We start from the raw sequence: 143,656 nt of genomic DNA, 5'->3' as shown, positions 1-143,656 counted from the left end.
GCCTAATGCTAAGAGCAGTGATCTGTACAGAAGATAACGTAGCATAGTGTTTCTATACTGACGTTTAAAGGAGAGCAGAGAAAGCTGTTTCAGGTTATAAACCTCATTTGTTCTTTTAGGATACAGGCTGATTTTTTTTTCTAAATTTCATTCAGAGACATGGAAAACAAGTCTGCTCAGAAAATGAGGCTTCCTATTGGCACATTTGGAAATCTACTTGAAGATGTGCACCTCTGGAAGAATTCTGCAGCATTGGAAAAGGTACAGTGGTCGCTATAATAAATGTGTTTAGCACAAGGGGAGAATGAGAGAAAGATGGATATTTGTTCTGTTGACTCGAGCTTACTTTACTTTCTGACTGTTTATTTCTGGTTATCAGTGACAAGTTTCTAACATGCTTCTGTACTAGTATGAATTCAGGGAGTTAGCAGAATATGAGATGTAGGGAATAAGCATGACAGTTTAAACTGTAGAAGAGTATAACATTAACTACTGAATTACTTTAAAACAATTAGGTTTTCCATGGAAATTTGTACCTTTCCTAGCTAGCCTCTTTTAAAAGATAATTTCATTCTTTTCTTCATGTAGTAATAAAAATATTGCAATTTCAGCAGTTAAATCAGTAGGATGTGACACTGTTTTGAGGAGTCGCAGTAATGATAAATCAAGAAAATAATTGCAATTAATATTAACGCTTAGAGTAGTTTTGACTTACAACTGAGTGCTTTAAAATGAGAGTGCCTTTAACAAAACCACCTCTGGATGCCTTAACTTCTCTATAAATATTATTTCAGGAAAATCCAATCCATGGTAAATCATGTTTTCTGCTATGGGTGTGGTGACACTTCTAACACATTCTCATGTAGACACAAAACTTCCAAAACTGAAAAAGTACTACCTAAAGCTTGTACTCAACAACTAAACTGGCCCATCTTTTTTTTGTAGTACTTATTTTTAAGGAAAAACTTCAGTGACAGTATGTCTACCCATGCAAGAAGGTATTAATCTAATGGACTTAATTCCTGAATCTGGAAACAGAGATGGAAGAAACCCTGGTAATGAAGTCCTTTCAAGCCAGAAGCCTGAGAGTTCAGGATTTTTATATTTTCACAACAAAAATAAAACCAAAGAGCTGAACCTTAGGAGACTGCTATACCATATGGAAATTTTTGAAAAGCATTAAAATCAAACTGCCAGCCTTTTTTAATGACACCACTTCAAGAACTAGTGGTGCTGTCAGTGCTCAGTAGGCATGAGACCAAAAATAGAATGGGGATTTTGAAAAGAGAAATGACCGAAGTAGATTAGGGATCTTGCCTTGACTTAAATTGTTAGTGGAAAAAAAAAAAAAATCTGTTAAAGCTTGTTTTAGGCTTGTTAGAGCTTGTTTTAGGCAGAATTGGTGGAAGACCCTAACCTCTTGGGGAATGTCTTTTTACTTGAAATGTTGGAAACAAAGTCCAGTTACATGCACACTTAAGAACCACTATGCACTTATAAAGAATAGGGAAAGTCTTTTAAGCATTCATAGCTACAGCTTAAACAAGTGGCGCATATTTGCTTAGCAAATGGCTCTGGAAATGAAGATTATACTGCTCCTTCAGGTGTCTGGTGCAGCCTTGTGTCCTGCCTCACAGTGGAAGCATCAGAGTGCATCACATGCACATGGGTGCTGGTTGCTGTAGCCTTGTTTGGGCTACAAAGCCCATCAATGTAGCTTAAACCACCATGGTCAGCAGTGCCACACTGGGTACCCAAGGATGTTCCCAACTGCTGGGGAGGTGAGAACCTTCAGAGGAAGCTAAAAAGTGGCAACATTCTGTAAGTGTCTGAACTGGGTTTCTTACTCTGTCTTTCAGAGGCTAAAGCATGTCTTGCAGATCCACCAGGATCTAGTTTATCAAACGTCCACTGTTTGGGATTTGGCAATTGCATGCATCTTACCAAAAATTAAAGAAACAGTAGAAATTTGGTTAGATTTTAGGTACCCCGCATGCCAGTTTGATGCCCAGTCTCTCTAGTCCATCTAGACTGTGTACAGTCTAATATGCCTTCAAATAGGGTAATACTTAAAATGAAAACTTACATTACACTATTATTTTAGTGAAAAGTTAAAATTCCCTTAGTTCATTTAAAGAAATTTGATTGTCTGCAAGAATGTCAATGTCATCCACAGAGAGCTTCTGACTCTTAAAATGAAGTAAATTGCTGGAACTACTTCCCATATTCACTTGCAGCAATCTATTATATTCCTTAGTCATCACACTCATCTCAATTAGACGAGCTTGGGACTGGATATCTATGAATATGCAACACTGCATTTTGAAATAGATATAGCTATCCAAAACCTTGAATTATCTTTATAAATCTATTTAAATTAAAAATTAGAAACCCTCAGTCTTATCAGCAAGACCCATGTTATATAACAGGCTTGGATTAGCAGCAATGGATACGGTGACATGGTTCCTTAGACTCCCCTCTAACCCCTAAATATTTTGTCACTTTTGAAGGCAATATTTAGCTTTGGAATATTTAGTTAATCTTAGAAACACTGAACATCACCCCAGGTATATTAAGTCTGAATTACTGTCCCACAGGGATTTTAAGACCAAAAAAAAAATTCAGGCTAAGATGGGGACTTTTCCCAGTTTAAACCAAACATGTGACCTATCATAATCCCAGTATGTTGGTTAGGTAGAGTATAAAGACATCTGTTCCCACCTAAATTAATGGGGCTGGAGTAAGTGAGTCTGATGTGGCCACAGCTGAAGTCACAGAATGTTTTGTCACTGGCATCAGTTACAGCAGGATGGGATTATTTGCTATTGAATCAATTAAAAGAAAAAAAAAAAAAGCTTATAAATCAGTTTCTTTCTTGAGAATTTTACTTCCTTCTCTGGCTTCTACTTTCCAAATATACCAAATTAATACTCTTCTACCTAACTTTGAACATTTTCTTTTAATTGTGCTTCTTGTCTTTCTAATTACTAAACCAGAGTTTAATTCAACAGCAATAACTTCTGGAGTTTTAAATTCTAGATTTTTCCAGCTGAAAATCACTGATCTTGATCATTCCTGTATTTCAAATATATATGCCTGAAGTATCATGGTATGTCATCTGAGACCACTATCAGAATTCTTCGTATAGCTGAGGTCTGTGTAGGAGGAAAACAAAGTTTTCCTGATACATAACACTCTGTAGTATCCACTGGGTCTCTCAGTTATGAGTTATACTGTCAGTCTCAGTAATTACTTCCTATTAATACGAAGGATGGACATTCCTTTCCCTTGGCTTTCTTTGCATGCGTAACTGAACACCAAAGTCATCAGTCTGCAAAATTAACTTCTCTCCAGAGAGCACAGTAACCTGGCCTGACTCCCAGCTGACCATGCCTTGAGCAGAAGGTAGGACTAAACCCTCCAGGGCTCTTCCTTTGCAACCTGAATTATTTTATAGTCCTGCATATCCTGAACATCAGAATCTTCAACAGTAAGTAATGCAGCCAGGGGCAGAGGAGATGGTGCAGACTGCTCAGGAGCAGCAACCAGCATCAAATACTTGAAGCAGCAGTAGCAAGAATACTAGAGACTATTTATTTAGTAGTTACTGACTGATTTGGCCCAAAATATGGTAAAAGAAGAATTGCAGAGGTGTTTCAGAGCCAGGATCAGGCTCTTCCCAGCCATCTCAGAATTATAGAAAAGAATAATCTTCAGGAAAGTAAAATTCTAGTCATACCCTCTAAAATCCATTTGGTCAGTGACATGGTTATAGGAAGAAATATATTTTAAAAATCAGAATAACTGTTATCACAGTTTTGTTTGCTTTCTCTTTCAGCATTTATAATGTTGCATTTACAAAAGGGCGCTGATCACTATGCTTCAGCTAAGCCTGCATTTAAAAAAATTATGGAATAAACTGCCACTGCCACCTAGAGTTAAATCCTTGATGTTAATATTGGTTATATTTATATTCAAGATAGACAGCTTAACTATTGCATTTTTCAGGACCCAGGTAGCAGAAGTCAGCACAGTCTTTGAACACTTGCAAAGGAAGTACACATTTGTTATAGATTACAAATGGAATCTGATGATGTGCCTAATTTCTTGACAGATACAAATCAATTTAAAAATCAGAAAGGAGCTAGAGATCATTACTAGCATATGTTATTCTCACCCTGTTAATGGTGATCAATAGTCCAAGCAAGTATTATTGAAACCAGGGTGCCAATTTTCCATCTAGCAGTCACTTTCGGTCCATTAGGAGTGAGTATGTATTAGCAAGTCTCTACAAATTCATTAGCTGGTTCTTTTCATCCCAGATGTATTTTAAAGCAAATAAATATCTACTGGCCCCTATACCTGCTGCAAGAATTCGGAATTTTATTTTTTTATTTTTACTTAAACTATTATTAACTATGTTAAGTAAGTGTGGTGAGTTGACCTTGGCTGGCTGCCAGGTGCCCACCAAGCTGCTCTCTCAGCTCCCCTCTGACACTTCATTGTGCCATAAATCGAATCTCTCCTGATGGGAGAGTATTTGTTGAAAGTCCTTGCAAGGAGTTTAAAAGATAAAGCGAGACATCTTCTTTAGTTTCAATGCTTCCAGATAGTTGTTTATTAAGTCTTATCAGAGGAACTGAGCCACTAGCGTGACCCAGGTACAGCATGGAAAGAGGGAAAGTAGGAGTGAGAGCGAGAAAGCCTCATTATCAAGATTTACACAGCCTTTTAAAGACATTTTAACCAATAGTTACTAAAAACGTACATTATTTTTACTTTTTTACCAATTATTCAGTAACACGACTAGGAACTGTGGAATTTTCTATCCAATCAATCCAAACTACTTTTACTGCAAAACATGGAGTGGTAGAAGAAGAAGAAGGTCTAGAGAGCAACAACAATCCTCCATTTTGATATTTCTTACTCTTATCTATTTACTATAAAGAGAAGCCTAAAACCTCTAAATTTTTCACTATATGACAATCTTACATAGTAGTCTATCACCTAATTCACACCACTGTGTTTTCTAGCTGTTGTCTAACTGTTGGTAATTTTTTCCAAGGTTTAATGCTGTACCAGTGTTGTCCAGGGGGGTAAAAACCTTTAAAAACAGGTAGAGAAATATTCTCGGCACTCTGGGTTCCTACACCCCTCCTCATCGAAATGGGGAGAAAATAAGATTAAAAGCTCATGGGTCAAGATAAAGGCACTTTAATGAAAGAAGCAAAGGCTGTACACAGAAGCAAAACAAAAACAAAACAAAGAGAAGAGGAAGATTTATTCACTACTTCTTATCAGCAGGCATTGTCCAGCCACTTTCAAGGAAGCAGAGCCTCACTATGCATAGCAGTCACTTCAGAAGACAAATATCTTAAAAACAAGTGGCCCATTTCCACCTTTCCCACATCCCCACCTCTTAGCTTTTATTGCTGGGCATGATATCACATAGTATGGCATATCCCTGTGGGGAGTTTAGGACATCTTTCCCAGCCTCTCAGCCCCTTGCCCACCCCCAGCCTGCTGGCCTTTGGCAGGGTGGGAATGAAGAGACAGCCTTGATGCTGTGCAAGCATTGCTCTGCAATAGCCAAAACTGGTGTGTTATCAACACTGCTTGGGCTACACAAATCTCAGCACTACAGCACTGCTATGAGGAAAGTTCATCCCATCCCAACAAGTAACTTGAAAGTGCTGATAAATCCTCTGTTGCCCTGTAGAAAAGTAATCTCTGCATTAAGGCAGCTGTGACAGCGGAGGACAGCACTGAATACTGCAGGTGGTCATTGACCAGTCCTTTGAACACCTGCTTCTCCAGACACTGATGATTTGTGTGGTTTGGTTTCCCAGAACATTTTACACAAATATTATATTTTAAAAAAATATCTCCATATTAGAGATACAACAAGAAGTATATAAAAGATGCCTATCATTCCATCTACGGCAGAAAGGGAGATAGAAGTTAGACCCCTTCGATACTTCCCCTTACACTAACACCTGTCAGTCCTTTAATGCAGAACAAGCTTATTACACACACCTTTTGCTAGTTTTCTGATACAATGTGGTTAACCAAATCATGCCGTATGTTCACAAGTCTGGAAGCCTGTTCCCAGTAAGATTTTAATGCCTTGCTCCTTACAAATCAAACTGCAAATAAGATTTCAAATTCTACAGGCTGTGAAGAAATAATAAAGAGGATAAAGCTAAATTGGTAGCCACCTATAAAGGAATAGCCAAAAAGATTAAGCTATTTTATCTTCCCCTCCCTTCTCCTTTTGCAAACAACTGATCGTCTTGTGAGTGAGGAAGCGGTGGATCAGGTTTGGTAAGCAAAGATTGCTTGAAGAGAGGGATAAGGCAGACCTCCAAAACAAGGCAGAAAGGGGAAAGAACAAGAGGGGGGAAAATATGACAGGGAATGGTCTTATACATTTTCTTTTAAATCAGCAGAGCTGGGTGCCCCTTGAGTGCCTGAACTAATACCCACAGCACAGGGAATGGATGGGGGAAGGAGAATGGTAGGATAGCTCACAAGACTGGAGAGCTATCATGGGTTGATGTAGGCTTTTTAGGAAAGACAGACCCAGGGCATCAAGGAGAGGGAACAGCCCTACATGTGTGAGAACAATAGGGATCTCCAGAGCTCTGCCCTGGGATGGACAACAACACAGTCGAAAGCTTATGGACTGGGATGAGAGAAGAGATCAGGATGGCCAGAGTTTGGTGGGTGTCTCCTACAGACTGTCTGATTAAGAGTAGATGAGGCCTCTTCAGACAACTGAAGCAGCTTTACATTTGCAATTATTATCAGGAATGACCTGAACCACCAGTCATCTGATAAACAGACAACAGAGCAGAGCACAAGCAATCCAGGAGGTTTCTGGAGGGCATTGGGGGCCACTTCCTAACATGGGCAAATAAGGAATGAACAGAGGCAGCTAGATTTGAGGGTAGCTTTGTCTGCAGTGGCTCCACATGGCATTGTGGAGTTCAGGATCCTGAAAAAAATAAGCAAATCCAATAAACAGAATCACAGCCCTGAACTTCAGGTCTCTTCAGGGGGTTACTTGGAAGAATCCCATAAGATAGGCCTAGAGGAAAGAGGGGTCTAAAAGATCTCGTTGCTTTTCAAGGATTCTTCCAGCTGAGAGCCAGGAGGTCAAGCAAAGGCCTGAATGGATGAATAGTGAGCTCCCAACAAAATTCACATGTAAAACAAGTAATAAAAACAAACAAACAAACAAAGTAGGTGGTTTGTACATATCCACTGTATTGTCACTCTATACTGGAAGCATGATGCCTTGCTCCTTTGTAATAACTTACAGCAAGCCTCAAATCCACCAGTAAATTTTATCTCAGACAGTAGCTGACATGATATAACCATGTTATCCCCTGCTACAGAGCTGTCATGCAGCATTAAGTCTGTTGCTAGCACTTTAGAAGCATTTGTAAAAGCCATGCTGTTACTGTTGCTATATCATCATCTTGGTTTGTGAAGACTCCTCACATCACAGATAGTGAAATAGTGAAAAAGTTTGCACAAAGCCATTAAATGTTTAAGAAGTTGCATCTATTCTCGCAATTGAAGTACTTAGTCCTCAAAATACAGGGAAACTGTGCAGTTCAGTCTATGTCAAGTAGTTGCCTATCAAGCTATAATTATAAAGTAATAAATTACTGTTTCCCTACTTTGTAAGTCTGCTCTGCTTATAAGTTTTTCCCGCCTCCCTCATGCACAGCAATTCCTTTCTTTCTCATCCACTTAATTTTGTTTGAGTCCAGTGACCTTGAAACAAAGGTTTTGACACATAGCAATGGCAGATAATCCATTTCACACATTTGGAAATGTTTGTTTAGTTTATTACCATTAAAATCCTTTAAAAATAGAGGAAAAAGAGGGAATATTATAAGCAGGTATATCTTGTCTGCAGTAATTAAAGGATCCTGTTCTTTGTTTTGAGCATTCCTGAGATATTCAGAATCATAGCATCATTTAGTATTGTTTGAAATGGACATGATGTGATATTTATGAAAAATTAGAAATACATACTTTTTATTAAAAGTGCATTTATCTTCGTAGATAGTCAGTCTCAGATACCTAGGTCTCAGATACCTAGGACAATACCAGGTGAATACCTGGACTATCCATAAATGCATGACTACTCCTTAGAAGCAGGACAATTTTTTTTGATGTAGAACTGCTTTCACCTGCAGGATTCACAGACAGGTTTCTTCAAGGACTTGTGCATCTCTGTACTTAAGTTCAATGATAGCTATCAAAGCAATGGAAAAAAATTGAAAAAGCACGTCTTTTTTCATTCAGACAACTTAACTCCTTTAGAAGATAGGTTTCTAGCTGATCACTTTTTTAAAAAATAAAATTAGATCTATGCAGAGGCTGGATTCTAACTCTACTAGTAGCTCAGGCTGCCGTTGTTCAATAAGCAGCCTGAGTACAGGCAAGATAAGAAAAAGGAGGTATAAAAATAAACTGCAATGACCCAGTTCTAATGTGAACAAACACAACCTATGACCTCCACAGCCTGGAATTTTGAATCTCAGTCCCATCTGGAAGACAAGAGAAGGGGTCAAATATCCCTGCCTCTACCTGCCTAACACATTTGCTTTGCTGCAGTTGAATTGATTCGCTAGTCACATGCCTTACCAACTTCATCTAGGACCACTGAAATCATGTCAGTGACACTGGAGATAGTGCTGCACTGAAGAGACATGCTGCTACAGTCTAAACATGCCTCTGGCTGCAGAACCCTCTGTTTTGTAATTTGGAAGTCAAATTGCAGAGCTTAGCTAAAAGCAGCAGTTAATAACCTGCTCTGACATCTGTTGTCACTGAACAGGCTAAGAGATAAAGTTCACAATGAAGAACACAGAGAAACCAAACACATGCCAAATTTTCCTTACAGACCTTCTTCAGAAATTCTAATACTATAAATGTATACACCAAGTACTAATAGAGAGGCAAGATTAGTTTGGAAAAAGCCGTTGCTTGAGAAAAGAAGTTCTTATGTCTACATTTCTCAAGCTAAGTCCTGTCTCTTCAAGCATCCATCATAAAGTGGTACCAGTTAATGCTGGAGGGTTTATTCAGTAAAAATAATTATCTTCTGACAAAAAGAAAGTAAAACTAATGAACAGTCTGGCGCTGAGTTGGGGTAGGAGGACTGGAGGGAGCAGGCTGAGTCACAGCCCTTTTCCCACCCTGCAGCCACACCCGGCGCCGCTGGCCCTGCCGAGCACCACCGCAGGGTGCTGGCAGAGACCGCAGCACTGACGGGAGCTGCAGGAGGGCGTCTCTAAGGTCCCTTCCAGCCCAAACCATTCTACAGCTCTCCAACACTTCTTGCAGAATTACGCACGGCAAACAGATCAGTGTGAGAATTCACAGCCCCAGTATAAAAGTCATAACCCCAGTACAGAACCAACATCTCCTGGCACATGTTGGGAAAAACCACACAAGACCTTTTAAAACATAGGGAAGCATCCAGGACCTTTGCTTCTCCTAGGTAAGCATACTCTTGCTTATTTCACTCCTACTGTTTTCCCCACCATTCCTTCCTCTATCTTCTCAGATGCTGTCTGCCAGATCAGGCAATAAATTAGTCTCAGATTTTAGACAGGGAACTTGTTTTATTTACTCCTAGGTGGTGAGCAAGGGGGCTTGAGAAGGAATAGATTTGTAGTACCCATGGAAAAATGAGAGTTTTGGAATAGTTCTCCACCCATTTACAATCAATGGTAAGGGACTTAAGCTTCAAATAAAGGACAAGACAGAGCTTAAATGGAGGTCTTGGGCCAGGGGCAGCAGCTGTGTGGGTCCAGGTCCCAGGTCAGGACTCTCACGGCAATTGCAGCTTCTCTGTGCAGTTGGGGCCCTGACATGAACTGTATCTCTTCATTCACCATGAGAATCCCTCTGGTTACAGAATTACAGTCACCCTGATGAAAAAAATAACCCAAAATTTTGCTTTGAGTGGCTCAACTGATACCATTGAACAACCAGATCGCCTCTGAAATCTTCTCAGAAAGAGAATAATCCTAAAAAGGTCACTGAACATAGTGAAACATGTTTAACACCAGCTGCGATGAAGACTGGGGAAAATGCTTATTTCCCATTAGTAACAATCTGCTTTGCATCAGAGAAAGTGATTTTTAATCTTCAAGAGACTTTGTACTAAGCAATTGTTGTGATGAATAAAATACAGTAATTCTTGAAAACAGTTTGTCCCAAATTTTATAAGAAATGTGGTTTTTTTTTTCACATGGCTGTGTGTTTGACAGATAGCAACTGCATTAGATACATTTTTCTGACTTTTAAACGATTTTGTGAATTTATACACCTATCAGTAGCTTCATCCTTTGATTGGAGAGGTTTTTATTTTTAATTTTGAGTCAGTTCTTCAGCTAAGCATAAAGGTAGAGCCATCACTGTGGAAGATTTAATGCACTAAATTAGGTCTCCTGGGGTGTATATGGGAAAAAAGAAAGAAGAAAACGTGATTAAAAGGAAATTCAGACAGATTGTTATGAAGCTGGCAAAATAAAGAATCTTACGGTATTCCTGAACTAATGTTAGAAGCTTGGGAGAACATCAGAAACTACTACAGATTTTCATGAATAAACATAATTATAATTGGATTGACAGACAATGTAGAACGAGATTCACAACTGAAATGTTCATCAGTGACACCCTGTACTCTCAATCCAGGGATGGCAAAACTACTGTGGAAGTGGCAGGCCTAGTCTATTATACACTTGGGCCATAAAGGGTCATCCCTGAATACGTATACAGGGAACATGATGTGACTTCTTCACATGAGACATATTGATTCAGAGGCTCATTCTTCTTCAGCTTTAGTTTGTTTCTCCCTTTTTAGCAGCTCAAAATCATATACTTAACCCAATATCACTTTAGGACCCAATGCATTAGATTGAATGCATGGGATTCAAAAAGATCATGAGCAGAATTACTTCTATATAATTGCTCATGGGTTTTATGTTAAAGCCAATAAGAAAAAAATGCAAAAGAGAGTCAAAACTTGAATTTGGTTCTTTTTTGTGCACTCCCCTCAGAAGTTATGAAATGATTCTACTTGTGCAAGCTCCTCTCCTGGTAACTTGGAAGCTGGTAGCATCAGTGACCACAAAAAGCACTAAGGTTTCACAGTTTATATATATCCTCACATTTGGTGAAAAAAAAAAAGACACCTCTAGACAGAAAAGAGCTGCTACTAATGTTAATTAGAAGAAAGACATACAGAATGGAAACATTTCATACCCTCTTTAACAGAAGTGCTTGGCTGGTCTACTCACACTGGCCAGCCAGCCAGTGCAGCTGCTAGTCATACCATAAAGACAGCAGGCAAAATTAAGGTAGATTTAGGATATGCTGAGTGCTGGGCTATTTGGGCTATATTTGCCAATTGTGGTGGACATTGGAGATACTGCTAGGGCTGAGGCCAACAAAGGTCTTGGAGAAGACCAGAGTTCTGCAATATGTGTGCTATATGTACCTGTGGCAACGTGGGATTATTGCAAGAGTACATGACTACATCATAAATCCACGGACAAACAAACTTTAATTTCCAGTTTTTAAGACAGCTTATTCTGCTCCTTAAGTAATATAACTAGCCATTGAAAGTAATTTTTTAACTAAAAATTACCATGAACATTAAGTTTTGTAATTCTAGGTCTTGTAGGAAGACATTACAGGAACTTCCACCATATTATTTTGAAATCTCATACCTTAACTGAAATAGTGAGAAACTGTATCTTTAATAAGATAACTTTTCTCCATTGTGTATTTTGGTCTTAGTATTTAAGTAAATATATATTTAATTATAAAACAGTTTGGCTATAAATAAGTTTTTATGATTGAACTATGGACTGCATCCACAGATATTTGAAGTTTTAATTAGACTCTGGTTTTTGTATCAATGGTGTCCATGCTAGTTTCTATAGCAAAATATTTTAGAAATACCAACATTCTCCAAAATTTCCATAAAAGATCACAAACCCCATAAAAGTTTCCAAGTTCTTACTACGTATATGCACCATTACATGAAAAAGCTACTGATATTTGCCTTTAAAGCAATAGTTTCATGCATGGACGATGATTACCTCCCCAAATGTCTTCCACAATTACTTTAAAAGAGGTAAATAGTTGTTCTTATATTTCTTAGCATTTTAGAACTTGGAAAATCTATTGCAAAATGAAATGCCCATCAATTCAAATAAGTACAGCAATAAATCAATCTCTTCTTCTCCTAATTTCTATATTAAACACAGTTGCACATAGAAGAAAACTTTAGTACTTCATTAAGCATTTTGAATATATTTGCATACAGAATAACCAGAAAAGACCAAATTACAACTTAGAACACATTTTTATAGTAGTTCTATCCTATGCCAAATGGAGAGTGCCTTTTCTACACAAACAAAAAAAAATGTAAAAGTTGTATGTGATTCTAGTACTGCTGTTGCTATGGGTGTTCTGAATGTCCTCCTTAACATCTTTGTCTAGTTAAGACATGCTATTAATATACAAGGACAATATAAGAACATATGAATTCATTAATCAAAATCACAAAAAAATTAAAATTATTTTTGTAAGTGTGAAGTTGTGGGCTTTTTTTTTCTTTTTGGTTTGCTTTTTTGTTACTACATCATTTCTTTCATCTTTCTCTTCAACCATAAAACTAAGAAACTTTCTGTATGTGGGTGGGGGTTTCAAGAAAATCAAGATAATATAAGTCCCAGAAGTCTGACAAAAGTACCATAGACACGTGAGACTAATGAGAAACTTTTATTCTGCCATACAGTATTTGGATTGGAAGTATCAGGCAAATGGGGAAAAAAACCAACAACAAAACAGTTGTAAAGTGTCAAAGGGTGCACACCCTGTAGAGTTTCTTGGACTTTCAATTCCTTTAAGCTATGAAATCTAGTGCTCTGGAGACCTTTGAAGGTGGCTGGCAGCACCAAGCGTCTGCTAGTCCGTGGAGATTGGCCGATGACTTCACAGGTGAAAATGAGCTGAGAAGCTTCTGCAAATCTATCTTTAGACGTTTCAGTTAATTATCTGACTGCCACGCACTATAGAGCATCCCAGAGGGTGGAAGACAAGGTAACAGTATGGATGCATGTTGCTAAAGGACACTGCCCATTTGGTGCTGCTATCTGCAGGCAACAAACATCTACACAGGCTGGATGAAGGCAACAGGTACCCTTTAAAACTCTTCAAGTAATTTAATGGAGCTGGATATTCCAGGTACTTAACAGCTGTAACATCAAAGGCTGCACATGAGTGGAGGACTTGGAAATACTCCCAAGGCTGGTAAAGAAAGAGGACATAAAACCAGATAGCGATGCATCTTGAATATATCTTAACATGCACCATCCAGTTTAGGCATTAGCCAAGAAGTCCCTCTTTTCTACATCTGAGATAATTAAACAGGGTGTCCTCAAGGTAGCCTCTCTAGTGTCTAATAATGTATGCACTTACATGACAACTTTTCCTTCAATCAGAACACTGATATTTCCTTATTTTACTTGGCCATTTTCCAAGCCTTGTAGGAAGATACTTATTTTTAGAACTATGGTCCTAAGTTAATTTGGCTGGAATTAGCCAAAGGGCTCAAAGGCATTAATGGAAAAAAGAGAGATAAACATGCATGTGTGCATGCATGTAACACACACACATTTGAGCCCACACAGGCATTTTTGTTATCTTATAAAAACCAATTTAAAAATACAATTTAAAACACACCCTTCGGCAGTAATCTGCATGTTATACAACAGCAAATACATAAAGAATGGCTGACGCTTCATTTGGTTTGGAAAATTTCCCTATTGCTCATAAAAACCAAAATTGAACTACAGAATTAAGCTTATATAGGAAAAAAGATTATTTTTATAGTCCCAGAAAGATATTGTAACTATATGCAAGTCCCAGCATAACGAAAGATTCCCTATTTGTCAAGTAATAGCATGGTGGTCTGTAATAAACACTAATATAATATAGCGTGTCAGAGATCAAAGCCTCAGTCCTAAAAGATACAGAATAACTCATGAAATATAATTACTGTTTTGATTTAACCCAGGCAGCTTGCTTAAAGCATTTTTTAAAGACAGGCAAGCATTTCAAAGAAAACAAGCTTTTAAAAGCAAAACAGGAAATAATCTGGTTCCCTGTCCTTCCTCTTTTTATTTTGTGGCACACCTATTTCTGATATTATATAAAAGCACATATCCAACCTACTAATTCCCTCATCACAGTTTTCCTTCAGTACTGCTGTCAACTGCATCCTATTGAAGTGGAAATAGATTTCTTTAGCATAGATCTCCTGCTTTGTGCTTAATATCATATAAGCTATAACATGATTAAAATGTGCAGTCGTTTAAGATGCAAAACTCAAACTCACAGTTTTGCAGAATCAGGTCATGATTATACAGTCTGTTTAATGTGATTAAATCCTGCTGATTACATGCAAAAATGGGTGCATTGCTCTTTAACTTGCCTGACTGTGCCCCCTCAAAAGACCTTCCTGCTTGTACCAGCATTAAGGAAGATGATGGGAGTAAGCAACTGGGCACATGAAGAGACAGAGTCAATTTCTGTCAGGTTAACACGAGTGTGAGCCATCTCTGCAGCCTCTTATTTGCAAGTTATCAGTATAGATGTAGTTTCGCTTATTTCTATGAAGCATCTCATACTGTTGGGGTACTTTAAAAAAGTGAATTTTCCTTGTAAATGTTGCCATTTTTAGATAAACAACTTAAAAATATTTATTATCAAGAAGTACATTTTATTAGTTTGACCATAGAATTTTAATGTGAAAACTGTCTAATCAATGCTAATGCCTACGCATCTCAAAATTGACCTTATGACAATTTGTGGTCTGCATAACAAGCTGTGTTTTACCTTGTTCTTCTTGAGGAGAAAGGTCTACCACCAGTACTGGTGAAGTCAGTGAAGATCTAAAACTGAAAGCTTCCTTAATAATCTAGAAATATACATAATACATTAAAAACTGGAAGCAAAATTAAATTTGGGTTTGTGTCACTCACAACAGTAACTATAGTCCTACACATTAAAACTGAGACTATTGGAAAAAGATATAAGGGCCCATGTCTCTGTGCCTAAAACCCTGAGAGTTACAATCAGTAATCACACTAGTAGGCATATGCACCTGAACCAACAAAATGTTATCTTAAAAACAGCTCAAGTCTTAAAATTAAATGTCATTCCTAATTGGAAAACAAATCACAAAATGCCACTCAAACTATTTCATTCTGTATGTTTAAAAAGATTTTTTCTGCATCCCTTTTGCAATCTTTTAATCAGCAGCTGTTTACTTTACATACATGATGAGTGTGTTAACTCCAAAGAAAAAAAAAAGAAAATGTTCCATGGAAATAAATGTAATTTTGCTTTCTCTAGCTTGAATGCAGGACTCCAATTCATTCTAGATTAATTCCAATTCATTGTAATTCATTCCACAATTGAACTTTCTCTAGATATAATGTAAAAGTTGAAGAAGGAGTTTACAAAGGCTTTTCCAACTTCTGTGTAACTAGCCTAGTCCCAGCTATGTGCACCCCAATGAATAAATGCAATTCTATTCACATCTCTCACTTAAGGTAAGGAAGGTATTTTTCCTTATCATCCCAGAAATAAATGTCCTTGTGGAAGAGAGCTCTGTCTCTTTATAGTTATTTTTGGATAAAGACTGCTAAAGAGGTCTTCTGCGTCCTGGAAATCTCCAGATTTTGGAGAAGAAGACTGATCACATCTTTTAAAATATTAATCTGCTTGTGGAGCACTGTTTGGAATAGAGCTACCCAGTCAGTATGCACGTGGCAGAAGATGTCTAAATGTGCTTTGGTCACAATCTGACAGACATTTTAACATATTTGTGTTAGTTCTGTGCATTGAATGATTATAAAGGTATTCCAGTAGTAAAGTTAACAGATGCTAAAGCTTTTGATGGCTTAAAGCATTAGGAGTAACCAAGATGGAGGTGTTTGAATCAAGGGGTACCTACATCACAAACCAGAAATGCATTTTCTCTACTTCCCCAGTTTTCTAAGACTTTAGGATTCACATAAGTAAGCATTTCTGATCCAAGAGGAAGGTCAAAAACTTGCTTGCCTACAGCGGAATCCTTCATCATCACATGGCTCAGGCACATGCCTTTACAGACTGCAGCTTTAGGTCACGCAACAAAACCAACCCCAGAACCTGCAATAGTGATGAACTCGATTTGATTTGTCCATTTAAAGCTGTCTCACATTTACTGAAAAGCTATACAGTTTAAAGTTACAGAGCAAACATATCCTTTCCCCATTAGTGAGACTATCATATCCAGAAATGCTTTTGATAGCTACCATCAGCCTTATCCCAGAGCACATCTCCTCTCAGAGGTAGAAGCTCTTTGGTTTGAGGCAGGGGCAGAAGATGGATGAATCCTGGCAGCTTGTTCACTCCCCTGGGATGGTACTTTCCCCAGGTGCCAAGCAAAAGACATATTCATGCTGAGCTGTAAGAAGGATAGGTATTTCTGAAAGGAATATGGAGTTGTTGCCACACCAGGGGCCTAGGAACTGAAAGGAAGCATATTCCCCCTATGAAAATGGAGGAATAGAAGTAAAAAAGTGTTACATTCAGATATTGCAGGGTGAAGAACAAAAGAAAAAATAAAAATGGCACTGAGTGAGCAGAGAAAGTACAAATGGATGAACACTAGACTTTGCAAGGTAGATGTTTATTTTCCAAAGCCGGATGTAAATGGGATTATAAGTCTATTTTTATTTTCCTTAAATCTTAAATTTGCTTAAAAAGTAAATTTAACTTAGTTTTGTTTCTTTCCCCTGATACATTTTCCAACTGTATGTTCATATGACTGCTCCAGAAAGGAGCAAGAAAAGATCTAGTGCAGCTGATTTATGTTTTGTAACTGGAAAATATTTGTTCCAGACTTGTTCTTTGTCACTTCTGTCAGATAATTTGTGACTTAAATTAGAGAACTAGGTGCTGTTTGTTTTTTAACTCTGGCAACACCTGAAGGCATTACCTAAGTTTTTCATTGCCCCATGTATTGAGGAAGAACTTGATGTACCTAATATTGTGCCTAACTGGCAAGTTTTTAATTTAATAGGTGGATAAATATTCAAAATAACAATGGTAAAATCAGTCATATATTAGACTTTGACAGAACACATCTTTTCTCTTTTCTTTTTTCACCTCCAAAGCACTGGTGAATTTGGAGTAAATCAGGCTTTTTCTGGCAGTTATCTGTGTAAATCCAAAATCTCTTCAGAATTTGATGACTAAGCAGATCTAAATTTCAACTCAAAACTGCATTGCAGACTCCTGTGCATAGTTGTTAAAGAGGTTTTAGCTTAGTGTTTAAAGTTGCAATCTCAACTTTGGCTCCAGAGTAGTCTGGGTCAAGTAATGTTTATATTCAGTGTTTTCAAATAAAATCCCTGTGATTGTACTTTTGGTTTAAGACTGTATTTTGACTGCAGCATCTGTACTGTTTGTAATATGGGCCATAAATAAGCCTGAAGTACTGTATTCTCAGCCTGAAGAAAAAGTGACATCTTTGTTAAACCCACTGATATCAAGGAGAAAGGGAAAGACTAAACATGCATTTTAGGCTTACACATTCTTTTCAAGTTGGCACTACCAGAGGAACTATTTTAAGAAAGAACGGGAATTATCAGGATATTATGGGATTTATTATGGAAAATTTCACTGTCCTACTTTAGGATATGTCTTTGCTGCAAGGATTAATACTCAGGTATGTGAGTCACTCTGCAAAATCCTATCTAAGACTATGCCTTTACTGATCCTTCATGACCTTAGATGTATTGCTGATGTGCTCATGTCAGCAGTAGTGGCATACGTGGTTCCAATTCTTTCACAATGAGCTGTGGAGAAAAGTGTCTGTCTTTCTGGGAGCTGGATGTAAATTATGAGAAAAGAACAAGTGGCATTTAGTCCTCCTGGCAAAGGAAGAACACACAAAATCAGAGGGTTGTTTTTTTTTTTTTTTCAAACTGTAACATTAGGGGGAAAAAAAACAAAACCAGAAAACCAAACTTGTGAAAAACTTAAGGCAAAAAACAGAATGTCAAAAATAAAGCCAACAAACCATGGAAACAGTTTGAGGTATCGGATCTTTAGTCAGGGACACATCTTGTATATAAAATCCACCCAAATTAAATTCTTCATAATGGCCTCTGACTGTGCATCCAACTATGAGGAAGAGGAGTGCCTGAGGAACAGGTTTTTCTGGTGAAGGAGGGACTTGGTAGTCCTTGCAATACATGAGAAACAATTTGGCATTGACATAGGATCAGCTTTTACTCTCCTTCAGAGGAGCAGACACTGAGTTCTGTTGTAAAGTACACATGGGAGAGTATTGTGAGACTCCCAGACAACCAGAGGAAATGTCATTCAAATAAGCAAAGATTGTTGTACTCCTCCGTGTTGCCTCTTCCTAATGCATTGCAAGCAGCACTTTGTTTCAGGTGGTTGAACTTACTGTGGCTGTTTCCAGTGATACAATTAAATATCTACATTTTGTAGTTGCATCAGTGTTTGTTATGAACAAACTGCTGTTAGCAGGCAGCAAAACAAACAAGCAGAAGAATGCAGCCAGTTCCCAAGGTGGCCTCTAAGGTCTAAAGCTTCAACTCTGAGAGCATATACAGTACTAATAAAATCCTTCACACATAGAGAAGATGCAAACATCAGTGATCCACAATGGAAGAAAAGTATAATAAGCTCTCCAGTATTCTCACAGTTTTTGCCAAGTCCTAAAAAGAGCCAGAGCCCCCGGTGGAGAACAGTCCCGACGTGTGTTCTGATGTTGAAAACAATCCAGCAGAGAAAGGGAAAAATCCAAAATTCCAGGAAAAAACAAAGTTCAACTCTCCGGAGGGAAAAAACTTACAATATTTAGCTTCTTTCTTATAGATTTTGGAGCCAAGTCATTTACTGCTAGAGAAGATAAGCTTTTAAAAGATTTTGTAGTGTTTATGATTGCAAAGCAAAGCCTGAAAATATGACTTGACAATTTCTTAGAGGTTCTGGAGACACAGAAAATGTAAACAACCTTCAGTTCCAATGTCATGATTCTTAGAGCCTGGCTAATGGCTCTGAACACCTGAGGCTGCTGATACTGCAGACAGAATACTTATTTTACTCATAGCTATTCAATTCTTCTCATTTTCTCCCCTGCATACATCCCCTATAAGCAGATTAACTGTCTTAGAAATTTTGTTGATTATGGATTAGGCCTCTAGGACTCAGTGGAAAACTTTGCTTAAAGAAAAAAAAAAGTTTTAGAGTCACTTCTAATACCCCGCTGCTCAGATTTTGTTTTTTTAAATACACTTCCTAACCAAGAACCTTTTGTACCATGTGTTAACTGCAGTCAGACTTCTCAGACTTCTAAGGATGATATCTTCATCTGGATTTATGTAAAGAGGACACAACAGACACTAATTTTGCAGAATACAAATGTGGTAAATGATGCTAAATTTTTTAAGGCATAGTGAATAACTTTGCTTCCTATTTGTCTTTTTTTTACTAGCTGTTAGTCTTATTAAGTGGGTATTTCCTCCCAAAATGTTTTAGATATAACTTGTGTTCTATGTGCCATTGAGTATCTTAATTTTGCTCTTAAGTCACTGGCAAAATTCTGTATTGTTGTAACAATCACAGTGTCAGTGTCACTGTAATCACTACTGTAGTAGTTTGCAACCTGAAATTCAGGCCCAAACTCCTGCTTGGGACCTGCACATAATGTCTGGAAGGATAACTATGGCATAATGATGCAAACAAATTCCTCTTACCAGAAAAGTAAACTGAGTCCATTGCGACACCATCACCAAACAAAACTAAAACCCATGTAAAGAAATCGTCTGCAATATGTTCTAAAAAAGCCCATATTTATGCTCAAGAGGATACCAAAAGTAGGTATTTTTTAGACCGATGGGCCCGTCACGTAGACTGTCAGGTACACTCAGGGGTTCAGATCTCAGAAGAGAAACTACCCAAACCCTTTTACAAGGGGTAGTTACTGATACCAGGTCAAGCTTGGGTAACAGCAAATAGTCTGATGAGAAACAGAAATATCTTTAAATCACAGATATGCTTTCATGACTCTTGACTCACTTGGAAGGAGTGGGATCATTTACCGTAACACAGAATAAAAATTCCATTTAACAGTTTTATCTACAAATTACTGTATCATTCAGATAAAGAATTCCACAGGTTGCTCTCAAAGAAATTTCAAGAATTAAGGTGACTTTTCTAAACACTTTGTTGTGTTCGACCTTGCTTGCCTGTAATGTAATATACAAATAGCATAGGAAGCCTTCTGTTTGTGTGCAGTATTTTCACAGAAAGTCCCCAGCCACAAGCTAAGCAGGTGATGACTAACATCTATGTTACAATTCTGATATTACTCTAGTTGTGTCATGATAGATTTTTGAAAAGGACACCATAATTTTGAACGTTCTCTTTGTATTAAAAATATAGCTTATCTTTATTGTAATACTTAGACAACTAGGATCAAGCTGCTAAGGCAAACAGTGTCTGTCTAGCTGCAGACAGCTGTTTGAATAGCAAAGTGTTCACTACAGTGAAGACATGTAAGCTGGCAAAAGCTTTAAAAGACATTTCAGCCTCCAGTAAACAGTTTTGAGAACTGAACATTGGGGAGATATTGCATCCTTATTGCAAAGTATGAAGCACGAATTAAAGCTGATGCTTCTTCAGTAATTATTTATCTAATGCCCAACATCCACATCATATTGCCTTGAGTGGCCCTTTCACATACACTCTTGCATCTTCTGTCTGTGCTGCATCCCAGTGAATGATGAAAAAGCATAAAGTGAATGAGATCTTTAATTGGAAATTATACAGCTGTGATCCTGACCAGAAACAAAACTTCTGATCAGGCCACGCAGACCAAAGAGCAACATCCTGAAATAACGGAATATTCAAATTTCACACATAAAAGATACTTTGAGTTCCCCTTTCAATCGCATTGCTATGTAGACTTTTGGGGGTCATGTGACCTTATTTTAAATGGAATAGAATGCAATCGCAGAGAATTGCTTTTAAACAGTTAAGACTTAACACTTGAAATATTTAATGACTACAAATTCTTCAGATCTCCTCCACCTCACCTTCTCCCCCAACAAAAAGAGTGAATCCCAAACTAAACAACCCTATGCAAACTCTAACCATACTGTCAGCCTGAACTACGAGCAAGTTAAACAAGAGAACAGAAGCCAAACTTTGGTTTGTATCAGTTGTTATGGACAATCAGAACTAATTTACAGTACTCAGAACTAATTCTGTAAAAGAGCTTTCTAGACTGTAGAAAAAGGTACAGAAGAAGTTCAGGCTTGCTGATGTTAGAAACAGTCTTGCAGCCACTTCCATGATACTGCTTTGTAAAGCAAAATTGGTCTGCTGTTCTTTCAGTCCGTCCCTCCCCCAACCCTGCCTGCAGTTTCCCCTTTCCTTAGCTTTCACTTGTTTTCTTGTATAGGCCATGAGAACGTATCCTTTTGCTCTCCAATGCAGGTTACTGCTCTTTCAGAGGTTATCATGATGGCAATTAGGTCACCAATTTCATTTTTCATAAGCTGGTGAGCTAACAGTTATTTAGGTTGTGGAACTGCCCTCCTTTCAGGGCTGGAAAATAATTTGCACTCCTTTGTGCTTTGCTGCAAGTTGGCACAGTTGCTCTTTTATTGCTAAATCTTGCTTATGCCCCTGCTTCTGTCTGTGCTGTGTCCTCCCCCTCATGACTATATTTTTGTCTCTTAACTTAGTGCACTTCCTATGCTTTACTTCACAAAATCTTTATAAACTTCTGGATGTAGAGCCTGATGGTGCTATCCCTATTTCCTCCTGCTGTATATCAGATTTTAATGCTACATTAATCCCTCATTTAAGTACACAGCCCCATGGCTTCCAGTGTTCCCAGTGGGATTTCAAAATGTGGATCTAGACCATCAGACAACTCCTTTAGCTTATAATGAAAACTGTAAAGAGGGCAAAGAACACTAAGATGTTTGGCAACAGGTAGAAGTTGTTTTTTAACTATGAAGGTATTTGCAGCCATCAGCTTTCAGGTACTCCTTCTAGATGAACTAAGCATTTGTCTAGGCCTAAGAGAAGAAAATTCTGTAAATATTTTAAGGACTGGGTGCAAACACTTTCTGCCAGGTTTGCATTTGACTACAGATATAAATACTTGTCCTATCACAGTACTTCACACCGTGCTTGTGGGTTTGTAGAAGTGACATGAGAAGTAAGGCATGTGCTGCTCTGCCTGGATGAGTGTGGTGCTAATGTGGCTGCCCTGCTGCTGTTAATATGGCTTGTTGCAGCACCTGTCCCGAGCTGTATGTAATGAATGCAAAAGGATAAAATGGGTAAAACTCTCTTACAGATGACTCAAGGCTAATGGAGTTACTTGAAGGTGGGCTCAGGGAAACAAGTGTTCTAGTGCTTCTGGCCTACTGTTGATAATTCTTTCAGTCTCTGTTGAAGCCTCATTTCCAGACCTGTTTATACTAAATTAGAAACATCCTCCCTCCCAGGAAGAAAAAAAAAAAGTATATTTTTTCAATTTATTCTAAGAATGGGAACTGGCAGCATAACTGCAGACTTCTTTTCTCTTTCTCACAGCAGTTTTTCAAGAATTCCCTGATATCATCCTCTTCCCAAGCTGCTGCTCCTTCTCACCTCTCCTTTAGGATGCTGACTCTTCTGTCTTGTGTCTGTCTTTATGTAGTTCAGTCCTCCTCACAGCCTCACTCCTTGCTGTTGCAATTACACTGCCTTTCCCTTTTGAAGTTGAGGTGATAGTGACCAAAAATTAGAACAATGGATTCTAGCATTAGTAAAAATTTCGAACACTATTAAGGCTGCACTGATTGCTGTAAAATCAGAGAACAGTTTTCAGCAGAAGTACTGGTAGGTTTATTCCAGCAGTACAAGAACAGAAGGTGCTTCCCAGACTATTATGCTGTTGGGCTGCAAAATCCCAAGCAGAGGTAGGGACAAATTTAAGTACAAAGTATTAATTGTGACTTCATCTTGGTGGGAGATTTGCATAAGATTTGCACTTCTTTTACATCTAGCACACTTAGGATATATACACCTTTGCAGTAAGCTTTCAAAGGGGATTGTTTCTTCTGAAAACCCTAACTGCTATATCTAAACAAACAAGGTAAAGAGATACAGTGCCTAGAAAGTTTGTTTTTCTAGACTATTACCTTGGTTCAACTACTATTATTTATATATATTCATAAATATAATAAGATTTTTACCTCTTACCCCTTATATTTTATGAACTAGGTAATTTATCTTACCAGTTCATGATACTGTGCCTTGCCCAGAGGCCATATTTATTGACTCAATGACATGTCAAGCAGTAGGTGGTTAAGTATTTTGATTCTATTTCCTATCTACCTAAGTACGTGTTGAAATTTTTTCATAACTACAAACGACTAATCATTTACTGATCACTCTGCTATTTTGTAGCAGGGTGCCTTCAGGATTTCCTGTACCACAGATCTGAGCACAGGACATTATTTGCTTGAATTGAAGCACAATGAAAGCCACAAATATGGATCCCAGCTGTGTACATATACATCTGCCAAATAAGCACCTACAAAATTTTAGGGGACCAAGTAATACAATTAAATTTGTATTTCACAACCTCTACTGCTCAACGGTTTTGAACAATTTTTAATTTATCAGGGTGGTGATACACCACGTGCAAGGCCACTGCATGGCTCCGTTATTGCCAAGCCTATTGTTTAAAGTAGAGTTGTGTGTGCTGTGAGATTTGGATTTTTCCCGAGGGATCAGCTTGGGGGAAAGAGTACTGCTAACATGAAACAATCAAAATTATAGACTCATAAGTAAAAAGTGTATCAGACACTTAGAAAAAATAGTATTTTTTATTATTTAGAAAAGGCAAATAAACAATTATGAGTATCAAGGGTCTGCTCTTTTTGCTTCACATGACTAACAGCTGGGTCTCTGACAAGGGCAAAACAGTTGTATGAGTAAAACTGAAACTCCATAATACTCACAAATAAAACTAAGAAGTGGTCAACCTTGAAATGGTAAGTATTTAACAATCCCTGAGAAAATTACAGAACTTCAACAAAACCCATCAGCTTTAAGAACTGCTTAATGCGCTTCACATTTCTGCAAGAAAACAGATTTTGCTTTTACTCAGGGAGAAAAAACACTGTAATTGAAGAGGGTTGGTTTTCTTCACATTAAAATAGGAGTGTTGTTTTTCCTGCAAATCATTAGAATTTCTTTTTTTTTTTTGTGTTACTGGCAATGCAGAAAAAACCCCCATCTTGTTTCTACTCTCCTTATGCACCTAAGGTTAACTTTGTAACTTTAAAGCCTTGTGAAAAAGCAAGCACACAAACAAAAGCCCGCAGAACACTGCTTAAAGGAAGAGCAAGTTTCAGACAGGAATCTTTCCGTGTATTCAAATACTGAGCTGTGGCGGTACATCACCCCAGGGCTCTCTGGGCTGGGGCAGACATGGCTCTGTTTCTGAGGAGATGTGTTTCTGTTCCATACTTTATGCCATTACTTAACAATGCTGTAATAAGGTAACAGGCTTATAGACGTTTCTTTCACAGAATCGATGAGTTTGGAAAAGACCTCTGAGATCGTCGAGTCCAACCAATGACCGAACATCACCAAGTCCACTAGACCATGGCACTAAGTGCCACATCCAGTGTTTCCTTAAACACCTCCAGGGACAGTGACTCCACCACCTCCCTGGGCAGCCCCTTCCAAAGTCTAAACACACTTTCAGTGAAGAAATTCTTCCTAATATCCAACCTAAACCTCCCCTGGTGCAGCTTAAGACTGTGTTCTCCAGCCCGGTCGCTGGTTGCCCGGGAGAAGAGACTGACTTCACCTGGCTACACCCTCCTCTCAGGGAGTTGTAGTGAGCAGTAAGTTCACCCCTGAGCCTCATTTTCTCCAGGCTAAACAACCCCAGATCTCTCAGCCGCTCCACACAGGACTTGAGCTCCAGACAGGACATGCGCTCTTCCTTAGCATCTAGAACAGGGAAAAACGCGCAGCGTTGCATACGTCACTGGTGGATGAGAGACCTGCTGCTTGGTCAGAAATGTAACAAAATATCTCGATTAGCGTCCGCAGCACAGTTGCCTGACACCGAAGAGCTCTGAGACAGGTCACAGCAAGGGAGACAGGGCAAAAACCCCAACCCGGAGTTTCGGTGCCCTGCGGCCGGACGCCGCCAAAGGCGCCGATACCGGTGCCGGTGCCGCCGGGCAGGCGCAGCGCGGGCCGGGGCTGGGCGGGGAGCGGAGCGGAGCGCCGGCCCCGGCAGGGGCGGCCCCGCGGCCCCGCTGGGCGGGCGGGGCGCGGCGGCGGCGCACGTAGCCGTCCCAAGATGGCGGCCGCTCCGGACCGGGCTGCGAGGGCGGCGGCGGGGCCGGGGCCGGCGGGCGGGCGCTGAGCGGGGCGGCGGCGGCGGGGGCTGGCGGCGCTCGCCTCGCCTCGCCTCCCCGCGGGGTGCGGGGTAGTTTTCCGCGCGGCCGCCAGGCTTCACCATGCTGCGGGGCTAGAGCCGCCGAGGCGCCGCCGCAGCGCAGCGGGGTAATAATGTTAACAGAGGTAAGAGCGCTGCCCGCGGCGTGCCGGAGCGCCGGGAGCGGCTCGCTGTCCGCCCGAGCGGGCAGCACTCAGTGCCGCGGCTCAGACCTCCGCCGGGGGCCCGAGTTGTCTCGGCGGCTGGCAGTCTCCCCCTTGGCCGCGGAGGGCAGAGGCGCCGGCCGGCTCGCCCAGGGCAGCGCCGGGCCCCTCTTATCAGCCTCTCTCCTCTCCCGGCCGGGCGGGACGGGAGCGGGGCGTTCCTCCGTGCCCGCTCCGTGCGGCGGCTGGGCCCGGTCCCTGTTCCGCCGCGGTCCGCAGGCGGCCGGGCTGTGCTGCCCGGCGAGGGGCCGTGGGGCCGCGCCCCCGCGGCGGGCCCGTATCTGGAGGAGCGGAGCGCACCTGGTGACGGGAAGCCCGCCTCGGCCCTGGGCCGCGCCGGGGAGATGCCCCCGCCTGGGCCCCGCACGCCCGCTCGGGCTTCAGCCCCTCTGGCCTCCTCCTCCGCGGTGGCTTCGTAAACGCTCCGTGCTTGCTTTCTTCTTGGAGGGCTTAAGCCGAGCGATTCGGCTGTGCTTGCAGGAGTTTGTGTCAGTAGGTAATCCTTAGAAGTTGGCTGCCCCGGTTCACCTCTGCCTGATGGAGGGTTTCCGTCCCGAAGCAGCCCGGCAGTTCGGCTGTGGGGCAGGCAGGTATTTGAGGATCAGCGTGGGCTATAAATGTCTGCTGTGTCCAAAGGCATTCTAAAAGGGGGAATCTGGCAGTGCTATCTGGCAGTGCTTTCCCGTTGCTGGAAATTAGACTTTACCCTGTATTCTGTTTTGTCTACAAAGAGCAATTGATTTTCTATTTTTAATGTCAGCAAGGTATCCTGAGTGCCGATATTTCTCCATCACAATGACTGTGTTACCCATGTTTTATAATTTGACATTTTATTCTACAATGGAGGTTATTCATCCAAAAGGGAGTTGTGTTAAAGCTTGCTTTCCAACACCTGAACATTTCAGCTTTGCTTTCCTGAATGATATTAAACAGTATCTTCCACATTTCAATTTGCATCAGTTCAAAGTTTTAGGGCATTAAGACAGAAGTTCTGTAGAGCCATGAGCTCTCAGATTTCCCCAGGAGGGTGAAACTTGCAGAATGAGTTAAACCTGTAAAAATATATGACCTAGTTTTGCATTGAGGGTATTTGGTGGGTGGTCAGGATTAATAAGCTGCACTGAAGAGAGTTGGTGAGTGTGATGCGTAAGCATTAGCCATAGTAATTTAGATTATTTTAAGGGTAGCATAGAACATTCTGGGTCGGTGCCTCCTACTGGACTGTTTGTTCCTTTTGATGGTGGCTGTGTGTGCCTATCCAAGACACTTTATATTGGAACTGATTTTTTTTTTTTCTAACAGTGCTGAAATTGTGTGACTAGCAGTGTGAATGACACTTAATCCATTGGCTTTTTGAGGTAAAGCTTAGTGATTTTATGTGTTAGGACCAGTTATGACACTTACCCTTGGTGTCAGGAGGAGAGGGTTCTGATGTCCCCTACTTCTAGTTCCCGTACATAAGTTATTTGTAGACAAGATGCTTCAAGGTAAAGTGTTCCAGCCTTGGTCTGTGCCAAGGAGAGGAATTTAAATTTTAAGGGAGTCTAGCAAAAATGCAGGCTTTGCCTGCCTGAAGAGCAGTTGTGGGGAGTTCTTCAGGCAGTCAGAGAGCTCTAGGCTGTAAGTAGTACCCACCTAAGGTGAGCTGGAGGAGTCCTTTCCCGGTGCACTTTTCTGGGTGTTCCGATGGTGACTTGATAGCTACAACACCCCGGGGAAACCACACACAGTCGCACCCATGAACCCTTACCACACTTTGGAGGAATGTGCAGATTGTTTCAAGTCTACTGATACATGCTTTCTTTATATATGAAAATTGAGATTGACTGTATGGTGAACTGGCATTAGAAGCAAAAACTGCACTAGTTTTTGCTTGATATTTGTGGCCTTTTCAAGTTTGCTACTGTCTAGAATGGCCAAGATCGCTGTAATTTTTTTTAGCCATTAAAAATTTAGATCAATTTCCCCCTCTATAACTGGTAGTTTTATAACTTAAGAATGTAGAAAATATTTTTTCTTAAATATGTTTGAGCATGAAAGAAAAGCAGATCAGGTTTTACATGTATTGTAATCATGCAGTTAAAACATAACGTTGAGTTTCTCAAGGTCAGTTTCCTACATCCTTTGACTGTATCCATATTGCAGACCCCAGCAGATTCATTTCAGTTTTGTGTGAATGCAGTTAAGATTAGGACTTTGTAATCAGTAATTTCAGGGGAAGATCACACTTCCTGTCAGGAAAAAATACTCTGTGTGTTTTTTATTTGACCCTTTCTGCCTGTCTTATTTTAGTTGCATTCAAAACCCATGCTGTTGGATGCCAAGCACATACATTTATTTACCTAGCTGGAAAATGCCATTTCCAAATTTTTCACCATAAAACTTACTTCTGCAGTAATGTCAAATACATTCTGTTGGCGTGTGTTCAGAGTCCTGCTGTGATGATCATTTCCCTAGTCTGTTGTGTTGGCCATTCTGTGCCTTTTCACTTGTTCCCCTTTTCTTGTTCATCGGATGTCTCGTCTGCTTTTCAGGCCAGTGTGGCCTGTTCCTATGTGACTTACTGTCTGATCACTTTCTCATCTGGCAAGGCCATGACGGACACGAGTTGCAGTGGTCTTTCTCTTGTCTTTTTGGAAAGCTGGCTTCATCATGCTCGCCTCTTATGCGGTGGCAACCGCACTGCACTGACTACGGGGAAGCAGTTGGTGTTTTACAGCTCTGCCTCTTGGTGGTCAGTAGTGTCTTAAATTCTGATGGAGCAAACATTCAGTAGGATTTTGACTTAGTTTACAAGAAGTTTTAAATGTCTTTAAAACTGATGGCCTGTGCTGCCTATATTTGCAGCCTGTGTTAGATCTGAAGAAGGCATTTTATCTCAACTGAGAAGTAGATTCCTTTTCTCCAGCCACTCATTAAACTGCTTTGAGATGCTTAGGGAGGACTTCCTTCAGAATTTATCAGCAGCTAAATTTTTGACAACTTAATTCTCACCAAGAGTAACTTGTTGCAGTACTAGTGAGTGACAGTTGAGAAGATTTTTGAAATTTGACAAAGTAGGAAAACTTTTTTTCTTACCCACAAACTGAAAATGAGCCATACTAAATGAACTCTGATGTGTTGGTATTTCTTACTGCAACCAGTCAAGGTAATTTACTACATGCAATATTTCCATTAAACAATCCACATTTTGTTTATAAGAGAGGTTTAACAACCTTTTCTCTTGTTTTTGGTTAAATTTTGGTAACTACTAGCCATTGAGAATGGTTTCTGAGCAAAACTAAGCAAATTAGCCTGTTTTTTAAGAATAAAGGTTGACTCAGCAGCTTGTTTTAACTTGCTCTAGAATAATAGTGAATTAGCCTTCCTGCAACAGTAGCACATTGTAAAGTATATTAGTACAGCTCTGAAAGATGCAGAACACAGTTAACTGCTTGATGTACTGTAGCATTAACTTTTTCTGTTCCTTGATACATGGCAGTGGCAGATTGCTCTGGTGCTTTATGTATCTGAACTATGTTCTGCTGGAAGCACCATTTTCAAATGTGTAGACATTTACCAGGGTGCTGAAATAAATTAGTTTCTGTCCTTTTGTGAAACTTGTGTGCTGGGACTTTCTTTAGTGCCAGTGTTTTGCTAGATGAGATCTAGCTGGAGCATTAGTTACAAGCCCTTGGGAGGAAAAAAGCCTCTTTCTCCTTTAGTGTTTTCTGTCAATGAGGTTTCCCGTACTGCTGGTCTGTGTTGTGTCCTTAATTGTTCCTATTACATCTCTTTTAATAACTCCATATTTTATGAAGTGTCAGTTAAAAATATGTGAGAAATTCTAAAATTAAGAAAACTAACCTTTTACTAAGAACAGTTATCATGTATTCCTAAGTACTTGTTTTTAAATATTTTGCTGGCTACTAGTAAAACATAGTGTCTAAACACTCAGGACTATTCTTGGAGTTGTACGGTTGGGCCTAAACTGCTGAGACTGAATGCAGAGTTCTGCATCAACTCTAATATAGTCTGGACCATTCCCCCAAACAGTGTGTAAAAAGAAAAGCATGAAGTTCCTTACTTCAACAAAAATAGTAATAGCTTGTCTGGTTAGATAGCTGAAGGAGCTCCACATGATGGTTTCCTCAGTCTGGTTGCACTCTAAGGAATTATCTCTTTTTAAAATATGTTTGTCATCTTCTCCCCACCCTTACAAAGATGACAAAGCATGTTTTCTTTGAACTAGCATTGAGAGAATTTCTATTATTAGAAAAGAGAAGTCATTGGTATTATATCTTAAGTTATTTGCAACACTGGAGGAATTAATATTTAGAAGTCCCACTAGCAGTTTTCCCCATTGCTTGGTTGAGAATACCAGGGCTCGAATGATAGCAAAATCAGTTGCAGTTGGCACTTGCAGTTATGTGAGCAAGAAGCTTCAAGAAGTACAAGGCATTGTAATCTTGGGCCCAAATGCTTGCTCTTATGCCCCCACCATGTAATGTCTGATTTCTGAACTAATAAAATGAGGCATTATTTCATGATGTAAACATATTGACAAGTTTTAATAAGAGCACTCTAACCTTGTTTACATAATTTCTGTGGAATCACACCTTAAAATGATGATGGCATGATTGTGATTTGCAAGTATGGGGTGAAATGGGTGTTTCTTTTTATTGTGAGTAAGCATAGATGATAGGTATGTTCAACTAGGGGAACTCCTTTTATAAATGCCTTTTGTTTTGGACAGGTCAATTCCTACACTCTCACAAGTTTGGGAGGACCTGTTAAAGATTATGATTGCTCTGAAATGGGAGTAGCTGTAAAATCCTCAGGAGGTGGAGATGGATTTCTGAAGAAGTTGCGATGTTGATTGACTTTGTGTTCTGTGTGGAATGGGATGTGATCTTGATGTTGCAGTTAAAATAGTGTGAGCCAAATTTATTGCTGTATTCTAACATTGACATTTTACAGACATTTAAAAAGCCCCACAAATTTTTAACTAGTTTTTTTCAAGTGGGATGCCATGAAAAATCTGGGATTTCCCAGGATGGAATACAGAATTTGACCATGGTGGTTAATGCAGGAGTTTATTTTGAAGCTGTTTTACCAGTGACGCTGAAATTTTTCCAGTCCTGCTGTTTTGCCTATTTTCTCGGACAGTGAGCACAAGACTAATTTGATTTGAACCTCACCAGTTTGTCAGTCCACCAGTTGCCAGCAGAAGAAGGAGATAAAATCATCTCTGTTGGCTTGCATCCCATTAAATCTTTTCATGCATCAAATGGCCTGTATGATGTCCTTTCTGCAACTTCACTTGGAAGGATTTTGTGATAATCAGAAATACTAAATTTCAAGAACTTTTTCTTTATTTCACAGGTGGAAATAGCACTGTGTTTATTCATGTGAGGGCTAATATGGCCTAATTAAAAGTTCACAGGTACCATTGTTGTCTGAAATGCTTAATTCAGGATCCCATTGTGGTTGGAGTTTTGAGTAGGAGGATGAGTTTTGCACACATTTTCTTTCCAAGAATGTTCATAACTTTGGGAATGTACTTTGAAGGATATTAACTGCTTAAATGCACTTGTGCTTTTGTTACAGTGTTGGGTTTTTTTTATGTCTGTTCCTTTGTCTTTCTTCCCTTTATCTCATGCTTCTTGGAGGAACGGAGTGATCCTAGTTCTATTTTAATCAAATCTGTTTGTGTCAGAATATTTTTATTTCAGAAATGTCACTATTGTAAGACCATGTATTCTTGTTCTTCAGTATATTTTTGCAATTCTAAAGATTGACTACTCAGCACTTCTGGTTGTGCCTCTAAGGCAGTGCAGGTTAGCCTATCTGTTGTGATGTAAGGGAGTGAACTTGAGCCGGAAGTTTGAGTTGCTACATATCCTGTAGGGCACCCTGCATTTCTACTCTTCCAGCGCTGTTCGACAAGGCCAGGTAGAAAATAATCTAGAATTGCAACATTCTTGCAGCAGCTGTCCAGCTGATTTTGAAACAGTGCCTCAGACTTGGGATGGTTTCTCACATGCCTCTTAATTGGTACTAAAAGCAATAGGGAATGAAAGTGTATGGTGTTCCCAGTCACTCCTTATTCAGGATTTGGCATTCCAGACTGCATGGCAGACTGCATGGATGAGTTGAAGATCTGGTGATGTACATACCGTGGGAAACAAGTGTCCAACTTGTGTTACTGCAGAAAGAGTGACTGGTTTAAAGTCTTGCTGATTGTCAAAATGGTCTTGGAATTGTCTGACTTGGAGAGATGAGGGACGGCTTGTTGCCGTGCTGCTGTTGTAACAACAGCTGCTGCAGGCTGAGATATCTCTGAGGCTTGAGTGTTTTCTCCTGTGTGAGGGCCACTTAAACCTTTACACTCCATGTCCATTATAATAAATCAAAACTTTGTTTAGGTTGGTTTTCCCCAAAGGTTGTGGTGTTTCATACCATTGTATCAGCTTACTTCTCTGAAGCATATGTAGTGATTTTTTGTGATACCTTGAAAATAGTAGTATCAGTAAAAATGATATGCATTCCTTATTCACTGAAGGAACTATTTGTGCTTGAAATCGCATCTGTATTTTACTGTATGATTTTTATTTTTTTTCTAAAAATCCATGCAAGTGGTTGTGGTTCCATTCTCCTCCCCCCCACCCCCCACCAATGTATCTTGGTATATTTGTTACTGATAGACAATTTATCATGAAACCTATTGGGGATTTAGGTATCCAACCTCCTTTAACATACTTGGAAGAAAAATACTTTTTTTTATAGTTTATATACTCAAATTAATATTTCTGATCACAATGCTAGCAAGTGTAAATTTCATTAACTTTGTAAAATAAAATCATATACTATGGAAGTCTTAAATCTTGTTATTTAATGCCTGAATTACAAATTTAATTTGATGGTACATATAATGAAATGGTAATTACTTTTTATGCTTGTTTATTTATTTTATAAAATTTAAAAATTCTTGTCGAGAACAAATTGTTTTATGTGAATATAATTGTTGTCATTTTGATAAGAAGTTATTTATTTACAACATTAGGCTAGGACAGTAAGGTTTTATTTAAAATTTTCATGCTAAACAAAGTTTTTCTTTTCACAGTCAGCAGTTTTTCTAAGTTGAATAGTGTGCAGTAGGTAGGTGTGTTAAAAATAATTTGTTCTTACTTTGTGTGTTACAAGCATTTTAGTACTGGTACTTTGCTTTATGGTCTTACAACTATGTAGTTCATTGCTTCTGTTGTGCTTTATGCTTGACTTGCATGTGTGCTTAAAACTTTGAAATAAGTTTTATATTTATTTCTTTATGTTGTTTTTTAAGGTCTGGACTTTAAATGGTACTGGTCTTCTGTCTTTCAGTTGGCAGTTGTCCTACTGCAGCTTCTTAAAAATTCTTATGAAGATTATGAATTAGCAGTAGTGAGACCAACAGCAAACAATATTTCTATGAATGTTTCTAAGATCTTCCATTACTTTATTGGATATTTTCCTTTATTGAATTCTCCAATTAATGATGGTTGGCTGTTGCCAATCACTGTTTCTTTTAATTGTGCTTTATTTTACTGGCACCTTTTTTGTTTGAAATATTTTTTCTATTTTAACAATCTCAATATAACATGATGCTTGCTGTCTTCTTAATTTTTCTCTCTAGATTTCTAGATAATTGCCCATAACTCCTATTTCCCTTATTCTCTATTTTTTGATGCATTATGCCAAATGTTTTTTTGTTTTCCAGTGATCAAAGTAGCTGCATTGTGCTGTGTGGAGTTGTGTACCTGGGTTGGTCTGAATACTTCCACCTTGCTGTCTGTGTGGTTCTTCTTTTCTTCGTTCTTTGTTTCTCTCATGTGTTTCCCTCTCCTTTATAGCTATTTTCTTTATATAGTTACCTTTGTTTTCCTGCTGCAGTCACTGGGATGGTCATGTATTTTCCTTTAGATGTCCTTCATGCACAAAGGCTTTAGGATAATAGGAATGCCATTTCATGTTTGACTTCACTGGATGTAGCTTAGGTGCTACTAAAGAGGTTTTTCTCCCCTCCACCAGACACAAGCTGGTCTGACTACTTCTTGTTTCAGGTCTAGCAGCTAAGTAGCAGCCACATGAAGAATTCTTTTGCCTTGGTGAATGAGTCTTGTGGAGGGATATGAGGGTGGGAACACAGGATAAGTTGCCAAATCAACAGCTGCATGGTTTGGTGCTAGGGAAGTGCATAGTGCTATTCTGCATTTCCTTCTGCGTAGATCTAAACCAAGTCAATATCCAAAATAATTCCTGTACTTCGGAAAACAGGGAATGTCACTATTCCCTCAGTGACTTCTGAATGCATCACTGCTTCCAGAAGAAGTTATGAGTAAGGTTTGTTAGCTCCAGTTAGGTTTCTTTTTTTTTTTGTTCTTGGCCATGTGGCAATAATTGAAGTTTTCAGATATCTTCTCTAAACTTGCCCTGGGAGCTGGATACTCAAATGACTCAATTAGTTTAATCTATAATAAGTTTCAGTCTATAATCTTGAGGTGGCAAGAGTTGATGCACCATTTCTATGGTTTCCTTCCTCTCCGAATTCATTGAAATTTGTTGGAAATATTCCATGCCCTGATGTTTGAGAATGAAGTGTTCCAGCAAGTTCATAGAACTGCCCCTTTATGTAAATGCTATTTGTAGATATTCACACTTGCTTTCCCTCTTCTGTTTCTTAATGGGAGAGGTAGTACATGAACCTGGAGATATCCAGGAAATAGTTGACGTGCTGATTCTGGGCCCAGACTTAGTATGAGGAAGAAGATGACTACTTGAGGCTAAAAGATTAATTTAGGATACTCAACAGGCTCTTTGCTTTCATAGAGAGGCCAGATGGACAGAGGTTATGGAGCAGAGTCTTGGAAGAAGCTGTAGGAGGCTCCACTCTAGTTACTTACCTGCAGCACTGTCAGCAGCATTCTGTAGCAAACCACTTGATAAAACTTGTGGAGTTGCTCAGGGTTGTGTGGGCAGCAGACAGCAGTTTTCTCAGTAACAGTATTAAGGAGAAGGCAAAAGTGCAGAGAACTGTGAAAGAGATGCACAGAGTGAGCAAGCCTTCCCAAATGCCTTCCCCAAACGACTCTGGAAAGCAAGTGGGTAAAGCACACAGGCAATAAGGGCTGTAGGAGGTTTTGGGAAAAGGGGATATTAAATACATGAAGGGGAAAGATTTGATTTGTTTCTGTTGCATTCCTGTTACGTTTGTTCCATTGGAAAAAGACAATAATACTTAAACAATTTCCCCCCCTGTTAAGTAAGGGCTTTTTTTTGCTGATTAGAAGCAAAATCAGAGTGCTGATTTTTTGTGTTGGCACTGTCCATTCTGTGAAGTTAGGCATCAGCTGCTTATTAAAGAAGTTGCAGATTTTTTTGTATATTGTGCAGTATTGAAAAACTTGGTGACACTGAACTAATCTCTTTCTCTTGCTTTATTTTGTGCAACTGGATGATGTTATTCTGTCCAGAAAAACAGTTGCAAGGAACAGGAAGTTTTTAGGCTTACTCTAGCTTTGTAAAGGTTTGTGTCATTTTGTATAACAGCTGTTTCCATGGTTATTTTGTCTTAACCCAGTAAGCATGCTTCATATGAAATTTGGCCTTGTTGGAGTTCAGATGTACTCTCAGAGACCACTGGGAATTTGTAGTGAAATAATGGTTTTATCAGAGTTTCTGTATTTAGTAACTGGAGAAAACCTATGGTACTCAAAGAACTGCATAAAATTTAAACTTTGGAAGAAAACAGTGGAGTAACATTACAGTCTCCAGAGGAAGGTGCTAGTATTCTGTCAGTGGTTTTAAGTTTCTTTAAAACGTACTATATTTGCGCTTGGGATCCTACTTATTATTTGTGTACTGACAACAACTTCTTTGTGGTGCATACTCTGATCTTTGGAGTTTTTATATCCATTTCATTTTCCAGTTTGTTAATTATAATACTGATTAAAAAGCACTACATAGTTTTAAAAAACTATTGTGGAACTAGCAGTGCATTTTAGACAAGAAATTAGATATAGCGAAGGGGTGACCATTGCAAGCAGGAGTCCAAACTGAAACTAGTTCATGCTGCTGGCACTGATTGAGGTCTTGGAACTAAAAGAAAAAAACAAATCTGCCAAAATATTAAAATCAGTGAATACAGTGTTGGTAGCTGTTTCTTCAGAATCTGGTGTTTTGTCAGCAGATGCTGCCTTTATTACTTTGGTGGTAGGTGTGTAGAGACTACGACTCTTGTTTATTTTTGAAGACAAAGGTGAGCACCAGAGAGAGGAGGAAGGGAGTAATACTTTTAAAAATTGTGTTACTTCTCAGTCACATAAAAGAGGGTCAGAATGTTAATTGGGAGCACCAACAAGCTTTCTAAATTTACCCTTGTTTTGGTGACAGGTGTCGCCAGTGGCTTCATAATATGGATATATTTTGTTTCAGCACAAAATCCTTTGTGGTGGAATTGGATATTGTACATTGGTTTCCAGATTGATTTGGATTTTAATGGGAAGGCCAAAACTGGACACAGGACTCCAGGGGTGTCCAAATGGAGAGAAAGATTCACTTTGCTGTCTCTGCCAGTGACACTTCTGTTGACAGAGCGTAGAATACTGTTGGCCACCTTTGCTACAAAGGCACACTACTGGCTCAGATTCACCTTACAGCCCACCTCGGGGTCCCTTTCTGCAGAGCTGCTTCCCAGAGAGTGGGCCCCAGACAGTATTGTGGCCCACGGTTAGTCCACCGCAGATGCAAACCTCTGCTTGTTTTTGTTGAACTTGATGAGGTTCCTGTAAACCCATTTTTCCAGCCTGTTGATACACCTCAGAACCCTCCAATGTAATGAGCACTCACCCCACTTGAGGATTCTGTGCACACTGAGAGTTCACTGTATCACATCACCCACATTGCTAAGGCATCATTGGTCCCATATTGATCCTTGAAGGTTTCCACCTAGTTACTGGCTGCACACTGAACTCTGTACCGCTAGTCACGTCTTTGCATCCAGCACTTTTTCACTTACCTTTTAATCTACTCATCCAGCCCCTACCTCACCAATTTAGTGATAAGGAAGCTGTGGGATGTTGTGCTAAAGGCAAAGTGCACGTCATCTAAGGCCCTGCCCTTGTCCTCAGTATCACTCACCTCGCTGTAGAAAGCAGCTGGGTTGCTCAGGCACAATTTGCACTTGGTAAATCTCTTGGTTGCTCACAACCTTCTTAGAGACTGAGATGATACTGACTGGCATGTATTTTTCCTTCCTCCCTGGCCTGGACCTTCTCTCCTGTTGATGCTCTTCTGCTGCCAGTACAGTCTGAATAATCATTTATGTTGGCTTCTGTTAAGCTTTGTGGTTTTGGATTCCATGATAGCAATTACAGTACTGCCTTTAGTCAAGGTGACCTTTGACATTACAGTTATTGCCTACAGCTTTTCTCCTCCTTTTTAATAAATTAGAAAAAAGAGGAAAAACTTTTTTCAGGGGTTGTAAAAAGGATAGGGATGTTTTAACCACATTATTTCGTTTACCAAAATAATACTACAAACATAGATGGCATGACTGACTGTATTTAGAGACAACAGCCTTGATCACTTGGGACAATGTGAAAATTAATTTTTGGTCTTGTTCAGTCTGTTACTGGAGGACTCCTTCTGGCAATTATGATAGATAATGTGAATTAGCTTCTTCTACTTGTATTCTTTCACATTTGTAACCAAACTTAATAGGGCAAGTAGAGTCTATATTTAGTACAGTCCTTGATAAAAATATTCTGAAGTTATGTTTTTAGCTTAGTATTTTTAAAGTAACTTTTTCATCTAGATGAGGAATGTTGCTTATTTGGAATCTATTAGATTGAACATACTATTCAAAGAATAAAAAACCCACAGTAAACCACTATATTGCATCCAAAGCAGTTGCATCTTACATTTAGTGGGATAATGCTGAAAATTGTGATGCAAGTAGCAAATAGCAACATAATATTAGTAGTGGATTAAAGAACTAAACAAAACTCTTGGATGACTAATTTTATAGGCTGAGGAAGCCAGAGTACTAAAGGTTGATCAGAAGTTAATGACTAAATCTTTCTGCAGTAAATTTAAGTACTGGATTTTGTGTGTGTATATATAATATTTATGTATATGTGAATATACATATAATATATTTAATACATATAATATATAATACACATATAATAAATTTAACTCTCAGTAAAAAAAAAAATCACACATCCTGCAGATATATATTGAAACATATGGTTTATCAGTCTGTTTAGAAGAAACTACTGGTTTTTAAAGAATTTGCTTGAAAACAATTATTTGCTTATGGCTGCTTTCAAGCAAGTCCTCAAGTAGTAGAACAGAAGTCTTAGTATTTTTGTAAGTATAAAGTTTGAAGATGTTGTCTGCTGTTTACATGTGATGAGTTATTTAGGAAAAAGCAAAAAAATAAAGCTCAATAACTGCTGTTGCAGTGTGCAGTTCCAAAATGTTCAAAATTTTATATAATTTATCTTATTTTATACCTTATTTCTCTGACACATCTGTATTTGCAAAAACTTTGCACTTTCACTTAGTTTCACTTTTTGTTGTAGTGGGGTTGTTGTTTGAAGTTAGTGAGATTTTCCAAAACAGATACTGTATCTTTGTGCATCTTTTTTATATTTATTCTTTTTTTTAAGCTGATTCTATCAATTCAAGATTGCACAAACTGTTTTGCACACAACCACTGCTGTGAAATTGTGTGGTATCTCCATAGGAAAAAAAATGGATTTATTTTAAGAAAAGTAATCATTGTTCATCAAACCACTTATAACCCATCTTTTTCCATGTTGTCCTCCCTGTAAAGATCATAGACAATAATGATTTGCCTTTGAACAGAAGACTCTGTCCAAAATAATGTTTATATAAATAATCTCTGTATAAATTTTTTTAGTAATGGTATAAATTGGGCAAGTGTAATGGAGATTTAAGTTCCAGGAATAGGCAGATGCTTATTGCTTGGCAAAAGGGATGCTTAGTTAAGTTACCACTATGACAGAAGAACAGCTCAGAACTAAAGAGATTTCTTCTCTACTTCCCAAAACCACAGCTCTCTAGGTATGAAGAAACCTTTCTAAAAACGTGTCCCAAACAACTGTTTCTGTAGTATCCGTGAGCTCTGCCTACACGTTTTTATTAGAAACCCAGAGAGATGACCACTAGATCTGATTCTTGTTGAGAGAGACTCATTTAATGCATACAGATAAATATTAGGAGCTGGAGTGGCAGAAATTGTTCTCAAAGCAAAGCTCATGATTCTTCAAGTTCATTCAGTGGAATCAGGTTTCTTTAGCAGTGAAAAAAGAAAAAAGATGGTGAAAAGAACGTTTAGATAACTCCTTGCTGCCGGAAAATAAAAAGCTTAAGATGCTACTTGAGCAGTAGTCAAAAATGAAATAACAGTTTCTTGACCTAGAGCATGTGACCTCATTATTTTAGCTATATAGGAGAACAGACCTTTTTTTTCACCTGCTAAGGATTCTGGGGGCTTCCCCCACTGTCCACTTTGCCACTATTTTGCACCAGGAGAATTTGAAATAGATGTAATCTGTTTATCCAGAGGCTGAATGTAGAACAGTCTAGATTATCTCTTTGGCTTGAATTCAAGATGGAGGGATTATTTATTCTCTCACTGTAGATCACCTTAGGCAATCCTGTGAAGCCTGGCCCTGTTTCAATCACCTAAGGTGATCCAAAATGCTTTTATCTTTTTGTCTTGCTTTCTGTCCAAATAAATAAATTAGCTTGGATACAAGTCAATATGTATTCTTACAAAGGAAAAAGATCACTTTCTTGGAATTGGTATTAAAGATGAGTTTGATTATGTCACTTTCATATTGAAGAAAGTAGCAGAAAGTGGGACTTGCCTCTTTTATTTCCCATTGCTATCCAAGATGCTCAAGTGCCTCTTTTAAATTTGACCAAAATTTCATATCCTTTAAGTAGAACATGATTCAGAATGGATTTTAATGCAAGCATGTTATCAGGAAGAGTGTGCATCTGTGAAGGTGGCCTCTTTGTTTTTCATGGCAAGAAAAGTACTTGGGCCATTCAAGAAAAGGTTACATGAAATGAATCTTTCTGTCCCTTGATGATAGTTTTGCTATATAATAAAGTAGCTGTTAGCACTGGAAATAAAGGTTAGTAAAATGAAGGTCAGTTTAAAATTAAACATTTTGCTTCCTAATCTCATGTAATGATCAGCAATGGTGGCAAAGCAAGTGTGAGAGAGGAAGAAAAAATAATCTTGACTCTTGACTCCAGGCTGAATTTTACTCTGTTTACTTGAGAAGAAAGTTTGACATTGGAAATATTTACCATTTCTTATAGAACTGTAAGTGATAATCACAAAAACGGTCTTTTACTTGCAAAAACCCCAGTTGTATCAAAATATGGAACTTCTTAATTTTTAATTATATTACAATTTGTATAGTAATATTCTGCTTATTGCAAGCAGTCAAGTTTTAGTAATGGAATTTGTTGCTCTCTGGATCAATACTAAAATCGAAGTAATGTGCACAATAACTTTTAGTCTTTCTAGTTACACACTATAATGTTACATATTTTAAGAAAAAGTTAGAATGTATTTTCATTTAAATGTTTGCACTTCTAAAAATGAGTTTCAGGAATAGCCAAAACCACAGTAATAGTGAATACAGACAAAAAATTATTGCCTGTCCATTGGAGCTTAATCCATTACTCCGCCTTGTATAGCTGTAGGGGAGAGTAGGGGGAAATGATCCCAAAAGCTTTACTGTTTCATGCAATGTGAGGAGCAGCAGGAAAACCCAAACTCAGTGCAGTTAGACATGATTGTGTTTGAATTAATCCAACTGTTAAGTAATTAAGCCATTTGACATACAAAGTGTGCGTTGAATGGAAGAAGGGGAGGTGAGGTGGAGAGGAGACAGATGGACTCTTGCTTGCAACAGAGAGTTTCCAGCCTCTGTAACCAGGAGGGATCAGCAGGAGTACTACACTTACCTGGAAGAAACTTGGCCAAACTTCTTAACATTAATCAACATTATCTTTTTTATTTATGTAAAAGATTATTAGTGTATATTTATATGCTTTAGTATTTTAAGCTTTCTTTAGGAAAAAAAAAACCAATCTAAACGTAGAATGACAAAAGCAAAATAGACTATGTAAAGTCCTTTAAAAATTTTGTTAAAATTTCAAGAGTTTCCTTGAGAGTACTGCAGTAAATTATTGTATAAATTCACCACAATTATTTTTCCATAGTGTGAAGTAGGAGTGGAGCTTAGGGTGTTGTTTGCCTTTATGGGCTAGGGAAAGAAAAGGGCAATAGGATAAGAAGAAAGAGGTTAAAAAGAGACCTTTAGTGTTGTTAGGATATCATGATATGCAGAACTCAAATCTCTGTTGACGTGTCTTTCAGATGACTGCTTTAACTTTGGCAGATAGGAGAACGTAACTAGAAAGCTGTTAATGGTTTATTTCACAATTGTTAAATATTTCTCTGAGTAGTGTAACATAACAATTTCACTGTGCTGAAATTGGCACTCCAGTTGGTACAGCTTTCCAATTTTACTTGTCATGCTAGTGAAGAGACAGTAATTTGAAACCTAAAATAATGTTTTTAATCACTTGACAAAAGTGACACTCACCTTAATTATAGAAAGGTTTATATGTGAACATGTTCCATTTGCACTCAAAATGGAAGGCAAATTAAAAGGCAGATGTGTGGAATTAACAAAATTAAACTTGACATCTACTGTGAATGCAATCTCTGACAATTTTTTTAATGTGAGCCCAGACGAAGCATTAAAAAAAAAAAAAAACCAACCTAATAATTTAAATTAGCCAAATGGCAAAAGGTAGTTTGATTATCAGTGTGTGTTGGGAACAGATCAGCTACTGTAACTTTTTAATGGACAAGTGTAATTTGATAAAGAGAGTAAAAGGTAAGCAAAGAAACATGTTTTTGTTTTTAAATGTTGCTGTTCTTTCAAAGTTCAGATGATTCTGTTGCAACCATTAAATCTGAAAATAATCACAAATTATAATCTTCCAAAGTGGTATTGGTCTTTTGGATGCTATGGTAAGACTTAAATCTTCTGCTGCAGCTTTAAGATTGACAAGCAGATGATTCCAGAGCCCGGCCTTCCAATATGGGTGTTCTTTATTTGCTCTTGGTCTGTGTCTTCAAACTTGAAACCACAATTACTGTGAATGTGTGTGGGAATTGTGAAGAGAGACAAGTGCCTGGAACAGGAGCTTCTTGCTGGAGTAGGAGGATGGTGGCACCCAGAGCCTCATGAATGGAAACACTTGTCCGTTGTTCAGTAGCAGAGGGGGACTAGGAGGAACCTGTTATCTGGACTTGTGGAGTAACACTTATTTTGCCCTGAACCAGACACATGTGTTACATTACTGCCAGTCGCAAGCTAAAATTTACAGCACTAGTTTAAATCTAAACAACAAACCTACATTGGTGAATCATTTTTAGAGAAAGATGTGTCAAGACTGAAGATCTTGCTTAAAAATGGGTGTGGGGCAAAGGTCTGAAAGATTGTCAGATCGATTAAGCAAATAAGAAACCTATTGAAGCTACTTTTTAGTAAGACGTAATTGTGTTTGTTTCTGGAATAAGTAATTGCTGTGGATTGTGGATTTTTAGAAACTTCTGTGTGAGTGGTCATGTTAAGTCACATAGTCAGTGTTAGCTCAGCACTATTAGCCGTAATGGTGTGCAGCTTCGACCATCAGAATGTTGCCTTGATTAGGAAGCAGAAACCAAAGAAAAAGCAAATATGCATAACAAAGCAAAATCTTTAGGTACTATTAGTACTTGACTGTATACTGTGGAAAAAATCATTCCATGTGAAAAATGGACAAAACCTAGTCAGAAAACTAAACAGGTCATCGAGGTGATAGTTTTGTTATCTGTTAAAGCTGAATCAAGCACATATGAATATTCATCTTTGTGTGCCTTCTCTCACTTGATCAGCCTCTTCAGTGTACTGTTGGGGCTTACAGACACTGCTGTACTTCAGCTGCAGTTTATTTTGCTGAAGCAACTCCCAACTATGGAAAGAAAACTACTGTGTGTGACCACAGTGCTACATTAACCCATTATATATATATATATATATATAACCTTAGTAATATACTGCAGAAGTCCTTGTAAAATCTTAGACTTGAGAGCTAAGAAGTGATGATGGTGAGACAAAGATGGAGTATCTAGTGGTGATAAGCAAAAGTGGTTAAAACTGGTGAAGTGTGGAGCAGCTGCTGACATGGAATAAACCTCCTTTATCCATGTGTATGCGCACAGTGTATACCTAACCATGCCTACCACAGGACTGAGGCTTGTGTTTCTCTTTAGCCTTTAGGTAACTGTCCCTAATTCCTTGAAAGTCAGTGAACAGCACTGTGCCAGCTCAGCTTGGAAGTTTGCTGTGCCAATATAGGGCATGTCAGCTTCTTTTGAAGGGTCTGGATAGCTGTGACTTAAACGCCAGCAATTACACCATTTCTTTAGAAGACTGGTTTGTTCTTTCTGTCAAGAGTGATAAGCATTCACCCTGCAGCTAACTTTAATAAGAGTAGACAGAGCTTCAGTAAATCTGTGAATCTTCTAAAAAGTTACCATTATGAATAAAATTTGGAAATAAGCTCTAAGTGGGGTTTGAATTTAAATACCTGAACTATTTTCATATTGACTAGCTGCATCATATTTGTGTATGTTTGGACATTCTATTCAAAAATAGTTGGTTTTGATGTATAAAGAACTTTTAAAGTAAGTTTTCATTTTTTTTCCTAGGAGTTATATTGCTGAAGTCCCGTCAAGAAGTGTGGAGTTAGGGGAAGTTCTGTTTACAGTCAGCAGAAAGGGTACCATCCTGATGATTTAATCCCTTTGAATGTCTCAAAATCCATAATACTATAAACTGCTCATTTAGGATATACAGGAATTGGGCCAGTATCTGTTGTACTTCCTGCAGTGTACAAAGTTGTACAAATTTTAAGAAATCTTATTAAAATACCAAATGAGATTTGAATCTCTGTACCCATATGCTAAACTGCAAAACTAGGGCATAGGACAAAAGGTCACTGTTTTCTTTATTAGAGTTATAGAGCTTTCTTTGTTAATTATGCATTCATCCAGCTCTGAATATACATCCATCTAGTTTAATTAAGTCATTTAGAGTGCTTATCCCATATTTAGAACTTAAACTTTTTTGAATGATGTGATTAAGCATAATGGGGTTTTGACATAAAAAGACCATCATTAAATGCTATCTTCTGTGTGCATATCTTCCTTATCATGCTTGTAGTGCTCTGCAGAAGTTTTAAAATGTATTTCTGAGGGTATGGATATGCAGAATCTTCTTTTTGTATTGAAATGTAGATGTGCAGTGGGATCTCATGTTTTAGTTCTGTTGCATTTGCCAGGTTTTTTTGGTTTCTTTTTTTTGACTGGTGTGTCTCTCCTTTCTATCTTCCAAAGAGTTTATCATAGAATCCTAGAATGGTTTGGGTTGGAAAGGACCTTAAAGATCATCTAGTTCCAACCCCCCTGCTGTGGGCAGGAACACCTTCTGCTAGACCAGGTTGCTTAAAGCCCCAACCAACCTGGCCTTGGACACTGCCAGGATTGGGGCATCCACAAATTTTCTGGACAACCTGTTCCAGTGCCTTGCCACCCTCTTGCCTAGTATCTAATCTAAACTTAGTCTCAGTTTGAAGCCATTCCCCCTCGTTTTGTCACTACGTGCCCTTGTAAATAGTTTCTCTCAATCTTTCTGGTAGGCTCTCTTCATGTACTGGAAGGCCACAATTTACTGCATTTACTTACTATGAGTCAACAAAACAGCAAAATCTTCTACTCAGTTGTGATTGAGATTTTTTTTTTTTTTTGTAGTGCCAATTCAGCATTTTAGTGTTGTGGCTTTTATGGTTTATATTATCTATTAAAGCATTTCCTCAGCTTAAAGAGAATTTAATAACTTGCAATGTGTTTTTTTTAATTGCAGTACTTCAATTACACTCATCTACATACTAGTATGTTTTCATTTTTCCCAGACTGAAACACTAAGAACAAAGCCAGTACAGCTTTTATCTCTTGCTAAGAAAGTTCAACTAGGAGAAAATAGAATTTCATCTCAATGTTCCATTAAACTTTTAACTAAGAAGAATGAAGTAATTCTGATGACTGCAGTTTAGATCAGTGAAATCTCTTCAGAGCTGTGATTTTGCTTTTTGGTCTTGCTCTCAGAAAATAATCAAAGGTGCTTTATATAAGAGTCTTAATTTATATTATTTTTTATTGTCTATAGGATTTTTAAAACTTTTTTTGAAAAAGTAGATTTTTTTAAAACCTGTACCTAAGATGAAAAGATGAAATCTAAATAGTCCCTTGAGAGAAATGATCTGTAGCTCCTCCGTATTAAAAGCTAAAAAAGGGCTCTCTGCAAATCTGGTGTTCAATCTCTGTTTGTTTTCTAAATGTCAAACTGCAAGACGAGTTTATTTAAATACTTTCTTAGTGTTACTTGTTGACACAGTTGTCTGAGTTCCCATCAGGGTGTCATTTGATCACTGTTAGGAAAGGCGTAAATTAAACAACAACAACAACAACCAAAAAAAAAAAAAAATTGAGAACCTTAGAGCTGGAACAGTTTTGGTGGCCTATAAATACTTGTCATCGTTGTGTTTCACACTCTTGGGACTTGGCTGAAACATGCTTTCCATATTGAACTAGAGACGAGATTGAATTAAATTTATATAAGCTTTGTTGACTGCATTGCAGCATTGTGATGGTGTAAAAACTATTGTCAGTCAGGTTTTCCCTGCCTTGCTTTTTTAGATTACCATGCATGTACGTATAGGTATGTACAGACACGTGTGTCTAGATAGATAGATCAAGTATGTGTATACATGTATGTATATAAATGCACTTACACTATAACCTATATTGGCACAATAACTGGAATCTTGCTGCCTTTTTTGTACTACTGGTGGTTACCAGTGCAGGTGGAGTTTTGCATGCTGCATTTATGCCAGACATCAACCCCAAAATCCTGCCAGGCCCACATGTGCTCTTGTGGCTGATTTTAACTTTTTCATGGGCTTTTCAAACAACCCTTGACTCCCTGCCACTGCCCAAGTATCAGTTTCTGAAGTTTCCCTCCCTTTTATTTATGGGGAAGAGTAAAAGTATACTTGTGCCAATTATTTGGTGCACCTGTTGACCCGCCTGTGGCTTGACTGGAGAAAGGGACACCTTTTTAGTCTTGCACCTGCTTTGATCTAGGGAAGAAACAGCATTGCTTGGTTGTAGAAAATAACATGCTTAGATGTGTAAAACAAGACTGTATTCTGTCTCTTCCTGTTCTATCTCAAAGCCTGCTTTTTCTGAGAAGGTGGTGGAGAACTTTTCACACGGCAGGGATGGGGGGAGAGGTGTGGAGGAAGGGATCTCAAGAAACAAAGTGCACAGAAAGAGAATAGAGAAGAAAAAAGTCGCACCTTGAAGGATGATAGTTGCATCTGAAGTGAGAGATGAGGAACAGTATCTGAAAGAAAAATGCTCTAATGTTGGCTAAACTGGATTACTGACCCACAATATAGTGGGGGACATATTTGATAGCAATATGCTCTTAAAAACAAAGGTAATTTTTATTTCATCAGGCAGAATTTATATCTGGTTAAAATGTATCAAACATTGTAGGAACTACAAGTATTGTTCTGGAGACTTAAAGCTGTATGAATATAATATTAATTATTCCTTTTCTATGTGTTCTTATTTACAGACCAGTCTTTCCATATGGGGATGGGGAAGTCTTGGCCTTGTGCTTTTTCTAGTAACTTTTGGACCCTTCGCTATATTTTACTTTGCATTTTATATCCTCTGCTTTGTGGGTGGGTAAGTACACTGTGTAGTGTTTTGTTTAATTTGCTGTGAAAGAAAAAATTTAATGTGTATATTAGCAGAGAGCTTGCTCTGAAAATCTAAAGTGGCTTTATGTAATTAATATTCCACATTTGAGCACCTCTTTATGAGCAAAATTTTTGTAATTGAAATCTTAACTTAGCTATTTTTAGTGGGTGTTAAGAGGACAAATGCTCACATAAAAACAGTGGTATTTCAGTTCATACTTTTTATTACTGTGTCAGTTCTTTTCCCAGGTACTTCTAAGTACTTACGTTTCCTTTTCTATCACAATCTCATTTTCCTACCTAAGGCGCTTGATTCATGTGAGTGGATGTTGTCCTGGGTGTATGGAAATAATGCTACACTTTGAACAAGTAGATCAGTTCAGCAGCCATAGACTTTTCCTTTGTTATCTTAATAGGCAGGAAGGGAGCAAACAGGCGAAGTTTAGCACCGTTACTACATTGTATATTATGGTGTCTGCATTGTAACCATTAAAACATTTTTAATGGCATGTTAGAATGTCTCAATGGGATATTCTTTTTACCTTCTTACTTGATACCATACAGAATGTATGTATATTCCTGTATATTTCGTAAAAAATGTAGTAGAGTTTAGTAGCCAGAATTAGAGCTCCTACACTTGGGTTTCAACTGTATTAGGCTTGGTATTTCATCTCTGAGGAATCAGAATAGTCAGTCTGCTAGAAAAGGGATTTAGTTAAAGTAAAACTAACTTGAAATAAATGCTTTTGTCTTGTTAAGTCTTGATACAGGTGTTGTTGGCATATTTTGCTACCTGTTTGTCCAGGGCAAAAGTCAGAGTTCATCCAAAGGGCAAGAGTGCATCTGGTCTTTGTTTTGTCTTACCACTTCCTTAGTACTTGCAGTATGGAAAATAACATGGGATATAATAATTCCTTAGGAGGTTATCCTTCATTCTTTCTTCAAGTTTCAGTTGTTTGGCTTTTCAAAGCTAACAGTCAACATAGTCTCATAGAGCATGTCTGAAGTCAGCTACAATTTGGCGCCATGAAACTGCGTGTGGTGCCTGAGCTCATTCGTTCTCAAGTCAGCTCTCGTATCTCTTTGCTGTGGTTATTCTGCTGCTTTGGTTCATTTTTGTAGCTAGTCAGTAAACATTGATCTTATTAAGGATAAATTCATCTAGGGGTAGTGTATCTGCTAAAGCGGAGTGTTTACTTATGTATGTAGATGTGAGGTCTCAGCCCTTGCAGTAGAATGTCATCACTTCGTTACTTTGACATATACATCTTGGCTAAAGATGTGATCTGGCCCTTTTTTACACTGTTAATCTTTTTCAGAGTGACTCACTTACTGTAACATTCAGCACACAGAGCCATGAGTGCTAACTAGGCCAAATGGGTTTGTATCTAAATTATTCTTGCCTGGTTTTTTTTTTTTTTTAATTAATTCCCTTGAAGTTTCACAAAGTGCTTGGTCATGCTTCTGTTAGAAACAAACAGAAATTGTTATGAAATAACTTTTGCACTTATGATTAGCAATTATATGTCATAACATCATATATATAAATTTAGAAAACAAAACTTTAGTTTTGGTTCATGATCATAGTAGAAATTTAGTTTTAGTTCATGATTGTAGTAGTGTCCGTAATATTAACTGTACCCTTCTTTGGAGCAAAATAACAATTTTGGACATGGATTTTTATGGTTGAATTTTTTGTTGAAACTTGGAGTTCTTGTCCAATTCGTCACACAGTTTTCAAGGTTTTTATATTTCATTCAGAAAAGAAGTGGCCTGTATGAAAAACTTCTGACTTCCACTAGGTGAAGTCCAGCTTCTATCCCATTTTGTAGTTTTAGCAAGAGAAAATGATGAATCACAGCTGGTCATATTCTTAGTATTGACCTCAGCATCTACATTATACGCCAGTGAGCTGTGCAGGAAGACAATGGTGATGCCATATTTGTGTCAGTGTAATCAATCTGTTTATACTGTTTAACTCCTATTATGTACTAATTACTTCTTTTTGATTTGCTTTCAACTCTGTGTTTGCACAGATGTCTTGTAGTAAATGTACTGTTCTTTTTGGTGGACATGGAAGAATACTGAAACTATTTGTATATGTGAATAAAAGTTCAAAATCACAATTTCTCTTTATTTCATTTTGTTTCATGTCAAGACTCATTTATAAAATGTTAGCCTTTTTCCCTTCAGGATCTGGTAACTCATTCACTTAGGGAACTGAGCTCAAAAGCAGGAGGCTAAAGAAAGATATTTTTTAATTAACCTGTGTAGAATATTACAGGGTGTTATTCTTCTTTTTCCCTCTCCTTCAAGTAGTGGTGTAAACCCCTTTATCTGAGTGCTGAGACTGTCTGTTGCCATCTGCCTTTTCTGCTAAGACTGTTTCTTATCTTACTCTCTTTGCTTCCCTCTTTCGGTCCTAAGGAAGTAAAATAAAAATGATGTGAATTGTGCTTTTGCCAAATAAAAAAATTGAAATTTCTTGGATCATCAATTGCTTTGCCATTTAAAAGAATTTGCTCTGTCATCAAACCCCGTAATTATTGGTACTCAATCACATCCATATGTATATGACTGTCTGGCTCCGTTAATGATTGTAACTGCTGACCAAATCAGGAATGGTTCTGTAGCTGCTTTTTGACTTTCACAAAGCATTCAGCTGAGACTTACTTTCCAGATTTGAGGGGAAGATGATAAATCTGTGGTCTTCATTTTTCCCTCTCTTTTACCTTTGTTCTGTTGTTAATCTGCCCTTGAAAAAAAGCTGGCCATCCAGTAATCGTTGGAAGAATTTACAAAAAAATTAAGCAAAATACAGTCTTTTCCTTTTTGTGCTCTATTCATTTAGAGAAGACTAATATGATTTCTCATTCATGTTTTGAGAATCATCTTAATGAATTAAATAAGCATTTACACCAGACGATTCAGGTTAGCTAGCAGATACCCTGAATTGTCAGACTATGTATCCTTCTCTAATACTCACAAGATTTTACATTAGAGAATAAAATGTATTTGATTCTGCCACAGAAGAAGCTCTTAGCATTTCTAGGTAAAACTGAAAATACTTAAAGGCATCTAAGAAGATGAGCATATTTTTAAACCGTATTGGTAGTATTAGTATTTTAGAATGAGTCATTAACTTTAAAAGCATGAAAATATTTGAGAAAAAACAGAGATATAATGTATAGGTAGTTATTTCCAAGGCTTCAGTCCTTTTGAATAAAGGAGGAGAAGCAGCTTGCTGATGGATGTTTGAAGTTAAAGTTGATTTTAGACCAAATTTGAGTATACTGTTTCTTTAAAAGACAACTGAGGTTTCTAATAGAAAAGTCATAGATGATCAAAAGAAAATCCAAACTTTAATAATTACAAAAACCCAAAACTTTAGTAAAACATGAAGTTCTTCTCTGTGAACTCTGATTGGTGTTATGATTTTAAAGTTAGAAGGAGCAGAAGAGCAATTAAACCTGCTTTTGTTCCTTGCTGTCATATGGCAGGTAAAGACTTCTGTAAGGGAATTAGAGTATCCAGTGAACTCCTCTTGTGCATTGTCAAGCCTTTTTTTTTTTTTCCTCTTTCATGGAGTTAACCTCCCAGCTTCTGAATTACTGGGCCTCTGGGGGACTTAAAAGGAAAAATTTTAATTGTGGAAATCAAAACCTTTAAATGGCATATTTTAGCTTGGATAAGATTTTTTCTCTAATCTTATAAGTGAGAGAGAGTATCATATATCAACAGCTATGTATATTAAAGGAATGTATTACTTCAGCACATTATAAGCCTGGAATAGCTTCGTGAGTTCCTGTGGTCACAAATGCTGGTCAGCTGGCCTTTTAATCGAATGCTTTGAAATTTGTGTAAAAAGCTGTCTGTGCTTAGCCATCCTAAGGCTAATCTATTTTCTTTTCTTCTTTGCTTGATATTTCAAAGGCTACATGCTCTGCTTATGCTATAATTGGGACAGACACTGGGTTTTCATCTATTTCTCAGTAAAACCAGCTTGATGTTTATGGTTTTTTGTCCCCTGGTGTCATAAGCTGTAAATAAATTCTTACTGTTGTAGCAAGGATGAGCACAATGTCTATACATATGCATTGGTTAGTTATGCTTGCTGCATCAGTTTATTCCTGGACTGTGATTTTGTGGCTTATGCTACAATGAAGTAGCCTACAGAGTTTATTTCTTCATAGTGTTAAAGTAGGAGAATATTCATATACATACAACCAGAGCAACTTCTGTATGTACCCCCCTTCCCACGTGCTAATATTTGTGAGCACAGGCAATGTGCCATCAGAGCAGGCACACTGTAGCGTAGACAATGCTATATAGATCTGCTGTGTGGTAAGAATATATCAAGACATAATACAAGACTGGGAAACTTCATACTTAGAGTTCTGTCAGTTATTTTGAGCAGCACGTTACAGTGTGGAAAAAACACAAGAGTAAACACTGAGAACTGTCATATATAGTCATTTTATAACTTGCTGTTGAATATTTTCTAGAGGTCAGAAAATGTGGCTGTTGTTGCACCTGGTCTTTCTTTTTTCATTTTAGGGGTTTTGTGGTTACTCTTTTATTTGGAAAAAGCAATTCAGAAAAATACCTTGAGCAGTGTGAACATTCATTTCTCCCTTGTACATCAGTTGGGATCTCTAAGGTAAGGAAAGTTTTCTGGTCTTAACTTCTAGATGAGATTTTATAACTTGGTTAGAAATAATCAGTTTTAATCTAAGAATTGTTCCCATTTCTTAAGGTAAAATAGCCTGCTTTTATCTTTTGCATCAGCTGCAATGTGTAAGTGAAATGCAATATTTTTCCTTTATGAAATACAAGGTTTTTAATAGGTTATGGAAGGTTTGTTTAAAGTATTTTTTCTTCATTATGAGAAATGAGTATGATTTGACTGGATAATATCATCTGTGAAGAAATTACTAAACCATTCTTTTCTAGACTACTCGTGTGTGTTGGTTTGTTCTGGGGGGAGCTCTTTCTTACTTTTTTGTGCAAGATTGTCGTCACTACTTAGGTGTCTTCCATCACTGCATCTGTACTCTCTCCACTTTTGGTTGTGGTCACAAAGTTGCTTGCCTATGAAAGTCAAACTGTTAAAAAGTCTACATTTGCAGTACTTCAGGGATGTAGAGGTTATCTTTGGCTCTCTTCAAGACCTAGCAAAAATTCTGGAAAGGCAAAGATGAATAAAGAGCAGCAGTGGAATCCACTATTCAGCTCTTTTCTTTTCTGAGTTCCTAACAGACATGTCATTTTGGTTGATGGATTTAAAGTTCAGGGTTCCTAACTGGATAAATCTGCATCTGTTTAGTACAAGAAGATGTTGTTAATAGCCAAGAGGTAGAATTTCTAGGAATTCCTGGTGTATGAACCAATGCATCTTGTCAGCTGAGAAGTTCATATATATCTCTTGGCCTGATCAATTTGCGCACATCAGAATACAGAAAACTCAAAGATTGCTAATTATTTTAAGTTTAATCTCACAGCTATTCTGACTGAAGCATCCTGTTTGTTCTTTCTTAGCTATTAGTCACTACACTTCATACTGTCTATCAAAGGGGGGTGAGTGTTCTGCATTATTAGTAACACAGAAATTTACCTTGTGATTCAGCAAGTATGTTTTCTAATCACAGAACTTTTTCTGTGTCTAGTTCATAGCTGGTTTGGTAGGTGGCCTTTTAACTTAGGTCTTTGAATATTTTAAAATAAATCTGAAAGTATATCCTAAACTGTAAAGAAAGGTCACTGCTCCAGATGAAAAATACTGAGGTTAAGGCTGAAAAAGGAGAAGTCAGCAGTCAGCTAATGTTTCTGTTCTGTTAATGAAACCTCATTTTAGATGGCTAAGATTCTTGGTGCTATATAGACTTTAGTTCTTCTGTTATATAGGTTGTGAAGTGTTACTTATGTCCTGTGTTTTGAGAGCGGATTTAGAGAAGTTTTTCTGTCTTTTAAATTTCCTCTGCATGCTGAAACTTTTTTTAATGTTAATGTTACTTTTTTTGGGTTCAGTATATATGTATGCTCTGGTTGCTTTATAAAGGACTAAATTCTTGTGGAGTTTTTTGTGTAATCTTTGCAAATTCAGTAGTTTGACTTCTGATTTGAGTATGGACTATTGACACAGCACTTTTCCTCAATTGACCTGTCTTGACTAATCTCTGGGTTTAAGTTTTGTAATACAAAGGTATTTATTTTTAGCTGACATATTAATTGCTGTTTGGAGCTGTTCACCAAATAAAATCTGTTTGTCTTTTACAATAGCGTTTTGCATTTCTCTTTTGCCGCTGCATTAAAGTAGCGTTAACAAGTGCAGCTGAGCTTTTCAGTAGCAGTGCAAGTAGAGATGAGTCCCAACCAAAACCAAATGTGATGTTTGCTTGTGATTCCTATTTGCTATATCTATATTAAATTTCTGCTGACTTGTATGGAAAGTAATATTTTTAACTTGAAGTTTTTTCATGTTTAAAACCATTGTGGCCCTAAGTGATCTTGAACAATGAATATTCTTCCTAGTGGCTGGTGTGTATAGATTATACTTCTTCCATGAACCAAGTACAAACTGAATTCACCTTAACATGAAATTATTTTCCGGTAGTCTGAGGAGTAATCTGGTGATATTGGTTCTTTATAAGATGGTCTTTTCATCAGAGTTTTATTGATAGTTTTGGGGTATTTTTGGTACTTAGAGATTTTCTTTAGGCTAAGATAAATGTTCAAATGCTTGATTTTACAGAAATCAGTTGTAATACAGACTGTCAAAGTTGTGGCTGGATGTAATGTGTAGAACGTACCATATGTTAGAACACCAGATTTGGTGCTGATTCCATGATTGCTGCAGATTATATCTATTAGCAAATATATAATGAATACCTCACATTAAGGAGAATACTTAATGTACATTTGATGGAAGATTGTATACCTTTCTGCTATTTTTTTCTTTGTTTACATACACACAGGGAGGCTTAAAAATTACACTTAGACTGGTTTTTCTTTTTGCAAGTCATTATATAACTTTTGTGTCAGAAACCTACTGGATGATGCAATAATGTACTGGCTCTGCAAGATACACAGTTGTCTGCAGGCTTGTGTTAAAACAATGTTGAATGAAAGGTGAGTTTAGAGCCTTCTGAACTGTTAACTTGAATGCTACTTTCAATTTAACTTGCAGATTCACTCCAGCTTAAACAGAAGTGTGAAATATTTCGTTCTTGTAGTTGATGTCTCTAAGCTTCACCCAAAAGACAAGGAGTTTCTGTAGGCTGGGTACAATATTGCCAAAGAACAGTAAGATAACAGTGATAACAACTTACAGTCTGTAGTTGCATGTTGGGTCCTTGAATAGTCTCTGAGTCTCTTGAAGTCACTGGGTCATAGCCTATGTCACAGATTTGATGCATATGTGTAAATATCCTGTGTCTTGTCCATTCATGAAACCCTGTGACTGCAATAAGGGAAATAGTAGCACAGTCCAAACGAGGCATATCTCATATTTGACAGTTACCTAACAGTTTCAAAAGAGGACTTCAAAAATACCCATTAGTGCAGTGAAGCAAAAGTCTGAAGTTACTCAGTCAGTGCAGTTAGATGCTTGTGGAGCCTGCATTTGTTTGTGCTGCATCTCACTTTGTGGAGTTTTGTGTCTTGCATTCCTCCCAAGTGCTTCCTACCTGCTTAAAATGAAGCAAGGAGGAGTCAAATGTAACAATAACAAGTGATACTCGTTTTTCCTGACTAATAATTTCTTACTGGTAGAGTGCATCAGACTAATTGTGAGTGAAGTGACAGTCAAGTTGGACAGTTGTCATGTGAGTTGGATCCTTCCTTGAAGTCTGTCTTCTGTGTCAGTGTCTGGAAGGCAGATGTAAAACCAACAATGCTCTCCAAGTGAGACTACAGTCAGCCGTTGTACCTATAGTGGAATAGAAGCACATACTCTAAATTTTAGATGTCTTCAGACATATCAAAAGCAAGTTAAATTATACTGCAGGCACATAAAGATTTCATCAGAGAAAAAGAACATGAAAAATTGGTCTAACCTTGTAGTTGGCTCTGCTTTGAGCAGAAGGTTGGACAAGATGAATTCCTGAAATCCAGGTGAAAACCTGGATTCTATGAGCATATGAACATTCATATATGGTTTATAATTCCTTCATATATGGTTTTGGCAGTTTTTCTTTGTTTCCAATGTAGTCATAGCTTTCTCTCTGGATCAAAGAAATTACTGGTTTATTTGAACAATAGTGTAAGTTGTTGGGTTGTTACTTCTGTGAAAATAGAGGAATTTATTGCCTATTTCATTGAAATTTTGTAGAAAGACACTGCATTAGTCCACTTGAGAGAGGCACTGATAAAGCGAGTTCTTTTTCAGTATGTCGCTTGCCAAAAGTCACCTCTGATGAGGTCATTCTTGGGGTTAACTGCTCTGAGTTGCAAATCCTTCTATAAGTAATTTCTTTCCCTCCTTGTCAATTACTTTCAAAAGGCTCATTTGTTGAGTAGCAATGGTACAAAAAAGTAATTTCTCTTCTGGCATATAGAATAAACTGAGGTGGATAAAGAAACCAAAAGCCCAACTGAAAATTATCTGCCTGAGATTGCATGATCGAGTTCACAAACAAGTGGGAACTGGAGTCTTGCACAAAAGCTATCTTGTGCTGTTGCTATGTCTCCCCCTTCCCTCCTTTTCTAACTATTTGAGTTTTATTTCCTTCTGATCCAGTAATTTAACAAACACTTGCTCCTTTATAATAAGCAAGAAGTAGGTTTTCAGGAGGTTCTCATCATTATGTACTATATAGTGAAAAATACAGAAAATATTGTGGTGGATGGATGCCCCATCCCTGGAAACATTCCAGGTCAGGTTGAACAGGACCCTGAGCAACGTGATGTAGTTGAAGATGTCCCTGCTCATTGCAGGGATGTTGAGCTACACCTTCCAACCTACATAATCCTGTGATTCTATGATTATATCTTCTCTATAAATTATAATAATATGAAAAATATATAAGGTCATTACTGGATATACGTATATATGGTATACGTATATATACCTATATCATAAACAGTAGAGCTGTTTTTTAATTAGAGCTAAATCCTACAAAGTTACATTTCCCAATCTCTTTCAAGTGCATAGAAGAAATGAAACGTGAAGCCAGACCTATTAAGATTGACAGAAGACTGACAGGTGCGAACATAATTGATGAGCCTTTGCAACAGGTAAGTTCTAACCAGGACTATTTAACCTACTTTTATTTTCTTTGCAGGTATTGACTATGCAATACAGAAGTAGTTGAGTGACAAATAGAATTTCAAGATTTTATCATATTTGAGTGATAAATGAAAAAACCATGGGAGATGGGCCAGCATATTGGGCAATATTTGAGTATATTTTCAGTATATTATATTTTGTCAGTGTAGTGTTGAGAAAAACATTATGTGCAAACCAGTCTGAAAAAGAAGTGATAAAAACAGGGTGTGCAAGCCAGTATGAATAAGAAGTTCAGTGTGTGAATTTTATTGTTTCACTCCCAGTTTCCTAATGGTAAGGGAGTATTGTTTACTCTGGTAACCTTTTAAGATAACTGCTATTGCGTTGTCAGGCACAAAAAACTGTTGTATATTTTTTGTCCTTTTTCATTAGTTCTTTTTTTTTTTTTTCCTTTCCAATTTCAGGTAATCCAGTTTTCCCTGAGAGACTATGTGCAGTATTGGTATTACACACTAAGTGATGACGAGTCCTTTCTTCTGGAAATTAGGCAGGCTCTTCAGTATGCACTTGTTCAGTTTTCTGCCAGGTAAGGTTTATTTTTATTTAAATCAATATACTGTGAGTTGTATGGTGGCAGGTAAGTGATTAAGTTTATCTACTAGCATAGTTCAGTGCACTTTACAGAAAGAACATGTAAAAATTTAGGATTAGATTGTGAGAAGTACAGTCTTTTCGCTGATCACTTAGGGAAATAGTGGAGATAATGGTACTTGTAGTCACGATCTTTTGCAAAATGGCCATTTCAAAATTTAGATTAATGTCTAAATCACTGAACTGCCTTCTTTGTTTTTCTTTTTTGCAACTTAAGCATTAAGTTTGTGAATCATGACCTCTTTGTATTGAGGTCTGTTTCATGTACAGAATAGGGCTACTCCCAAGGTAAGTCAATCTGAAAGTCTGAATTCAACACATGTATCACCTCAAATGGTTTTTAGAAGTGGTGTGGTTCTTCAATATGTAAGAACAATGGGTGATTTAAGAAGAATAGTAGTCTGTGGAATGAAATGGAATGCCACATATGCAAATACTTTTTTTAACACAGGATTGATTCAGAACAAGTGGGTAGTTTCTTATTTACCCCTTACTTCTACTGCTGTTCCCCGACTTCCTGCTACTTGATTAAGCAGCTTGTCTGGGAAATTCACTTCTGATTTCTCAGCCCAGGTACCCAGGTACCACATGCCTTTATATCCATATGTGCATTTATTAAAGTTTTTATTTCTGGTATTCATCCCACTGTGCTTATTGTTACCTGCTTTCTCTGCAGAAGAGGTTGTTGGTCACTTTTTAGCAATTTTAAGGTGTTATTATCCCCTCCCTCTTGAAAATGGAGGTTAGTGTGCTTTTCTGACAGTGAGGGTCAAAGATAGAGACCTGGGTTTAATAAGGAGAAGTTAATTATAATATAATCTTACTAGCAGTACAATAATGACAATCCTAGGAAACAGTATTGAAGTAGTGAAAGCTATGCTAAATAAACTGTGTTACAGCAACCAAACTTAGGGTTGCATGAAATGGACCTGGCTACCCAGCTTCAGTGTTTGTTTGTTTAGCAAAGTTACTTCATTGGACAGTGTCAAGCACTGACTTTGTATCAAAGTAGGTCAGGTTCTAGCAAGTTTATTTTTCTTTCCTGCAGTACTATAGCTCTTCAAAAATAGTCACTGCTCCTGTGCAGTTGTGTTCTGCTGTACAAAGCAAATCGATTTCACAGGCCTGCAGCAACTCTTTGTCTGCAGAAAAAATGATGTAGTGTATTTATAATGCCTGTAGTTGGATATAGCTGAGGCAGTTGAGATTAGTACCATCGCCTATAGTTTCATTCAGCCTGTCAGCTTCTGGGGAGAATGAGTACAGTGAGAATTTTTTGTTCCCTGAGAGCTGCAGCTTTGGGAGCCTGGTGTAAGGCTGCCACCCAGTGGTTTTCTGCGGTTCTGTCTTGTGCGGATGGGGGATCTGGAGCAAACCATGGGAATGGTTTGATCGACTGCCCTTTGGGATAGCTCTGCTTCTTATTTACACGTCTAGATTTTGCAGTAGCCTTCCCTTTCTTCCAGAATTCCTTATCTCTTTCCCTCTTCTCGATGAAAGAAGGGTAGGTAAGGGAACAAACACAACAAAAGGAAATGTTGTGAAGGATTCCTGCTATAAAAAAAGTGGGCATCTTGAGAGAGGTCAGGTGATAAAACACTTAGTGCAGGATAAGAGCTATTACTAGCATCAATATTCATTAAACCTATAATGCAAAAATCACATTTTTAGTTTGCCTAGTTAGGCCCAGATATCATAAAAATATCTCTATCCTTTTCACACCACTAAGGAAGTCATTTTATGTAAATCTAATAGTGACTATTTTCTAACCTAAACCTATGTGTGTTGTTGGAAGAGTAAGCGAAGTACCTCATATGAGCTGTGGAATCAATTGTTGATAATATTAGATTGCATTTAGTTTCAAGTAAAATGTATGTTTTCTCAGTGGTACATATTCTTCAAATACAGAGGAAAATTATTTTGATTAGATGCCTTCCAAAATGGTAGGAAGTATGGCTGAAAAAGACCTGGAGAGTATTTTAGTTTTACATTGTAAACTGTTTATGTAAGGACTTCTCACAGATATTTGAGAACGTCACGAATCAGAACGCTATTCCAGATGCAAATGTTGACTTTCAGTTAAATCAAACATAAATATTAATATGGTGCAGGAGTGGTATTTTACAATATCTTTTTTTTCAGTGGATGGGCAATTAGGAGACTGATTTATTTCTTTGCTTTTGCATGCTTACTATCAGTGTGGCTCTTGGCAGGAAGGAAGGAAGGAGAAGCAGAAATTTATTATTGTTTTTTGTGTTCAGAATGAAATAATTCATTTCCATGGATGTCCTTTACTAATAGGTCAAAGGAAACAGACTGGCAGCCTTATTTCACTACGCGACTTGTTGATGACTTTGGCACTCATCTTCGAGTTTTCAGAAAAGCTCAGCAAAGGATAGCAGAGAAAGGTGATCAGATGAAAGGTAAAGTGAAATATTTTTTATTTGAGTCTGAGCAGGCTGGTATCTTCTGTGTGTGAAATACAGTTAGCCTTATTTTATAATTCAAGTTTGCTCTCAAGTTTTTAGTCTTGACAAAAACATGTTTTTTTTAATCTTCTTTTGCATAGATCAAGCTGAGGAACTTGTAGATACATTCTTTGAGGTTGAAGTTGAAATGGAAAAAGAAGTCTGTCGTGATCTAGTCTGCACTTCTCCCAAAGATGAAGAAGGTCTCTCAATATTATCTTTTGAGTAAATATTTTAGTATGGGAGACTAAATTAAAATACTAACAGTTGTGTTCATAATATGAAATGCATTAAATCTTAGCGTGTGACTTTCAGAGTGTGGTTATTTACCATACATATATATTTCCTCTGGTTTGTACTCTGGTTTCTACATAGTAATGCTATAACTAAAACAAAGCATGTTACGTATGTAAGTCTTCCTCCTTTCATTGGACGAATTTTAAGATAGAAATATTTTTTCCTGGGAGGAAGGGGATGGTTTTGCAGATTCTTACTGCTCTTTGTTAGATGTGCCTTCCTTACCACTATTCTACAGTCTTCCTTCAAAAAACACTATCTGTTTTGGCAAAGTGTTGAAGGAGGGGGGAAAAAAAGCAGTATATGTTACGTAAGGAAAATGCTTCAGAGTTAGGTTGTTGGGGGTTTTTTATCTTGGAATTCGGCTTTTGTTGTCTTGGGTTTGAGGTAGATCTTTCTCATCAGTGATGCTTATATTCCATCTGAAAGTTGCTACTGTGATGCTTGGACTGTAAGAGATATATGATTATATACTTGAACTCAAAAGTAAGGATTTTTCCATGGGATTTGATAATATTAGGTAAGATATGAAGTAAAAGAATATGAAATAGTGCTGAGGGGTTTTTGTTTTCCTTCTCTAGGATTCCTAAGGGATCTGTGTGAGGTTTTACTGTATATATTGCTACCTCCTGGAGACTTCCAGAACAAGATCATGCGATACTTTGTCAGGGTAAGTACAGACTCTAAAAGCCATCCCAATTCTTTGGTTCAATGTCATAAAAAAATGTTTAGATCTAAACTGCTGCTCTTATTTTCTAAAATTGATCTAATTTAATATTAGGGTATTTTAAAAGCTGTAGAGTCTTGATAAGTATTTAATAGCAGTGAACAGTTTGTGTGAAATGTTTTTGAAGGTTCTTTCAGCTCTACCAACATGAGAAAAGCATTAGAAAATGGATGTTGTTTTTCTTGAGGTTGTTTTTTCTTGGGGAGGTTTTTCTTGTAATTTATTGTAATTACAAATTGCATTTGTAATGTTAATTGGAAGAGAATGTGGTAGTGCCTATTAAATGTTTTCTGCAATTACACTTTTGTGTTTTAAGTTCTACACAGTGATGTTTAAATTGTTGCAGTTATACTAGCTTTATGAGTAAGTGTATAAAATGATCTTTTGTTTTTTAGGAAATCCTCTCCCGAGGAATTCTTCTTCCATTAATAAACCAGCTCAGTGATCCTGATTATATTAATCAGTATGTCATATGGATGGTAAGATTTAAAATGTTTAAAATTAATTACATTGCCAGAACGTTTTCATATAAAGCTTTGCTTGTGTTCCCTGTAATCATGATGGACAGATGTTTGGTATTAGCATTACCACTGGTTATGTTGGCAGAGATAGTGAACTTTATATTACATTTTATATACACATAAACACACAGAATCGATATTATCCACACTCCTCATTTTGACTGTTCAGCAGAAGCTGCCTGACTGAGGACAAATGTATGACAGAATGTAAAGTTCACTCCTCTGACTGTTCTGCTTGGCTGTTTGGGAGGTATGGTAACAGTGGAAGTGTTTTCCCCTGACTGTGTTTACAGTTTGTCCTTTCAAGCTTAAGAGGCCTCAAGAATGAACACTAGTAAGATTTACTTTCTGCTAAGGAATTGCAGGGCAATTGTTTTAGGACTGTTTGTATTAACCCTAAATAATTCAACTGAATGGGAGGAAACAAATTTTTTACTTGGATAACTCTCTAATGCACCCGCAAGAAAAGCCCCATAACTTATAAAAGTCGTATTATATAGTAAAGCTAGCATAAATAGAATGATTGTGCTTTAACTAACATTACTGATTCTTTGCAGAGCAAGTTAATATTTACTCTTATACTTTATTATCCTTTATAGTTCATGAATCAATTTTAATTTCTCCCCCCAACTTCTCTCTTATTCATAGATTTTAATCTTATAGTGTACATTCAAATGCTATACTGAAAACACCCTTCCATCTCAAAGTTCTTATGTATGGAATATGGAATGGATTCAAGTGCACATGTACAATGTTTCCTTCACTCCAGCCTCCTCTATTTCATGTGAAAGTTTGCATGCTGCTATTCTACAGGAACCTGGCTTTAGTAAGAAAAAATATTGCTCATCTGGACCAGAATTCTCAATTTTTTATTCCCTTTTCCTTCTACGCATGCTCTTTATTTATTTACCGAGCACTGCCCCCGGCTGCATCCAGAGATAGGATTCTGAGCTTTTTATAAAGCTTTCTGTTATGATGGTGATGTCCCAAATAAATAGTTTTCAAAATTGCTTTCTGAGATGAAGAAGCAAATGTTCTGGGCAAAAGATAAGGAAAAAATCTAATACAAGTCTTATGAAATGGAGATTGTTGCAGAAATTAAGGTCAGAAGCAGGGATGACTGAAATAAATCCTGGCTCCTTTTGGAACCTTTGACATAAAGTCAGACTTGAATGAAAAGATCAGTTTCTGAAAAAGAGAAGTTTTAATTCCAGGTTTCTAGGCATACCACAGTTCAATACTAATTCTGTTGCAATAAAATATAAAGCTTCAGTATAAAATTAGAAGTTAATTCAAACTTCTCTCTTCACTGTGAAATTAACATTTTTACAAAATGTTTGAAGTTCAAGTGTTCCTTGTACTATTACTTACAGAAGGAGATTTCTAGGGAGATTTTTCCATTAACTTTGATCAATGGTATCCAGTCTTCATTCTTTCTGCTTCGTGCAACTCATGTCAATGCACTTCTGTGGTACAGACCAAGTATTACATTTCTGTATCAAAGTAAGCATTTTTAAGAGATTTGGGTGAAGTGACTTTTTTGGCTTCAGATGGTAAAGACAACATTAGAACTCAACCCTAAGCACCTGCGTGCACGTGTTGTAAAGCTGCCAGCCTTCCCCTGATCTCCATGCTGCATTCACAGCACAGTTTCCAGTGATCTTGGCAGCACAGCAGGCTTCCTTACTTGCACAAATTCCTTTGAGTCCCTGGAGCAGGTTCACTCTCTGCCAATACTGGTAAAATAGTATGTATTTAATTAGCTTAGTAGTATTTGCCAGGGTATCTGAAATAGGGTTCCAGAGCAGAATCATTTACTTTTTTTTTCCCCCTCAGTAGGTTATGATTACATTGTACAATGTTTTAACTCTTTTTGTAATTTTGTATCTTAAGAAGCCATTACTCTGGGAGTGTGTATACTTGCATGGGATCTTGGTAAAGCTGAACCATTTCAGTGGTCTCCCCGTTTTCTACCCACTTCGCTTAGGAGATAATAGCAGAAGAAAGTGGATTGGATTTTGGAGAAGATCTTAATTAAGGAGGTTGATGGACTTCCTGTGTGTCTGGGTTGTACTTCTTGAGAACAGAAAGTGATGGTGTGAAATAGGTTTTGACTGTGCATGCTTTTTCTTTCTTAGTTCATGTACAATTTCAGTACCAAAAGGAAGATTTAGAAACATCAAAGAATTTTCGAAATGCCACTTTGCAGTGCTGTATCAAACTAGTTCACATGAAGAAAAATCATGTCTTGTGCTTTTAGCTGTTTTGCATTACTTACACTGTAAAACTTTGTGTTTCAGATTCGTGATTCCAACTGTAACTATGAGGCCTTTATGAATATTATTAAATTAAGTGATAATATAGGAGAATTGGAAGCAGTGAAAGATAAAGCAAGTGAAGAGCTGCAGTATCTTCGCTCTCTAGATACAGCAGGAGATGGTTAGTGCTGCATTGTTTTGCAAAATATGAAATGTGTTTACCAGCATGATCTCTGTATACTATTTCAACAATTAGAAAATAAAAGCTCTGATGCAGCATAGTATAATGTATTTTATTTAAAAAAAAATACATTGCATAAGAAGTGGTAAAACACAAATTTTCATTTTCATAAGTGTTTTGTTGGTTGGTGTGTGTTTGGTTACTTCTTGTAAGTATAGAGTATTTGGTTAGCTAAATGTATTTTAGTTAAATCAAAACTGCCTGACTGGTGGTTCTGAATTTCAGTAATACTTAAAGTATTAATCAAACCTGGTAGTCGGTTAACCATTAATCTGAAAAAGCGAAGAGAAAAATACTTCTTCTTGTTCACTTCCATCAGTGAGGTATTTAAACTGAAAAAAATCCCCAAGACTTCATTTAGTCATCTGTATTGCTTAATTGTATTTTTTTTTTGCTTTCAGATATCAACACTATAAAAAATCAAATAAACAGTTTATTATATGTTATTAAAGTATGTGATTCAAGAATTCAGAGGTTGCAGTCAGGAAAAGTAAGTGTTTTAAATTTTTTTTTGGTTTCGAAAGAGTGAGGTTGCAAATGACTGACTAGTTGTTTGGTTTCCATGTTTGATAACTCTGTTTGATAGAGTTGGTATGTTTGGCTTTACTTTTTGACTCTCTTAATTTGGCGTGGGTGTGGTTCCAAGATAATGTAATATTCTACATATATTGACTATTAAAATGATTAAGCATTCTATTGGTGGACCTGAAGGCATTATTGTAACAGCAAGAAATGTCGTATTGGCAGAAGAAGGTGTGACAGAGATGAATTTAAGTTGTGGTGAGCTGCAGCCCATCAAAAGCTGAAATTAATTCTTGTTAATTAATTCTCTGCCACTGTCTCTGTTGATGAGGGATTTGGGGTTAATTTGACCTGTAGAGCACTACATGAACAGCAGTTTTAAAATCCACCTTATCATGTAGCATAATAGCTGCAGCCCGTTTTGAAGGCAAATAATTATGGGAACATGACCTTCTAATCTAGACCTTCATTTATTAGTGATTGTGAAAATAGCTAATCATTGAGATGCTACTTTATTATATGTAATTTTTCTTATCCTATCTGTTTTGTGGTAAGTATAGGTTTTAAAAGTTAATGTAAAAAAAGCCTGTGAACACACTGAACTGTGTCTTACAGGAAATAGATACTGTGAAACTGGCAGCAAACTTTGGAAAACTTTGCACAGTCCCTCTGGACCATATTCTGGTAGACAATGTTGCACTACAGTTTTTTATGGGTAAGTGTTAATTTGTCTGATGTATTTTATTTATAAAGAATATGCTAACTCACAGGACTGTGTACTTGGAATTGCTAAATGTCAGTAGTGAGAATATCCATCAGTTTTGTTGGTGGTTATAGTCCTTTTAATGCAGTAGATGGAAACGGTCCAGGAAGTTCCTGGAGCTCATGGAAGGTACTTCCTGACACAATTGGTGAGGCAGCCAACCTAGAAAGGCACCTGTCTGAACCTGTTGTTTGCAGAGAGGGTGATGTGATAGTTGGAGGCTGTCTTGGGCATGAAATGAACACCCTCGGTCAGTTTGCAGATCATACTTCAGCTGGGCAGGAGTCTGCTGGAGGGCAGAAAGGCTCTCTAGAGGGAAGAAGGCTGGAGTGATGGTCCAAGATCAATTGTATGAGATTCAGGGCCAAGTGCCAGGTCCTGCACTTCTGTCAACCGCAGGCAACGCTACAGGCTAGGGGCAGGGTGTCTGGAAAACTGCCTGGCAGAAAAGCACCTGGGGGTGCTACTTGACAGCAGCTGAACACGAGCCAGAAGTGAGCCCAGGTGGCCAAGAAGGCCAATGGCATCCTGGCTTGGATCAGCAATAGTGTGGCCAGCAGGACCAGGGCAGTGATGAGGCCACACCTCAAATCCTGTGTTGAATTTTTGGGACCTTCACTACAAGAAAGACGTTGAGGTGCTGAAGCGAGTCCAGAGGAGGGCAGCAAAGCTGGTGAAGGGTCTGGAGCACAGGTCTTAGGCAGAGTGGTTGAGGGAGCTGGGGTTGTTTAGGCTGGAGAAACGGATGCTCAGGGGGGACCTTATTACTTTCTACAACTACCTGAAAGGAGGCTGTAGTGAGGTGGGGACTGGTCTCTTCTCCTAGGCAGCTAGCAACAGGGTAAGAGGAAACTGCTTCAAGATATGCCAGATGAGGTTTAGATTGAGTATTAGGAAACATTTCTTCACCAAAAAGGTGAAGCATTAACTTGACAGGCTGCCCTGGGAAGTAATTAAGTCACCATGCCTGGAGGTATTTAAAAGACATGTAGATGTAGTGCTTAGGAGCGTGGTTTAGTGGTGGACTTGGAAGTGGTAGATTGGCAGTCTTGAACATCTTTTCCAACCTAAATGATCCTATGATTCTGTGAACCTGCTTTTTAAAAATTCGGTTTGAACTTCATTTGTATCATGCTGTACAAACCTGTTATATTCACGTGGTAACAGTGGATTCTCTTCTTACATGTGCATGTGAGGATTCCTAGACTTTGCTCTCACATTTTTTTATTGATTATTGCCAATGTGTATATAGTATGTTTTTAATTGACTGTATATGGTAAGTATTCCAGATGTATAACCAGCTCCTGGTGTTCCATTTGTAGTCAACATCACAGAGAATTCCTATTCCAGGATCTACCACAGTAACTAGGGTCGTGTGGTGTCTGTTTTCTGTAGATTACATGCAGCAGATTGGTGGCCAAGCACATCTGTTTTTCTGGATGACAGTGGAAGGATACAGGGTTACAGCACAGCAACAGCTGGAGGTACTTCAAAGCCGGCAGAAAGATGGAAAACATCAGACTAATCAGACCAAGGGTCTATTAAGAGCAGCTGCATTTGGAGTTTATGAGCAATATTTATCAGAAAAGGTAGGAATAACTTAATTCTGAAATATTTGGTGTTTATTCTTTGTTCAGATACTTCTTTGTAGTTATGACTAAGTTAATATAAAATGGTTGTTATGTAGCACAAGTTGCTTACATGTTGACATTTACGCTATTACTTGTGTATCTTCTCTCTCTCCTTATGTCGAGCAGTAAGAAAGTCTTCCTCTTTTGTGTTCCCCCTATTTTAAAGGCTCTTATTGCCACTGACTGTCCTGTCAAAAGCACTGAATGTGTTCCTGAGAAGTTGACTTTTTAGAATAGACAAACTAGAGACAATGCAAAGACAGAATAAAAAAGTGTCTCTCTGCATATGCTGTCCTTCTCCTTCCTTTTAGTCTGCCCTCCACCCTTGCCTTGCCCCCTTAAGAAGTGTTTATACAAAAATGGAACCGAATATTTGTCCAAACTTGGATTAAGATTGGGTTATCAAATGAAATAGCTTCCCGTGCCTCTCTACAACTGTCTGTGTAAATTGCTCAAATATCACCATTGGATGTCTTGCAATAGGCAGTAATGGATTCTCTGTGAAAGAAACCACTCATCAACTTATATTCACAAAACATCTTTCTTATGAATTTGTGTGTGCAGAAAATTCACCTCTCACTCAGAAATGAGCAGAGTTAACAAACTGTTAGTCTTTCCTCAGATGTTTCAGGACTTTATCCTGTTACTTTTTTATTGGCTTGTTCTTGATTTCTGAATCTAAATCTTTTTTGAAAAGTAAAAACTGTTTTTAAGTCTGAGTAAATCTCATTTAGGTACTGCTTCAAAATGTTTACATAATTTTTTTTGAGGCAATTCCTAGTGTTTAATTGTGAAACTTCGAAGTTTTAATACAAACTCTGAACTTAATTTGGGGCTGGAGGGGATCTGACTCCTGTTGTATGTTCTAGACAGTTATAGAGATATTTGTGAAGAAGAAATTTAGTTTACTTAGAGAGTTGCAGCATTGCATTGGATTTTATTTGTGAAAGTAGAACTTTCTTAATTTTATGCTGCAAAAGTTGATTTAGATCTCTATGACAGGCATCTCCAAGAGTTAATATTGATGACAACTTAGTAGCAAAACTTGCAGAAACACTGAACCATGAGGATCCAACACCTGAAATCTTTGATGACATTCAGAGAAAGGTATACTCTATTGTCCTTTATCTCATAAGAACTGCTATATAATGCTATAGAGTATAAAACATAATTACAGATACTAAAAAGAAGGAAGTCAAATACCTGAAACTTGTGTTACCATTTTTCTATTCTATGGAAAACACACTAAATTGTCAACGTTTGCTTTGCTATTTGTTAGCCCATAGTTTTCAAAGCAGTAGACAGGAGTAGGTGTCCTGTATGAACCTAAGTATGAAGCACAGTTTAGAACTATCATATTTTCACTTGTGTTAATGCACCAATTTAAGAAAAACGTCATGAGTAGACTAAATAAGACATACCATTTTCGTCCAGTTTTACTTCTCTTTTCCAAAGGTGAATGTAATGGTCCCATATTAAATTCTATAGTTGTTTCCAGAAATTATTTTGGCTGGTCTGTTTCTGCAAACTTGCACAGTGAAGCAGCAAGTACGGATGAAAAAACCAGTATTTTTACTACCTGCATATGTAGACTTTATCACTCAAGTCTAATATATGTATTTTAAAAGGAAAAGTAAATGATTGATATTCTGGCAGTAACTTACATACCCAGTCTGAAATATTTTTTTTTTTTTTAGATCATTTCTTTAATGTTCTCATTCATGCTAAAAATTAGTGATATGAACTGTAGAACTTAGAATCACGCTGTTGTACTTGAGGCTCACATTTAAGACTAATGAACACCTTGTGAAATCTGTGTTGCACAAAGTAAGTTAAGGGCCTTGCTTGTGAATTCTGCTGAAGAGTATAAATTTCCCATGTGTTACAAAAGAAATGAACTTCCTCAAACATGGCTGAATTGGGTTTCTCTTCTATTTGTACCAGATGATAGTACTTGAACAGTGATGCATGAAAAAAATATCATTAAAATATTCTAGAGTTGACAGGAGTATCCAAACATCATTAATTAACTCCTGCTGTGTATAGATATGTGTGTGTATGTATATACGTTGTATAGGTTGTGAAGGTAAATTGTTTGAGCTAGTGTGGTTAAATCTTTGAGAGTTAGGGCTATATTGTATTGGCTAAACTGGAAGTTGTCACAAAGGTCACATATGGTATCTTCCTTCCCTTTCTTTCCCTCTTCTCACCTCCTGCCCTAAGTATTTGCAGGTCTGTTTATAGTTTATCCACAAGGAAGGACTGAGATAACCTTTTATTAAATGGATAAAAACCAAATAGGTTTATAGTGCAGTTGGAAGGTTAAGAGCAGAGGACAGAAGCGTTTGCTGCTATTGTGCTGCTTCCCTCCCTAGATGTGCACATCTGAGTAGTTAGATATTTTCTGCAAATGTGTTATACTTCTGGCACAATGAGTTCTCAGAACCTTTTCGTTAAGAGTAAGTCAGAGACGTATGCACAGATACTTCTTGTTCAAGTAAAATTTATGAAAACTAGTCTGGTCAATTGAAAAATGGAAAAAGTATTTCTGAAGTTAGCATTTTTGTTTCAATAAGGTGTATGAGTTGATGCTGCGAGATGAGAGGTTCTACCCTTCGTTCAAGCAGAATGTGTTGTATGTGCGTATGTTAGCTGAGCTGGATATGCTGAAGGATCCCAGTTTCAGAGGATCAGATGATGGTGAAGGAGGTGAGCTCTGTATCTCTAAAGGGTATTTCCTGGGGCCATTCTTTTCTTTGCTTTAAAATGAAAATAAAATAATTATCCCCACTGTTTTTAGAAAATTAAATACTTCCTATGGTGTCTCTGATATTTAAATTAATGTTTCTTACTTGTGCTTTTGTGTGTAAATTGTTTTAGGACTCACACAGGGTTTTCCTTGTAGTAAGTTTATTAATCTCATAGAAATTCTTGTCAGGTCTTGGTAACAAGTTTGTCATTTAAACAAATAGGCAATTCTTCCATTCTGCTTTCTTCTTTTAAAGTATTTAAAGCTCTTCAATATATTGTGGTCTTTTAATACATAACTCTACTCCTCTCAGGAAATAGAAATTGAAAGTACATAGGAGATGCATCTTTCTAAAGCAAGTAAAATCATTTTTCTTGTTAACTGAAGTACAAATCCAGTGGAAATTTTTCACTATTAAACTAGCTCCTTAATGAAGCAGTATCAGTGGGGATATAAACTTAAAAAAATGTTATCCGAAGTATTTATTTAGGATCTGTATCTTTATCAACTTATATTTCTTTAGGTATCTTTATTGGAAATTTGAAACACTTGCATGTTGCATGCAGCATTTGTCCAGTGCCAAAGTTGTCCTTCCTTTTTCCATAATGTTTTGTGGATGCATTTTTATTTTTGTGTGGCCCTACAATGGGGGAAAATCTTCTAACCTGTTTTTTCCTTTTCTTTTCCTCACTGCTCCCAGAATCTTTTAATGGGTCTCCTACTGGCAGCATAAATCTGGTAAGTGCTTGGATTTTTTTTTTTAATTATTTTTTTCTCCTCAACAGTAGAGAAAGTGATAAAATAGATTTACTTATGTACATTACAGTTTTACTTCACTGCAGTTGACTTTCTGAAAAAGTTCTTGAATCAAATTGAAACACACAGGTTATTAATTACTCTGTAAGATAAAACTTCTCCTTTTGTATTTTCCCATGTTTGATGAAATTTTACATTGTTTATCACAGAAACAGTTAGTTTATGGAAAGCGTCAGTTAATATCCCTGTTTGGTTTTATTAAATAGATATAAATTTGGGGTTACATAGTAATAGGTGAAAACAAATCCTTGAAGGATTTAATTCAAATAGACTGTAAAATGTGCAATTTATTACATTTTTGTTGGTTGATTTTTTTTTTTTCATTAAGGCTTGATTTGGAAACATTAAAGTATCTGGAGTTCATTCCAGCCATGAGTCTTTGTTTTTTATCTGACCAATTTCAAGTTCAATTTTGTAAGTGGTTCTTGACCTGTGTCAGTTTGTCAAAACTTTTTCTTCGTTAAATGAGCGTACCTAAACCAAAAATGCAAATACTTAAAAAGGAAAAATCATAAAAAGTTTGATCTATATCCTCCCCATGTTTCTGTAGACAGTGTGTAGCTGAGCCACAAGGTGCGGAAGGTTCAGTTGAGCATATCACAGTATGTTTCCAAACTTTTTAGTTTTGTGAAGGTTTACATAGAGATTTACAATCTACATGCAATTTCCTGACTTGCATGATGCCTGGGCCCTTCTAGTTTGTTCTTGGAAGGTGCTATAGCTCCTTAGGAGTTTTACTGCATTTGATAAGATCCTGCTTGCATGCAAAGGAATGAGTGTTTTCTGAAGGAATACATGTAACATTAATGTAAATGTGTTTCGGTGTGGGGGTTGGTTGTTTATGGGGTTTGGTTTTTTGTGGGTTTTGGGTGTTTTTTCATTTAAATTGGGATTTTCTTTCCTACTATTTTCCTGTTGTTTACATTTTGAAATGCAAAGAAAAAGGGAGGTGTTTAGCTGATAAAATTTATGCAAACTCCTGGTAGATGCAGAAGAAAAACTTAATTTAGCCATATTTTCTATGAATTTACATACAATTCTGGTAACTTTTCACAAGAGTCTTTTAACTGACTAATCTCTTTAAAAGATCTTTCAAATATCTTCTAAGTACTCTTTCTAATAATGTTGTGACATATCAGAGTTAATTTTATGGATGAGGATTTGTCATTGTGGTGGCTCATCTGGCTGATGGTTATCTGCTGCTTCATTTCATGTGACTTTCCAAGCTAAGTTAGAAAGTCCTAAAGTCTTCATCAAGCACTGTTACAATACAAATAGGTATTTTCATGGGACTCTTCAAAGTCTTGACTTTTGTTTTTGTTGTGACAAGGGTATTTATAGAATACTACATTTATTCAAAAGAGTTAAGAACATTCTAGCAGAAATAGATAAGTAAATTTCTCTTTATGCAGAACTACTTTTGCTTTTCTGTAGTCCATATTGTTCAGAAAAGAACAATATGGACTACACAAAAGTAGTCCAGGTGTTCAGTGCTTTTACAGGTGTTTGAATACTGGTAGATTAGTTTTTGCTGGCTGAATTCCATGTCAAGAGTAAATTTCTGTACACATAATTTGACTCCCTTGTGTTAGTCTGTTACATAAGAAAAATAGACCTTGGAAAGGTTACTTCAAAGGTCAGGGAATTTCTGTACTTATAGCTAATGACAATGTATTAAATAAGATTGGGTTGTGATATGATGTGATATTTTTAGGTTTTTAATTAACTTGTGCTCCTGTGAATGTATCTAATGGCAGAGATACTAGCTCATATTAAATGTCTGTCTGTTTTGTTATCTGTTCAGGTTTCAACATTTTAATTTACTTGTATTAATTGTTGCTGTATAGTGCCTTGCCACAGCAGTTGAGTGTTTCCTAAAGTTTGTATTATAAAATAAATTGTCTGCAGTTCATACTTTCACTGGAAGAATTTGGAGGACAGGCTCAAAACTGTTTTGAGGAAAAGTTCTTGTACAAAAATATCTTAATTTCTGCCTTTTGATTTGATACATTACTATATTAAATCAGTAGGTCACATTTTGGGAGTATAAAACCACTGTTAATATTTATAAAGACTCTTGCAGATTTCCTCTAAAGGATCCATAATGGGAACTTTGCACTGAGTAAATAGAAGTTACACCAGTGTTACCTATCCAAGACCTTAAAGGGCAGCAGAAGTGGCCAGGTTGAACTTTTGGCAGTCATTAGCTTGAACCCCAGTCAGTAATCAGAAAGAAATCTGAACTTGAGTGACAGTGAAGGGAAGCAGGAAAACAAGAAGTAATTATGCCTTTAAAAAAATGTAACAATACCTTAATGTCCGTATTTTGTAGCAGACAAAACATTTGAGCAGTTGACAGTTACTTGTCTTCTTTTATAACATCACATCCCTTCTATCTTATTGATAATCAAATCTTAGAGCTTTCAGAATATGAAGTACTTACTTTATTCAAGCTTCCACAAATGCCTGCTGTTAGCCAGTCTCAGGTGATATTGTGCTTCTAAACTGGACACTGCAATATAGAGCAGCACACCTTGCAGGGTCATTGCTGTCCAAGGGACTTGCTCAAAAATGGCCTAAGTCAGAGTCCTGTGTCCAACAATGACTGAAAGCAAGTGTAAAGATTAAAGGAACAGCCTACTTATGGTGCTACTTTACCAGAATACTCTCTAGCATCCAGTAACTTAAAAATTGGGAAGTTCTTGAGGTAAAGATGATGTCTACTGTCAAAATATTTCTGCATAAATTCATCTGTTCTGCCATTCAACAGACATAAACTTTTAGCACTATAGCATGTAGTGGCAAAACAGATTTCCCAAAAGGGCTTTTCTTTCTTCTACCTTCTCTGAGTCTGGGACCTTAGTACTTTAAGTCTACAAGCTGTGTGATAAAGATATTCAGGAGACTCCCTACTGTAACATGTATTCAGACACTTTAAAGCTGCCTTCTATTCGGTATCTAGGCTTTATCACAGAAATGTTACTTCCCTTGCCTTCTGTAGTAGACATTTAGGCAGAGACTGACTAAGATGGTTGAGGTAGAGAAGAGCCATTCCTTGTAAAGAACTAGAGGAGGAAGGAGTGGAGTATTATGTTGGGATATTGTGGAGTTGATGAAGAAGGAGCAAGAGCAGAGTCTTTAAATAATTCATGTTTTCAAGTCCAGTGTATCTTTTGGTTATAATCTCAAATATTGTTCTATGTTTAAGAATATGGAGTAGATTTAGAAACTGAATTGATGTAGGTAGAGTTTTAGTTTGATACGGGTATGGCACTGCTAATCAGTAAGTCCCATTCTAGGTAACTTTTTGTGGTAAGTCACTATTGAACTGGCTTGGTTAAATTATACAAGATAGCAGATAGCTGTATTTATTCTGAATGTGTTTCTTTGAATTATTTTAGAATTCTGGAGTAAAATACATAAAGTAACTGGGATCCCAGTGCCTGTGAATTCTACTTAGGTAGCTCCAACTCTTTTTTTTAACCTGGTAATTTAAGATTAGGATGCGTAGTGGCCCATCCTCTGTTTTTTCAGTTGAGTCTGCAAGTCTTTCAACAGTCTTGATTATGTTAAATCTTAGTAACCAGATGTATTAATTTTAACTAAAAGCAAAGCTTCTCTAAAAGACCCATTAGGCTTCTTTTGATCCCAGTAATTATTAGATATCAAGACAGAGCATTAACTAGCTGAGGATGTACCTGTTCATTTTTTTATGATGGAAAATATTCCTGAGAAAAATGTTGGCTGTTTTTTTTTACATAAAGCAGAAAAACTTCTGGTTTCTACTGCTGTGTAACATTTGTGCAATGTGTAAAGACATTTGAAAGAAAACAGAATGATGTGAAGGTAAAAACTAAAAGACCTGTTAAACAACATCTGTATCTCCTCAGTTGTTGGGGAGATTTTCTGGTTTAGGTTTGTTTTTTTTTTCTTTCCTAATGCTCAGTAAAAGACCCTTTGTAGCTGTACTTCCATTAGAGTTGAGATATCAAACCAAAGTGGCAAATATGTTTGATCAAATATGAGTGGTCACAAAACTATGTGTGAAAATGATGGGGGAAATGAAAGGCCCTATATTGTGCAAAAGAACAGCTTTGGTAACCAGGTAGTACAAACACCTGCATTGTTACAGTGCACTAAGCTTTTAGTGTAGTGAACTGGAAGTTTGAAAATTAAATAGATTAATCAAAGCACATCTCAAATACAATGTATTTCTGATCATATTTTTTCCCTTTTTTTCCTCCTCCATTATGTCCCCCACTCTGCAGTCCTTAGATGACCTTTCAAATGTCCCTTCTGATGAGACAGTTCAGCTCCATGCATACATCTCAGATACTGGTAAGTGAATCTGTTATGTCTGCTTACTTTTTTCCCACCATTTACTTTGAGTTTTGTAATATTACAGGTCCTTGAAATCCTGATTTTTTCTTTTTTTGACCTCATAAAACATTTGAATTCATATTTTCCATTAAGTCCTTGTGGAAATCTTTACACTATTTCTTCTGTAGGTCACAGACTATGTATCTGTAGTTAAAAAGTGATTTAATTTTTATGGTTTATGGTATTATTATTATTTTTTGCTGCTTTTATTGCTGGAGAATCATTCATTAAACTTTATATTGAGTAGGATTTATTTTAGCAATTATTTAAAGAAATTCTGAAAGCCATCTCTCTTTCTAGTCACAGAGTTATAATTTTTGGCTGTTTGATTCTCTTAGTATAATATTTTTCCCTTATTCTTTGTGCTTCCTGACTTAGGTTAAGGAAGTGACTTCTGTCCTTATGGTGATGGCATTTTTGGTTATCTTTTAAAATACTTTGTCTAGAAAGAAATTACTTTTCTTTATTACATGAGAGTAAATAACAAAAAAATCTCAGCTATTATTTGCAAATACTCTAGTTAAATGAGATTGCATTGGGTAATTAAATAGTGATCTTCAGATACTTTTTTTTAGTAGATTTTACTATGCAACACATTTCTAAATCTATGCATTTATATGGTGGACACATGCTGTCAGCAAGCATTCAGCTACTTTACATTTTAATTAAACTTATTCCAACTCAGTGTGAGAGCAGTGTGCAATCCAAGTGTCATGGTAGTCAGTCCTCGGGGAAAGGGGAAAATAAGTTAAGAATCAAATTCTGCTTTTTTGTTAAAATGACATGTGACACTTCTTTTATGAATTAAATGTAGAAGTTTCATCTTTTTGGCTTAAGAAAAAAAGGTAAACTTAGAACCACATGAATTGTAAAATTTATAGATGACAGTCTGTATGGATAACTATCAGCCTGACTCTGTGAATACATAATGCTCCAGGTGTAACAGGAGATCTGTACAGGTTTGTATTGCAAGATAGTATTAAACTGCATCTGTGAGCAGGTTCTTTTTCTCTGCCAGTTAATATCCTTTACTGTGCTTGAAGGTTGTATACAAACAGGATTATCTCTGTGTGTTGCAGAATTCACATTGTCTTGGGTTGCAAAATAAATACTAATTAAGAAGCTAAGACATAAGGGGCAGCAGAACTTCTTTCTTTTTCTGCCTGAAGTCATTCTCCTAAAGGTGCCACTTAGCAGTGCCCCTGAGATGTAGTCTGGTGGCTGCAGGGCCAAGTGGTCAATGTGAATGTAGAGGACAGGGCTTGTTCAGCATCTGTGGGGCTGGGCGTTTCTGGTTCCACTCTCTGGGCAGTCTTCTGGCACCATCCTGACTGCCTGCTCTTTCCCTTGGGGGTTCAGCACTCAGCATTGTTTTTTAGAGGGTAGATCACAAAGACAAGATGCTCTGTGCCCACTCTTGACCTTTCCAGTGTGTAATTCTTGCATTGGCAGCAGCTGCCACTATCCTACAGGTGCTACCTGGCTGCTTAGACAAAAGCATTATAATTCAGAGAAATCAAGACTGAAAGTACTACAGATAATGAAATTGATTTTCCAAGAGAATTGTATTTTATGGAGTGTGGGTGCATAGAAAAATTCAGAGACCTGGGTTAGAAATACTTTCATCTAGCCACTGGAAAACTGTAGGTTTCCCAACTGGGTATTGGCTTACTACTTAGAGATGCAACATGTTGCCAATTTAAATAGCGTGCAGTGTAGACAGTATTGGATCTAGGTTATTCTCTAAATAAAATGGAAAGATTTGAAACAAGGTATACTGGGGAAATTCTGTGAGGGAGGAATGTCCAAGAAGACTTAAGTATTTAATGGAGATCAAAAAGATGTTTGCTTCTATTTTGGATAGCCTGTATGTGTTCATTTCATTAACTAATTGACTTCTTCATACAAAGTGTATATGCACACAAAGAGAATGCATTATATATATGTACACACACGTGTCTGTATATATAGTTTCTGTTGACTAAAACAACATGGGGAGTTTATCTTACAGTTAATAACATCTGCTGATTTAATAACAAAATACTGATGCCAGTAACAACACTGAATGCTTGCAGCTTGCTATCATTGTCTTGTATATATAGATTTTTTTGATGGGCAGACTTTTGCAATATGATTAGACTACTTTGCAGACCAGAATTTCTTCTGGTTTCACAGTTGTCTTTCACCCCCATCTTGAGTTCTTTAGGCTAAAATATTTTCTTTTAAAAGATCTATTTACTATTTAAAAGTTGAAAATTTTTCTGTTTATGTTTTGCATGTCATTGAAACTTGCCTAACTTTAAAGCTGCTTAATCTCTATTTAAGTTTACATAGTAAGTTTTGGAGGGTATCATACAGTGTTCAGGATAAAGGGATAGCTTAGTCTTCTTGCTTGCATGTCCATTTTTGTCTTTCAAGTCTGTCATTCCAGACATTTCTTCACTTCACATTTGTGTCCTTTCGTCTTCCTTCTTTCTGTTTGTTCCTTTTTTGTTTTTGTTTTTAAAACTACTAGTCTATGCTGACTCTGACCCATATGCTGTGGCAGGAGTGTGTAATGACCACGGCAAGACATACGCCCTGTACGCCATCACCGTCCACCGACGAAATGCGAACAGCGAGGAGATGTGGAAGACATATCGGCGCTACAGTGACTTCCATGACTTTCACATGAGGATCACTGAGCAGGTAACCAAGCTCATGAAAATCTTTATAGGTGCCCGTTTCTATAGTTTAATAACTGATGACTATATGATTGCTCTGTGAAAAAGAGATGGAACTTGGAAAGTCTTCCCCCTCTTCCCACACTGCTTAATTTTACTTAAATCTTTGCATGGAAGTGCTGTTGGTCTCAAACAGTGGTGTTTTAGTTACATTTGTCACAGAGATTAAGAAATAAAAGCTGAGGTTGGGAAATAGGTATTTGGGTTTTAAGTGAATGTTAAGAATTGGTGGGGTCCCAAAAGGGAGAGCTGGTAGCACTTGACTATACTACTAGCAATCTGCCTTTTACTGCTGTACTTGTATTCTCAGACTCTTAACCCTCCTAAAATGAAAGAAGGAAGAAATAGAGAGTTGTAATTCAGCAGCTGGTACAAAGTAGAACCTGCTGACATGAAAAAATGATGAAAACGCAGTGCTTGTAAAAGGAGGCTGAAGTGCTTTTAAACCAAGCCTTTGGAGAAGTCAGATTTGACTGCATAACCTTTGAACTAGTCAGAAGTGTCAGTTTATATCCCTTTGATCTGTTACTAATTTAGAGTCATAGAGAACAAATTCTGTGCAGGTAAGTTAGCATTTTAAAGTTACAGCAGCAATAAAAATTGGAAAGGCTTTATTAAAAAAGCAAATGTGTTGAATGTTTGGATTAATTATAAATGAAGTCTGACTTCCCTTTGAATTTCTGATGATCTTAGTGTGTTGTCAATAAATTTGAAATACCAATTTCTGTACTCCTTCAAATTGATTTTTTTAAAATTAATTCAGTGTTCTGAAGAATCCTAGATCTTACAAAGAATTAGGGTTCTGCTGATACGGGGCAGTCATTTAAAACCAACATAGCTCTACATGAGTAGAAATATATAGCAAAAGCAAAGATGTTCACAATATGAAAGCTCAACATTTCTGATGGCTAAATCTGAGTGAATTTGCAGAGAACAGAAATGTTACCTGAGAACACTTAAGATTGCAAAAAGTAAACAGATTTCTGTGATTCACTGTGGCATCTCAGATGCTCCCAACTTTTGCTTTGTCTTGACAATAAAATAGACATTCTTACTGTCTTGTGTGCTTGTCTGAGACATTTTTATTGACATGTTAAGGGTAAAAAGTTAGATTAATTGATTTAAAATGAATAGGAAAGGCAGGGACTGTTTGTTTTTCAGAGAAAATAGATAGTTGATCCGAAGTGGAATTGAAGTTAGCAGTTCGAAGTATCTATATGAGTTTTTTTTCCTTAGAGTACTGAATAGATTCACACCAGTTCCTTTAGTCAGTCATATAATAAATGTCATTTAAAGTAGATTCCTATATTTAAGCTAGAGGTTGTTAGTTGCTTACATTGCTTCTGCTTAGATATAAGAGTCCAAATGAAAACTAGACCATCTTCTGTTCAGTTATTTTCCCACGTGGCCTACTTGCAAGGGAATGGGATTTATAAAGTTGTAAAGAGCTATTTTTTGGTTCTTCCTACAGACCATAAATTTTATATGATCTTTGTGGCCTTCCAAAGTTTAATGATGCAAGAAGAGATCTTGCAGGGGCTGAACAGAATCCGTATCTTTAAATCTGTAGTGTTGTGATCTTTTCTAGAGAGAAAAGGATGCAGCCTGTTTCCAGGTTGTTTCTTAAAGCCTAGAATACTGTATGTTTCTCTCTTTATCACCTTAAGGTTATTTTTTACAGGTAGTCTGGATTCTGTATGGGGATAGTCCTGATTTTTCAAGTTTTGTTCTTGTCACTTTTTTATTTTTGTGCATTTTACCAAATATATTCAGCCTTGTTGAGTGTTAGGGCCTCTTTCCCTTCTGGTTCCCTGGGACCGCCATTCTTCTTGAAATACTAGAACAGTGGAATGCATGTCAACCAGTGCCAATCACTGTCCTTACTTGGAGAAAAGGCACAGGTGATGACATATAGAGCGAGCATATTTTGATAACCTGTGTGTACACTGGGTGCTGCCATCTCTCCAGGGATAAAAGCTTAATTTCCTTGATAGGCTTGATCAGGGTAGGAAAGGAAAGAAATTTTAGAGTGATACACAAGTTCTCTTGAAAATCTTTACTCTATATAGTCTCATAATCCTAGTAACTTCATCCCAAATAATAATGATGAATTTTGAGCCTAAGCCTTTTGCACACTCTATTGGTCTATATTTCAAAAGTGAGTATCGTGTGCAAGTTCAGAAATTAAATTTTACCCTTGATAGTCTCCTGGGAATTTTCACGCATTTGTTCTTGACAGTGTACCGTTCCCTTTGGCTTCTCCAAGGATTCTGAGTCCCAGGCATGATGCAGAATTTTTTTGTCAGGTGTTAGATGGTATATAAGAATAGGTGAATAGAATGTCCTTATATGAAGACTTGAAACTCTTTAAAACAGAACAAAAAAATCTTCTCTTTTTTTCCAGTTTGAAAACCTTGCGAATATACTAAAACTTCCTGGCAAAAAAACATTTAACAATATGGACAGAGAGTTTTTGGAAAAGAGGAAAAAAGATTTAAATGCTTATTTGCAGGTAAGCTGTTACAGGTTTTTTTAGCTTTGTGCTTGGAATTATTTTTTCAGAGGTAGCATGCCTTTGTGGGTTTTTTCTTTAAAAAAAAAAGCTGTGTTGTTAATGGTACACAAAACTAAATAATACATTATAAGAACTATCTCATAAGTTTGCATTTTCTTTGGTGTTTGGTTTATTCTCAGCCAGTTCTGTCACAGCTTTTCTGAGCTGATGAGGTTCCAGCTGTGCTGGTTTTGAGCTTAGTGCCGTTGACCTTCTTGTGCTGACACATTTGTGGTCGCTTTCTCTTGTGCTGTTGCATAAGGATTTCCGTGGCACCCACTCCAGCAGTGTAGCAAACCACACAGTTCCTCTGTTCATATAGGGCCTGTATCAGCCCACACAAAAGAATTCTGTTGTCTTCTTTCCTAAGGACTTTCTGGTCATTTAGCACTAAAATATGTTGATCAAGTCAATGAACATGTTAACAATGAATAATGAAGATGAGTAAAACACTGTGAACTAACAGTTTGAGTGGTCATAAAGGTGTATCTTTTTCTATGAGTTGCTATAATTAGCATAGTGGTTAAAATTACGGGAATTACTAAGAGGCCCCTTGTTTCCATCTCGAGACAAGTGGAATGTTGGAATAAAATTCAGGAATGAAAAAATACATTGCTAGATGTGATGTCTTTAGTTGTGTCTTGTTCATTATTTATTAAAATAACTTTTAAAAATTATTTTACTCAGCTCTTGTTAAATCCTGAAGTGATGAAAGCTTCTCCAGCTTTAGCCCATTATGTGTATGACTTCCTGGAGAATAAAGCCTACAGCAAAGGGAAGGGGGATTTTGCACGGAAGGTAAGAATGTTTTGTACTGTCAAGGGAACTTTAGAGCGTTCAGTCATGCAATGATTGCATTAAACAGACATGTTGAACAGATATTAAGGAGCTGTGTAGCACTTTAAAAACAGCTTGTAAATGAGTTACTTTAATATTTTGAGTGGCAAAGTATCTGAGGACATACAAAACCAAAAAATTACCATTTTTTATAATAGGTAAATTTGTTTGTATGACAAAGAAATAAAATTTTGAAACTGGGCACAGTGAATTGCGCTGTTCTAAAAGTGTGTTTGTTGCAAGTTGCTTTCTGTGAGACATCTGTGATTTTTTTTTTTTTGGTGGTCTTATTCCTTCTGATTTCTTTTTTCAGTTCTTTCCTCTGTATTTGCTGCTGTTACCATGCTTTCCACTTTTCAGCCCAAAACATGATATGCATTTCCCTTCAAAAGCACCTGTTAAGTATTTAGGTGTAACCCTCCAGAGTCATTGGTCAAATTCAGAGCTCTGCACTCTGCGTCCTTTTTGTTAAGCCTCCAGCACTGTGTTCAGACAAGTGGTTCTTTGTTCAGTTGACCAGTCTGTGTGAGCATTTGCTTTGCCAATGCAGCCATTTCAAAAGTTTTAGTGATTTTGATACAAAAAACATCTGCAACTCTATTGTCACTTCAAGTTACTGTCCTGCCTATATTCCTTAAATAATTAACAGTGAAATAGTTAAATATTTATCAAGGTTTATATAATGACTAAGATGTATTTTCCAGCTTACGAGATGCTTTATAAGCATAACTTTTTAAAGGGCATCACGCTGGTATTTGTGCCTCTGTTTGGACTGAATTTAGAGTATATACTGAAAGAAAAATTGTAACAGTTTCTTTGTAACTATTCTATGTTTTTAATTATACCTGCCATGATACATACTATTCCAATGCTGTTTAAAAGAGGCATGTTTCAAAGATGAAAAGTGGAAAGCAGAAGTGAAACATCTGGAAGTAGAAAGCTTGGAAGGGAGAAATGGTATTGAATGGAGAAGAAAAGGAAAATAAATTCAAGCTAAGAAAAGCCAAGGGATGGGAAATGGAAATGACTCAGGAAAACATCTGTTGAAAGATGTAAATAGCTGCAGTAGGGCTGTAACGAATGAGAAATATAAATGGAAGTAAAATTAAAACTGTATTCTGCATTCTGTAATGAAGTTAAGTTGTTATTTTATATTATTGTTCTCTGGAACAGTGCCATACTTCTCATAGTGTATTAATATGCTGGTGTCCTCATAGATTATACAATTTTGGTTAAACATCTTCCCCCTCAGATGGACACATTTGTAAATCCACTGCGTAACTCTATGAGAAATGTATCAAATGCAGTCAAGTCTATCCCTGACAGCCTGGCAGAGGGAATGACTAAAATGTCAGACAACATGGGTAAAATGTCAGAGAGATTGGGACAAGACATAAAGCAATCATTTTTCAAGGTAAGAAAATATTGGTGGTTAATACATACTAGTAGATTAATAGAGGAGTCACTATTGACTCACTTAAGCTAATGTTATCTAGAATAGTCAAGTTGTTAAACAGAAGACCAATCTGTTTTGTACCTGCACCCTTTTAATAAGGTTCAGCAGTCATTATAGGACAAAAGTGGAGATCTTTACTGTTAAGTAACATTTTAAGATGGCATCTACAGACTGTTACAGCTATCCTTCACTTAACTCAATGCAGGAACTTGAGAAGAACATGAGATTCACTAATTTTCTTATTTTTTAACCAGACATTCTCATACAGCTAATTTCCTGCATCTGCTGTTTTCATTCGGGAAAAAAACCCTATATATTTTGAAACTCAGAATAAGGAGATAGCCTCTTTTCTGCTTATTCCTTGCTGAATTCTGGTTTAAATTAAATTTTCTTTGTCTTTCCTGCCATCTTTCATCATCTCTTACATTCATAAAATATAGTACTTTAGAGGTGGGAATGGTAGTATGACATGCAATATGGAAGTCCTGTGAAAATAGTAACCTTCAGAATATGTTCATCTTCACTTTGTTTCTCTGGTCCTCCTCTTCCTGTGTGTAGCTGTAAGGTCTGTGATCAGGGATTGTTCCATTTTGTGCTACCAAAGCAGTTATATATGGCAGATGTAGAACAGCAACTGAGATGAGTGAATTAACCCTTAAACCATGAAAGGGAATAATAAATTGGATCCGGGGGGGAATTGGTGGGTTTTTTAATTACTTGCAGGGTAAAATGACTGCCTCTGGACTTTCTCATTGCTAGTAACTTCCCTTTCCCTGTGTGTGACTAATAATATATTTACAGTTGTGCTCACTGGGACTAGGTAGGACTTAAGATCAAGAGGAAATATCTGAGGAAATACCAGTCTCATAAGAGTTTTTAGGTGATTTTCATTGGAAGCATTAGGCACTTGATGAATTATATGGTTTGTCTTAATGGTAAAGTTTGTCTTAATGTGTTGATTATTTTGGTAGCTATACAAGAATATATACAGACTTGATCCTTGGTTTTGGAAGGTGAAAGGACTGCTGTGTATTTATTTGCATTAGTTTGCAATTGACTTTTGACCAAATGTTGTTTTATATTTTCATAACCAAATTGCTTATGAAATTTTTTCTGATTTATTCATACTCTAACATATTTTTTCCATCATAAACATAACCTTTTTTTATTGTAGGTGCCACCTCTGATGCAGAAAACCTATTCAGATCCAGACCATTGCCGTGTTGCAGCACCAATTGATGACAACGTGAGTCTGACATTGTCCTTTCAAAGTTGACACCTCTAAAACCAAACAAATGAGTTACTTATTCTGCACTGAGCTACACTTTTATTGTTTTTTGACACTATACCAGGCACTTCAAAACAGTTCTAAGCTTTTTAAAAAGAAACCTGCATACTTCCTTTTAAAATTAGCATTTTTGCTAGCACTGAAACAGTTTGCACAACATTGATGTAACAGGGAGAGTGCATGTACTACTGCTTCTGTGTTTTATGGCTGGGGGTTTCATTTTTTTGGTTTTTTTCCTCTTCTCCCTCCAATTTCTGTCTGTTCAAAGATAGTGTGGTACCAAACTGCCAGCATCATTTCAATTGGCAATTTATGGATTTGATTTCTGATGCGACCTTTTAAGGAGCATTTGTTTAATGGATCAAAAGAAGTGTTTGCTATGTTGTTGTGGAAGCACCCTTCAGAAAGTGTTACTAAATAAAAAAATTCTATTATGTGGACACCTAAAATGTGTAAAGTAGTAATATTAAAAACGTGAAAGTGAAGTTTAAGCTCCTGATGGTATCATAAGCTGTGGTATTTTACCATTGTTTTGATTGAAACATTGATCATATATGTGCAAACAATTGGAAAAAACCCATTTATCTCTAGGTAGGACAGAAAAGCTTAAGATTACCCATTAGTATATGCATTTTGCTATGCACCTGTTCTGCCCTTCATGTTTCAGGCTTTTTGGTCACATAAAAGCATTTCAGTTTGTTTCCCTGTACACAACTGCTGTGGTCACTTTGTTAGATGTATTTTTACTCAGCTAATTTCTCCTTGAATTCTTCTGGATTTTCTTTTTCCCCATTACTTTTCACTATATAAGACTGTATCCCCAAGTTGTAATTACAATTGTAATTACAAATATATTTGGTATTCCTGAAGCTTCTGTTTTGCACAGGGAAAACAAAATAATATAATTCAAGTATATGAGCAGCTTCTCTGTAGGTATTTCATTGATCTTCTCTAAAATGATTAGATGTTGCAGTTCTTGATAACTTTGAGTTAATATATCAAATGTTGAAGGCACATTTCAGATATTTGAAAACCTTTCAGCTCTCAACTGCTCATATAAGATTAATTGCTCACAACTTACAATCACTAAGACAAAAGGAAGGCAGTTTGAATGGAGTTATACTTGGAGAAGCAGTACTGTAAAAGTGAGCCATGGATCTGTACAATCTCCAGCTGGATTATGTATCCACTGTCTGTGTTCCAGTTGAATCTAAAGTCCACCAAAAGAATAAAACTAATGTGTTTTTTGTGGGCCAATCTGTGTAATATTATCTGTTAAAAAATAAAATTATGATCCTTTTCTTAATCTTCAAGCATAAAAGCACCAGATAATCACGCAGGTTACAAAGATGTCTAAATGAAAGGCATTTCATTGCAATGAAATGTCACTGTTTTTAGCATCCATAAGAAAATGGAAAAAGCTCCTTCCAGAAGTTTTTGTGTAAGGCAGTTGGAAGCACAGCAACCAAGGAAGAGGTCAGGGATCAGGTCTGTCTTAAGGACATATTTATGTGTATTATTCAACTGAAGTAATAACTGTTGATTTTTGAAATAGCTGTTTCTTCTTGTCTTTTTTTAAAAATTCGATGTATCTGGTTTTATATTTAATTTTCAGTTTTTCTTTGCTACTAATGGTGTTATAGAAGATTTAGGGAAGATTTCATATTATGGTAAAATACAGAGCAAAGTGTTTGTCATTGTTGTGCTTATACTGAAGCATTTGATGCATAAAGTAGCTACTGAATCTGTAGCTTTCTTGAACTGAACTAAAAGTTTGCTGTTTATTCTTTTACTTTGTGGTCAGGTGGATGACAATATTCCCCTGAGAGTAATGCTCCTACTTATGGATGAAGTCTTCGATTTAAAGGAGAGAAATCAGTGGTTAAGAAGAAATATAAAAAATCTGCTTCAGCAACTTATTAGAGCAACATATGGCGACACAATTAATAGGTACTGTTTTTGTTATATAGAGCAATCATGTCAGTGACACTGTATCTATACATCCTTCTTGGTATTACTGAATTATTGTGGTTTAAATCTGCATGCATTACTCTTTGAAGAAAATCAATAAACTGAGTACAAATGTGGTGTAAAGTGGAGATAAACACAGCACATTACTGAAAAATTCCAGTAACTCTGAGATGCCAGAGAATTTACAAAAGAGCTTTCACATACAAGAGTTCACATTTCTATGAATGTAACGTAATATTGATGCTTTTTGCCCTGTTTTACACTCTACATTTTTTTATTAGTATTATTTATTACTTTCTGCACTATTTATGCTTACATCTCTTTCATGCCACAAATGATCCACTGGAACTATCAAATTATGTGAACTTTACTAAGTTGCAGTGTTAATGTTAAGTTTATGCTCTCACACTTTAAAAGATGGAAATGGGAAAGGAAAAGGACTTAACGGGATCTGTTTTGCCCTCTCCATATTCTTTGTAATTCACAGGTACCTTTATTCATGCAAATGTGAAGAAGCCAGTTAGTAGTGCTAATTAAGTAGTGTTTCTTGCCCTCAGCTTAGAAATGCACAGTTTCCAGGCTTGCCTTCTAGTAATTTGTTTCTGAAATGTAAACAAAAATTAACAACAACAAAAAAATTCTAGATGCAGGTTTAGAACTGCATGGTTACTTTCGATTTAGTGCCATGAATCAAAAACCTAATATCTAGCAGGTGAGAAGTAGCTCCCTATTACTTTTTTTTCAGGACATTCCTCACTGTATCATTTCTTTTTACCCTTCAAAAGAATATCTGTGATGTTTTCATCATCACTGTTAAACACACAGACTTGTGGTAGCAGTAGTTATGTAGCCATATAATAAAATAGCACTGGGTCTTTCTCAAGTGATTCCTTGTGGCCAGTTGAAAACTGTCTTGAGAACTGTGCTTCCAAGAACATGCTGTACTGTTAAACAACTCTGAATACTTTTTGCTGTTTCCAGATTGTTGTATAAGCAGCAGAGTTTGTGCACAGGCTGTTGCTTCCTTCTTGCAGAGATGGCTGTGTAGTACTAGTTTGCTTCTGCATTTAGAGCCATTCCAGATACTCATGGCTTCCTGTGGTCACCAGTCATACCTTGCCCTGGCAAGTTCTTGGAGTTTAATGGCATTCAGCAGAAAAATTGTCTTCTTCTGTTTCTTAGAAAACTAAATTCAAATTGTGGTTAGGGAAACAGTCCTGGGATTATGGTATACAGGGATGCATATATCATTTCTGTAAGCATCCTAGATTGGGATATAGAGCTGTGTGTATGGCTGGTGAATGAAGGCCTGATGAATGATCAGTCTGCATCTCCTATTAAGGATTGTGAAGTAACTGTACACATTGCAGCAAGTATTTTGAGATTCTGAGTAGGTCCTTTGCTTACAGAAGCAGAACTTAGAGTGCTCCATGAAGAGGCATGCTCTGCAAGCAAACCAGTTTTTTAATGCTGATGGGAGATGCAACAGCAGTTTTGCAGCCAACTTCATTATCATATATTCACCTGAAAAGAAGAAATCTTTAGCTTTAGGGAGTGATCAGTGAACTTAGATTTCTATCTTGAGAATCAGTGCTTGCCTTCCTATTGTGCAGTATTATAGAACCTACTCACAGAGTTGGAAAAAGTTGAAATTATGCTTTGTTTGCCCTAGAATGCTCTTTAAAATGATTCTTCACTTATGAGTTCTCTACTTCAAAAATTAAATGAGAGACTTTTATTGAGTTTTTGCTTTGATTTTAGAAAAATAGTTGATCATGTTGATTGGATGACATCTCCCGAGCAAGTAGCAGATGCAGTGAAACGCTTCAGGTATGTCTTTTATCATAATTATTAAATATGAAGTACTCACCAGTTGATGTCTAATATCTATATGTCTTCCTATTCTTCTTACGTGAGGAAATTATTATCACTCTCCAGAATACCAGTTGGATCATACACTGCTTTTTACATACATTAAGTGCCAGAAAGCAATTGTCTCACAGAGAAGACTATTTTGGAGTTTTCTCCTCTGCCTTAAAAACTTCTCTGTTAACCAGTCTAGAAGAGCTAGAGTACAGATATACTTAGAAATGTCTTATCACTGTAGTGATGTAGTGTCTTGGTTGCCTTGATGAAGGCATGTACATGCCTTGCTTTTAAAGGCAAACAAATTAGTGCTACAGAGCCTGAGCTCTGAGATACTGTTTCACTTTGGATGGATACAATGGAAATGAAGTCTGAATTTGAAACTATCAAAAACTCTGTCTTTCACTTGCCATGAAGTTTTAATGGCTTCTACATTGTTGTTGAGAAAGTGTTACCCACCTTGGTTTTTTTCCCCTATAGTTTGGGGTTTTTTTTGTTGGGGTGAAAGTCAAAGTAGGGTAGTGTATTCTCCAAGGGGTCATAATTTACAAGTATTCTGTTATTCTTTGATTAAACTGTGGGAATGTGAATGTTTTATTCAGAAAAAAGATTGTCTTTCACTGGAGGAAAAATAGGTTATTAGACAGAGGCTTGTCTTTTGCATTGGGCTTTCTACTACACTGAAACTATTCTCAGCTTTAGCTTGTTGAAAGGCTAACTGCTAGTGTCAAAATTCTGATAAAACAATTAATAGACCTAAGCCTAGAGTCTCAGTAGCAATAATCTGATTGGGAAAAGCAAGGCTTAGGTCTTTTTTATGTAAAAACTATGTGGTATTTGAATGGTTTTGATTTGCATTGTTTTATTAAAATTTTATTTCATCTGATTCCTGTACTAAAAAATTATAGCTACAGATAGATTGAGTGTATTTTACTACTTGCTTTTGATTTCTTCACTTTTTTTTTCCTCTTCTAATATTTGAAGTGTGTGTTAGGTTTTGTGCAAATTACTTTCTTGTATTTATTTTATGAGATAACGTTAAAAGATTTAAAAGAGCTTTTCACTTGATAAAATGTTAATGTATTTTGACAGATTTGCTTTTGTTACAGAGATGCTTTTTGGCCCAATGGCATTTTAGCAGAGACTGTTCCACGAAGGGACAAAGCTATTAGAATGAGAACAAGAGTGGCAGGGAAGACCAAATTACTGGAGGTGATGCCAGGTGAGTGAGTCTGGGATTAAACCGTAATAATCCTTACCATATATTGTTATTGAAATTAATGTCAGTATTCTTGTTGATTGTGTTAAGTATTGAAATGAAATGCTGATGTATGAACTGTATTTAAATAAAAAGGTTTCTAATTATTAAAGCATTGGACATTTTCACGAGTACTGTTAGTAATTCTTTCAGAGCCGAGCCAGTATTTAGCTTCTAGATGATTTAAGTTGTGCCTGATGTAGGCATAATCCCAAACAGTATGATTTCTTGCAAAAATGGTTTCCACGTATATAGGTTAAGAGTGAAGTAATTTTCAGAAGTATTCTCTTCTGTAAGAGAAGTTTTGGTTTAGTCATATTGTGTAGAGGCACTGTTAGTTCAAGTTTCAGGCTACATAGGTTGAAAGGCTTATATTCAGTTTAAGTTTGTTGTTAACATGAAAGTAGAATTTAGCTTAAACTTCTGTGTAACTTCTGTTTTTGTAGATGAACTGAAGCACATCATAGGCGCTGAGACTACACGGAAAGGCATTCTTCGGGTTTTTGAAATGTTCCAGCATAGTCAGCTGAATAAGAGAATGGTGTATGTGTTTCTGGAGAGATTCCTAGAAACCTTATTTCCACAAAATAAGTTTCCTGAGCTCTTCAACAAACTGCATTCAAGGTCAAAGCAAATGCAGAGATATAAGCAGAGACTACACTCTACTCAAGCGCCTTCCTTACAGAAAAGGTGACACTTCAAATCTATTAAGCTGGTGTTTGTTTGTCCAGGATTAATTACTTGGGCAGATTCTCTGGGGCTTCAAACTCATATGCTGTCATTTCTGCACCAGTCTTCTAGTGTCACATATTAGATTATTAATGCATCTGTAAGACCTGTGGATCTTCTCATCTTCACTTGTAATTCAACCACTACCAGAATGGTTTGTGTGTCTTAAATGATTTGGTGCATCTTCATGCAACATTGAGAAGAAAACTGGCCCAGTATATCAGAATGCTGTTCCCTTCCGTTCCTGAGTCGGTGTTTTGCCAGCAATGAAAAGTGCCAGCCTGTTCAAGTAAAGCACAACTATGGTGATACAATTGAAGAAAAGGGTGTTTTGGCGCTGGGAGATAGTGCAATGTGTGACAGTCAGGTGGAATTGTTCTGTGTTACAACTGTTGAGGCTCTGTAGGGCTATTTTAACATTCCTGTAAAGGCTGAGTTAACCAGAAAAGCAGTCTCTGGAATAGCAGGTTCATAGGAGAGGGGAGAAATGGCTATAGCCCCATCATAAAAGTACATTCATTGAATAAAAGTTGAGATAAGGTGGCTTTTATGCCACATTTGCATCACCTTTCATATTTTGAAAATTAAATTAACCTTATATCTAATGGGGGTTTTAGTAAAAGCAGAAGTGCAGTAGAAACAAACCCTTTATTCTGATTATTCTGTAGCTTTAAGGGCCATATGCTGCTCTTACAGCGCCTGGCATACATTTTGCATGTAACTTCAGTGGAGAAGGAGCATCATATTTGTGTTCAGTTGGTCTATTGGAACATAAGTCGATAGTTGTAGAAGGAAAGGGATATATGTTTCAAAGAGGATAGATATTGTGTTAGAAGATGAGGAAATTGCACTAAGACACAGTTTACACACAACTCCCCACTAAAATCTGGAACTTTTTTGGGATGTAAAAGACTATGTCCTATTTAATTGAAAGATTCCTTACCTTTTAGTGTGTAAGCCTCATGTGGAAAAATGTTAGAATTACTTGGTTCCTCACAGGTAAAAGATTTCATTAGTCATATGCAAACACCTGGAAAATTCTGAATGCATCTCAGTGTATATATGAAAATAAAAAGGAAATAAAACTACGATATTTTTTTAAATAATTTTTTTATTTTTTGCATAGTGTAAAATTTTAATAAAAATTTGACATCAAGGCCCCACATCCATCTGTTTAGTTTCATTGAAGAAGTTCTGTCCAATTAAAAATACAGTAACATCTGAATAATCCTGTTTGGCCACAGCATATCTCAGTTTGTGTTTTCTTTTCCATAGTCCCCAACTGTTTGAGCACTACTATCTTGAGTGAATAGAGGGTAATCTTTTAGAGTCCCTTTTTTTCTGAATGCTAAACACAGGGTAAGATACAGCTATGGATCAAGGATCCCAAGGATCCTTGTAGTAATTTGTGTCGTAATGGGAACAAATGGTCCTTTTTGCAAGTGAGAGACACAGACCTTTGATGGAAGCATTCTGAATCAAGATAGAAGGCTCTCAAAGGACCTCGTTAAATTGACTGACACCTCTATATAGATAATTTCTCATGGACTCTATTAATGAAATGTAGCCTTTTATCATACTGCTTAATGATGATCATATTGTACTGTTAACGTTCTCATACAGTATGCATGGGCTCAAGTGCACTTGTTTTTTTCTTTATTGCAGAACTAAATGCTGTAAATTAAATCCCTTTCTTTTGTAATCCCTATGAAGACAACTTGGTAAATGTAGAAGAAGCCCTCTCCCTTCCTCTCTGCAGGTTCTCTAGAAGTGTGTTGGTTAAATGCTCTTGAATTTAACAAAATTCTTGAATTCTGTGTGAAGTAATCAACATAGCCAGCTCCTATTGTTTACATGCCTGTATCTTCCTCTGATGTCAGGGTGCTCAAGCATAACTGATATCTGACTGATGAAAGATCATTCAGCAGTTGTTCTTGGTGATACAGTAAATATCTCATTAATCCTACCAAATCTGATTTATGTCTTTTAAGTCACTGAATTTGTTAAGCAGTATGAAAGTTGGAAGTTCAAATACTGTTTTGTCAAATCTGTGGAACCGTTTAACTATCTGTAGGTACCATGAAAAATTTCAAGAGGATAGTGATAATATACAAATTTGGCTTGTTTTTTTTTTTAGTTATCTGGTACATTTCTGTACACAAATAAAATAATATCTCTAGGAATGTGAACTGAACATAATACACCATGTTTATTAGTCGTTTTACTTAATGAATTTATTACATATACCTATACACACATTTATATACGTATGTGTGCATATGTATATATGTATTGAAATTTCGTCTTCTGTATTTAATTACAGAATGTGGCTTCCTAATTCAGTGGTCCCTGTTGGCTGGCAAGAACCATCAGAAATGAGTACTTTTTGTTAAAGTGAATTTGTATGTATCTTGATTTAAAAGGTTTTCTTGTCAACGATTTAAAGTACCCACCCTGTAAACCCATGCAGCCTAGTATCCTAGGAAGTTTCCAAAACTGAATGTTAATACACAGCAGTCTGGGTGTTTCTTCTGGCCTTTAGGTGCTGTGACTGGCCGCTGAAAATTGTGCCATTGTCAATAAATGCACTTGTTTTAGCCTTAATTATTTTTAAGAGAAAATGAGCAATTGAATTTTTCATTTGGTCCATCCTCAAGCTTGTGCTGCTGGTGTTTGCTAGAACTAAACAGTAAATTTTAAGTGCTACCAGAATGTGTACCAAAATGAAACTATATAAATTCCACAATCTAAATTTTAATTTTGTGCAATATTTTCATTTAATGCATGTGTATTTGAATAGCTGTAAAATAAATGAATTTTTAATGTTCTGAAGTCTAGGTTAAAAATGTCTTCTCAGCTGAACAATTCTGCATTCTGTTGTTCTGTTAGTTTATTTAAGGACTTGTTTTAAAAGTCTTACTTGTTACTCCTTTGTTAATTCCTTTGTTCTCAATGATCCTTGCTCTCCTGAGCAAAGCTCATATATTACAAGGGAAGAATCTGAAGAACACATCTCATAAACTCATAGAGCTGTTATAAATTACTTGTGCATATCATTGTACAGTAAGTGTCAGCTGTGTGCCTAATTGTTCTGTTGATGCTTTTCCCCTCCCTTCTCCCTTCTCTCGTTTCTGTAACAAAGAATGAACATGAAACAGGCTGCCATGGTCACTTCTACTGAATGGCAGAGGACTCTGAATTTTTTTTTGGAGTTTGCATTTATGTTCTGTCCAATAGAAAGCTAAAAAATTACACTAATAAAGTATTAACAGGATTACTGTGAGTCTCCATTTATTTTTCAAATAACTGTCTCACTAGCAGGTACAAAAGGTCACTAAAGATAAAACTATTGCTGTTTAAATAAAGCAACCATTTTTTGATTATTTTTAACATTATATAAACTGGGTTTGCTTTTAACAAATTAATCTCTACATTCATTTTTGACCAGTGTTTGCAGAGAGTCCTGTATTTTAAAAAGAAGCAGAAATAATGGGATTGTATGATGTGAGGGGGGGGTTATATTGGTGTGGATTTTTTGACTCTTTGGCTTTTTCCCCTGGGTTTATTTTTGCAGCAGCTGGATCTACCATGGGATCACAATTGTTACCCTTGATATATTTATTCCAGCTGTTTCACATTCATCAAAAAGATGTCCTGAGCTACAGAAATGTTAGTTCTTTGACCCTTGAGTAAAGTGTTTTCCACTTTGTCTTGCTACAGGATATAGAGACGTATCAGGAATTTTACTAGCTGATTGGAAGTTCTTATTTGTTGAACCTGTTATCCTTGGGTAATTTCATGGCAAAAATACACTCCATAATAAGCTTATTTTTCAAAAAGTCTCTAACATGTCTGCCCTTTGCTCACTGAGGGTTATATGTGTCTGTGGTTTATTTAAATCTTCAGTCTATCAGATTACTTAATTTTGGTTTTGATGTCTAGTGCAGTGTGATTGCTAAAGTTTTCATGGAGTTCAGTAGTCAGCATCAGTCTTCCTTGACTTAGCTACAAATTCCATAATTTATCTCTTGGAAGAAAGGAAATTGTATCATGAAAAGAATTAGTTCACTTTTGCTATGTATTTCAGAAGAAATTAAGCTTGAAACATGTATGCCATTACAGTGTGTCCCTCTCCAAAATACGTTTGACAACTTTTGTATTCAGATATCTCAAACAACTGTTTCCCAGTTATTTGAGATATTTGCCATGTCTCTGAATTACTGTGGCATGTTGGGCTTGGGATAATCTGCACGGGTCTGTTAAATAATTTTATCGTGGTTCAGCAAGGGCTAACTGGAATTCTCATTTGGCATTTTAGAATTGGACTAGTACATAAATTAATTCTGAGGTTGGGCTTAAGTAGTGAACAAGATTATATTGAATTTGTTGGCAATCAAGACCTACTAAATGAAAATAAGGAATGTAGATTTCAAAAATTGTATTGTTCTTTCTGACCATAACACTTTTAAACACGAGTCCAAAGTAGTTGAGGTTTTGTGCTGCATTTTCTCAGCTTGAGCTCTGGAAACATGTTATTCTGAATTAAATTGAGAGACGATGAAATTTTTCTGTTACCAACTTTTGGGAGTTTGAGGTAAGAGATTCTAAAAATTACTGAGAATTGGGAATCTTCTTCTTCGTTTAGAACATGTGAAAGATGGTTCTGTGAGTTACCTGGTAATTGCACGTACAGAACAGCCGGAACTTTAACTTCTTTTTGTTCTTAAAATAGCCAGCCTGTATTAGGGTAAGTACAAAACTTTGCAGATGTCAGCTCCCCTTAGCAAGCTACAGGTTTGTTATTTTTCAGTGTGATGGTAAAGCTGGAATTTGATTATCAAAGGCAATGTTTTTGTTACCAAGAACTTCATACAAAACATTCCTTTATAGTCTGTTTAAAAAATTGTGTTAACATCTTACTCAATTATATGTTATCTATGTTGATTTAAAACACTGGCTTCCCCATTAATCCTGAACATCATTTCTGCAAACAGACAAAACCTGTTTCTATCTAAGGTAAAAACACGGGTATCTGAGCAGGAAGGGGATAGGAGCTTCATGCAATGGTCTTCCATCTTGGGGAATTGGATCACTGCAAAAGTGAAAGCGGGATGTCATGCATTTGGAAATTCACCAATTTTGCTGACTTTGTGCAGGGCCATGTCATGGAAGCATGGGCTCATGGTTCTGTGGACCTCATGGAAAAGTATGTTAGTTTTTATTACATGTAGATTCTAAGTGTTGCTGAGGCTAGCGGCGAGTAGTTGTGGTAAATGCCTCTGAATGGGTTGGAGCCTCGCCGTTCCCTCTAATGAGGGAAGTGTAGCCCTTAGAAATGTGTTACTGACAAGGGTTCTGTAGACCCAACACATGGGGTATCACCTCTGAAAGAACCTCCTGAAGCATCTGAGTGATGCCGAGTGATTCCACATTTGTGCTGTTCCACTTGCTGTGGAATCCATGCTTTTTTACTTTCTGTCAGTGGTATTGCTATTGCCAAGGATATCTTGGTCTCTAGAGGGTGTGTTGTCCTGAGCCTGAGGAGTGTAGTAATACTGGATAGATGGCTGTGTAGGTGGACTCTTGGTTTGACAGTCATAATTTTTTTTCTTCTAGTATAGTGGACTACAACTGAAAAGAATCTGTAGGAAGCAATAAAGAGGAATTTTAAATAATAATTAAGATTAATTATTAAGAGTAATAACTTTAAAAGTTATTTTAACTAGAAACTTTTGTACTGATGATTTATTTATTTGATACCAGGTCAAGTGATCCCTTACTAAACTGAGAGAGATGTGGCTCTCATAGTGGGTCTATTAACCCATTTCTTAGAAAACAAACAGTAAAATTTTGTACTCACTTAGCAACAGCATGTGAAGTACACTATTCTCAGTTCATTGACTTGAGAGAGAATTGGATAAACTGAAAACACTGCAGAAGAAAAATTGAGGTCTGTCAGAAATACCTCTCAACTTCATATTCATTTTGAAAACAAAAATAAAACCTCTATCAACATCCCATTCCAATACTTTAAGCTTTTACACTGTTTATACAAATTAGACAGTAAATAATTGAATTTGGCAGCATAATTGATTCTTTGTGCATGTGTACTTCTGAGACTTACACATTTTGTATTGAGCATTTCACATCAGAGAAATACTATTTCACATGCAATACTTGTTTTCTTTCCTATTAGCTATTTGTAGGTTTTATCACAAATGAAGAGAAGCACTCTCCAAATAAACTGCCTAGTCTTTGTAAACTGCTTTGGTTGATCACATCAAAATTAGTTAAGTTTGCTCAGCTAGAAAATACTTCTCTTTTTGTTAAAAGACATAAAAGACTAAGTGCCACCACTAGGAATTGCCAGAGGTAATGTTCGCTGCTTCTGATTATTTCTATTAACAATTAGCAAATCTCATGTTCTTTCTTCCAAGGAAACCTAAACCAAGGAAGTCTAACACATAACATTAGGTTATATATATATGCACATAAGTGTATGTTGTGTGTTGCAAAGTATAGAATTAAGTACAATCCTCCTGACCGTTTCCGGGGGAAATGTGCAGTTTTAAAATCAAATATGGGGAAATAAAAAATTATGCTCTTGATTTTTTAAAAAACATAAAATTTGTCAATCTTAACACCTTTTTTTTAAGAATCCTTTTTGGTTGATTATTTTCTTTTTTTTAATCTAATCAGTACTTCTATACTTGTAATAATCCCTAATGTCAAAAATACTCCCCCCCCAAAAAAAAAAAAAAAAAACAAACAAACATACATTTGCTACACGGACTAGTTTTCAGCTATTTGGAATGTTTTTCATGAACTTGCTCTTAAAATATGCCTGTTTATGGTGAGTGATGCCATGCATCCATGCATTGCTTAAACAGCAGTGGGACTAGCTCAAAGGCAGAGGGGTTGTCTCTGTAGAGGAGATGTGGGCGAACAACTGTGTTTTGTGGGCATTATGGATGTTCAGAGCATGGGAGCACCAGGTTAAAGAATTCTTTCAAAGAAGAGGAGGACACAGTGAACTCTTGGCTAGCAGAGGCTGATTACAAAACAGTAATGCACATACTGGTGGAGCACAGGAATGGGCTCCCCAGGGAATGGTCACAGCACCGAGTATGTCTGAGATCAAGGAGTGTCTGGACAGCACTCAGGCACATGGTGTGATTTTTGGTGGTGTCCTGGGCTCCAGGACTTGGACTCAGTGATCCTTTTGAGTCCCTTCCAGCTCAGGATACTCTGTTGAATGATTCATGAATTGCTGAGCCTGTTTTGACCATCTATGCTTTTGCCTTATACGTGGTGGCCATCCCTTTAAGTTAAATGAGAAGGAAACCACAGTTAAGACTTCTGTTTCTGTGCCTGTTTTTTATGGGCCTGGAATAATTTCATTTAAATGAATCTTCTCTTTCCTATTAACAATTCCACATATAAGCTAAATTCCATTCTAACAGCCTGCTGCATCTTTTAGGTAATTTCAATTCACAAGTCCTAAGAAAAAAATATTCTAAGGATAATTACCTGAGATTTTGCATGTTTGCATAGTGTATTACCCTAACACATTAAGTTAAAAAAATTCTACTCTTGCTTTTTTATTTAATTGTGTTTGAAGTAAGCCAGACAATTCTAGTATTGTTTGTGCTCAGTAGGTTTTACAGCAACAACTATTTACTCAGTGTAGGAATAAGTTTGAAAGACTGTTTTTTGTTAAACTAACTTAAACTTACAAAAAAATGTAAAAAATTTCCAAATACAATTAAACCTGATAAAAAATTTGCTCTTTTTCAACTCTGTAGTCAGAATCTAACTGTTGTTGTTGTTGTTGTTGTTCCTGAAGTTGTTTTGTTGTAGGTACAAGCAAGGGATAGCATGTTTCTAAAAGCAGATGTATTTTGAAGGAGATTGCATAGTGCACATGTGGAGTTGAATGATGCTCGTGACAAGGTACTCGTGGACAGGCAGTGATGTTACAGTGCTGTTAAGAAGAAGTGAAGTAGAGGAGCTGAAACCCTCGTGAACTGTAGAGGTTAAAAGGAGGTCAGGCACTGGAGTTCTTGAATCTACACCCCTTCCTCTTGTCCGTCCTTCCCACTCCCTGCAGAGTGTTTTGGTTATGCTTTATGGCTTCAAAATTCAAGAAGCTTGTCTCCTGGCATGATTTGCTGCTGACATTTCATAAGAATAATTGGTTGTATGAGATGAAAATAAATACTTCAGAAATATTTATGGATTTTCATCCAAAGCTTCATGGCAGCTAGTTCCAGGCCTCTGTTCTCATTTGTTCTAACCCTGAGCCATGTTCCTGGTCTACATTCCTCTCTCTTCTCACAGTGTTTTATGTTCTGTGTTTTTTATCAGTGTGTGATAGTCCAGTAGTGCCTGAGATCTGCTTGGTATCAAGACAGTGATTGTGTGTGTCAGTATGATCAGTGCATGCAGTAAAGGAGCTCCACTGGGGGAAAACTGACACACAGCAGGTGTGCAAGGAATAAGCAAAAACATTTTACTATGATAAAGATCATGAAACTGAAGGCCAGAGAATGTCAACTATTTCTAAGACCCCTGACATTTTCATAAAGTGGTCTTATGGTACATGCTTGCCATCATCTGTTCAGCTGTGGAGGGTTTTGAGAAAAGAAAGTTAATTCAATGCTGCTGTCCTTGACAAAGTCCCAAAACTTCATGTTATGCACTAAAGTCTGTAAGCATAAAAATTAGTGGAAGATGTCGTTTGAAATATTTTCTCCCAAAGCACTTGGTCTTTGTGCATTGTAGCACATTTGGGGTTGTTTGAGGGTGGGATCATGCTTTGCAGTTTGGTTTCAGGGGTGCAGGAGTTTGTGTTTCTGAGCCCCACAGGACAGGGCTGAATATTTGCTACAGCCAGGTGTGATGCAAGATGGGCACAACCTTGCACAGGGAGAGGTAAGCTCCACCAAAGGTGTTTGCTCTGATAATTCTGGTGCTTTTGGAAAGAGAGAAAGGTCTGCTTTGAAAGCTGCACTTCTGAAGTTCTCTGTTCCCACAGACCTGCTGATCCTTTTGTGTCAGAAGAGACTTTTCTGAAATTACGAGGGCTGTGGGTGTACAAGGAGGTTGCCCTGGATTTAGCAGTTGGATCTGCTATATGTTCTTTTTAAAATTATCCTACCAAAAGTCAGGGATCTCCTTGGCATCTGAGTCAGATCAAGAGAGATGACTGGTGTGTTTGCAGATCAATTTGCTAAAAATCTGCCCTAGTTTCCCTCCTAGGAAAGAAGCTTCCAGTAGGAATAGGTTGGGTGGAGCCTGCACTGAAGCCTTGAGGAACCTCTGGTGAGTCCCCCAGCTGAGAGTGGGCCAGGCTCAATGCTGAGCCCATGGGAGCCTCCGTGTCTGAACAGAGTGACTGCCCAGGCAGTGGAAGAAGAGTTTTGCATCCCAGCATGTGGAGGAATGACATTCAGGTCTAGCGGTATCTGGGTGATCTCCTGTGCCTTTTTTCCGTGGAGTCCCAAATGGAGGCTGTACGAAATCATGGCTCTGCTTTCAGGGGCACAGAAAGAGCACAAGGCTCTGCAGGGAACAATTTGGTCCATCGCTTTTCATTTTAGTCCTCACCAGGAACTTCAGGATGGTGCTCACAGGTTTCAGCTTATTCTCTGAACAATAACTAGTAAGATAGCCTTGAATGATAGAGATTAATGAATCCATGACTTTTCCAGGCTGGTGCTACTTTGAAGCCCTGTCTTTAGTGCTCTTTTTTAAAAGAATAGAATTTAACTGTTTGTGTCACCATATTTTTGCTTTGGTGTATCGGTTTGGCCAGCCCAGCTTCACAGTAGTTGGCACTTTTACCCTCTTGGAAAAAAACCTCGCTACAGGTGTTTTTCTTTTTCTATAAGGGGGTTCTAGAAGGTCACAGAAGCATGAAATCTATCCTAATTCAGCTTAGCTGCTAATCACAGAGAGAGAAAGGAAAGTGTGACTGAGTATTGAGTAAATGTCAGTTGGCACCTGTTTTCACAATCTCAATTTGTTTTTCTTCTCACACCATATTACACCTCTTAATTTAATTTGTGACTAGCCTTTTCTCCTTCCAGCTGTCCAGGGCTGCAGGGCACACGTTCCAGCTGGTGTTATCGGGGGCTTTGCTCAGCCTGAGGACTGAGCTGAGCAAATCACCCAAGTCCCGCAGCCGCCCAGGATCTGGGTACTCTCTTGCTGCCTTATCTTGCTTACAGGCTGGTAACTTGATTCCCTGGACCTGAAATGGAATATGCATATTTCAAATACCTTTAAAAAGTCTTTCCCATCCTAACTATGTTGTTTTGGGATTAAAATGGACTTTAGGTAACAGAGTGGCCCATTCATCAGCTTTGCAATAATTATGGTGCTAATGTTGATTTAAGTTTGTTTTTTTGAAGAGAAAGGTTCCTAATGGCATTTGCAGAAGGGTAGACTGTCTGGCAGTTGTGCTCTGAGCGTGTCACGTGTAAGGGCTGCATTCTCCTTCTCTCCCGTGTGAAAGCACATGAAAAACAGCAGGGCGGGAGAAATCCAACATCCCAGCCCCATGCCCCAGAAAAGTTTAAGGCAGTCCCAGAGTGACGTTCAGAGAAGTAGCAAATTTAATTTCTTGGACTCCAAGCTATGATAGCTTAATCCTTCCTCTCCAGAACAGCTATCTTCAAAAATAAGATGCAATACTGTCTGGCAAAATTAATAGACAGACTGAGAGATGATGAATTTTTAAGATACAGAAGCCAGTGTTATCGCCAGAGCTTCTCTTTGTGTAGATCTTGGCATTCCAGGTCAAGAGAGAAGGAAATTGCCCAGCCCTGTTCTCCCTAAGCAAATGTTTCTTGTCTTCTGTCAACTCTCTGAATTTCTAAAAATTACAGTGTGTGTATGTTGTAGTGCATATTATTAAATAGGCTGTTAATTTGCTGTACAGAAGCTAATCTGTTACCAGCTGTGACTACCAGTGAAACTTGCTAGCTAAGGATACTTCCATCCTGATAAGCTCATTTTTTTACAAAAATCACTGTCACAATTTCTCTGACTGCTGTTAGCAATTTCTACCATTTTAATTGTGGAAAAGTCCTTTATAGTGGTATGGTCCCTATATTAAATGATGCTGCTTCTTTTCCTCTCCATAAGTGGTTCCAGAGAGTGAATATGTTAGCAGTTGTCTTTGAATAAGTAGTCAGATTGAAAATGTGTTTCTGAAAATGGGTTCTATACTGAAGAGCTGTACGAAGGGTTTTTTGTTGACACTTTTTGTTTGTTTGTTTAGCTTGTTTGTTGTTGGTTTTTCGGGAGGGCTTGGTGGCTTTGGATGGAAAATAATTGAAAAACATTTCGTTTAGAAGCAATTTTGGTCAGCACAGGCTGTGGTTATGGATGGTATTGGCAGGACAGGCATCAGACACATGGTCTTGGAGGTGGAAAGGGCAAAGACCTAGGTGGGAGTGGCTGTCAGCCCTGCCAGCTCACAGAGGCTGTTTAAGGAAGCTCTAGAAAGTCTCTCATTTTCCCAAACCCTAAACAATTGCATTGTTTGTATTAAGGATGACCCAATATTGTATTTCATTTTGGCAGGTCATCCTTTGTTGCCCTTCTCTATCATTTTCTTGGCTTTATGTAAAAGCTCCTGGTGGGCAAAGGATCTGACATCTATTGAAATGTTACTCCCATTCTGCATGTATTTCATGGATGTGGGATGGATATTTGAGAAGAAACAACCTTTCAGTCTTCAGGTTTTGATTTTTAGTAAGTCTCTGCTTGCACATGATGACTAAAGAGGAATTTTTAGAAAAGTCACTCTTGTCACAGCTGGTGACTGCTTGAAGCCTGAAACTTAACACATGTTGAGGCTATCATCATATAGGTTACTGCAGTTTGCTGTGTCCCCCAGCCTTGGCAAGGGCAGTCTTACCTCTGCAGAGTACTGCCACAAAGACTGTATTTTTAACTGCATAATTTTCTGCTTTTCTTGCTGTAGTGGTTTTCATATCTTTTTAGTCCCCCAGAACCTGTAGAAGAAGCAACAGGAAAAATTAAGCTGCAGAAAGATCCCATAACAAAGTCAGAAAAGTACACTTTGGCAGTTTTTGGCAAATGATATTTATAAAAACCTCCACATGCTCATTTTGATTTGCAATAGTCCTTTTTTTTCCCCAAGGAACCGTCCCAGCTGTACTACTTTATAGTTCTCTTAGACCTGCTTCCTGTGTGCAGCAAATGCACTTTGAGCAAATGTGAAGAGTCTGGTGCCCAGGTGCACTGTGGTGGCTGCTTCTGCAGCTGGTGGGAGACTTGGGTCTGCTCATAGCATCAACTTCCTAATCACCCTGGTGCAATGCATGAGATAGATATATCCACCGAGTGATAAAGATTAATTTTTCTTCATTTTTCTGATGTTTGCTGCTCTCCTTATAGTGCCTGATAGTTGGCAAAATTATGCCATAAAAATTGGAAGATTCCCTGTTTTGAATTTCCATATTTCTTTTTCATCTCTCCTAGTCTCGCAGGTTTGCCATAATAGAATTATTGGGCTGATTTTTTTGTTTTTTGTTTGCCTATATTTACTTATATTTTGTACTGATTGCCACTACTTTGAATCAAAAATGTGCAGATGGTAGCACCTGATTTTCACAGATTTCCAGCTAAACTTAGAAAGCAGAAGGTTTGTATAAAATGCTGAAAGAGATTTATGGCTTGCTGGCAGTCTTCCCTCCCTCTTGCCTCACTTTTCCATCTTTATTTTAACCCTTACATTGAACGCTGCCCTTTCAAAAAGGTATTATGGGTCTGATATGGCAAATAATTTTACTTGTGTGCCCATTGCTGATGACAGAAATGTCAGGTAAAACTTCAGTGTGTGCAGGTTAATCTGTAGAGGCTGCTGAATTTCTCTTGCATTCTCTCTAATGAGGGATGCTGCTGCCCAAGATTGTCGCACTGAGATAGAGAAAAGTGAAGCTTGAAAGAGAAGGAAACACTAGGAAAATTTATTTGCCTAATTATCCCTTGTGGGAGCAGGCTGGATTGAACTTCCAAAGATCCTTCTTTGTCCTGGTGAACTTCTATTTTTCTAAGTGCAGAGAAATTCCCTAACAAAAAAAACCAAAGACTAAGGCACTTGGCTTTAAAATAGGACCACTTAAAGATAAGTCTTCCTCTTTTCCTGCAGTAAAAGTTGCTATTCTGAGTATTTCAGGCCCAGCACATCTTGAAAAGTTATGAGGAGTATCATTGAAACAAAGTCTGTGAGGAGAAGTGGTGCATCCTTCTCCTGCAAGGAAGAAGAGGCTTCTCTTGAAAGGAGCCATGTATTCAGTCAAGAGAAGCGAGGTTTCCTGGTTGAAAGTGCAGCAAGATTCTCTACAGAAGAAAATACAGAGGTTTATTTTATCAGCTCTGAATAATTGATTCAAATCTATGAAATGAGACCTCCAAAATAATTACCCATTTTAGAAGGTCCCTATTATATGGATACTGTAGTGTCTGTATGACTTTTCTGTCAGACCTGAACACCTCTTGTCCTGTGTGTCTTAAATTACTTACACCGAGCTCTACTCCCTGCCCAGCATGGTGGGGGAAGAAGGCAATAAACCTGTTACTGTGTGGCAAAAGAAGAGCTGCAGAGCTGGGGAAAGGCCTGCAGCACAAATCTTATGAGGAGGGAGCTGGGATTGTTTACCCTGGAGAAAAGGAGACTCAGGGAAGACCTTATGGCTCTCCACAAGTGCCTGAAAGGAGGCTGTAGCGAGGTGGGGCCCAGTCTTTTCTTCCAGGCAACAAGTGACAGGACAAGAGGAAATGGCCTCAAGCTGCACCAGAGGAGGTTCAGATTGGATATTAGGAAAAATCATTATCTGAACAGGTTGCCAAGTACTGGCACAGGCTGCCCAGCGAAGTGGTGGAATTGCCACCCCTGTAGGTATTTAAGAGATGTGTAGATGTAGCACTCAGGGGCGTGGTTTAGTGGTGAATTTGGTTAATGGTTGAATATAATGGTTTATGTTAAAGATCATTTTCAACCTAAATGATTCCATGATTCTCTGAAGCCTCTGCTGCTGGAAAGATGTGGCCTGAGCACTCCCTCGCTGGTCTCTGCCTGAAGGACTCCAGTCCTGCATTATTCACTGCTTCAGCCATCTGTGTTCACCTGGATCTTTTTGCATGGCTGAGAATTAAAATTGGTGTTTAAGGTCTTTGATACCAATACCTAATAACTGAGAGCTGCTGTTTGTTCAAGCTATCTTTGTTAATTGTGTCCCCCTGCCTCTTTCTGTTCAGGTTTTGTGAACACGCATTTTTAGGTTAGACATGCTTCACTACCAAATCTACTCGTTAAAGGAAACTTTGCTGCCTCAGGTATTTATGGTTGACTACCCTAGCTTAAACATAGATGCAGGTTTCCCTGAAAGAACATCTTTTCCAGGGCAATTATGACTTTGCTTTTGGCTGCTGACTCCTCTACCAGTATCATGGTGTATAACTAAGGCAGGAAGTACATGACTATAGTTGTTGCCTGTCTTGTACTTGCCCTTGTTACTGGCAAGCTCTCAGACAAATGAAATGTTCAGAGAAGTGTTTCTCCCAATGTTCATTGCCAAATCAGGGTTTTATAACTGGTAATATTTGGGTGCCTTTGGACAGAAATATTTTCTGTCTCTGTTCAACTAAAAGTGCAATTAATAACTGTTACTGCATTTATTTTAAAAGTTAATCTTTTATGTAAAAAACTTCTAAAGTAATACTTAAACTGAAGGATATCAAGCATTTATTGAAGGGTGACCTAGACTTTTCATGTGCAACTATGCCTAATCTAAGCGCACTGAAATATAACATCATTATCTAAGTTCAAGGGGAGAATTTGTATTGGGTTTTTTGCAAAGTTTAGCACAATGGTGGTGCCCCTCCCAACATTTCCCCTCGCAGAGGGAGGGCTGCAGGGCTTTCTGGCAATGCAGAAAGAAGTATGCTGCTGCTTTTTACTTTTCCTGTATTTACCAAGAAGGAGGGGTGCTATCAGCAACTGTAACAAACTTGAGCAGAGAGGACTTCCCAATGACCTGATGACTGACTGGTTTTAATGACCCTCAGCTTTCCTCTGGGTCATTAACTCTCCTAGGTAATCATTAATCCCCAGGAAACATCCTGCACCTCAATGTTCAGTGTTTAAAGACATGACAGTCTCTTGCAGATATTTTTCCTACAAAGCATCCAAAACACATATTCAACTAAATTCTTTTCTTTCCAGATGTTCCAGTGTTTTTCAGTCTCCAGGAGGAATCTTCTCTTATCTTAGTGATTTATTTTGGCCTTATGTTGTGTTGGTATGCAGCTAGTGTATGTCTGTGATTTGAAGGTTTCCACACCCTCTGGTCTTGGGGCCTTTACTCTCATTTCGTTAAATGAACTGCAAACGTCTCTGCACAACATAATGATTGTTGTGCTTTGAAACACATAATTTATTGACCTAATTCTTGATTTCTGTCCTTTACAGTCACTTTTCTGTACTGATGCCCAGAACAAGAGCCTCTTGCAGAGGATGGAGGGATTGGTGCTGTAACTGGCCCAAACACATCCATTAACTATCGGAGCCAGGGATGAGGAACCCTGGGCCTCAGCAGCCACAGCATGGCTTGAATGGATGGTGCTTCAAAGGACCAGAAATACTTTGATTCTACTCTCATGTGCACTTATTTCCTTTAATATAGGGCTGTTTAGAGTTATCAGGATGGTTCTTCGAAAAAATTTACATGATGATGCAAAAGCATCTGCTGCAAGGCACAGCTGAGTCCCAGAGAAAACAGCTCATTTTGGGGTTTGTGCTGTTTTGGGAGGTGCAGCCGTGCATTGGTGCACCAAACACTTGGCTTGGCAGTGGTGGGGAATGCTGACACTGAGCATGTCATGGGACTGCTGAGAAGCCTCTGCTGCGGGTTCTGTTTGTGGACAAGCTCCTCCTTTAGTGTTAAATGTTTTGGAATCTGCAACATCTGAAATGAAATGGTTTGTTACTAATGGTAGACCTCTGCAGAGACGGATCTCTTGGTTTTATACACAGCTTCCAAGAAGGAGTTCTTTTCTCCAAACATAGAACTTCTTGAAACATTTCTGGGGCACAAAAGATCAAGTTCTGTCAAGTGTTGCAGTAATCCCTCCGGAGAGCAGAAGCACAGCTGTGATGGCTGTGAAAGTTCCCAATAAAACTCTTCTTTGTGATACTCTTCTGTCTCCTGGTGTGTCTCTGTCTACGCACAGGACCCTGAAAGGCAGAATGGCCAAACTTTCCCAAAATGCACAGAAATTCTGTGGCAGAAGAGTAGAGCTTGGTGAGTGAAAAATCATCCCAAACTTGTGTTTCCTCCTGTTCAATAGGGGTCACAGAGTTTGTTGTGGTAAATCTCCCATTTCCTTCACTGGGTAAGGTGGTGTGAGTGGGAGCAGGTCCCGTGTAAGAAGTAGCTCCTTCCTCTTTATTTGTAGGAAATGATTTTCATTTCTTCTGTAAACCAGGGCTGAATTACTTTGTACTGTATGTGGTTTTTTTACCTGAGTGCCTATTCAAATAACCTTTTTGTGTGTTCAGACACCTATTAATTTTTTATTTTACTCCAGGTTCTTGCAGAAAGCAAAATTTACAGCATCTTTCCCATACAGAGCTTCTCTGGGCTCATTCTGTGTGAAAGGCAAATCCCACCTCCTGTAAAGGAAGCAGAGCTTTCCATTGAACCTACTTCACTTTAAAAGTTCTGCCTATAAATTAGGCCTATGATCAGTTTCTCAGACTTAAATGTAATTATAAATAAAGGTCCTGTTGCAAAATAATTCTACTAACCAAGAAACAACTTTTAAAAACTGTATTATTTTCAGTTGGAATGCTTAATTTTAAGCTTATCTTTATTTCTAGAGATGAGGGTTTTTTTTCTATCTTGATGTTGTGTCTATTTAAAATTGAGTTGGTTTTCATTATTTGTTCTGCAGGCATGCACAGATCAAGGTCCTGCTGCTGGAGTCTGGCTGAAAACAGCACAAACATGAAACAAGATTGCCACCTCCTGGTTGGAAACTGGGCTGAATTGGATGTATTGCAACATATTTAAACAGATTTTAGATGACAATATGAGCGCCTGCTTTTCTGGCTCTGTGCTAGCTAACTGCATGCCTGGTCAAAGACTGATTGTAATGAGTCGGGGTCCCTGGGAGAGGGTGTCAGGCAGGGAAGCCACCACAATCATGTTTATTGCCTTTAGTCAGCTCTGTGATCCCTTTTAAGCCCTAGAATCCAGGGGGGCATACATAATGAAAACTTTAAAGATATTAAGTAATTGTAGCTGTGGGAAATTCAACCAGTTAGAGCTGTATTTTCTGCATTAAAAATGGAAAAATAATTGTAGCACCTAAAATATTCCTATGGTGTTAACACAAGTCAAATATTTAAATATTAGATGCCTTTAAACTATCTCTTGGAGAAAACAGTGGTGGGTGATGTAGATGTTTATCAGTAGCACTTTGCTTTCAGAATTTAATACTAATTCCCCAATTTGATGTCTGGAAATGAAGCTAACAAATATTGTTTTAAGCACTGTGACAATATCTCTATATTCAATGTATGGTGGTATGGGCAAGATTTTGCTGTCCTATTCAGCTCCAAACCAAGGGTGGCTTCCTTAACAAGTAGGAGGTGCAATATCAGAACTGAATCACTTCACTGATTTGGTATTTTTCTAGTAGAACAAGCAATCTTATATTTACCTTCCCACTGCAGATACTATTTTTTAAGGACATATACTTAACTGTTAGCATAACTCAGTATAATGGAAGAGAAGCTACAGACCTTAAAACACAGTATTTTATAAACAAGCTATATCCCTAATGATTTCAAAGGGAGTATTTTACAAAACTAGCTGGCTGGGACCACTGTGGGTGGTCAGCCTTGCTGTGGGTCCCCTGTCTTGGCAGGTGCCTTTGCCTTGTCCACATGCAGGGGTGGCAGTGGCCAGTCCTCTCCCCAGCTGCCCAGTTATGCATGTACTCTTTCTTGACTACTGGTTCTCCCTCTGACTGGTGTCTCTCTCTGGACACTGATAACAGGGACAAGCAACACATTTGGTTCTTTGCACCATTTTCATTAAAACATAACCTGTCTTTTCGTGCTGTCATCTCAAAGGGCCACACTTACTGTCAGCTGTTTTCTGGCACAAAAATGGCATCTGAAATGGCACTTTTGCTGGAACATCTTAATTGAAAATTATTTATGGAGGCTGAAGTTACTTCCTTGACGTTTTCTCAACTGTAAGAGAAGAACAGACAGATTGTATGGAAGTTGTATTGACACACATCCAAACTAAGGATAAACCCGCTTATCCAAAATGTATGACCAGTGGTTAAATGCTTTATCATCCAAACAAAAATAGTTAAACTCCATTTACCGTAACCACCTTCTAAATATGTTAGTGTGCTGTATTTTACCTCATGCATTTAATTTGAACTAGTACAAACAATGATATATGGCTGTAGGTTAAAACAACTCTTTTCAAGTGGACTGAGCTTGTCTCTACTGCCTACAGCCTACTGAAATCCTCTTACATTGTTACCTGGCCACAAGGAAAAGCTGCAGAAGAAAACCTGCACATGAAAGAAACTTTTTCAGTGTGCACTTTGTCAATGGAGTCCAGAAAATGGACACAGAAATAACACTGAGGGTGCTATTTACTTATTGTTGCTTATTGCGGAAACAAAGAATAAGAAAATTGCCAAGCTTTTGAAAACTGGACCCTTCCAGTGCTCAGATGTGACTCTCTCTTTGTCCAGCATATTTTCTGGAAACTCACAATGTGTGAGGTGCCAGGTAATGTGCTGTCTGAAAGAACCCTTGGTATTGAGGAGACTGAGCATAACACTCTAAAATGTGTTTAAACTGATGGATGTTGGAGGCTGTTAATGCTCTGGGGTAGTTTGTGTGACAGGAACATCCAGTCACAGTGTGGCTGCAAGGTCTCAGTTGCAGGGTTATCCTCACACTTGCTCACTGGGGTACAGCTGGTTGTGTGCAGCTACAGCAGGACAAGGCTCACATGCCCCGTTTCGTTCCGAAGCCTGGGTAAATAGCTGAAGGGGAGATAGGGGGTGTTATTTGTCTGCTGGGAGTTGGACTGAACCGACTGACTCACTTAGCAAAGGTCATGACTTGGAGCTTTGCAGCTGTCTCAGTCACATTGCTGAGTGGAAGACTTTAGACTCTCAGCCACGAAGCACTTGCAAAGTAATGCATTTACTCCTATTAAATTCAGCGCTTGTTCTTCCTTTTTCAAGGTTTGCTTGGTGAAACAGCAAAACGAAAGTGTATGCCTGGAGACAGAACTATAGCACTAAGCATTACTGCTGAAAATTTGAGGAGAGCTGCCAACTAATTAACACATCCAAGCAGCTTAGCTTTCCTGCTGAGTTACAGCTGCCAAGGGACTATTCAAGGAGCTGGTTGGGAGCACAGTGGTGCTCTGTGCCTTTTTCTGAACTTTTGATATGTGAGCAAGTGACAAACTGGAAGAAGAAAAACATTCAAATAAATACTTTTAAAGGACCTCAGGAATTACTCATAAGCACACATTCCTGTGAATAGTAATATATGATTTTTAAAAAATGTCCTGCATGGAAACAGTGAAAGTATGCTTAATAGGGAAGGGTTGATTTAGGAGGGATTTTCATCACTCATATTTATGATTCTGACACCTTAGAGTCAGATTTGTCCCATCTCCTATTTAATCACCTGAGATCCAGATTTTCAGAAGTAGTCAAACTGGTAAGTCTACTTGAAAACATAATTCTAAAGGGCTCTTGGCCATTTGGAAATCTAGTGCATGATTTACTCTCCGAGCAAGGCTGGAGTTTGTCCTGTGGGAGGGCTGGGACACACATGTGAATGGGCCTTTCTTTTCTGTGGCACACAAATTAAATACGAATTCTGGCCTTCATAAGGCCTTGGAAGAGGCTGTGCACCTCTCCCCTGGGTGTTGGGTACCTGTCAGACCTGCCCTGGCATCCTGGCCTCTCCTTTTCATGCCTCACATACAGCAGTGTCTGCCATCTATTTTGTAGCTAGACCACAGACCACTTAAAAACTGTTCCTCATGATGTTACATGACCTTTACATCAGGAAAAAGACCCCAAGGTGAGTGGGCTCTGGCCTTTCATGGGCAACCATTGGGCCTTCACTTTGACCAAGCAGTTTTGGCTTTACTTTGCTTTTCTCTCCATGGGCTGGTACTGTATATAGACCATGCCAGCTCCTGGCTGCACCCACTGTGTCCACAGCCCATGGACAGACAAGCTGGAGGGGTCTTTGGGAAAAGTTACCCACTGAGAGTGCTGGAGAAACAGCACAGGCATACAGCAGGGCCTGCTGCTTTCCTCTGCTATCGAAACAAAATCAGCTTTTCTTTCCACCTTCGTCTTTGTAATCAGGATTGTGAATCATCGGCTTGCTGGCCAAGCCAGGGTTAGAGATCAGACCAGATTTCAGTGTATTTTGCTGTACCATCAATCTTGCTGCAAGCTTTTGTGAGAAACCCTTGGCCCTCACTGAAAATGTGTCATCTTCAGTGGAAAGCACTGGATGTTGTGTGCCAAGTTATTAGAGCTCCACAGGTTAAGAAAAGTCAGGCTCTTCCTTCAGTTCCCCTAATTTTGACATTTTTTTCTCAATAAAGATCAGCCAACCTATTACATGGGCTGTTACTTTTAGTAATCAGTAAGTAAATAAATACAAACAGAATAAGTACCATTTATTATTACTATTATTGCAGCTGAGATTCTCTATCTAAACATTAAGAAATGTCAAGTTTAAGGCATAAATTTGTTGTTTCTTCCTCCCCCCATGCTGGATTTCTCAGTTTATGAAGTTTTATCACCATTCAGAGCAATATATATATATAAAGCGATATATCTACATGCTATTTTGTGGATTTAATTTCATTTGGAAAAATTGCTTTTCTGCTTAACGTGACAAAACATGTCAAGTTAAACCCCAGAAGAGCTCTTAAAGAAGGCGTGAAAAGATAACATTGCTTTTTCAGACAGCCGTCTGCAGCAACTACGGTAGAAAATACTGATGAGTTTTAAATTCACTTGTGGATTCATGGTGCCACCTAGTGAGTAAGAAAGAATTAGCCACCTTATACAACCCCCTGCTAAAAGAATTTATTTTACACAATTATATCATAGAGTTTGAAAGAGTACCTTTGAGTACTTTCATTGGATTTCAAGCTTGAAATGCTTGGACATTAAATAACAGTTGTACTTAGCCTTGTGAAAAGGCTTGTCTACTTGATAAAGTATTGCCACAGGTGATATATATCATGTCATGGACTTTTTTTCCCAGATATGCAATTTCCCAGAAAGCCTGTCCAAGTTATTTTTTTGTGGCCTCTTGAAAATTTTTCCATTCTGTGTCTTTGTAAACTTGTTTTATGCTCAATCCTGATCACAGGGGTAGCTTGTACATTTAATATTGTTCCTAAGTGACATTTTCACTGGTGGGATTTAAGGATATGACATCAGGAAATCAAGAACAGATGGGATATTTTTCTGTTTATTTGGCTGGGTTTTTTTTGTTTGTTTGTTGTTTTTGGGTTTGGTTTGTTTTTTATTTTTTTTCCTGGTATTGGTTTGGTTGTTTCTTTGGGTTTTTTTTTGAAAAAGGAACTCTCAGATGTCAGATTTTGATTTGTGATGCTAATCCATATTTTGTGTCTGTCATCTCCATGGTGATTGCTTTCTGCTTTTTGTAATTTTGCACAGAGATATGTGCTGTAAATATTTGTTCTTGCACACACACACACAGAGAAGACATATATGATACATAGTGTTTTGCATTTCTTGTATATCACAACTTGGGTGAATGCACAAGATTTTTAAAGGTATTTGCTTTAAAATATACAAACAAAAAAAGGAGCAAGTCAAGTAACATGGAAGGAAAAGCATGAAAAAAAATTACCTCTTTGTATTTGGCAGAAATATTTTTATATTTTTTTACTTCCATTTAAGCCATCTGAAACACACTAAATTTTTACTGGAAACAAGAACACTTACCATCAATTACCTTGATGCATCACAGTTTTCTCCCTGCTTTGAAGTATTTGTCTTTTGCAAGAAGAGAGATTCTTTAAGAAGAAAATTTTTTTGGTAGTTTTCATCCACTTGTTTGAATTATCTGGGGAAAAAGAGTCTGTGTTTCATTCTTGCAGTTTTTGTTTCTTTTGGTAATAATTACTGTCATTTCCCTTCTTATACGGTTGTCTGTATGCTAAGGAGATCTCTGCCTGTAGCTGATGGCAAATAAAATTCCCTTGTGGCTCCCTTGTATCTCTCTGTTGAGGGATAGCTCTGATTTAGTTGTATATTATTTTTGGTTTTTTCCCCCTCCCCTGCTCCAAATAGATCCCTTTGGTTGGTTTTACTGGGACATGAAGGTTTGTGATTGCTCTGCTTGGCAGTTCTTTCTCAGCCAGAAATAATGGAGTGTACCCTGTCCCCAGGTGCCTCAAAAAGCACTTCCAGGTTGGATGAACCCCTTTTTGAATGGGGCCATGGCAAATTGTTGTAGAAAGGAAATGCAATTAGGGAAACATCAGCCCAAGCTCTTAGATATGAGTCTACAGGAAAACCAGCCAACAACAGATGCACAGTCTATTGCTGACCTCCAAGGTCAAAAACTGGCACATTTAAGAGAAAAATGCTTTGGTGACTAATGGAACCCTTGCAGCAACATCCTTTCCCAGCCCAGGAGAGTGGCTGTTTCAGCTTCGTCAGAAAACTGCCTCTGAATTGTATCACAGCTCTGATAACTAACTCTTTCAAGGCAGAAACAAATTCTGAAGCATTCAAAAGCATCTCTGATCTTTTATCTTTATCCATGCTGTGGTGAAAAGAGTGTGTGCACTCTGGGCACACTATGAATAGGGATGAAACAAGCCTGCTCCAGGTACTTTTTTCAAGGAAGCCATTCTATTCAATGCACTGAATCTTACTCCTATAAGGTTAAATTTCAGATATAAAACTAAAAAGTGGAATTTAGAGTTCAGGTGGCTTGTTGTTACTTTAATAACTCCCTTGTGAATAATGTGCATTTGTTTTAATGTCAGAATCTTTTGTGACATAATCATGTAATACTGACTAGCCTCACCTACTTATATATCAAAATATATTTGATGATACTGATTATCATATAATCTTTCTTCTTCTGTGTGTGTATTTTTAGGGTGTAATGGGAAGACAGTGGGTTCAAATTCTTCAGATTTTTTGAGAGCTTCAAAATTAATGTAACATTTTTCTTTAATATTTTAGCAATGCATTACTAAAATCTAAGGTTCTTTTCCCCAAAAAAAAAACAGAGTAGAAAATGGTGAGGAACCCAGGCTGGGGAAAGGTTCTGGCACTCAGTGTGTATATATACACACAGCATGGAAGAGGCAGCTCCAGTGGGATGGAGCTTTCAAGCCTGTTCTTACTGGGAACCAGCACAGGCCTTGGCATGGGATCACACAGCTCAGACACTCAGAGAGGCTGTGTTTGCTTGGCTGCATAGTCAGAAAAAAGACATTTGCCTGTCCACTGGTGAGTCAAACCAATGGCTTTCCAGATGTTGTTGAGTTAATGACAGGTTCCCAGAGCTGGGAAGAGAACCTTGTGTTGTATCCCTGTTCTTAAATATCCCTTGTATGCTCCCATTCTTAACCTACCAACCATCAAGAAAAGTGGTATTTGAGCAGCTTCTCATCATGGCTGCATAGAGACCTCATTTGGCAAATACAAGCCCCTTCATGATTCCCCCACCCAAAGTGGTGGCACTTTTTTCTTTCCCTGCTTGCTGGTCTGGGTCCATCCTGAAGGAACAAGTTCACTCACCAGAACAGCAGCTTGGCTTTTAACATCAGCTCTGCAATAAGTCCACTTCACACCCGTATAACTAAATCAATCAATTAATAAATGAAGTTAAGTTAGTATGTTTGAAGTGCTCTGCTGTGTTTTACTACTTTTGGTGCTAGCAGTAGCTTCAGAGGCACTTTAGCTTTCTGTGACCTCTGTCAACTTCTGTTTGGTTAGCTGTGTGGAGGATGTCTTTTTAGAAGACAAAGGAAAGAGACGGTCAATAAGATTTCAAGGCCATTTAATTTTTGTCCTTTCCATCTGAGATAGCTACCTTTGGTCCTAAAAAACTGTAGTCAGATGGCAACTAGGGACAGAAATAATTTTTTCTATGAAAAATATACTGAGGGTAATGCATATTCACCACTGGTTTCAGGCTACTGTAGGCGGCTTGTTTCAGTATCTTCAGAGGGTCACAATTTGAAGCCTAGAATTTTAAATGCAATGCCAATGGATATGGATATTAACTATGCATAGTCACAAAGAATTGCTAGTGCTGATGTGACTCCAGGGAAAATTTTTCTTGCTTCCTTAACTTTGACTTTCATGCCAGCTAGAGCTGAGATTTCTGTGTGTCTTTCTTGTTTATATGCACTCTGTGCTTCTATTCTGAGTGAAGGAACAGGATTATGTTTTGTAGTCCTGCATTTGTTTGCTATGCTGAAGCTGGAGCTGCTAGTGGTGGAAGCATGTAAAGTTTAGACTGACTTTCCTGAGCTGCTCTTATCAAGCACTGCTTATGCTTTGGCATCTGGTAAGTGCTTTCATACATGGCTTTCATAATAATTATCAGTGACTCTTGCTGAGAGACTCTCAAGAGATATTACTACTGGACAAGGATTTGCAGAGAGATGTTGGGAACATCAGCCACTGGCTGGCTGATGCCATTATCCCATGGGTGCCGTGTCTGTGCGTGCCTATGCTAGCTGATGGCTAGATAACTTCTTTTCCACTGATAGATGACATTGTGTCTTAGGGCATAAAATTCTGCACAACTCTATGCTCAGTCTTAGCAGTGATGCCTTTTCCTTGGTCCTAAAATTAAGAGCCAGACATGGTTAAGAGAAACAGGGTTTTTACCTCGGTATTTAATAAGGATCCTTGTGGTGCAGCAGTTCATCAAGGTGGAATACACCGTAATGCACCCGCATGGTTGATCACATATATAATTTTGTAGACCTTGTAAATTAGCATATCTAACAGAAATGCCCCAATGAGAGGCTTGAATAAATAGTGTAACATCTCCCCATCCTAAAGTATTTCCCCCCATATGGCCCTAACCTTAGTTTACAGGATATGTTCTAGAGAGGCCTTGGTTTCTCAAGATAGTGTAAGGCTTTCTGGCCCCCAGCTGTGAGGCCTTTAGGATGTTTGGTCTTCTGACTTAGCAGAATACCAGGACGATGCTAAGATATCAGACTTAATGAATTACAAATATGCATGCTAAGGATACTGAGAACACATAAAAGGTATATAAAAAGAAAAGGCAAAAAATCATCATGGCATCACCAGCATATCTTTTCACTTTGTTTTAGCTGCTGGTTTTTTTGTCGTTGCTGTAGATTTGTTTTTTTTCCCAAACTGGAAAGTGTTTTTGTATTCTGACTTAAAATACCTATTCAGCTAAAGATGTCTAATTACTATGGTTCACAATATGGGGGAAACCATATCTCAGATGCTTTATTTATAATCACTACTTTCCAAAGGTAACTCACAGCCTTAGGCTTGCAACTTGGCTATATAACAATGTGCTGATGGGCAGAGTTGTACTTTTGGAAAGTTTTCATTCTGTTGCAGAACAATTCAAAAAGGATGCCTGTTAGAGAAGTTTACTGGGTGGAAAAGATGACTTGGGTACCAGAACACGTACCTTCAAATTGAAGTCATCCACTCACACATCTCATATGCTTGGGCAGGCTAATATAGAAATGCATCCAGCTCTAATCTAACCTTGCCTCATTGAGGGCCGGGGTGGGGAGAGAAAGGAAAAGTTACACAAGGAGCAAAGCAGAAAATTTATGGCTTCAGCTGACAGAGGCTTGGCACAATAGGCTAACTTCAAAGTGTACTAATACTCTGCAGAGATCAGTAAACATGATTAATATATAGTCTGTGGGATATTATTTTCTGTGTGTGAAGTTATATAAAAACAAAAACAGCTTTTATATTTAATGTATTCCATATGAGGGAGTGTGTGTCAATATGTTCCTACTAAGGGACAGATTGGGGACAAAGTGCACATGCTGAGTAGTAACTTGGTCTGCAAATAGTGCAACAGCACTCTTCTAATGAGAAAATAATTAGCATACGAGTTTAAATCTCCCATATCAATATGTTTAAAAAACCAGCAACATGCTTCTCCAAATTTTCTCCTCTGTGGTCTCCTGTTGGTCTCCTATACTGGTTACATGCTTCTCCAAATTTTCTCCTCTGTGGTCTTCTGTTGGTCTCCTATACTGGTTTTCCATGTATTTTCTCTCTGGAGTCTCCTATTGCTCCCCTTTAACAGGCAGTCTGGGGAACCATGTAGCTCTGATACTAATTTTTATTCTGTGGTGGGTCTGCTGTGTCAGACTATGTGGTCTGTGCTATTCACGCCGGTGTGGCTTTACTGGAAATTCTTTCCCAGAGCCCATTCTTCCTTTGTGCATCTTTTTTTAGCCTAATGGGTGATACATCTTCTCATCAGTGGATGCTATGAGCCTAGAGCAGTGCACTGGTGGCTCTTGTGTCTCACATGGTAATCATGCTCTGATTCAGGTGTCCTGAGTCATCTCTTCATTTTCCTTTGCTTTCTTTAAACATAAAAATTTATGGGGTTTGTGTATGTGTATTTTGTAGACTTTAAAGGGTCTCTGTTAGATATTTGTAGAGCAGTTAAACTCCAGACTTTCTCCTATCTAGCTAAGGGTATAATCTGTGCTGTTCTGTTATCATTGGTCTTTCAGCTGGTACAGAAATTTGGTGTCTGAATGGCCATGTAATTTCCCTGCAATTCTCTTACTGCCTTTTAAAATGGCGGGGGAAAGGGGGAGAAAGTATGTTTAATGTGTTTGCTTCTTCCATTTCTCCTTGAAATTATTTGTAACAAAGCTATATGCTGTTAAATTGTGAAATATCCCTGTTTCTCCTCCTTTCCTCTGCAGCTGCTGAACAGTTGTCAGCCAGCTGTAGCTTAAAAGGAGAATTTTCAGGGCGTTTGTGATTTTCTGTTGGCATCGAGGCCAGCTCTCCCTGCAGCCCCACTTGCTGGGCTTTGTGCAGCATGTGTGTGCTCCCTGTGCCCTAATTGCTGTAATTACTGTGAGCCTGGAGAACACAACCTTTTCCTACTCTTATCTAAACTACCTTGGCCAGCCTGTGTCAGCTGTCCTTTCATCCCCAGGCATTGCTTGCCATGGCCTGCCAGTGAATGCAGTGAAATGTGCTATACATTTCTTCATTCAACTTTTGTAAAAAGCTGCTATCAAGTGTAAGACATTAACTTGTGAAAACTAAACACTGAAATACCGTAGATCCCAAACTGAAGCCCACAAAATGCTTCTATGCAATGTGCAAAGAACTTTCCAGTTGTGCAGTATGAATTATACCCTTCTTCTCAAAAGGCAGGGTAAATTTCCATTCTTTCTAATAAGAATGTGGCAAAACTAATGTTTATAACAGCAATGAGCAAAAGATCTTTTCCCTTTTGGGACTATTATTTAAAACAAAGCATTTTGAGGTGTATATCTACTGCTGTGGGTGTCCAAGAGAAACCAAACAGGTGGGTTTTGTGTTGGCTTCAGTCCATTCTTCCCCTGTACACTGCTCTGGCTAGGGTGGCAAGACTGGGATGTGACCCTATGTTGTGACATCCTGCCACTGCCGAAGAGATTCCACTGTCTGAACTTCACCTGTCCATTTAGAGATGGACCATGGGTATCCTGGATGATGGAGCTCTCCCATTCTGACTTTCATGCTAACGTTAACAAGGGAAGACATCCAGGGGTGTGCTTCTGGCAGAAGACCCTTCTTTATTAGGCTGAAGTCTGGGATTGCTGTGGAGCATGGCTTTCTTGCAAGATGGAGAGAAGTGACTTAGGGTGTTTCCAATGCTGCGCAGCTACCACTAATTGTGAGGATTTAACTGATGCTAGTGAGGCATTATGTAGGGCTTTTTATTTCTGATCCATGACATGAAGTTAGAATAACAAAAGCAGTATGCTCTTGCAAGGATTTGTGTTTGCTAGAGTTGTTTTCAATTTGTGTCAATTACTGAAATTTGTAACTACAATTTTTAAATGGATTTTTATTGTCCTGTAATTTGACCATGGATCAAAAGAATTATACCTATTACACCATGTGCTTGACAGCATGTTTGCACTGGAAATCTGTTTAAGATACATTCAGTATGCTAAAATCTTGTAACAGTAGGGTGCTTTGCTCAATAACAATATTCAATTAAGCCAGAAACTTAATATATGCAACTTTTTCAATGGGCTTTCCTTGCTTGTGCAAGCAGCAGCATGCATCGGGCTTTGACAAAATACATTGATCAGCAGAAAGTGAATAGATGAGGTTTCTGCTGGGGAAAGTGACCTCTGGGAGGGAAATATTAACCATGTTCCATCAAAGTGATTAGACATACAGTATTAATGTGAGAAAGACCTCCTTGCTCAAGGGAGTAGTTGCTTGTTCAGTGGAAGTCTTTTGAAGGTGAAATTAAAAGGCTCATGGCATTGGATGGGGAGAAATCAGGCAGTGAAGTTTTCCACAAGCTGCAGGAATCTTAAAGAATGAAATCCATTCACCTTTTCTGTTTGTTATACTAATCTTGATTTGAATAGACTTAAATGATCCCAGGTTGCAATGAGTTAAATATTAAGATGTTTTAATCAAGGATTTCAATGCTCTGGATTTCACAGTACTCTATCAAAGAGAAATACCACAATGAACTAAATATTTTGGAAGATATTTCTCCTCTGGGAGAGAGACATTTACAGAAATTCCGTACATGAAAATGTCAAATGTTACTCATCCTCTCTGTGGCTTTATTTTGCCTTTTTGAAGTACATTTACTTCCAGTTAGTAGCTGAGGGTGTCACTGCTTGTTATTTGATATGTGGAACTGGGGCACACAAAAGGATGACTAATCCCATTTACTGGAATTTTACAGTTTTCTTCAAGGCCACAGTTTCCATTTCAAGCTTTATAGTAAAAGCAAAACATCTACTGGCAAACTGATTTCTGGTTATTGTTGTAGTAAATTAATACGGATTACTATTAAAGTAAAAGGGTTCTTTTTGAAGGTTGTTTCCTGAATTGAAAAGAAACTTACATTTAAATATTTTCTCAGGGGCAGTTTATAGTAGCTACATTGACAGTACAGAAGGCTCCCTGTCCTTCACCCAGCAATAGCAGGCAGTACATTGTGTCCTTTTGCAAATACACAAGCTCTCTCTTTCTGTGTCTCAGTCTCCTTCTCTCTTTCATTTCATGGTTTCAAGACCAATGGTTTGCATCCAGGCTGAAATAAACTTCTTGTTTATAGCTATGTTACTCTCATAATTATCAATGAAAAATGCACGCATCCCTTGTATCTTGAACAATTTTTACTTATAATTCAGCAGATCTTGAGGAAAAAGAAAACCTCATAGTCACTGTCTTAAGCTGTTCCTTCAAAAGCTTTTTCTTCTTGCAGTTTCTCATGATTCTATTGCAGTGGTGTTTCTAGACCCTCAGTGGGGACAGCTATTGCAAGCCTTCAAAGAGTGGTCTAAACTTATTGTGACAAATTTTACTCCCCTTTTTAAATAAAAGAAATCAAACTTTGAGATAGCCACCAGTTTGCATTCCAGCACTAGGTCGCTTTCACTTACACCACTGTGGTGAACTCTCTTCACTAGACATAGATCACACATGCTGCTACTCCTTCTTTCCCTTTTTGCTCCCATGAGTTCCAGTGAGTCCATGTTTTGTTTGCTTCCATCTTGCTCTCTCCAGACTACACCTACTGTGCACAACTTTGTGACCTCCTTTGTAGTGGATTGCGACAAAAGAGCACAGTCTTTGGAATAACAAGACAGACAAAAAGTGATTAGATTTATATAGAAATATAATTGGAGTTGACTCATTCTTTGCTTTATTGAAAATCCTACAGTAGTACATGGTATTTTCTAAACTCCCAGCTGCTATGGGATTGTCTACCTAAAGACCTCATCTGGGGGAAGCTGGAGGACTTACCTTAATCAATTCTAAGGGCTGGTAATCACAAGTTTGGGAACTTCATGGGTTTTAAACCAAATCTGTGAACAATCCTGAATATATGACATCTTTTTTTATTGCTCAGTGGATTTTTCTCCTCTTTTCCTCTGAAACTGTGTCTGCATAACAAAGTCTCCTTTTTGTGATGTTAGATACAATTTATTTTTGGGAATGGTAAAGTGCCCTTTCTGATGTAATCAGATAAAGGAACTACCAACACACAAAGGATAACAGAAATCTTTGGAAATAAATGAAAAATTGGGCTAATCTGCCTTGGAAAAATGTCTGTTGTAAAGTCCTCAGACTCCTGAAGACTGAAGTCCTCTCTTGCTGGCAGCACTGGGACAATATTCATTTTCTTGAGACTGATTGCTGGCTTTGGCCACATGCTGGTACCACATTGGGAGCAGACAAATGAATTGTGCAGCCTGACTTGCTTTGGAGGTGGGAAATGTTGAATGTCCCCCTATCAGGTCCATCAGGTACAGCCTGTTTGCGTGGATGGCAGGTCCCACCACACTGTCAGCCTGCCCCGTCTCCCAGGGCTGAGAGCTTGGCCACAGCAGCACCCAGAGTGTGTTTTGCTCTGGGCTGAGTCAGTGCCAGCCAAGCCTGGTGGCTTTGGGCACAAGGGTCAGTCCCCTGTGAGTACAGCTGAGCTCACCTGACTAATGCTTTATTTTGACAGTGGTAATGACTCTTTCCTATGTAATACAATTTCCTCTCCCACATGATCCTGTGTCCAAATTAAAGGTCAACCCTCATCTGTTTTAAATCATCATGGCTGCGCTGATTTCATGCTTGCATATACTAACTAATGAGCTGGAAATTTACAGCTAGCACTGTTATACAAATGGATGAAGACTCATGGCACAAGGGTCATCATTGACAACATGAGTAAGGATGTTGAGACATTTTGGAGTTGGTTCTTGTGACGTCAATAGTTGCGAATTTGGAAAATCACCCTGCCATACTCTTTGTGGGGGCCTAACAGCTCTGTTTTCAGTTAGATTTCAGCTTTTTGTAATAAACAGTCTCTACTCCTACACCATTCCTGCACAAGCTGTTCATCAACGTAACTCTGCTAATGAACTGAACGTGGCCGTCCTCAGATCCCAGACCTTCCTTGTAAAACTCATTTGCTTAAATGGCAGCCAGCCTCAAAGCCTTCCTTTTTTGTAAGTCTGGTGAGACATGAGAGAGCCTCTCTTGTGACAGTGCATTGGGAGTGGTCTCAGGAACTGCTGTTGATGCCGGTGTAACTCTTTTGTGTGTTAAACATTGAGGGAGCCTCCCAGAAACCGGGAGCTCTGCCATGACAGTAGGTTGTCAGCAGCTGAACTGCTCTCTAGAAATGGAAACTGTGTTTTCACATCTTCTGCTATTCTTCTCTAATGAATTTTGAGGGTTTTTTCCTCTCTTTTGCTTGCCTGATCAAGCAAGTTGCCTAATCAGCTGAACCCATGTACTGCAGCTACTATTGTCCATTAAAGACTTAGTATTAACACAAATGTCTCTCTCAGCATATAGCAATATTTTTAGACAGTATTTCAAACAGAATAAATGTTAATCCAGCAAAAATAACTACTTCTGGTTTTATTTTTTTTAATCTCTGTGAGATGCTAAGAAGAATGATACTATGACTACCCTACACCATTTTATGGAAGAAAACAAACACGACCAGATTAATGACACAGCAATAGATTTGTTTTCTTAGAAAGAGCTGAACAGTAGGGTGTCTGTAACAGCACTGTATATGTATTTGAACATAGAAAGTTTGCCAGGATTGAGTGCTCCAAAGCTGATCTCTGTTGATTCACATCTGTCCCCTAGACACTCTCTTCCTTTATGAGCAGCTTTCCCTCTCCTCCTAGATTTTCCAGAAGGTGTCACTGTAAGGCAGTGATGGCCAAAAGTCTGTAGATTTAAAATTAAATGAGTGAAAAGTAATTAATGGCTCTAATTTCCTCACAATGATTATTTAACTCCTAATAAATCAACAAGAACATTTCAAAACATTAGAATAAGATTTGGGAGTATCAAAGTCTCTTCATAGTTTGAATTTACAGCTGTCTGAAAACATGTGATCCCAAACAAAATTCAGCTGCTCAGGCCATTAGTTCAATAGCTGAGAGTGCAGAAGTACCAAAATGACTGAGCAGTTCTAAAGCCTGCTCTTTTAATGCTCATATTATGTGTGTGCACACTCAGGGGTACACACTTCTGAGAAGCACATGTGCATGCCAGTGGATGCAACTTCATAAGGAAAAGCTGAAGACAAAAAAAGATATTTTTCCAGGTATTCAGTGAGATGTGATTTGTTTGCAGATTACAGCTTGTGCTGAGCTTGGGGGCTCAGCACAACACCCTGGGGCCCTCATAGAATGAGTGGGTGACACAGACTTGGAAATGATGCTGTTGTGGGTAGAAGGATTGAAGGGTAGCACTGCAAGGGTGGATGAGCATGAGCGTTCCAGCCATCTGAAGGGGATACACATATTATAACAGAATGCAAAGGCTCAGACTTAGGAAGAATAAGCCAAAAGTTTGTCTGTAGGCAACAAGTGAATAGATGAGAAGAAGGCTCAAGTCACAGTGGTATCTAATGGGCTCCTGATAAAATCTGTCATGAAAAGTAAGTATGGTGTAGAATCAAGGAGAAGAGTTTCCAGGGAAGCCAGAGGACCTGAGGTTGGCTGAGCACTCACCTAGAATGTTGCACCCAGCTCCAGTCCTTTGCCTTAGGAGGTGGTGAGTGTGGGCTGAAATGGGAAAGCACTGGCATGCCTGGGGAGCCAATTGTAGCGTGCCAGAAACACAACTGAGGGTGCAGCAAAGTGGCAGCACAGACTAGTAGGGGGATAGTGGCCATTTGAGCTATAAAGTAGAGAAATAAATAGATTTTGTGGACAGCACCCTTTGATTACTGTAAAACTAACTATAGACTATATGATATCTATATTATTATTACTCAAGACTAAAGTTAACAGTTCTGGAGTGGCTTGTGTCCTTCCTATTTCCTCATGAGATAATAACATGCATATGCTGGATCATTCATTCCTCTTCCTCCCTGCAAGGGGTGGGTGCAGTCCCAGAAGTGATGCTATATGACCTATCATCTGTGTTGTGCTATCCCAAGCACAAACTTCTATGGACTGTTCTTGGAGAGGAGGAAGAGGAGAGCAGCCTTTCTGTGCATGCCCTGTGCTGATATTGGTGCTGTGATAGTTTATGAGCAAGAAGATCAGCCCTCCAGACTTCTGCCTGTCTTCTTCACCGATTGCTTATTTAAAATGGAATTCATTTTAATCCATTAAGATAGGACAGCCACTTTGTTCTGGTCATGGTTGTTTTCCTGGAGGAGCTCTGTCTTGTGAAAAAATCCTGTGGCAGGAGCAGTTTTGGGGCAGGGGTGGATGGGTGAACTCCTGTGTCTTCACTGAGTGGGAAGGGGATCCCTGCAAAGAACCCCTAATGGATACCACAACAGTCCTGGTTGCACTTTGTGCAGACTTGGTTTGTGGGTCCTTTGGAGTAAAAAGCTGACCTGAAAGGTGGACATGAAGCCATAATGCTCCTGTGATTTCTGCTTCCCCAGGACAGCCATCAGAGCAGAGACAGAAAGGAGGAAGCGGGGAGAGACAAGGCAAATATTGGAGTTATGTCCCTGAAGGACCCTACTGGGGCAGACTTTCAAGCACTCATTTTTACAGCACATTCTTTAGCAACAAATTTTCTATTTAACCAGTGTGTTGACAAATAAATCCTGATTTGAATTTGTACATTGCTTTGATTCTTCAGGCAACTTTTGGATATGTAGCCAGATTCTTAATATAGAAGCAACTGGAAGTAGGTCATTTCCGCCCTTCAAATACCATTAAAAAGTTTCTCCCTGTTATGGAGGAGAGGGAAAAGTTTTCCCTGTCTTTTCATCTTCCTAGGTTTCTGCTGTGCAAAGCAGCCTATGAAAATAAATTGGCAACAAATAAAAGTTGTTATTTCCTTTTTCCTTCAATTTTGCTCTTCATCAGGACAGTTTAAATGAAATCCATCTATTTAGTTTGTGGGATTCTAGTAACGTACCTTCTCATTATACCATAAATAATGGTGAAGTAAGAATCTTACGACTATCACTTTTAAATCAAAATTATGGGTTTCTTAATGGATTCCATAATACAGATTTCAAAGTTTACAGTAGTTTAACCATACACAAACATTGTATCCTCCCCTCCTTTGTAATTCAGCTGCTCTTTATTTTCTTCTGCAGTTTCATACGGTTTAAACATCTGGGCTTTCGGAGCTGTTCCATGCCTGCCTGCCTTGTTAGAGGGTTTGGTGCTGGAGCCTCCAACTGAATGCCAGAGTCCTTCCCTTTGTGTTCCTCAGTGACGTACACAAGAACTTTGAGGTGGTGTAAGAACAGAAGGATTCATGGCTAATAAATACTTCATCTAAATGGGTGAGTGTTTGAGCTGGGCTGTTAGCTTAATTCTAACCATAAGGAGAAATAACCACAGCATACTTTGGGTGGGAGAAGATATCAATCACTGTCACTTTTCAGCAGAGGAAAATGAGCAGACAGGGAAGAAGCTGGCGTAGATTTTAGCTTTTGGAAACTGGGATGTAAGCTTCTTATCCAGGCTAATTCTCTTCTGGGTTATTGCTGTTCCTAATGTTTTATTTCAGTAGTAACATATCTCCTGTTACTAGGTAAAATAAGACGAGTATTATGTGTATTATGACTAAGGCTGGCTACAGATACATTATTCAATTGTGCTGGATTTTAGGAAGACCATATTGGTGCCTGGGTGTGTACAAGGTTCTCAAAGTAACTCCCTTGACACACCATAACCGATACACCTCTGTTGTACTCTGAAGTTTATTCAAAATTATTCAGCCTTGGGAGAAGTCTTGTGAATCTTGTCACAACTTAACATGCTGCCGTATCAAGGATTCAATAATTTCAGAAGCTTCTTTCTCATGGTCATTTTAAGCTTAATTTATATCACCATCAGTAGGCAATGTAAAGATTTGCTTTTAAATCACCATGGTATGTTTATCAGGAGGCATGATTCCCTAACAGAATTCTTTCTGAGGTGAAAATTATTTATTCCCTTTAATAAATTTTGCATTCACTGTTTTACATGCAGAGGATGTTCCTCCTGGCCCTGCAGATGCCAGGACAAGTTTTGCCTTTGACTCCAGAATTTCAAGACATCACCGTCAGTCTTCAGCGCAGTTTGTCTCCTCCTCATTTACCTGACAATCTCCTCCGCATTCCTGTGTTTAATAATAAAACTCATTGACACTGTCCCTTTCTATTTGCTTTTAGGATACTATGTGCACCCAGGGAAATCTCATTTTTGTCAGCAGCATCACTGCTGTCACTGGTGTGGGGAGAGGGGCAGCTGTGACACTGCATCGCTGTCTGTGCCCATTACCAGCAGAGGAAAGAGATCTCCTATACGTCTTATTCGTTTAGAAGGCAGCCTTTTTCAATTGCAAAACTTCAGTCTCTTAACTATAATCACCATAGATGTTTTTTTCTCACAGACATATTCTGCCACGTTGAAGCAGCTGAGTTTTTGTAAAGAAAATGAATTTTCCTCTTTCTTCTGGAAAGCTGCTGGCATTCAGCTGAGTTGCTACTTCTCTTAAATCTCTCCCTCTGCCCAGTTTGAGAGCCAGTTGAGTAACATAACAATACATAAATGAGAATTCAATGAGAAGCTTTTGCTCTATGTTTTTCCCTAATTATTATTACTCTATCCATGTCAGCTTCAGATTTACACCAGATTAGATTCTGAGTAGAAGGAAAGCTGACACAATCCAGCAGGATCTCCTAATTAAACTCTTTAAATCGGTTGTATTTTTTTTCCTTTTTATTGTGACTTTTCAAGTTTAGTGGCCTGATCAGGCTGGAAATTCTCTGCTTGTATCTTTTGTAAAATCATGGATGACATTTCTGTACTTAAATGGTCATATACAGTTTTTCTTTTCACTTCAGTGAAGTTGAGAATTTTTTTTGCATTAACAGAAATACTGTAACACCCATTGATAAAGGTAAAAGAAAAACTTATTGCTTTTTAAATGCAATGAAGTTTAATAATGAAATTTTTTTGCCAATAAAAGCATTCTCTAAATAGAATTTTTTAGTTGAAAAGTTTGGGGTTTTTTCATGTTTAATTTCAGCCTGGCTGTTAAAAATATAGTTGATTGAAGGGTTTTTTTTATACTTTGTTGCTTTTTTTCTCTTTTCCACCACCATTTCTTAGAATCCTCCTTCTATTTCAGTTTGTTTTGTCTTCATATTGGTTTTCATTTTTATTTGCTTATGTGTATCTGTGTGTATGTATGTGGTTTTTTTTCTTTTATTCTTTGTATCTCTCCATTATTGGAAGTCTACATTCCCTTCCCTCCTCTATCATCTTTCTTGTCCATGCTTCTGCTCCTTCATACTGAGGAAGCGACTGGAACCTCAAAATACTTTTAAGATCATAATTTTACTCCTCTCGTTTGAAAAACTGAGTTTCTTACCACCTCCATCTTTCAGGCAGCTGCTAAGGAAGAAAGGTAATTCGCCAGACAGCTGGGGACCGACAGTAATATCTGTAAAAAGGAAATGGACAGTGTAAAGCACAATTCCTGAGCTGGTGTTATTAATGTGAGTGTCAGAGAAGAGAAGACCACCAATCATTGTTCTTGGCCTCAGTTGTGGAGAGACTCAGCATAAGGTGGAACTCCAGTGGCCACCTGGGGCATGGAAATCCAGCAGAAGCCTGGGAGGGTGTTGAACGGTTTTACTGGGCCTTTCTGAACACATCTGTGCATGCAGAAACTTGTAATTTGCTTTGATAACTTCAAAGCTGTAGATAAATACATGGCAAGCAAGATTTGCAGTAGTAGGAAAGCTGCAATTTTGGTGCATATGTAGAGGATGGAGAGCTAGAAATAGGATGCAGTTCCTGAGAGCATACGTGATGCAACAGCTCCCAGAAAGGACTGGCAAAAGACAATCTCAGTCTCTTGAGATGGTGACTAGAGTGTGCACCAGAAGCTCATCTGGTTTGAGTAAATCCCTGTCAGTAGCCTGCCTTCTGCTTAATGAGGTTTGGGGTCAAGAAATTAGACTTCCTCTTGCCTTAGCTTGAAAGTTTTGTTTCTAGTTGTGCAATTTCTGGGGCTCCTAATACATAATGTTCACACAGGATTCATCTTAACACATTGGGGTGCATGTGTTGAGCAGTCTTTTAAATAATAGCCAGAGATCAGAGTGCTTTTTCAGAGAGTGGGAGACTTAGATTTCAACTTTAAGAGTGCTCTAGTGATCTTGTCTAAGTATCCTGATGAAGTCTGACCCATTTTATCAGTGGGGATTTGCTTTATGTAAGTTATCTGAATATTTTTTGGAACACAGAAGAAAAATCACCTTCCAGCCTCATAATTAGGTCCATTGCCTTTGTGGATTGGAAAGCAAATTTCAACCCTGTAATTATTTCCAATTATTGTCTTGAGTTTTAATATGAAATGAGGAAAAGTAATAGGAGTTTGAGGGTACCCTCAAAACCAGTCTATGACCCGGGTGTTCAGACATTTATTCAGGAACTAGATTGCTTTGATTTTAAACTCCTTAATAAATGGAACCAAAGTCCCTATAGTTGTAAACATTATTTTATTTTATTTTATTTTATTTTATTTTATTTTATTTTATTTTATTTTATTTTATTTTATTTTACTTTATTTTATTTTATTTTATTTTATTTGCTATTAGGAGAAAACCTTAGTAATTTTTAAATGTAGTTTTTTGTTTCTCAGACTCTTACTATAGACACTTTAGAGAGTGTATTCTCTAAATCAAAATTTTCTTTCAGTCTGTGACACATTCTTTGAAAACCTTTTTTTTTCTTTAAGCCAAAACAGTATTTTTATTTGTAATCGTTCCATTCTGTTTTGCTTCATTCCAATCAGTTATAAAACTTTTCTGACTACCTGCTTAAATAATTCACTTTGTGGACATAAGAAGTGAAACAAAGACTGACTGCTTTGAAAAAATGTGTTCCTTTCTTCTGGTACACAAAACAGAGGTGGCTGACCAGAGAGAGTCTGCTCTTATTCTTGAAATAGTTCTCAACTGGGAACATTCAGCACCATGGCTGATGTGTCAATGTGTTTGTCACTGAAGAATAAACATCTCCATGCCTACACTATAAATAAAACACTCTTCCTCCCCCAAATACCCAGGTCCTCACTGACTTCCTCACTGAACTTCCTCACTGACCAGACACAGAAAAAGCACATCAGCACTGAGAGATGGAGCTGATTATGTCAAAGGGAGAATCCAAACCACGTACCTAAAACTTGTCTGGAAAGAGTTTTGATATGTCACTAAACCTGAAGACTACTTGTCTTTGAATATCTCCCATACATCACCACCCCTCATCCCTTCCAACTCATTTATTACAAATATTTGGCAGTATAATCTTGACAGTCTTTCAATTCATTAGTTTTGGAAGCATAAGCTCTCTTACAATAATGAGGAAATTGATCTTGGCATCCAAATTACTTCTGCTTATTCCACACTGGATCTCTTCAAATGACTACTGCCACTAATGCTCTTGTAATTCATGTGAATTACTACATATCTTTTAATCCTGTTAAGAAGAGAATAGTGATTATTTAGTTAAGGAGCTCATTGTAAAAATGATCTAAATTGTGCTCTGAATCATTAAACAATCCCATAATTGAATTTTGTAACACTGCGGAAATACTTCTGTGATTATTTCAGTGGGTCAGCAATGAATATCAGTTTCAAATGTATTTAACTTTGAATACAAGTATGAAGAAGGATGTTATTCTCTGTCAGTGTTTCTTATTTTTACCCTTTTCACTATTGAATTAATTTAAAAATTTAGGATTGGATGGGTTCTAAAAAAATATTCTCACCCAATTGTAATTCTTCTGAGCAAACAGAAGCATCTGCCAACTCAGCTGGATGACAGTGCTATTATTCACCTGCTCATAGATGTAGTTCAGTTCTTAGTGCATTCAAAAACTCGACTTTAATTGTATTTTTCTTTCAAATATATAAAATTTATTGGTTTTTAATATGGAAACTGCTGTATTGTTGCTCTCTGAAACCCCATTCCCCCCAGTTCCATAAAGAGGTTGGTTGTTCCACTGAAAAGCCTGTATCCCTCTTCACCAATCATCCAGCAAAAGTCAAGACACTTGAGGAACATTTCAGAGGAATGATGAAAATCTGAAGTGCAGTGGTGAGTGTGTCTCTTGAGAAGATCTGACCAGTCTTGCAGAAAGAATATTTATCTACTTACCTGGTACCAAATGATGAATCAAACACTGCTTTTAAGTTTGCTCTTCTAAGAATGTTGCAGCACCAAGTAACAGAACAGACCATGACAACTGGTTCTTTAAATAACTATTTTCAACATTATAAAAGTTAAAGGAATTTCTTTTTACCTGTTTCTTAAATCTGAAAATGTTTCTGGAACACTGAGCCCGCTACTGACCCTACCTTGTTAGGTAAAGACGATTTTCAAACTCAGTGTTAATGCTATTGTTAATGTTTAGCCACACTTCTTCAGCAAAATTGTATTAGGCATATGAAAGCAAAAGAGTGCTCAAACTAGTAAAAAATGTAAAAAACAACTTCACATTCCCCCTCTCTTAATGCTTTGAAAGAGTAGTTTCATAAAGCTGTAAACAATTAAGAGCTAAATCTTTTGGGAAAAAGCTTTTAAACAGAAAAATGTGAATGATAATTGGGAGCTGCTTAGGAATATTTTACCAAACGCTTCAAAAACCACAAATGAGAGAGAAGGCCATATTGGTTTAAAAAAAATACCACCCAAACAAAACAAAGCAAAACAAAATGAAACCCTGGCTCAAAGGGAAAGTGGAAACAGATATGAAACAAACATGCAAAAAAAACCCCAGGAAAAATGAAAATTTAAATAAAAATGGAAGAAAGGAGAATTTGATAGTGGTACAAGTCAGAATCATAGTCATAGAATGGTTTGGGTTGGAAAGGACCTTAAAGAAGGTAGGAATTATTCAACAGTTGTTAAGGGGAAAAAAAACCCCAGAGATAGAACATGTAGAGTGTAAGAGGGAAGTTTTAAAATATATTAAGAAAAGTTGCAATTATATTGTTCCACTGCTAAAAGAAAGTGCTATTATTGTCTGAATGACCCAGAGAGGCAGAACTGCTCTGAGAGTAATCATGTCATCCAATATTTAAGAAGGACGTCAAACACATACTGTTCAAGTTAGATATTTTAAAATAAGTTAGTTTGATAAGCCTCCCTGTAAATATTTATTCTAACCTAGAGCTGGGACAAATTAATACTGTGTTAATGTTTTAAAGGAACAAGAGGGTGACCACAGTAGCTGGAGGATTTGTGGGAAACTGCTGAAGAACTTCTACATGAAGAATGAAGGGAAGGTCCTCATGTCAGCATCAATTGACATAGGTTTGCAGCAAACAGCTTTTAATATCTTGTTTTTAATAGATTGAGATAAGTTTGGTTGATAAAGACAATGGCATTGAAGTGTTTTTTCATTTGGCATTCTGGTTAAGATATGAAAAGGGCAATTGGTAATATAGCATAGACTAAAACCTCACCGTGATAGTTCACATTTTAATAATTTCTGGCAGCTGCCAGAGGACAGGTGGTTCCTGTCTGATGGATTGATGCAGAAAGAAAGAGAATAATTTATTTTTGTGTGGGGAGGTTATTCATCAAAGTATAAAACATTGCAGCAATGCAACAGAGGAGAAAATGACTGAGGGAAAGTGGTGACAATCCTGTGAGAAGGATCAGAGGATGGCTCTCCTGAGACATTTGGTTTCTGTTTTTCTGTCTATCTACAAAAAATGCATTCATATGGCTAGCAAGTATTGTCATAGTTTGTCTATTGCTGCAATTCAAGGCAAGATTTTTTAGGACTTAACTGTGAGAAGTCCTGTAGCCTGTGAGAGGGTCAGGCTAGATGGTCCCTTACAATCTATGAAGTTGCAAAGGAAGAAAAGACCATACAAACCAGGAAACCCACAGCGGGAAGGGGAGAGAACTACCCAGGTTCGAAAATATTGCTGCAAATGTCACAACTCACAGAACATTTGGGGAGTTTTACGCTAATGTAATCCATCTCCTTAAAAATGACACATCTGTTTCCACTTTCTGTTTCTTATATTATCTTTGTAACATCACTGTAGACTCCATCTGGAACTGAAATTCTCTTTAATTTTTTTAAAGCAGCGTTCCTGATAAAATCTGGCATTGTAATGATTTGAAGGCAAGGATAAGCTTGGAAAATGGAACATTTTCTGTTTCCTGCTCATGTAACTATGGTCCTTCCCTCTCTACAGGCACACATGGTAAAGATATAGAGAAATACGAGTGCATTTACACTGCATGTATACTGTGAAGGAAAAACCAACACAATTAGACTAAGAAGCTAGATCCTTGCTAATCCTAATTATACTAATCCTAAAGACAATAAATACTAAATTAAAATGTGTATTTGGAGAAGTGTTTTAAATATTAAAAGGCATGATTTATAATTTCTTAGTATTAATAATTGTTGTACTGTTCCTTCTTCTTATTACTCAAGTTTTAAAATCTCCCTTGGCTTTGTAGTCAATCCAGGCTGCTGGGGTTTGTTCTTGTGTTACTGCAGTTTAAAGGAATTTTGTCACTGACTTCAGTAAGGGCCAGCTCTAAATTTACTTTTGCTTTGCAGCCTCTTTTAATTTCCTTTACTGTACGCATTAGCCCAGAAGTAATATTCCCAATCCTGTTATCAAAAGATCCATTTTAAATTTCAGCATTTAACTATTTCAGTGGAAGCATGAATAATATCTTTGTGTGCGTGTATGTTTTGATGATTAATACTGAGGGGAAAACTATTAAACTCTATCCTCAAGCTGTTTATCTATGCATTTAACAGCACAAAATATATTGGGAAATCTAAAAATATTCTTGGTTAATATGGAGTAACTTTGGATGTACCTTATTGCACTAGGAAGAATGAATAAATGTCATTATTGGAAAACCTGTTTAGTCTCATATTTTCCCTAGAGGTCCCAGTACAAAGTCTCTTGGAGTCAATGAAGGCTTGGAGTGCAAGCATTCCTCCAGTGGCTCTGATTTAGCAATAACAGTGACTTATTAAACTTCAGTTGCTATACTAGAGTGGATATCTTTCCAGGAAAAAATGAACAGTAATATTTTGCTCAGGGAAAAGGAGGAAAAGAAAAGCAATTTAAAAAAAGATTATACTTTTAAGCAATAAATCTATTGAATCCCCTTTAAACTGAGAGGGAGTAAATCAAGAGGGTTTTCTGGTAACTTAGCAGTCTCTCTGTGTCTTTTTCCTGGCTGACTAGTCAGGCACTTCAAACGTTTTGCTGGGCAGGAAAGGAAAGAATAAGCAATGCCAATTATGTAACAAAATTTGAACATGGAGCAAAAGAGAGCACCTTCAAGGAGGACTGAAGACCACTTCTTGTCCAGTTTCATAGCTTAGTTTAATTTAGATGTTTTTTTATGGAGGAAAGGAAAGGAAGTATTTTGCAGCGTCACATGTGGTTATAATGGAACTATCTCTGGACTTCTCTTTCTTCTTTTGTTTCCTTGCACTCCCCTTTCCTGCCTCAGGTTTGGGAAGGAAATGCACTGCAGCCCCAACACAATGACTTAGTCCTTCACAGCATGCGGGAAAGGTCTGAGAACTTGTTAATGGTGGTGAACTGGCAATATGTTTCTCTCCTTATGAGAGTTGGCACGACATAACTCATCCTTATGACTTCACTCCTGCTTTTTCCCAGCAGCTTATCTATGTGACAGCAACACTCAAAAGGCATTTTGTCTCATAAGAGTCAAGTAGCGTCTTGAAGCTGTGCGCATTCTTCAACTTTTCCATCAACGACAGAGAGGGTTTTGAAGTGTTTTTCCTGTGCCCCAGATAAACAGTTATCCAATAATGATGCCATCAATACACTCTATCCATGCAGAACTGGTAGTTTTTACCCTCTCCCTCCCTCTGTCCTAGGTACGTACTTGTCTAATCTGGGTAGTTATCTATCAGTCTAACATAGTGTGTGCTTTGATAGGTGCAAGTAACCAAGGCCACAGCTGAAGTGCAAAGAGTAGAATTATTCCATCCCCTTGCTGGCTGGAGGATTCCAAAAACAAGAGGGGACACATGCACTGGTAAGCTCAGGCCATGTTAACAGGGGCAAAAAGCTGGGAGCACGTTCCTGCCCTCAGCATCTCCAAGGGCCTGGGGCATGCACAGGACTTCACAGTGCTGTGCTTTCTATAACCCCCAGCTCCTTATTTCTCTTCCTCCAAGCCTGTCTGGGGAGAAGGCCTTTTAAGTCTTTGACGGCTTTCTGTTATCCTCTACAAAACTCCACTTCTCAAGACATGCAGAAAACAACCCAAAGCAAGCACAATACACGAAATTTTCCACACTGGATATTCTTAGCACCCCCCAGCTGAAAGATCATCTTGAGTGAAGACAACTCTACTTTCCCCTGTCGCCAAATCATCTGCTTTCAACCCTTTCCCCTCAACACCTAGATAGATCTATAGATTGACAGATAACTAAGAAAATGAAGGAGTTATTCTAGCAGCTTTTAAAACATCCCAGACAGAAGTCCATGTTACAGTTTGTGAGGCTATTTAACCCTTTAAAATTCTGTCTAAAATGAAGACTAAGCACAGAAAAGGAAGTTCCAAATACTTCACAAAGGAAAAAAGAAATCAAGAAGTAAGAGTTCAAAGAGTGGGAAGATTTCTCTTGACTGTAGAGGAGACTAGATCAGCTCTCTGGCCACATCATGCAGTCTAGACTGTCAAGTGATACTGATAAATATTCATAATAGTGTTGAAGATTACACAAGGCAAACTGGGCATAAATGCATACATGTTGTCATACATGAAATCCCTATTTGTGCTTGGTCTTTGCATATTAAGTGCTTTAATTAATTTGAGCTTAATATTTTTAAATTGAATGTTAAAATCAATCCATCAGTCCAGGTACACTAATCAAGTTTTTCTGGTCTTCCTGTGTTTACTGTATACCTTTACAAGTGTTTTAAGATGTGTTGGATGTATTTTTATGTTTTACTTGTATCTTGGTTTCAAGGCAGATTTTAAAAAACCCCAGTTGCAACAAACAGCCCAGCCCCCCATAAGCACATGACCCTTATCTCAACTAATATCACCCCTCTGACCAGGAGGAGCCATTGGTGGACAGAGGTGGTCTGTCAAGGGGAAAACACCAACCGCCTTGAACCAGGGGGGTGGACTGTGGGCGGACTGTGGGCGGAGCAAAAGCTATAACAGGGAGAAAAAGAAAGACACGTGTCTCATTTTCCCTTCCTCTCCAGCTTGCTAAGGCAGTGCTGGAGAAGCCTACCCCTTTCTAGGGGCTTTTTAGAAATAGATTTCTTTTTGACCAGCCTAAACTGCAAGTTTATTTTTTTCTCTACCTGAGGTTCAGAGCTGTCTTAAGCCTAAAGTTCCTGAATCCCTGCGCTCCTGGGGCATATCTCCCGAGCCATCTGGATCCCAAATTTTTATATTTTGTTAGTTTTTTTTTTTGCAATTTTTCAATTTTTCTGTTTTAATAAATTGTTTTAATTTCTACAAAGAGTTGTCTCATTCCTCACAACTCTTTTGGGGACTCGTTCGGGATCCTATTTTTGCCCTAAAATCCAGGTATTTTGGTTAATTTTACTATTTTTGAATTTTTGCGATTTTTTTGGTTTTTTTCTCCTTGGATTTTCTGGGCTCCCACAAGGATTACTGCAGCAGAGAAAGGACACCTCCGGTGGAGAAAGACTTGTGGTAAGGCTTGAACCCTTCTTAAAGGGAACTTAGTTAGGGACTTACCCTTTTATAAGGGCTATTAGTTTTTGGGGAACCTCCGAGTGGAATTCCTTTTGTGAGAGAGTGTGTGGGGGGGTTGGCCGCCCCCAGTGTGTGTGTGAGTGTGCTTGAAAGGGTTCATTTTTAAGGGCACCACGAGGGATCACCCCTTTAGAGACACAGAGGGGAAGATCGAGTGTGGTGATCAGCCTTTCTGGGGGGAGGTTTCCACGTTTTAGGGGTGTGCGCAGCCCCAAATTCATTTTTATTAGTGTCTCAGTCTCCTCGGGTCTAGAACTGAGGAGAAACCTCATTTTAAACCCCTCTCTTTTTCTTTTCGCCGCGTGGTCGGCCGCCATTTTGAAATTTCGGGCTGCCGCGTGGTCGGCCGCCATTTTGAAATTTCGGGCTGCCGCGTGGTCGGCCGCCATTTTGAAATTTCGGGCTGCCGCGTGGTCGGCCGCCATTTTGAAATTTCGGGCTGCCGCGTGGTCGGCCGCCATTTTGAAATTTCACGCCGCCGCGTGGTCGGCCGCCATTTTGAAATTTCGGGTTTCCACGTGGTCGGCCGCCATTTTGAAATTTCGGGCCGCCACGTGGTCGGCGGCCATTTTGAAATTTCGGGCTGCCGCGTGGTCGGCCGCCATTTTGTGTCCTTTTAATTTGAACTGCACCCCTTTTGCTGTTATAAGTGCATGTGTGAACTTGTTTTAGCTGCACTCTTCTGGTCAGTGCTATCTAGCACCTTTTATACTTCCTGTTAGTTTGGAGTGTTTGGGTTATTGGATTGTAGTTGTAATTTGCTTTATCTGCTTTAATCATAAGACACTACTTTGATATTTTGAATTACTGTTTGTGTTAGTCATTATAATCTTTTTCCTTTAATTCGATTATAAATATTTTAAATTTATCTCTCCTTTGCTAATAAAGACAACTCTTGTTTCTTAAATTCTAAGTATATATGTATAAAACTATCTAAATTTCAGTTATACTTTAACCAATTTAAATATTCACTAATTATTCTTTTTATAATTAAAATTAATATTTTCTTGCAACATATTTGTTTCTCACCAGCCTACCATATTTAATTTTCCCACAGATTCGCCATCATTCATTCCCTTATATATCTACTAACCCTGCTTGCTTTTCTCTATATTAGTTGTATTGTATTTTATGCTTATAACTTTATTATCATTTTTTTATTGTGATAGTGTATTGAATTTAGGTTATTTTGTAACATTATTTCCTTATGCAATATTTTAATTGTTTTATATAATACAATACTTTGGTTTATTTAATTAGAAAAAAAAAAAAAAAAAAAAATTTTTTTTCTTCTGCACTAGCTGCTTGTTTGCTTCCCAGTAACAAAATGGGACAAGCGAATAGCAAAAAGAAAGACCTAATGAAGAAATACAAAATCTTCCCAGACAGTCCGTTAGGGCAAATGCTCCTAAAGTGGGAAGAAAATCTTTTAACTAAAGAAAAAGACCAGTGTCAAATGATTAGGTACTGTGTTTTTAAGTGGCCAAAACATAAAATTAACAAAGATGGACTCAGATGGCCCAAGTATGGGTCTTCTGAAAAATGGCTTTGTGAGGCTTTGCATTCTTATGTACATTACAAAGCTCCAAAACATTCTGATGAATTAGACTATGCTAAAATTTGGTTAAATTATTGGCAAAAACAAAATGAAGACCAAAGCAAAAAAATAGAATTGGAAGAGGAAACTAAATCTAATTCAATTGGACTTAATAAAAATTCAAACCAAATTTTTTCCATTGCAGAAGAACACAAACAGAAAGAAAAACAAAAACCTAAATTAAATAAACCAAAGTGGGACCCCCTAGACTACCTTCCTCCAGTAACTCCTCCAGAAAGGAGGGTCCAAATTGAACAAGAAAGGGTCCTTCCTTCATCAAGCCACCCAATCGAAAGGGACTCAGAAAATGAGAATGAAAGTGAAAAAGAAAATTCTGTTCCTTCCTGCTCTCACAAAAAGACAACCAAACAAAGGATTTCTTCTAGCCAGGATGGCCCAGCATCTTGCACTAGAAAGAAATCATTTAAAACACCTGACTGTCCCACCTGCCTTAGCACTCCCCATGAGTCTAAAATTCTACCTCTTAGGGAGGTACCCATGGGAAATGCTCAAGGAGGAATTGGTTATGTAGTTGTACCTCTAGCTTCATCTGAGGTACGGGAATTTAAAAAAGAAATGAAAAGCCTGATGGCTGATCCCATTGGTCTAGCTGACCAATTTGATCAATTCCTCGGCCCTAATATTTATAATTGGGGAGAGATACAATCCATCCTTCACTCCTTATTCACCATTGAGGAAAGAAAATTGATTAGAGCTGCAGGAGTGACAGTCTGGGACAGACAAAATAATTCTAATCAGGGCCCAATTGGAGAACAAAAATTACCACTGACAGACCCTGAATGGAACCCAAATTCAGAAGAGGGCAGGAGGAACATGAAGGACTACAGAAATTTAATTATAAAAGGGATTAGAGAAGCTGTTCCTCGAGTTAATAATATGAAAAAAGCATTTTGTGGGGAACAGGAAAAGGATGAGTCCCCAACAGCTTGGATGGCTCGGTTAAGGAATAACATTCAACTTTATTCTGTCATTGACTTAGACAGTGAGGGAGGCAAAACTATGCTAAAGGTACATTTTGTGCTTCACTCCTGGCCTGACATCAGGAAAAAATTGGAAAAATTGGAAAAATGGCCAGAGAGGGAACTAGATGAATTACTGGAGGAAGCCCAAAAAGTCTTTGTTAGGAGGGATGAAGAGAGGATGAAGGCTAAAAGCCGAATAATGAATAACAGTACTAATGCTCCAATCCACAACCCTCCTACACAAAGAACTTCCCAAAGGGGCATCCCACAACAGCAAACCCAAATCTGCTCTCAGCAACAGCCACAGGTTTGTGTTTGCAATAAACAACCTAACCCAATTGTTCAAAGACCTGAGAGGTTAATTTGCACATACTGTAATAAACCAGGCCACGGGCAGTGGTACTGTTTTAAAAAGCAGAGAGATCAAGGAGTCCTTCAAATGGAGGGACAAATTTTGAACAACTGAAGGGGTCAGGGGCTTTATTCTCTGGGGCAAAAACATCTTAAAGAGCCCTTGATAAAATTAGAAGCTGGACCCCAGAGACAACAAGTGGAGTTTTTAGTGGACACAGGTGCTGAAAGAACCTGTGTCACTGAAACACCTCCAGGATGTTTTATTTCTCAAGATACATTAGATATATATGGTGCTAATGGTGAAAGCTTTGCTGTTCCTGTAATTAAAAATGTAATCCTTTCCATACAAGGACGTACCCATACAGGGGATGTGCTATACCTACCTCAAGCTGGGATCAATCTTTTAGGACGTGACTTCCAAATACCTCTGAGGGTTGGGGTGGTACCGCAGGGTGGAAAAATGACCACTAAATTGTTTGTTTTATCTTTAGTAGATGAGCAACACATTAACCCGGTAGTGTGGGCCAAACCTGGCAACCGGGGAAAAATGGACATCACACCTCTAACAATTGAGTTGCTCCCAAATAGCCAGCCAGTACGTGTACCACAATATCCCCTCTCCAAGGACAAAAGAAAGGGCCTGAAGCCTGTTATCATGGACTTATTACAAGATGGAATTCTTGAGACCTGCAAATCCAGTTACAACACTCCAATTTTGGCTGTCCAGAAACCAGATAAGTCATTCCGGCTTGTACAAGATCTGCGTGAGGTCAATAAGAGAGTCCAAACCAGGTACCCACTGGTGCAGGACCCCTATACACTCCTGAGTCGGGTACCCCCAGCACATGCCTGGTTCTCTGTTATTGACCTTAAAGATGCTTTCTGGTCATGTCCTCTAGATTCTCATTGCAGAGACATCTTTGCATTTACCTGGGAGGATCCAGACACTGGACGGAAGCAGCAGCTGCGCTGGACTCGCCTGCCTCAAGGTTACACCGAGTCACCCACACTCTTTGGCCAAGCGCTAGAAGATTTGCTAAGTTCCTTTTCTCCACCCGAAGGGATTCAGGTAACTCAGTACGTAGACGACCTGCTCCTCTCTGGGGAACAGGAGTCTACGGTAAGAACTGCTACAATTCAGTTACTGAATTTTCTAGGGAGGAACGGGCTGAGGGTGTCAAAACCTAAATTACAATTTGTGCTACAGGAGGTGAAGTATTTGGGACATCTAATTGGCCATGGCACAAAAAAACTCAGTGCTGAAAGAGTAGAAGGAATCCTAAATCTACCACCTCCAACTTCAAAACGAGAAATCCGGCAATTATTAGGCCTATTTGGATACTGCAGACTGTGGATTGATCAGTATTCAAAATCTGCCAAATTTTTATATGAAAAACTAATAGAAGAAGAACCTTTTAATTGGACTAATTCAGACACACAAAAATTACAAAATCTGAAAGAGAAATTAACAAAAGCACCTGTTTTAAGCCTTCCTTCACTAGAAAAACCCTTCGATCTATTTGTTAATGTGGAGAAGGGAATTGCCTATGGCGTCTTGACCCAGGAGTGGGGAGGAGTCAGGAAGCCAGTTGCTTTTCTTTCCAAATTACTAGATCCAGTGTCCAGAGGATGGCCTGTCTGCATCCAGTCCATCGCCGCAGCAGCTGTTCTGGTCTCGGAGAGTCAAAAACTCATTTTTGGTGGAGACTTGACAGTGCATACACCACACTCAATCAAAACCATTTTAGCTCACAGGGCTGCAGAGTGGTTAACTGACCCAAGAATAGTCAAATATGAAGCCATTCTCATGCACTCAGACCACCTGAGGTTAGTTGTGTGTACACACCAAAATCCAGCTCAATTCCTTTATGGGACCCCATCAGAAAAAGAAATTGAACACAATTGCATTGAGATAATTGACATCCAGACAAAAGTCAGAGAGGACCTGGTGGACTGTCCCCTCAATGAAGGGGAAATCCTCTTCATTGACGGGTCATCTCGAGTGGTGGATGGATAGCGATGCTCTGGCTATTCAGTGGTCGATGGACACCAAATGTGTGTGCTAGAAAAGGGCAGATTGCCACCAACCTGGTCAGCTCAGGTCTGTGAGCTCTATGCCCTAGAAAAAGCACTCCACCGACTAGCAGGAAGCATCGGGACCATTTACACTGACTCCAGATACGCTTATGGCGTAGTCCACACCTTTGGAAAAATCTGGTCCGAAAGGGGGTTCCTAAACACCAAAGGGAAAGATATCCTACATAAGGAATTGATCCTAAAAATTCTAAAAGCACTGCAACTGCCTCAGGTGATCTCAGTGGTGCATATTCCAGGTCATCAATCGGGAACCACAAAAGAAGCTCGGGGGAACAACCTAGCAGACTTGGCAGCAAAAGAAGCAGCAGTGGAAGAAGAGGTAAAAGTGATGGAAGTAAACCAACTTCCAACTAACACCACCACATCTGACACTATTCCACAAACTAACATTTTACCCACGCCCATTTTTACTGATCAGGAAAAACAGAAATTAGTTTTAATTGGTGCCAATGAGGATTCTCAAGGCCGCTGGTATTTACCAGATAAACGCCAAATTTTAAACAAAAATTTAACCCGAGAAATTCTACAAAATATTCACCAAAGCAATCATTGGGGTTCAAAGGCTCTGGCGGATCACTATCTCAGAACCTTTGGATGCACTGGTGTTTATGAAATAGCCAACCAAATAACCCGGGACTGTGTAATCTGTCAAAAAGTTAACAAAAAGGTAATGAAAAAGAACACGGGCGGAGGAATTGAATTAGCAATCAGGCCTTTCCAAAACATTCAAATTGACTTTACAGAAATGCCTCCTGTCCAGAGGTGGAAATACCTATTGGTAATCGTTGATCACCTTACCCACTGGGTGGAAGCTATTCCAACTGTCAATGCAACAGCCCAGACAGTGAGTAAGGTGATCCTCGAGCAAATTATCCCCCGGTATGGGATAGTCCACCGCATAGATTCAGATCGAGGTACTCATTTTACCTCCCAAATTGTACAACAATTGGCTCAGCAATTAGTAACAAATTGGAGATTACACACCCCGTGGCATCCACAGAGCTCTGGGAGAGTGGAACGGATGAACCAGACAATCAAGAACACCCTCACAAAATTAATGCTGGAAACAAAATGGACCTGGGTAAAATGCCTTCCACTTGCTCTTCTTAGAATTAGGACACAGCCAAGATCTGATTTGGGTTGTTCACCATATGAGATGTTGTATGGATTACCCTACCTTGCTACACCACAAGAGTTGAATGTGAAAGAGTGTGGAAACTCCAATGTACAACAATATGTACAGATAATTGCCAAAAATCTAGAGTTGCTAAGGGAAAGAGGTTTTCTACCACAAACTCCCCCACTTGATTTTAATTTACATCACATCAATCCAGGTGACTGGGTGTTAATAAAATCCTGGAAAGAAAAGTCATTAACCCCATCCTGGGAAGGTCCATTTCAGGTCCAGCTAACCACTGAAACAGCTGTCCGGACATTTGAAAAGGGCTGGACGCATGTCAAGAGGGTGAAGGGTCCAGTAACACCACCAATTGAAGAGAAGAAACCTCCAGACAAACCATCAAACTAAACACCCTGTTTGAAAGCTCCACTCAGCATCCCTCACTCCAAGTTAATAAAATCCTGTACTCCCAGTTCTTCCCCAGTTATACCTCAGTAATAAGTGCTAGCTACAAGTTGTTAAACTAAGTTGAAAATATTTTGCTGTTAATTCTGTTCTTTGTTATTCCCTTTTACAGATTCTGCCTTCACACAACCATATTGTCACATCAACTGTATAGTAAGGCTCCATTTGAAGCCAGCATTCTCTTCCAATAACAGTCCAATCAGACTCCAAATTATGGGCACGATAACTCTAATCTTTGACAAGGCCAACCCTAAAATAACCATGAGTTTCCAGAAGCCTGAGGTCACTGAAGAACCATCTGAAGGTGAGATGCCTAAAGAAAGGACGAAAGAAGCAAAGATGACAACCCCCACCAGCAGAGGCAACCCAAATGCTGACAGCTCCTCTCGGGTATGCCAAAAGGGGAAAGTGAGCAACATCCTGCTACTGAGTGTCATCTGTCTCTGGGTCCTCTGGCCTCCCTTTACACAAGCAGCCGACAGCCGCTGTAACAGATGTTACAAGACTGTGTACCAGGCAGAAGGAGGCTCATTTCAAATTCGACACTTTTTCCGAGCACATACTTATGTTAATCCATCTTGTTATAACATAACAAGGTTGAGTATCTGCTCAGAAAAAGGTCACAAGTACTGGATTGGCAAAAACATTGGCACCCAAATACATAAGCAGAAGGGAGAGTGCCCCTCCCAAGACGATTGGCTCTGTTTCAATTTTAGATACATAACCAAGACAGAAGATTTGTTAAAAAGAAAGACCTATGACACTGACCTGATCCAAGAGGTGGTCATAGAAGAAAAGGAAAAACAAAAAGAAAACAATCCTTTGATGTCAAGGAAAAACTTGTTTATTGACCTGGCAGAAAGGATTGGACAACAGCTAAATTTAACAAATTGCTGGGTGTGCGGAGGAACTTTAGAATCGGAGAGTTGGCCTTGGCGGGGAGTCAGTCTTGGACCCCCCGATTTACTCCGACTGAGTAATCTCTCCCCCACAACCAGACATGACAATGAAACCTGGCTGCTAAGCAATACTGTTATTGGAGAAGAATGCATCTGGAGGAAAGGAAGAAAATTTTTAAAAGAAGTTGGTGAGACAATATGCAAAAGGTACCTGGTAACTGATGGGCAAAAACATTGGTGGATACCTCAAGAACCAGATGTATTCTGGTCTGCAGAAAAGGTTAAAAACAAAAATTGCATTTTGAATCCTGTTAAAAAACTCTGGCAGTGCTGGGATCAAGGAAATCCATATTCTATCCTGCCACAAATTTCCAAGTACTGGATTACAGCAGCAAGTATACAACCCCACTTCTGGGAAGCACCACAAGACCTTTATTGGATCTGTGGTAACTGAGCTTATTCCAACTTACCACCTCGCTGGAAAGGGAGCTGCACTCTTGGAGCCATTCAACCAAACTTCTTCCTACTTGCTGAAAACGCTGGAGCCCACCTTGGAATCTCCCTTTATGATGAACTTTTCCGTACTAAGAGACATGTAATAGGAGGGACCCAGAGATGGGGAGAAGAAGAGTGGCCACCTGAGAGGATCCTAGAGACTTATGGACCTGCAACATGGGCACAGGATGGGAGCTGGGGGTACCGAACTCCCATCTACATGCTAAACCGGATCATCAGACTGCAAGCCCTAATTGAGGTAATCACTAATGAGACCTCTCTTGCTCTTGAACTACTTAACACACAGCAAGGGCAAACTCGAGCAGCCGTGTACCAAAATAGGCTGGCATTGGACTATTTACTAGCTGAAGAAGGTGGAGTATGCGGCAAGTTTAACACCTCAGACTGCTGCATCCATATTGATGATCACGGCGAAGCCATCACCAAGATTACCCAAAACATCAGGAAACTAGCCCATGTTCCAGTGCAGAAATGGCAGCCCTTGATCACTTCTGAATGGTGGGAAAATATTTTCCAAGGACAATGGTGGAAGAAAGCTTTAATTATTGTTGGACTTTCCCTTACAGGACTTATTTTTCTCCCTTGTTTAATCCCTTGCTTCATCCGTCTAATCACCACTGTCGTCCAAGGCATGCCACTGATCCAGGATCTTCAAGGACAACAGCAGCGTCCACCATTCGCTCAAAAGATTATGCATGTCAATAATAGTAACAATAAGAAAACTAGAAAGGAGAGAAAAATTGCCCAGCAAGTGTGGGACAGTTTTAAAGAGCTTGAATCTATCCCTGAAGAGTTATCCACCTCCACTTAAATGCAAAGACCAAAGATGTGAACATAAGAGAAAAAGGGGGGACTTGTCATACATGAAATCCCTATTTGTGCTTGGTCTTTGCATATTAAGTGCTTTAATTAATTTGAGCTTAATATTTTTAAATTGAATGTTAAAATCAATCCATCAGTCCAGGTACACTAATCAAGTTTTTCTGGTCTTCCTGTGTTTACTGTATACCTTTACAAGTGTTTTAAGATGTGTTGGATGTATTTTTATGTTTTACTTGTATCTTGGTTTCAAGGCAGATTTTAAAAAACCCCAGTTGCAACAAACAGCCCAGCCCCCCATAAGCACATGACCCTTATCTCAACTAATATCACCCCTCTGACCAGGAGGAGCCATTGGTGGACAGAGGTGGTCTGTCAAGGGGAAAACACCAACCGCTTTGAACCAGGGGGGTGGACTGTGGGCGGACTGTGGGCGGAGCAAAAGCTATAACAGGGAGAAAAAGAAAGACACGTGTCTCATTTTCCCTTCCTCTCCAGCTTGCTAAGGCAGTGCTGGAGAAGCCTACCCCTTTCTAGGGGCTTTTTAGAAATAGATTTCTTTTTGACCAGCCTAAACTGCAAGTTTATTTTTTTCTCTACCTGAGGTTCAGAGCTGTCTTAAGCCTAAAGTTCCTGAATCCCTGCGCTCCTGGGGCATATCTCCCGAGCCATCTGGATCCCAAATTTTTATATTTTGTTAGTTTTTTTTTTTGCAATTTTTCAATTTTTCTGTTTTAATAAATTGTTTTAATTTCTACAAAGAGTTGTCTCATTCCTCACACATGTCTTTTGAAGTTTTTAAAAATCTTGGTTGGAAAAAAATTAAATATCCAATGGTTTAATTTTTGTAAGCAATTCAAATCAGGCTTAGACTGAAAAGCTCTGAAAGTTGTCAACACTGAATAAAAAAGCTGAGTTTGAAGTAGTAAAGCAGTCACAGAGAGGGACCCATCACAAAACCTGCCCTGATAGCTAA

The 143,656-nt window shown here is 38.1% G+C and overlaps 1 protein-coding gene across 4 annotated transcripts; it reads left to right on the top strand.

The window, feature by feature from the left end:
* The first annotated feature begins 25,570 nt into the window (after positions 1-25,570).
* Positions 25,571-91,985, top strand: LOC138106407 (sorting nexin-13). 4 transcript variants are annotated; one of them, XM_069006962.1, is made up of 26 exons: positions 25,571-25,743; positions 46,653-46,765; positions 51,337-51,439; positions 55,924-56,013; positions 56,470-56,591; positions 58,958-59,079; positions 59,226-59,327; positions 60,003-60,091; positions 60,544-60,627; positions 62,970-63,108; positions 63,570-63,658; positions 64,306-64,405; positions 65,849-66,042; positions 67,087-67,191; positions 68,661-68,793; positions 69,534-69,571; positions 73,918-73,987; positions 76,545-76,717; positions 79,157-79,264; positions 79,994-80,104; positions 81,396-81,557; positions 82,774-82,845; positions 84,692-84,837; positions 86,620-86,688; positions 87,834-87,946; positions 88,429-91,985. In XM_069006962.1, exons 1-26 carry the CDS (start codon positions 25,732-25,734, stop codon positions 88,674-88,676), a joined length of 2,907 nt encoding a protein of 968 aa, XP_068863063.1. In that variant the 5' UTR covers positions 25,571-25,731; the 3' UTR covers positions 88,677-91,985. The 4 variants fall into 4 exon arrangements, with proteins under 4 accessions (XP_068863063.1, XP_068863059.1, XP_068863060.1 ...); XM_069006958.1 differs by having other exon boundaries at positions 25,650-25,743; positions 76,578-76,717; XM_069006959.1 differs by lacking the exon at positions 67,087-67,191 and having other exon boundaries at positions 25,650-25,743.
* Positions 91,986-143,656: the final 51,671 nt, after the last annotated feature.

This window comes from Aphelocoma coerulescens, chromosome 2, assembly GCF_041296385.1.
Source record: "Aphelocoma coerulescens isolate FSJ_1873_10779 chromosome 2, UR_Acoe_1.0, whole genome shotgun sequence".
In the NCBI taxonomy this organism is placed as follows: domain Eukaryota; kingdom Metazoa; phylum Chordata; class Aves; order Passeriformes; family Corvidae; genus Aphelocoma; species Aphelocoma coerulescens.
The sequence above is the reverse complement of the archived record's forward strand: the minus strand, read 5'-3'. Positions and strand labels throughout refer to the sequence as shown.

Coding starts and splice junctions, on each gene's coding strand:
- LOC138106407 (XM_069006962.1), top strand. Junction 80,105..81,395: donor AGGGGGATTTTGCACGGAAG/GTAAGAATGTTT, acceptor CTTCCCCCTCAG/ATGGACACATTTGTAAATCC. Junction 87,947..88,428: donor ATTACTGGAGGTGATGCCAG/GTGAGTGAGTCT, acceptor CTGTTTTTGTAG/ATGAACTGAAGCACATCATA.